Source organism: Phalangium opilio, unplaced genomic scaffold (genome assembly GCF_054372755.1).
Source record: "Phalangium opilio isolate 3A_F unplaced genomic scaffold, DU_Popi_V2 ptg000329l_1, whole genome shotgun sequence".
Classification (NCBI taxonomy): domain Eukaryota; kingdom Metazoa; phylum Arthropoda; class Arachnida; order Opiliones; family Phalangiidae; genus Phalangium; species Phalangium opilio.
The window spans coordinates 3,855,511-3,970,798 of NW_028324226.1; the positions used below are offsets into that span (position 1 = coordinate 3,855,511).

General features: G+C 38.7%; 7 protein-coding genes and 4 long non-coding RNA genes across 23 annotated transcripts; 5 read left to right on the forward strand and 6 right to left on the reverse strand.

Annotated features, from left to right (window-relative positions):
• Positions 1-6,975: 6,975 nt before the first annotated feature.
• On the reverse strand, positions 6,976-9,092 carry LOC149610381 (uncharacterized). Its single transcript, XR_016376677.1, has 2 exons — positions 8,824-9,092; positions 6,976-7,289 (listed from the first exon to the last, which is right to left on the reverse strand). It is a non-coding gene; the product is annotated as an uncharacterized LOC149610381 (long non-coding RNA).
• Positions 9,093-9,961: 869 nt separating this feature from the next.
• On the reverse strand, positions 9,962-12,302 carry LOC149610382 (uncharacterized). The gene is made up of 3 exons (XR_016376549.1): positions 10,904-12,302; positions 10,415-10,764; positions 9,962-10,339 (listed from the first exon to the last, which is right to left on the reverse strand). It is a non-coding gene; the product is annotated as an uncharacterized LOC149610382 (long non-coding RNA).
• A 4,430-nt stretch (positions 12,303-16,732) lies between these two features.
• On the forward strand, positions 16,733-18,829 carry LOC149610383 (uncharacterized). The gene is made up of 2 exons (XM_089859209.1): positions 16,733-16,860; positions 16,926-18,829. The coding sequence occupies exon 2, from the start codon at positions 16,951-16,953 to the stop codon at positions 18,136-18,138; it is 1,188 nt and encodes a 395-aa protein (XP_089715335.1). The 5' UTR covers positions 16,733-16,860; positions 16,926-16,950; the 3' UTR covers positions 18,139-18,829.
• Positions 18,247-27,117, reverse strand: LOC149610384 (acid phosphatase type 7). 4 transcript variants are annotated; one of them, XM_089859202.1, is made up of 11 exons: positions 27,022-27,117; positions 26,357-26,476; positions 25,274-25,401; positions 24,652-25,055; positions 23,982-24,079; positions 23,198-23,272; positions 22,663-22,891; positions 21,923-22,051; positions 21,789-21,860; positions 18,987-19,124; positions 18,247-18,884 (listed from the first exon to the last, which is right to left on the reverse strand). In XM_089859202.1, the coding sequence occupies exons 3-11, from the start codon at positions 25,380-25,382 to the stop codon at positions 18,819-18,821; spliced, it is 1,320 nt and encodes a 439-aa protein (XP_089715328.1). In that variant the 5' UTR covers positions 25,383-25,401; positions 26,357-26,476; positions 27,022-27,117; the 3' UTR covers positions 18,247-18,818. The 4 variants fall into 4 exon arrangements, with proteins under 4 accessions (XP_089715328.1, XP_089715327.1, XP_089715326.1 ...); XM_089859201.1 differs by having other exon boundaries at positions 26,989-27,071; XM_089859200.1 differs by having other exon boundaries at positions 26,356-26,476; positions 26,948-27,066.
• An 18-nt stretch (positions 27,118-27,135) lies between these two features.
• On the forward strand, positions 27,136-35,066 carry LOC149610385 (aspartyl/asparaginyl beta-hydroxylase-like). Of its 2 annotated transcripts, none has more exons than XM_089859184.1 (11): positions 27,136-27,277; positions 27,432-27,632; positions 27,695-27,981; positions 28,797-29,378; positions 31,602-31,836; positions 31,928-32,064; positions 32,633-32,827; positions 32,911-33,048; positions 33,674-33,901; positions 34,471-34,601; positions 34,664-35,066. In XM_089859184.1, exons 1-11 carry the CDS (start codon positions 27,220-27,222, stop codon positions 34,812-34,814), a joined length of 2,343 nt encoding a protein of 780 aa, XP_089715310.1. In that variant the 5' UTR covers positions 27,136-27,219; the 3' UTR covers positions 34,815-35,066. The 2 variants fall into 2 exon arrangements, with proteins under 2 accessions (XP_089715310.1, XP_089715309.1); XM_089859183.1 differs by having other exon boundaries at positions 27,143-27,277; positions 27,420-27,632.
• Positions 35,067-36,961: 1,895 nt separating this feature from the next.
• LOC149610386 (peroxisomal acyl-coenzyme A oxidase 1-like) lies at positions 36,962-45,720 on the reverse strand. Its single transcript, XM_089859677.1, has 11 exons — positions 45,571-45,720; positions 44,826-44,951; positions 44,596-44,746; positions 43,284-43,561; positions 42,977-43,212; positions 41,418-41,753; positions 41,154-41,344; positions 39,361-39,510; positions 39,031-39,283; positions 37,563-37,766; positions 36,962-37,452 (listed from the first exon to the last, which is right to left on the reverse strand). Exons 2-11 carry the CDS (start codon positions 44,947-44,949, stop codon positions 37,399-37,401), a joined length of 1,977 nt encoding a protein of 658 aa, XP_089715803.1. The 5' UTR covers positions 44,950-44,951; positions 45,571-45,720; the 3' UTR covers positions 36,962-37,398.
• Positions 45,721-46,173: 453 nt separating this feature from the next.
• On the forward strand, positions 46,174-49,534 carry Bem46 (abhydrolase domain containing 13-like protein Bem46). The gene is made up of 8 exons (XM_089858862.1): positions 46,174-46,659; positions 46,728-46,959; positions 47,342-47,393; positions 47,469-47,517; positions 47,588-47,841; positions 47,915-48,019; positions 48,093-48,200; positions 49,357-49,534. The coding sequence occupies exons 1-8, from the start codon at positions 46,356-46,358 to the stop codon at positions 49,432-49,434; spliced, it is 1,182 nt and encodes a 393-aa protein (XP_089714988.1). The 5' UTR covers positions 46,174-46,355; the 3' UTR covers positions 49,435-49,534.
• A 3,587-nt stretch (positions 49,535-53,121) lies between these two features.
• On the reverse strand, positions 53,122-73,103 carry AGO1 (protein argonaute-1). 7 transcript variants are annotated; one of them, XM_089858860.1, is made up of 16 exons: positions 72,954-73,103; positions 71,297-71,476; positions 69,727-70,042; positions 68,696-68,813; positions 68,442-68,623; positions 66,182-66,318; positions 65,886-66,108; positions 65,715-65,798; positions 65,511-65,646; positions 62,776-62,823; positions 62,240-62,681; positions 61,918-62,168; positions 61,040-61,234; positions 60,733-60,969; positions 57,717-57,916; positions 53,122-57,638 (listed from the first exon to the last, which is right to left on the reverse strand). In XM_089858860.1, the coding sequence occupies exons 2-16, from the start codon at positions 71,352-71,354 to the stop codon at positions 57,530-57,532; spliced, it is 2,736 nt and encodes a 911-aa protein (XP_089714986.1). In that variant the 5' UTR covers positions 71,355-71,476; positions 72,954-73,103; the 3' UTR covers positions 53,122-57,529. The 7 variants fall into 7 exon arrangements, with proteins under 7 accessions (XP_089714986.1, XP_089714985.1, XP_089714982.1 ...); XM_089858859.1 differs by having other exon boundaries at positions 62,752-62,823; XM_089858856.1 differs by having other exon boundaries at positions 53,122-57,916.
• LOC149610389 (uncharacterized) lies at positions 71,584-73,139 on the forward strand. Its single transcript, XR_016376506.1, has 3 exons — positions 71,584-71,918; positions 72,531-72,643; positions 73,012-73,139. It is a non-coding gene; the product is annotated as an uncharacterized LOC149610389 (long non-coding RNA).
• A 4,134-nt stretch (positions 73,140-77,273) lies between these two features.
• Positions 77,274-86,022, reverse strand: LOC149610390 (uncharacterized). 3 transcript variants are annotated; one of them, XR_016376498.1, is made up of 8 exons: positions 85,597-86,022; positions 84,087-84,177; positions 83,824-84,019; positions 83,698-83,764; positions 80,336-83,618; positions 80,151-80,258; positions 78,086-80,094; positions 77,274-77,993 (listed from the first exon to the last, which is right to left on the reverse strand). It is a non-coding gene; the product is annotated as an uncharacterized LOC149610390 (long non-coding RNA). The 3 variants fall into 3 exon arrangements; XR_016376500.1 differs by having other exon boundaries at positions 78,086-83,618; positions 84,087-84,788; XR_016376499.1 differs by having other exon boundaries at positions 78,086-83,618; positions 84,243-86,022.
• A 3,286-nt stretch (positions 86,023-89,308) lies between these two features.
• Dh44 (corticotropin-releasing diuretic hormone 44) lies at positions 89,309-111,213 on the forward strand. Its single transcript, XM_089858905.1, has 3 exons — positions 89,309-89,741; positions 108,285-109,151; positions 110,578-111,213. The coding sequence occupies exon 2, from the start codon at positions 108,298-108,300 to the stop codon at positions 108,997-108,999; it is 702 nt and encodes a 233-aa protein (XP_089715031.1). The 5' UTR covers positions 89,309-89,741; positions 108,285-108,297; the 3' UTR covers positions 109,000-109,151; positions 110,578-111,213.
• Positions 111,214-115,288: the final 4,075 nt, after the last annotated feature.

Consider the following 115,288-nt stretch of genomic DNA (forward strand, 5'->3'; position numbering starts at 1 on the left):
CTCAAGGCCCTTAATGTTAATACGACCAATCAAACATCCTTTCTTTGCCCCACACTATTAGAATGTATGCCAGAAGACATTAGGACTGCATTTTGCGTTAAAAGGGGTTATATGGGGAATAATGATTGTTTAGACGCGGAAGAACTAGTTGCATTTCTGAAGGAACAAACCGAGAGTAGGGAAATGGCACGCTTACTTAGGTCATCGAACAAGTGATAAAATAACCTGATAACCTAATAAGAGCAACAAAAAACAAACAGACAAAAAGTAAATAAATAAAAAAAAATAATAATAATAAGTAAATAAATCATAATCTCTGCAATTTAGAATAAACCATTAAACGCGTAAACCAGGGTGATACTAGTGAGTATCACCGCGGGGAGTGTGAAAAAGATTGTATGTTTACGCGGTTAAGAAAACTTTACTTCAGTTTACACACTTCTATAAAGCATAAAATTGTTTGTACAACCCTATTCAAGGAGGGTTTTATCTTTCTCTTGTATCTAAATCTTTACAAGTATTTCACAGCTGTATAGCCTTAAGCCTACAACAAGGGAAAGTTTCCTACGTCATCGGGAAAGGATTTGGGTAGCGGTCACCCCAGGTCAACGTCAACGTCACTATAACCCTGCAGAAGAGCCAAGGTTAGAACTATGCCGGCTCTCTGGCGACATTGACCTGGGGATGCACCTATAAATTGGGGGACTCTCCCTTTGTATCGTCAGAACTTCAAAACCAGCTACCGAGATCCTCGCCCAAGAACTTAGCGACGGACCCAAACCAAAGGGTCTCAAGTATACCAAATCACAATACTTGTTAATAAATAAAGAGTTATGTTGTAGTTAAAGAAGTCTCAAAGGAAGTCAATTAATTTAGTTAAGATAGTTCGCTAGCCTTAAGGTTTGTTTCAGTCCGAACCTTAAGTCAAAACACGCTCTCCCAAAAGAACCCTAACGAGGAATCACATCGAGCGCCTAAACAGTCGCCAAATCGGACTCGCACGGGCTGCTTTTTCTTCAGAAATGAAGCAAATCCTTTTTCACTCATTTGAACCTTTAAAATCCAAATTTTTTACAAACTTACCATTGCCACGTCATCGCACCAACTCAAAGCCGGTTGTAATGTTTTGCCGTCTAGCTTTGAATTATTTTCATTGCTTTTTGATATTGTACAGTTTTGGGCCTAGGAATTAAGTAATCTTTGAGATAAAAAGGCTGTTTTAGAGTTGATAGAAACATGGTCTACAAGGGAACTTGTTAAATGCCGGCGGCTAGCAGTTTGTTAAGACAATATTTGCGCAGAAGGAATTTGTCCATAATTAACCCGGACTACCCTAGTATTGAAAAAGGGTTTCCCTTGAAATTCTATTAGTAGTAGTAGTTTGTACGCTGGCATTGAAGTATTGATCTATACGCTAGTTTCTATCAAAAAACCCAGATTTTAAAGGATCAAGTAAACATTGCCGTGGGCCAGACAGTGCATGATGAAACACGAATATAGGTTGAATTTAGCGTAGCATAGTTAATGAGCTTAAACGTGATTTTGGTTTAACTTCACCAGTTAGAAAAGACAGTGTCTGAACTCTGAACCCATTTCTCAGTCAGTTAGGCCAGGAATACATAGAGGCAAAAGGAATCACGGTGTAGCATCCATTTTCCCAACATATCTAGGTGGATTTTGTGGGAAGAGCTAGATTTATTATTTTGAATGTCGAATTTTACTTGGCGAATATTCTCTCTCTCTCTCGCCGCGCCTCGCACCTCGCACGCTCTCCTGACCTCTCGTCGCTACCAAATCACGCGATAGCAGTTACAAAGACGTCAGAATTAGCACGTCCCACAAAACGCGTAGAAATTACAGTTGGCGATATGGGGGGTTACAATGATTCCAATTAGCCGTATGTATTCCTAGTTAGATCCTGTATTCCGTAAAGAATTGCATCGGCGATGTAATTTTGTTGAACGCGATCAGCTACGCCCGCAATCACTTGCCCGGGACAGTCATCGAGAGCCAGCTACGAAAGGAAAATCAGTGTTTCTCCCTTTAAACACCGTCTGGCGCTGAAAGCTCCCGAGAGAAAAATTTCCATTTCTCTTTCGCGTAAAATCTATACTTGATCGTATTAGCTTTGGGGTCCGCTCCAGGTCCAGAAGTGTACCCTGTAGACACCGAACCGCCGTATGCCCATTAACTGGTTCCCGCGATAGTGAAATATTGGTCAGCGTGTAATACGTAAAAGGTTGTAGTTTAACACTCGATTATATTTTTAATTCTTTCATAAGGTGTCATACTTATTCTTACTGTTATTTTGTTTATGATATTACTATAAGTTCGTAAGATACGTTCCGTAAGTTTGTCACTGGTTGCTGGGAGCTTGTCACGAAGTGACGTGGGTGAAACGTCATAGATAGTAAAATATTGGTCCGTTTGTAACGACAAAAGTAAATAGATACGCGGGTGCCGAGTAATACGAGAAGCCCTTCCCCCCTTTGCGTATGAATACTTTCCCGACCGTGGCACAGGGAACTAGCCGTGAATAGGCTCATAATGTAGCGGATGCTAGCTCTTGTACCCAAAACTAACGTTTGGATCGTCAGCAGGGCCGGATTAAAAGGGTGGCCGAGGGGACACTGGACCACGGGCGCGAGGCTTGTTGGGGCGAATTGAGTTAAACTATTCTCCCTTAGCAACATTTGCTGTTCCATTTTTTCGCGCATTAACTCGGCCCCCGGGTGCAAAATTGCTTAATCCGGCCCTGATCGTCAGCATCATGTACTACTTTCTAAAAACTTATGACATCAAGAAGCCCTTACCCGATTGGTTAGTTTGCGTAGGGGGTTGAGCGCAGGGTAGATTGCATCTCATTTTACATGTCTTCTTCAGTGTACTTTTTGTTTTTATAATTTTACACTTTTGGTACTACGTGCACTCGGTTATAATTGTAATTGTTTCATTAGGTGTCATACTTCTTATTGTTCTTTTCCTTAAGATACTACCATAAGATCATAAAATATGTGTGTCACTGGTTACTGAGAGCAAAAGTACATAGATACAAAAACAAAAAGTACGCTTCGTTGAAACTTGCTGGTGCCGAGTAATATGAGAATCCCTCCTTTAGTCCAGAATAGTGTCGACCCCCTCTGCGTATGAATAGTTTCCCGACCGTGGCACAGGGATCGAGCCGTGAATAGGCTCATAATGTACCAAAAACGAATGATTGGATCGTCAACATCATGTACTACTTTATGTTTTTATATCAATATACCTTTGGTCACTTCTTGACATTCTCTCAGTAACCAATGGCAAGCTTATGGAACATATCTCATGAACTTATGGTAATATCTTAAGCAAAATTACAATAAGAAGTATAACACCTAATGAAATAAATACAATTTTAACCGAGTGCATGTAGTACCAAAAGAATATAGATATAAAAACATAAAGTTCGTTTCATTAACGATTTCCTGCGATTGGCTGAAGACGACATGAAAAATGAGATGCAATCTACCCTCCCCCCTACGCAAACTAACCAATCGGGTAATGGCTTCTCGACGTCATAGGTTTTTAGAAAGTAGTACATGATGTTGACGATCCAATCGTTAGTTTATGGTACAAGAGCTAGCACACGCTACATTATGAGCCTATTCACGGCTAGTTCCCTGTGCAACGGTCGGGAAACTATTCATACGCAGAGGGGGTCGACACTATTCTGGACTAAAGGAGGGATTCTCATATTACTCGGCACCAGCAAGTTTCAACGAAGCGTACTTTTTGTTTTTATATCTATGAACTTTTGCTCTCAGTAACCAGTGACAAACATATCTTACGATCTTATGGTAGTATCTTAAGGAAACGAACAATAAGAAGTATGACACCACGGTCAGGAAAGTATTCATACGCAGAGGGGGGAAGGGCTTCTCGTATTACTCGACACCCGCGTATCTATTTACTTTTGTCGTTACACGCGGACCAATATTTTACTATCTATGACGGAACATATCTTACGAACTTATAGTAATATCATAAACAAAATAACAGTAAGAAGAAGTATGACACCTTATGAAAGAATTAAAAATATAACCGAGTGTTAAACTACAACCTTTTACGTATTACACGCTGACAAATATTTCACTATCGCGGGAACCAGTTAATGGGCATACGGCGGTTCGGTGTCTACAGGGTACACTTCTGGACCTGGAGCGGACCCCAAAGCTAATACGATCAAGTATAGATTTTACGCGAAAGAGAAATGGAAATTTTTCTCTCGGGAGCTTTCAGCGCCAGACGGTGTTTAAAGGGAGAAACACTGATTTTCCTTTCGTAGCTGGCTCTCGATGACTGTCCCGGGCAAGTGATTGCGGGCGTAGCTGATCGCGTTCAACAAAATTACATCGCCGATGCAATTCTTTACGGAATACAGGATCTAACTAGGAATACATACGGCTAATTGGAATCATTGTAACCCCCCCATATCGCCAACTGTAATTTCTACGCGTTTTGTGGGACGTGCTAATTCTGACGTCTTTGTAACTGCTATCGCGTGATTTGGTAGCGACGAGAGGTCAGGAGAGCGTGCGAGGTGCGAGGCGCGGCGAGAGAGAGAGAGAATATTCGCCAAGTAAAATTCGACATTCAAAATAATAAATCTAGCTCTTCCCACAAAATCCACCTAGATATGTTGGGAAAATGGATGCTACACCGTGATTCCTTTTGCCTCTATGTATTCCTGGCCTAACTGACTGAGAAATGGGTTCAGAGTTCAGACACTGTCTTTTCTAACTGGTGAAGTTAAACCAAAATCACGTTTAAGCTCATTAACTATGCTACGCTAAATTCAACCTATATTCGTGTTTCATCATGCACTGTCTGGCCCACGGCAATGTTTACTTGATCCTTTAAAATCTGGGTTTTTTGATGGAAACTAGCGTATAGATCAATACTTCAATGCCAGCGTACAAACTACTACTACTAATAGAATTTCAAGGGAAACCCTTTTTCAATACTAGGGTAGTCCGGGTTAATTATGGACAAATTCCTTCTGCGCAAATATTGTCTTAACAAACTGCTAGCCGCCGGCATTTAACAAGTTCCCTTGTAGACCATGTTTCTATCAACTCTAAAACAGCCTTTTTATCTCAAAGATTACTTAATTCCTAGGCCCAAAACTGTACAATATCAAAAAGCAATGAAAATAATTCAAAGCTAGACGGCAAAACATTACAACCGGCTTTGAGTTGGTGCGATGACGTGGCAATGGTAAGTTTGTAAAAAATTTGGATTTTAAAGGTTCAAATGAGTGAAAAAGGATTTGCTTCATTTCCAAGGTTAAAAAAGGTCTATTTCGAAATATCCTTTTTAATATATTTTTTACTCAACGTCTAATAAAATTCTATGTCTTCAAAGTTATACTGTTTTTTTTTAATTCCTTTTTGGGTCAATTGAGGAGATAAAGAGTTGGTCTGACATTTTTTAACTGTTATCGTAGACGTCTTTATTTTTTACACATTTTTACGCCCTCGATTTGCCTACTGCGCTCGCACTCCTTCACTAGTTTCCGATAGAAAATCACATCGTAGTTGATCAAATTACATACCGCCAACCCGTCAAACGTAATTCGACTTCATTTCTGCCTCTCTACCGCGAATTCTTGTCGGCTTTGGACTCCATTTTACCCGAGTTTGGCCTGAATTTCGGGCGTTTTTGGCTTTTACTGGGGTAGCCAAAAGTTCTTCCTTTGATCGGCACCGTGGAGTCAATATCGTTTCCCGCTCTGCTCTTGGAAATCACTTGTTCGTGAATTTTGAAGTCATTTAAAACAAAGAATCACGCCTTTCGTCGACGATCCGCCATTTCTCTCTTTGCTGACGAGGAATCAGTCCAGAATCTAGAACTCTTTGCCGCCGTTGGAATCGCATTTGAAATCAATTTGTCGAGGCCATCTTGGAATGAACCCACTTCTTAATGCGCAGTAAGTGTAAGCCTTTTAATAATTCATAATTTATCAATTTAATAAATTAAGTAGTTTTAATGAAACAGGCAGAGTTAATTGTTAGAAAATTATTTTCTATCGCGATTTTAGTCTATTTAATAATAGTTTTAAATTAAAATTAAATAAGCCACGATCACAAGTTTAACTTGGGCAAGGCTTAAGAAATTTAGCTTAGATTCTTAAGCTTTATTTCATCGCCATTAATAAAGGAACGGGTTTTCATTAATTATTTAAATATGTAGGATTATTTAACTTAGTTATTAATTTGTTAGGCGTAAAGCAATTCAATTCTAATGAGGCAATAGTATAATATTTGTTATTAATATATTTTCATCTTTAGACGTGAAGAATTTTCTGCTGCTGATCAGTCAGACGTTTCCTAGCAGATGATTTCAACGTTCGAGGCTCTTGTGGAGTTCATACGCTGTTAGAGACGTCTATTCCAGATGACCTATTTCTTGGATCTTCGATTCACGAGGCCTTTCAGCTCATTTGGAAAATTATAGTGAAGAAACTGAACTGATTAGTTTAATTCTTAAATTTTTTATTTCTCACTACTCAATTCAATTTTACGTGGTCAAACTTTAACTTACAGAACTCTTTAAATAATTTTTTGTAGAAAATTTTTGTAAACACCTCAATTGTTTTTTCGTAATAAATAAATTTTTTCTTGGGTCACGTTCTTTGTTTTCTTGAATTAGTTTCGATACTAGGGGTGGAACGAATTTTTTAGGGTCTGGACTTAGGGTGATATTTTTAGGGCCCTTTTTAGGTTTTTTTATTATTTTAAAGCATATTTACTGATTTTTTTATTATTTTAAGGACAATTTACTGACTTTCATTAACAAATTAATAAAAAGAGCCTAAAGGTAACCAATATTCCAAAAAAAAAAACAAAAAGGGGCCTAAAAATATCGCCCCAAGTCCAGACCCTAAAAAATTGAAACCAAGCCTAGTATCGAAATAAATTAGATAAAACAAAGAACGAGGTTTAAGGTAAAATTTATTCAATAAGAAAAAAAGAACCAAGTGTTTACATAAACTTCTAACAAAAAATTTTTTTTAAAGTGTTTGGTAAAATAAAATTTGAACGAGAAAAAAAGTAGTTGCAAGTAAAAAATTAATTACAAATTAAAAAGATGTATTATATTTTCAGTCTTCCAGGTTCGGTGACGTTGTCCGTATTTTTGGAAGTTATCGCTGAGAGAGATAGAAATACATCGTGTAATAAAGAATATCATCTGGAATGATACGTCTCGGAACTACCAGCGACAGAAAAATCCAAGAATATCAGCCGCATCTATAAAAGAAAACATATTAATAACAAATATTGAACCATTGCCTAATAAGAATTAAAGGGGTCCTAACAAAAACATTTAAATCTATGGTAATGTTTCCGTAAATTATTGAAGAAAAAACTACGTAAAATAATCCAATAAATAGAATATAAGATACTCACTAAATATTAAGCCATTGACAAATCATAATTGAAGGGCTACTTTAAGGTCCTAGCAAAATAATAATTTACGGAAAGAATACCTTAGATTAAAATAATCTAAGAAAAAACTACGAAGAGTATTCCCATAAATAGAATTTAAGAATCTCCCTAAATATTAAGCCATTGCCAAATCATAATTTAAAGGGCTACTTTAAGGTCCTAGCAAAATAATAATTTACGGAAAGAATACCTTAGATTAAAATAATCTAAGAAAAAACTACGAAGAGTATTCCCATAAATAGAATTTAAGAATCTAACTAAATATTAAGCCATTGCCTAATGAGAATTAAAGGGGTCCTAACAAAAAAAACCCCATTTAAATCTATGGTAATGTTTCCATAAATTATTTAAGTAAAACTACATAAAATATTCCAATTAATAGAATATAAGAATCTCACTATATATTAAGCCATTGGCAAATCCTAATTAAAGGGCCACTTTAAGGTCGTAGAAAAATAATAATTTACGGAAAGAATACCTTAGATTAAAATAATGTAAGAAAAACCTACGAAGAGTATTCCCATAAATAGAATTTAAGAATCTCCCTAAATATTAAGCCATTGCCAAATCATAATTTAAAGGGCTACTTTAAGGTCCTAGCAAAATATTTTATGGAAAGAACACCTTAGATTAAAATAATTTAGGAAAAAACTAAGTAAAATATTCCTAATCTCAAGCCTTTACTTCGCGGTCACGGCTCGTTTTAAAATTATTAAATGGACTTAATTTGCAGTAATTAATAATTTACTAACAATTAACCCTGGCCTTTTCATTTAAACTAATTTATTAAATTATTTAGACAGTCGTTCGTTATCTAAATTAATTATTTACCGCCATGAATTAAAGTTTAGAATCTCAAATCTTTAATTTACGCGAAATAATTCGACAATATCCTCGTTAATTTAATTTAAAATAAAATGACGGCATAAAGTAAAAGCTTAGAGATAATCCCACGCCCAGATAAAATATTTTTAAAGGTTTAGCCTAGTGTAACTTAATCTCGCCCCGTTAAGTCATACATGAGACCTATTTTAGATTATGTAGCTTCGCACCGTTAAATGAGACCTAATTTGCAAAAACTAGGGGTTTGTAATTTAAAATAATTAAACAATGAATTTAATTCCCGCTAAATTAATCCCAAATACTTGATTGAAGATGTTCAAAGTTAAGCCTTGTCTCACTGACCTCGTGTTTGAAAATTTCCTCATATTGTACTAAATTTTCAATAAACTGACTAACAATTAACTCTACCTAAATAATTTAAACTCTAGGATTAAATAAAATAATAAAACGCTAGTTGGATGGCTTTGGATTATTGAAAGACTTCTACACTTACGGTACTAGGCTTAACCTTTCCACTTTGATTTCAACGTTCCAATGAACATTCAATGGCGGAGATCTTGGAGTCACGTCCCGACTTCGGCGTAAAACGTGGCTTTCCATCCAATATTTCCTTCGAAAGTCAGGATTACGAGGAGCTGATCAAGGAACGATGTTGACTGGTCGCCGGCGCTGAGAGAAAAGAAGACTGGACAAGTGGTTTCCGAGTCTTATAGTAAATTCCGTCGTTGGGGGCGCTTCGAAGTGTCTCACGTGGCCGCTAATTCAAATAAGAGAACACACTATTAGGCCTATAAAATTTCCTCATGATTTAGATGTCAGTAAATACGTAACTACGTATGCAGCGCCCCTAGCGGCAATTTATGAACTATACATTGCTTACACGAAAGTCTAGCAGAATTTTATCAGGCTTAAGATGTCAGTAAATACGTAACTACGTATGCAGCGCCCCTAGCGGCAATTTATGAACTATACATTGCTTACACGAAAGTCTAGTCGAATTTCATCAGGCTTAAGATGTCAGTAAATACGTAACTACGTATACAGCGCCCCTAGCGGCAAATGTGTCAATGCTTAATTATCCCTTCATAACTAGTAAAATAATGATAACTCGTAGCCCCTAAGTGAACCATATTCCCAATCCCGTTTGAAATCACTAACGAGTTTTTAGTGAGTAGCCCCTCGTAATCCTGACGCAACCATTATTCCTCATCCATTTTAGATCACCAATGAATCCCTATCCTCTTATAAAAGAATCTAAAAAATCACCAATGAATGAAAATTTTCATTAGTGAATAGCCCCTCGATTCGCAGCCTTTAACAGTGCTAAATAGCCCATACAAGAAAAGCAATAAAAATTAGACTCATTAAATCGAAGAAATAATTATTCAATTTTATTTATTCTATAGTGCATTTATAAAGAATCAACAAAGTATATAGATATAGAAACAAAAAGTACGCTTCGTTGAAACTTGCTCACATGAGAAAGCACTTTAATAATTCTAATATAGTAGGTCTAATGCAGAGGATATGATGTATTTGTATGTATGTCACCCCGTATCTAAACCACAGCCACTGACATTAATTAGTAAGCTTATAAATAAAAATGTATTTATCATCCACATTTATGAATATCAATGCAAATTTTTATTTTGAAATATAATACATATTTACATATTTCATTTGGTATTATTAAAGATAAATAATTAAAATGAATGAATGTTACGTCCAGATCCTGAAAAAAAAAGCACAAATTTTCAAGTTTTCCCACCCTTCCGGAAATTGGGGTTCTTGGATGGAAAACAACGTTTTGGGCTGGAAAATGAAGAATTAGCATGGATAGGTGTAAGTCAGTTTGTTTCCAATGGGACTTAATTCTTCCCGTATTGCACCCCTCATGCCCTCATGGATGACACGGTCCAACCAAGCATCCAAGATGTTCTTTGCCAAAGGACGGAGAGGCAAAGTTGGAAAATCACTTTCGAATAAACGACGTTGAAATTCGAAGCTCCCTGGAATAAGCCAAAATAACAATAAATCAGTTAACCGCGACTTTACTCGTCCATAAGAGAGGCTGGGTTATTTACTCTTGATAATAGTCTTTTCTGGTCGCACTGGAAGGAGCTAAAAGACTATTTCGCGTCCCATTTACATTCATTCCGAGATATGGGGACGTAGTGGCGGAGTTGGAATACGGTGTAGGAGTGATTTAAAAACGTTAAGAAAGCTCAAAATAGTTCAAAACACTTTCGTTCTTTTCACATCCGACATCTCTGGTTTCGAAAAACTGAATGTAAATTGAAAGGAACTAAATTCATCTCACCCTTGAAGCGACATCGGAAACCAAGGATGAATTAGGTCTTCCTGTGTGATGAACAAACATTAGATGGAGGTTTTATAGAACCCACAATTTCTTGGTGGCCTGGACATACAAAACCTGGAACAGTAAACAACTGAATTATTTTTATTACCATTTATGCATTTTACTTCATTTTATTTATTGCCATTGATTATATATAAGGTAAATCGACAACCTTTAAACGTTGTGGATTTATTTACAACTTCACTAGACTTACCAAATGATCGTTTCGTAGACGGAGTCAGTTTGCTAGATACCTTAACGACAGGTAAACTTAAGAAACTTTAGCACTGGATACCATCATAGGTTTATAAGATATGTCCCATAAGTATGACACTATATCTAGACTACGTAAAGCTAGAGACTTTCTGAGAGCTAGTTCGAGAACGACAAGCGGGAATTGACACCACTCGGTTTTGCAATCCATCTTCCGAAATATTTAGTCTCTACTAAACCTTTGACGGTGTCTCACCTGGCGTCGCTTTTCGAGAATCTGTGACGTTTCACCTACGACAATTCATCATCTTCATGACAAGCTCTCAGCGAAAGTGTATAGATATAAAAACAAAAGTACACTTCATTAACAACTCCCCGGCTTTGGCTGTAGACGACTTGTAAACTGAGAAGCAAGAACTAGTTTGACCTGGCCTGTTGGTGGTGGTGGCGACGTCGTGAATAGAGAACTGCCTTAGACTGTATAAAATTTTTCGATCGTCATTGAAGTGAGAGTGAATGGGAGAGAATTGTGGTGAGGTGATATTTTTCATTCGTGTATTTTAAAAGGAAGGAAATTATGATAGTTAGGTTAAGCCATATACCCTCCCTTAAAAATTCCTCTTACCCGTCGACAATAAGAGTTTCACGCTCCCCTATTTTAACATTCAAAGAAATCGAGGGAAATTTTGAAAGCAAAAGCAAGTATTTACTGACGTTCTTTTTAGAATGGTCTTAAGGCACCGGGATATTACAATTATTGGGTGTTTTACCGAATTCTTTCTCTTTCAAACTCTTCTGACCATAAGTTCATGTTAGAAATTTATAAGAAGCGATAAGTGTGCATCGGCATAAGTCTATGTTGTAAACTCATCGAGGGGATAATCACTAAAACTATCTGCTCTTCGATTCGCCGGAATATTACAATTACGGCATAAGTAAATTTATACGGGTAATAATTCTATCACCGTTTAGGGTAGGGCATCGAGGGGCTATTCATTCTGATTTTATGCACGGTAAATTATTTAAGCATTGTAAAAGATAGCGCTATTCACTCATTAGGGTAAGGTATAGAGGGGTTATCCACTCATTAGGGTAAGGTATAGAGGGGTTATCCACTCATTAGGGTAGGGTATAGAGGGGCTATCCACTCATTAGGGTAGGGGATAGAGGGGTTATCCACTCATTAGGGTAGGGTATAGAGGGGCTATTCACTCGTACGATGTGGCTACTATTACGAGCCCTTGGATCGCCTTGTTAATGCCACTTTCATTATCAGTTTCAAGCCCTTCTATAATTGCTCGCTCGAAAATTACTTAAAAGAACCACCTTAAAATGGGCTTGAGTTCCTTTACAGAATACAGGGTCTAACCAGGAATGCATACAGCTAATTGGAATCATTGTGCCCCCCATATCGCCAACTGTAATTTCTACGCATTTTGTGGGACGGGCTTGGATTCTCCGTTACGACTCCTAATTCTGACGCCTTATAACTGATATTGCATTTTTTGGAAGCAACGCCAGGTCAGGCGCAGCGAGATAGATTATTTGCGAATTCAAATTCGTTATGCAAAATTTTAAGTCTAGTTCTTCCCACAAAATTCACCTAGATAAGTTTGGGAAAACTGCTACACGATAATTCCTTTTAGCTCTATGCATTCCTGGCCTAACTGAATAAGAAATGGGTTCAGAGTTCAGACACTGTCTTTTCTATCTGGTCTTTTTTTTCTGGCGATTTTACTCTTCCGTAAGAGAGGCTGGGTTATTTACTCTTTTCTGGTCGTACCAATGAGCTAAGGGGCTATTTTACGGGTATGTTATCGATTGGGCGTGTTATCAAAACAGCATTGTCCAAAACGGCTTTTTCATAAACGCGTTTGCCATTATAGCCATTTCTCGTTTTATCGCATTTTGATTACAGCGTTTATATCTTGAGCGTACGAAAGTACGCCTTTTCCAAAATATTGTTGATTATCTTCATTAACTTCCCAAAATAAAATACCTTTTCCAAAAAATTATATTTTATATTTACTTCCGATATAACATTACTCCTTTTTGCATAATATTGTTCTTTGTCCTATATACTTAATATAATAGATATTTCCCTCCCTATCAATCACAGTTTGGGCGGAAACAGCAACCGCTGTTTTGGGAAATAGCGCTGTATTGAAAAACGGGGAAACAGCAACCGCGGTTTTGCTTCCACGCGGTTTTGCAAACCGCTGTTTTAGGAACCGCTTTATTCCAAAACGCTCTTTTGAAAACCGTGAACCATTTTACGTCCCATTTTCAGATACGCTGACGCAGTGGCGGAGTTGGATTACGGTGTGGGAGTGATTTTAAACAAGACGACCCAAGGGCTCGTAATAGTAGCCCCATCGTACGAGTGAATAGCCCCTCTATACCCTACCCTAATGAGTGGATAACCCCTCTATACCTTACCCTAATGAGTGAATAGCGCTATCTCTTACCATTCTTAAATGATTTGCCGTGCATTAAATCACAGTAAATAGCCCCTCGATGAACTACCCTAAACAGTGATAAAATTATTACCAGTATAAATTTACTTATGCCGTAATTGTAGTATTCCGGCGAATCGAAGAACAGATAGTTTTAGTGATTATCCCCTCGATCAGTTTACAACATAGACTTATGCCGATGCACACTTATCGCTTCTTATAAATTTCTAACATTACGTATTTAACGCTCAATTAATACACGTACAGAAAGTTTTAGTTTATGACAGACTTGTGCCGACGCATAATTTTCGCATCTTATAAATTTCTAACATGAACTTATGGCCAGAAGCGTTTGAAAGAGAAAGAATTCGGTAAAACACCCAATAATTGTAATATCCCGGTGCCTTAAGACCATTCTAAAAAGAACGTCAGTAAATACTTGCTTTTGCTTTCAAAATTTCCCTCGATTTCTTTGAATGTTAAAATAGGGGAGCGTGAAACTCTTATTGTCGACGGGTAAGAGGAATTTTTAAGGGAGGGTATATGGCTTAACCTAACTATCATAATTTCCTTCCTTTTAAAATACACGAATGAAAAATATCACCTCACCACAATTCTCTCCCATTCACTCTCACTTCAATGACGATCGAAAAATTTTATACTGTCTAAGGCAGTTCTCTTTCACGACGCCGCCACCACCACCAACAGGCCAGGTCAAACTAAGACCCACATCGTAGATGTTCATCATACGATGTGGCTAAAAACGTTAAAAGAGTTCAAAATAGTTCAAAACACTTTCGTTCTTTTCACATCCGACATCTCTGGTTTCGAAAACTAAATGTAAATTGAAAGGAATTAAATTCATCTCACCCTTGAAGGGACATCGGAAACTAAGGGTGAAATAGGTTTATTAATCGATCGTTTTTAACAATATTTATTTGTTTAACCCCAAAAAAGGTGGAAGCAACGAATCATTCTTGTGTGGTAAACAAACAATATTCGAGGGAGGTTTTAGAAAACCCACAATTTCCTAGTGGCCTGGACATATAAAACTAGAAACGATAAACAACTGAATTATTTTTATTACCATTTATACATTTACTTCGATTAATATATATTGTCATTGATGACAAATTAAGACGACAACATTCAAACGTTACGGATTTATTTACAACTACACTTGACTTACCTGCATGGGATTTCAGAATCAAATGATCTTTTCATAGACGGAGTCAATTTGCTAGATACCTTAACGACAGGTAAAATTAAGCAACATTAACACCAAGAAGTTATATCTAGTATCTCAGAGAGAAGGTATAAATTCGCCAGATTTCCAGCTTTATCTCCAGTCCAAACGTAGGTCCGGAGTCAATCCCCGTCTCTAAATTACAACCAGCATCTCATTGGTTCTTAAAAACTCACGTCAGCGCGACGACGCGAGTGACGAAAATTACAGTCATATTTTCCGACTAAGGAGAGGCGAAATAGCCCGGCGCCTCCTTTTACGCCCCCCCCCCTTGTATTTTGAAAGGGGGACTGGGACCAGGGATGTTTGATATATCGTCGACACTCTATAGGGATCGGCCTCTCTTGACAAAAGGTGGGGTAAAAAAGCGAGCCGTCTCAAAAATCGGACGCCTGGTGTCAGGGAGCAGCGTAACTATATTCATGACGTCAAGTCACGAGAAATTCAAAGGTGGGAAGAAAATGATTTACTGATTGGTTGAAATAAAAAAGGCGCAAATTACGAAAGATTGGCCGCGCAATTTCAACGAGTTATCTCAAAATTGCCTTTTCCATACCTTTTCACTCTTTTAAACTGAAAACTATTTGTGAATTAAAATATATTTTTTTAAAATGCCTGGAACTTTTTGTTCCGTTCCTAACTGTGGAGCAAAGTTAAATATCCAAGATTATCCCTTTTCAATTTCCTAAACAGAAAATTCAACACTAAAAAGAAAACATTCACCTATTTATACTAAGTTTAATATCAATTAACTACTACTCACTGAAATAACTTGAAATTTCATACAAATAAATAAGCTTCTCGTTGTTTTCGTCCATGTTTTAATTCCGAACATAACTCTCTAGTCTCTTCATCGTTGTTTTTAAACTTTTATAGGCCTCGCAGAGGGGCAGTACTACTAGCAGACGAATCATCACATAGTTACGATGCTCCCGCAATCCAGATGGCGCTGTCGTCGGCCTCAAAAACTTGCCCCTTTTTTTAACATTACGGGTATAGGAAGAGGCCGATCCCTATAGAGTGTCGATATATCAAACATCCCTGCTGGGACTATGGCGCGCGAATACAAAGGCATCTTATACCTTCTCTCTGAGATACTGATATAACTTCTTGTTAACACTGGGTAGTGGGTACTATCATAGGTTTATAAGATATGTTCCATAAGTATGCCACTATCTATACTTCTAAAGCTAGAGACATACTGAGAGCTAGTTCGAGAACGACAAGCGAGAATTTGCACCACTCGGTTTTGCAATCCATCTTCCTATTTAGTCTGTACTAAACCTTTGACGGTGCCTCACCTGGCGTCGCTTTTCGAGAAACTGTGACGTTTCACCGACGACACTTCATGACAAGTTCTCAGCAGCCAGTGACAAACTTATCATACATATCTTATGATCTTATGGTAATATCTTAAAGAAAATAACAACAAGAAGTATGACACCTAATGAAACAACTACAATTATAACCGAGTTCATGTATTACATATAAAAACAAAAAGTACGCTTTATTAACAATTTCCTGCCAAGCGAGAATTGACACCACTCGGTTAGTCTGTACTAATCATATAAAATTACTTTGTTGACCATGGTGGGAATAAATTTTTACCAAAGAATTAGCAGTTAAATCGTTCAGATCGTTTTTGAAAGATATTGCTGTCAATAAATTAAAATATTTTCATCTTAGCAGAAGTCCATTAAATTAGCCAATAAACTAGGCTAATTTAATGGACTTCTGATCTTAGATATAGAATTAAATTTACCGTTTGACTTGAAAGCGAGACTTTGCCGCCGTTCAAAATTACGCTAATTATTGATAAAATGTTTAATTAATGTTGCCCTCATTACTATGACGAGTGAAAAAAAAAATCTAAATAAAAAATTGCCATTAATATTTCAAACACTTGGAGATTTTTACCCACCCGCCGATGCTTTATTTACAGGCCCTTACTTGATGAAAACAAACTATACTTATCTAGAAATTCTGTAGCAGCAGGGATCAAGGACGTTCAAAACACGCGGCAATAACGTAGAACATAATACACCGGCTCCCCGCTGTCTAGTACTCACTACTCACTACTCAAGCTCATCGCCATCTATCAGCCTTTAATAAAATTGTATTTTTCACTTTCGTTTCGTAAAAAACAAAACAAAAAGCAAGCAAGAGTGGCAAGTGGCAACGTTCGTTTAGATTGTTATTGTATTGGTATTGTTAAAAATTTATTTGGATAGGATAATAACACGGATAGTAATTATTGTATGAACTGAAGATGATAAAGGTTTAAATTTGAAGGATAAAGGATTAAGTTTTACCTTTTCTAGAATCGCTAATATTAGGTACTAAACTATGCATCCCCATTGCGAAAACTGTTTTAACACAGTAAAATGTTCCAAGAGAAAAATTGAAAATTGCCCAGTACGAAGTTGTTATTTGAAATGTGGCCAAATGTTTCACGATTGCAAAGCGGAAGAACACAAAATATTGTGTTCCAACGAAATCGTCAACTGCGTAAATGTCGGCTATGGATGTCCGATAAAAATGCAGAGGTACAGAGTCGCCTCGCATCTTCCAAATTGCCCAGCCTCTATAGTGGTTTGTACACTCCTCCTTGATCACTGGCCACTATATCCGGAACTAGGTGATAAAAGCATTAGTTTAAAGGACACCATGGCCACGGAAAATGGACTGCCTAGTTCCTTTCTAGGCATTGATATTCCTAGTGATATCGCTACATCCGTGACAATGCCCTATCCTTACGGACCATCGTGCAAAAGAGCCAATAGCGTCGATGTTTTCGCTATAAACCCCATTAAACCTTATACTTTTTCCTGTAACCAGTCATTCCGACGGGAAGAGTATAATTGGCATTATAAAAATATACACAATGACATTCATTGCAGTTTGAACGGACCCATTGTTCAATGGTGTCCGTTAGCCCAATATGGCTGCAATTTTTCTCGCAAACGATTGTACCCAGCACCGAAAGGCTCATTGATATCCTACAATAATATTGTTGGAAGTTTTGGCGTCATTCCTTCTCCCCAAACATTAAAAGAAAATCTTTCTAAAAGCCCAAAAAGAACTTATCGTAACGGGGATTCTCGAGCGGCTCCACCGAAAGATGAAAACGAATTCGGCCTAGAGATTGACTTCTTCTCTAACATGCCATTTGAAATTTTGCAAAAAATCGCTTGGTATTTGGATAGTTTCAGTTTAGCAAATTTATCACTAACATCCCGACATATTCGCAACGTTTGCAAAACCATGTTGGAGAAAAAGGGGATGGTACACGTCAGTTGGATAAAGGAGCTAAATAAAGACGATCAATTGATGAAAACCGAGAGAGTTCGATGGAAAATCAACGGTTATCGTTGGTGTTTCAGTAATGGAATGTCCCCTATTACTCAATGGATATACTTGGATGGAATGAATATGTCTAATCATATGAAAACTTGTCGATACTTTAAAAAAAAAATTTTTAAGGATGAACAAACGAAGCAATGCAAATTATTCGATCCTGCTGTTGAATATTAAGTTATTAACGCTAGTAGTTTAATTCTTATTCTTAGGCCTAATAAAGTTGACATAATATTTAATTAATGAAGAATTTATTTTACGGTTAATATAATAATAATAATAATCTTAATTTTTCTATTTTATTTATATTATAGCTGGTTAATTTTTTTACTTGTAATTTAACAAAAATGTAATTAATCTTCCGCGTCTATATTAAAAATGTATAATTAAAACTAGTTAAAACAAAAATAAATTTGGTTGGCGAGAATTTAAAACAATTCTTTGGTTTTTTAATTATAGACCCGTGCGAGTCCGAGTTTAATTTTTTAATTGTTTTCCTCTTGCGATTAGTAATTAAAATAAGCGACTATTTTTAATTTAGTCTCATTAAACACGGTAAAAAATGGACTATTAAATTTTTTTTGGACTTTTTGAGGACTCGCGAGTACTGGAAAATTGGACTCGAGTACTTAGCGAGTCCAGTTTTCCAACTACTCGCACTTGGAACTTAAGTTGGACTCGCACACCTGTAGTTTGTTTTTTCCCCTCCCATTTGTTGCTTAAAATTCTTGGCCTTGTTTGTAATTAAGTTCAAATTAATTTAAACTATTATTAAATTAATGTATAGAAAAATAATATTTTCAACTGTAACTAAAATAGTGATAATTGGTTGTAAGTTAAGTAGAATTAAAAAGAAATTAAAACCAGGCTTCATAGCCGTGTTTCTCCTTTTCAAGCCAAATCTCATCAATTATAGCTCCGCCCTTTTGAAAAAATTAATTACGATAATGATTAGATGTCATGAAAATACTCTTCAAAGTCATGAAAATATAGATTCCCTAATTGCGTACGAATAAAAAAAATACCTGATCATCCGACACTTGCTCTAAATGTATATGAGTATTGTTGAGAATTTGCAATCGAGTATATCCGTAATCGGAACTTCTAAAGGCACTCCAGGCTGGTGGGTCTTTTTGAAAAGCGTCGTGCTTCTCTTGACACCCCTGTCAAAGGCAAAAAAGAAAAGGCTGTTTCTTCAAACTGGAACTGAACTCTTCAGTTAGTTTGTTCGGCCGGGAGAAATCTCTTAAGCTAATTTTTTAACTCATTTCCAAATTTTCCATGCGTCCGATTCATTTCAAGAAAACAGTCACCATCGGAACTAATTCAGTGGTGTGCGAGTACTCGTTCGGTTCCGAGTATCGAGTCGTCGTACTCGTTCGGTTCCGAGTATCGAGTCGTCGTACTCGTTCGGTTCCGAGTATCGAGTCGTCGTACTCGTTCGGTTCCGAGTATCGTGTCGTCGTACTCGTTCGGTTCCGAGTATCGAGTCGTCGTACTCGTTCGGTTCCGAGTATCGTGTCGTCGTACTCGTTCGGTTCCGAGTATCGAGTCGTCGTACTCGTTCGGTTCCGAGTATCGTGTCGTCGTACTCGTTCGGTTCCGAGTATCGTGTCGTCGTACTCGTTCGGTTCCGAGTATCGAGTCGTCGCACTCGTTCGGTTCCGAGTATCGTGTCGTCGTACTCGTTCGGTTCCGAGTATCGAGTCGTCGCACTCGTTCGGTTCCGAGTATCGTGTCGTCGTACTCGTTCGGTTCCGAGTATCGAGTCGTCGTACTCGTTCGGTTCCGAGTATCGTGTCGTCGTACTCGTTCGGTTCCGAGTATCGAGTCGTCGTACTCGTTCGGTTCCGAGTATCGAGTCGTCGTACTCGTTCGGTTCCGAGTATCGTGTCGTCGTACTCGTTCGGTTCCGAGTATCGAGTCGTCGTACTCGTTCGGTTCCGAGTATCGTGTCGTCGTACTCGTTCGGTTCCGAGTATCGAGTCGTCGTACTCGTTCGGTTCCGAGTATCGTGTCGTCGTACTCGTTCGGTTCCGAGTATCGTGTCGTCGTACTCGTTCGGTTCCGAGTATCGTGTCGTCGTACTCGTTCGGTTCCGAGTATCGAGTCGTCGCACTCGTTCGGTTCCGAGTATCGTGTCGTCGTACTCGTTCGGTTCCGAGTATCGAGTCGTCGCACTCGTTCGGTTCCGAGTATCGTGTCGTCGTACTCGTTCGGTTCCGAGTATCGTGTCGTCGTACTCGTTCGGTTCCGAGTATCGTGTCGTCGTACTCGTTCGGTTCCGAGTATCGAGTCGTCGCACTCGTTCGGTTCCGAGTATCGAGTCGTCGTACTCGTTCGGTTCCGAGTATCGAGTCGTCGCACTCGTTCGGTTCCGAGTATCGAGTCGTCGTACTCGTTCGGTTCCGAGTATCGAGTCGTCGTACTCGTTCGGTTCCGAGTATCGAGTCGTCGTACTCGTTCGGTTCCGAGTATCGAGTCGTCGTACTCGTTCGGTTCCGAGTATCGAGTCGTCGTACTCGTTCGGTTCCGAGTATCGAGTCGTCGCACTCGTTCGGTTCCGAGTATCGAGTCGTCGTACTCGTTCGGTTCCGAGTATCGAGTCGTCGTACTCGTTCGGTTCCGAGTATCGAGTCGTCGTACTCGTTCGGTTCCGAGTATCGAGTCGTCGCACTCGTTCGGTTCCGAGTATCGAGTCGTCGTACTCGTTCGGTTCCGAGTATCGAGTCGTCGTACTCGTTCGGTTCCGAGTATCGAGTCGTCGTACTCGTTCGGTTCCGAGTATCGAGTCGTCGTACTCGTTCGGTTCCGAGTATCGAGTCGTCGTACTCGTTCGGTTCCGAGTATCGAGTCGTCGTACTCGTTCGGTTCCGAGTATCGAGTCGTCGCACTCGTTCGGTTCCGAGTATCGAGTCGTCGTACTCGTTCGGTTCCGAGTATCGAGTCGTCGTACTCGTTCGGTTCCGAGTATCGAGTCGTCGTACTCGTTCGGTTCCGAGTATCGAGTCGTCGTACTCGTTCGGTTCCGAGTATCGAGTCGTCGTACTCGTTCGGTTCCGAGTATCGAGTCGTCGTACTCGTTCGGTTCCGAGTATCGAGTCGTCGTACTCGTTCGGTTCCGAGTATCGAGTCGTCGCACTCGTTCAGTTCCGAGTATCGAGTCGTCGCACTCGTTCGGTTCCGAGTATCGAGTCGTCGCACTCGTTCGGTTCCGAGTATCGAGTCGTCGCACTCGTTCGGTTCCGAGTATCGAGTCGTCGTACTCGTTCGGTTCCGAGTATCGTGTCGTCGTACTCGTTCGGTTCCGAGTATCGAGTCGTCGTACTCGTTCGGTTCCGAGTATCGAGTCGTCGTACTCGTTCGGTTCCGAGTATCGAGTCGTCGCACTCGTTCGGTTCCGAGTATCGAGTCGTCGCACTCGTTCGGTTCCGAGTATCGAGTCGTCGCACTCGTTCGGTTCCGAGTATCGTGTCGTCGTACTCGTTCGGTTCCGAGTATCGTGTCGTCGTACTCGTTCGGTTCCGAGTATCGAGTCGTCGTACTCGTTCGGTTCCGAGTATCGAGTCGTCGTACTCGTTCGGTTCCCGAGTATAGAGTCGTCGCACTTGTTCAGTTCCGAGTATCGAGCCGAGTACTCGACTCTATAACAACACAATCAGATACTCGAGAAAGGTTCTCGATATGAAATAAATTAGTTTTGATACTAGGACTCGGCTCGAAACCGAAAAAACGGGACTCGTGCACACCACAGTGTTGAGTACTCGTCTCTTTATCGAGTACTCTCACAGCGCTAGGGCTAATACGAACAGATTCTAGTATCTTACGGCAGATCCAGTTATGATGTGGACGGGAGCTTTCGGGTTTGAGTATGGAGCTCTAGTACTGCCATTGTATACCTGGAAAATCGTACTTTATAATTATTACTGAAAAAGTGACACGGATATTAACGCAAACCTACTTTACGATCATAAACAGGGTACATTCTTTCGTAAACATGTTCGTGAGCCCAAATTTCCAAATCAACTCCATATTTATAGAAAAGATCCTCTAAACCAAATGCTTGAACGATGGGAATACCTTTCCTTATCTGTCAGTGAATAAATTGGATAATTTTTATTTATACCTTAATTAACTTAAAGGGAGGGTGAAGTGGAAAATCAAGTGATTTTTTATCGATTCTTCTACTAATTATAAGACCAGTCTGCATAGTGAAACATTCAGGAAATACCAGCTCCGAATGATTTTAAAATTCAAATTAGGTTCAGATTTTAAGGAAAATTTTAAATAAGCCCCTCCGACCAATCGCGTAACGCCCTGCCTTTTTATTAAAAAAATTCTCGTGGCACGCATGCTCCGTGTCGAATGAAATTTATCACGAGATTTGATAAAATTCGCGAGTGACGTGATAATCGTGGCGCGAGACACGGAGCATGCGTGCCACGAGAATTTTGTTAATAAAAAGGCAGGGCGTTACGCGATTGGTCGGCAGTCCTTGTTTAAAATTATCCTTAAAATCTGAACCTAATTTGAATTTTAAAATCATTCGGAGCTGGTATTTCCTGAATGTTTCACTATGCAGACTGGTCTTAAAATTAGTAGAAGAAGCGATAAAAAATCACTTGATTTTCTACTTCACCCTCGCTTTAAATAAGGTTTTAATTTATAACTTTTAGGCCTGCGCGAATACTCCCAACTTACGATGCTTTCTTTATGAGTGCAATCATCATTATCTGCCGTGGTACAATACATCGGACGATGACCCATGGTTATGATCCATGGTCTAAGAGCCCTATTTTCTGGCTTGGCCGCTTCCTTCAAGTCCTGTTCCAGCCAATAATATTGACGAACAATTTGGCTCCAACCAAAATTGACAAAGTAGTAGAATTCCGTTGAAAAAGCGATAATATGAGCTGGTCCCAAATTGAAGCTAATTAACGTAAAAAGATAGAACTTAATTAGCCTTATTCCTGATCAGCGCCACCTACCCATAGCGGCGACTTTGAGAACTACTGTAAACGGCAAGCCAATCAGATGTCGCTAAAATCTGGTGACGTCATTTTTGGTAAGACAACGAGAGTGCCCGTCAGTGACGTCACCAGATTATAGCGACATCTGATTGGTTTGCCGTTTACAGTAGTTCTCAAAGTCACCGCTATGGGTAGGTGGCGCTGATCAGGAATAAGGCTAATTAGCTTAACGCGGCGTCTCATTAAGTGAACTAATTAAAATTTACCTATAAAAGTGATTATTTATAGACCCTGATTTCTGGTCAACCATAGAAAATCTGTTGACGTAATTGGAGAAATTGCTAAAGGAAGAAAAACACCGTAATTTTAATTTTTAACCGTGTTCCGGAAGTGTAAATAAAAACAGTCAAGCTATTCGAATTAATTGTCCACTAGGGGTTCTCTAATTAATTTATTTAGTGTCACTTTAAAGCAAAAGTCGGAGCCTGTGGCGCCACAGGCAGGAACCAATCAGAGCTCGTCCATTGGGCGGGGCTAAAACAACCTTTGCTAGGCTTAGCGTCCCAGTTAACTCCACCCTACCCTTCGACTATGGGAGCATCTAGTGGCGTTTGTTTGAACTAACCAAAGCCGAGACCCGCTTTAAAAGCATCAGAGCTCGTCCATTGGGCGGGGCTAAAACAACCTTTGCTAGGCTTAGCGTCCCAGTTAACTCCACCCTACCCTTCGACTATGGGAGCATCTAGTGGCGTTTGTTTGAACTAACCAAAGCCGAGACCCGCTTTAAAATCATCAGAGCTCGTCCACAGGGGCGGGGCTAAAACAACCTCTGCTAGGCTTAGCGTTTCAGTTAACTCCACCCTTAAATTCGACTATGGGAGCATCTAGTGGCGCTTGTTTGAACTAACCAAAGCCGAGACCCGCTTTAATTAAAAGGTATAATGGTCTTTACGCGTACAATATGCGCGCACAATTTACAAACTATATAGTTCACTGCAAATAAAATCTCAGCCTAAGGGAGATTGGGGCATTAACCCTTTAATTTCTTACTAAGCGTTTTCATGGTTTCCCACGCAGGTCATGTACGGTAGATAAGCCGCAATCGGTTCAATTTGTCTCATGAATTCGTCCCCGACTTTGGCGTTATCCTGAAATTTCAATAAGAGATTTCGTCAGGGGTGTGCGAGTACTCGTTAAGTTCGAGTACTCGGTATCGAGTATCGAGCCGAGTACTCGACTCGATAACAACACATTGAGATACTCGAGACAGATTCGAGTAGCTTTTTAACATCTTAAATACTCGACAAATACTCGAATGAGTCGAATCCGAGGCTTATAACTATAGCAGACGATGAGTTCATGATCATTTATTTTGAAAATCACCTGTTCAATGTTTAACTGATCACTAACAATCTTTTTGAACTAGTTAGATATTAGATAATTGAAAATCTTCCGTTATTTTCAAGAAATTTACAAAATTGCTACTCGACAAGTCAATATTTGAGACTCGATAATTAGTACTCGAAAGAACCAAAATTTGACCTATCTAAATACTCGATACTCGAAAGTATTTTTGAGACTCGGCTCGATACTCGATAAGAAATTAGTTTCGATACTCGGACTCGGCTCGAAACCGAAAAAACGGGACTCGCACACCACTGGATCATCCGTACTCTAAACGCAACTTTGACTCTTACTCCTCCTAGACCGTAAAACTTACAGAATCCATATCATAAGCAAAATCGCCAACGTGTAAAATAGCATCGTACTCTCCTCTTTGAACCTCCTCCTGAAGTCTCGGTAACGACTGAGCATTGATGTTACCCAAATCACCAAAAATAGCCAATCTGGGACTCCAATCAGTTCCATTTCTAGTTGCTCTGAACCAAAACAAAGGACTCCACCCATCAACGCTACCGCAATGATAAACGTAGGAAACACCGGGAATCAAGTTTCTTATTATAACACGATGAATAAACATGGATCGTTTATCGCTTCCTCCATCCACAAAGAGGCTACTAGTCCCGAAAGCCACGTTATTGATGTTTCTCTGACCATACTCGACAGTTGACGTATTTGTTTTGTCGAAGGTAACCCAAGTCACAACCATTTGAGTTTCATCAACTATAATAATACCACCACCATTATTGAACTCCAACTCTTGTTGTCGAGTTCCTTATAGAGTGCTGTCAGTTGTGACGTCAGAACCAAGGTTAAACGTCACGAGTCTGCCTTTAGCAATGGGCGGCCATGACAGTTACCGTTTTTCCTTTATGGGAAAACAGCATGGGTGACGTCACACCGGCGCTTCTGACAGCACTCTATTGCGTGGCGTATTTTACCTCCCATGGATAAATGGATTTGCTCTGGTTGAGTTTGAAGCTCGCTGGCGGCCAGCGTTAGACAAAAGAGTACGAGTACGAGTACGGCTATTGCTTTCGTTATTGTCATGATTAGCTTATTGTGAACCCTTTTAATTAAAAAATATGGTCCAGTTAATTAAAAAGAAACAAACCAATCTAAATAATACAAACTACCAGCGAACCACCCACTCTCTAATATTAATCGATTTCCTATACTAAATTAAATTGGGGATAAATGTACTTTGCACCGAAATAAAATCAATCAATATCTTATCTTCAAAAGTAAATTATTTAACGTATTTGTCATTGTTTGTTATCTTGGAATAAAATGGAAAAAAAAAAAAAAAACAAGATTAAAGCCTTGTCATTCCTACTCCTCTATGTTATAAGGAAGATTACATGTCAATGATCCAATCATTTGCTAATGCCAGAAGTGAGATGAGACTAGAAGTGAAGGGCTCTAGCATTGATAGTAGATCCTGGCACTAGTGAACAAATTTGAGGATTTTATGCCGCTTCCCACGCGCCTACGCTAGAGAGAAAAAAATTGGTCGTGTTCCAAAAACATTTCCTACCCCCTTCCCCTCAACCTAAAGCCGCGGAACACGGACGCGGCTCCTTGAATCTAGTTCGGCCGTCTACCGCCACGAGCGTCTCACGTTTTGGAGGGGAAATGGAGAAACCGCCACTAGAGGGCCAACCGTTCGTGTGTTATCAAGAATATTCACTTTCGCCGAGTGAAGAATTTGGTTAGCTCAGTACTTCTAGTCTCATCTCACTTCTGCTAATGCTTATCGAAAAATACTTGAAAAGCTTTGAGAATTATACCAAAAAGGTTCTTAGAGGAGGCTTAGGTAATCTCTCCATTCCTACACTCTCACCTCTGGTTTTATCAGCATTTTAGAATCACAAAGGGGTAGGCAAAACAATTTTACCCCCTTTAAATAATTTTTTTTTATATTCTAACCCCGAAATATTCCAGTGGATCTAGCCTTACATATTATCACTTCATTGATATCACTATCTGGTTGGCACAAACAAATAGAAATTTCAAAGACCTACTTAAATATTTATCTTTCCATAACTATTTCATCCTTTCCGAGTTTGAAAATAGGGCATGTTTGTTTGTTCCAATTGCAAATTTTAAGTTTTTAATCCATAAGGAAATTCGCTCATGTTGTTCTGCAATTTAAAGTGTTAAGAAGGCGTCAGTGCTAAGTTTGCGTAGGTTCTACAAAAGTCAATAGGTCCCCTTTCCCAGACATGATCTCCATTCCCACTGATATTCACCACCAAATTTTTTAGATTACACATAAAGTTAGGCTTAGGTCAGAATTCGTTTGTATAAATTCATCTATGTTGTTGTTTTAGGTTTGTTTGTCTATCGATCTGTTAGTAACGCTCTAACACAGCGTTTAGCTTGTAATAAGTTCAAACCTGGGGAAATACAGAGCTGCGCAGTAGCCTGGGGCGCATATACTGCGCAAGTTGGCGGCAGATAAGTTACAAGGCCTAGCTGCTAAACTAATTTGTAATTGCTATGCTAAGCCTAACAACCGGCGATAGAAAAACCGTTTTTAACTACTCTGACTCTCCAAATACATTATTAAAATTATACAAAAAAGAACGATATAAGTGAGCTTTAATTCTTACATTAACGGCTCTTATTCCTTGGAATTGCCAAAATTACTCACAGAATGATTTTCAATAATTTTTATACAGCTTACCGGGTGATTTTGAAAAAAAAAACCGCGACTCCGACTCCCTCTAAAGTCTGTAACTTCCGGCGGATGTGAGATTTGACATTATGACCTTGGCGCGGGCCTTGGCTGAGCACGTGGCTAGCAATTTTTTTGTGGATGTCCTTTTAATTTTTCCGTTTCATTTGAGCTGTTTATTTATTTGAAATTAATTAATCTAAAAGGATGGGTGACAAGGAAACAAGAAAAAGAAGGAAACAACGTAGGGAAGCTGTGAAAAAAGGTGAATATTAATTTAATATAGGAAAAAGGATTAATAAAGGGTTGCAAGGCCTAAAAATAAATTATATAAGTCTTTTGGAAAAGAAATTTAAATTTTCTAAATTAAAGCTTGTACATTTTATGACGTTTTCGTTTAATGTAAGTCTCATTTATAGACGAAACTGATGACTCTTCGCCACCCAGGGAAGCCCCTCATCCAGAAACAACCACAAAAAAGAAAGAACCCGATCACTCTTCTTCCCATAGTCATAGTCTTAATGAACCAAGCGTATTAGCGAAACTTGTTTTTTGCATCCTATTTATTGTATTGATTGGCGCTGTGGGACTTATATTTTACACTCTGAATGAAGCCACAAGTAATAAGAAATGAAAATTTCACATTAAAACATTTAGAGAACACGAGGCCCTTTCCTTTTAGGAGATTCTAGTGATATTGTTGAAGGAAATGTTGACGAAGTTCATGGAGAGGCTTTACCTATAATAGATGATGAACACCATGAATTTGATCAAACGGGAAATGAAGATCATTCTGATGATGATGAAGAAAATGAGGAACAAGAGAGAGATAGTGGTTCAGAACGCACAATAGAAGAGATTTTAAACAGCATAGAAGAATCGGTTACTTACAATGTTGATGAACCTGATTCTGACAACCAAGAGATTCAATTAGACACTTTAAATAATGAAGATGATAAAAAGCTGGAGGTAAATATAGAATAGGGTATTGAGTCCCAGGGTTCATACAAACCTGGAAAACAGGGAAATAAATAGTTGACAAAAACCTTTGGGAAATTTTGAATTTTTAGTAAAATTCAGGGAAATCAGGGAAATTTGCGTCAAACAGGGACCGAGTAATTAAGCAAAATGTTCATAAACATACCCCCTCCATAGGATTAACATCTGACTTTGCTTTGGAGGCTCGTAACTCTGGTTATATTAGAGATAGGGGGATGTCCTTTGAGTATATTATAGTCCTCTTTATCCCCCATCTAACCATACTAAAAACGTACGGCTACGACAAACAGGGGCCAAGTAATTAAGCAAAATGTTCGTGAACATACCCTCCATAGAATTAACGTTACACTATACTTTGGAGGCTCATAACTCTGGTTATATTAGAGATACGGGGATGTCCTTTGATTATTTAATAGTCATATTTGCCCCCCCCCCCTCCTTCGTTAACATTTGCTCCATAGGATACTCCATATACGAGAAAAACCTGGAAAATTCAGGGAAGTATATGGGAAAAAACCTGGAAATCTCAGGGAAATTTGTTTTCCAAAAGTTGTATGAACCCTGTTGACCCTCAATGTTACAATCCAATACAGGCTATAGTATTATTACTAAAGCAGGGAGCTACCACTTCCCTATTAGCTCACATAAACATTTAAGGTCAGGGGATGGGAATTCAAAATTAAGCCCCTGTTGTAGTGGGACTGGTTAAAAATCCGTAGTTTCTCCTTTATAAATAAAAATAAAGGCACCTTTAAGATGATAAGGGAATTATCACCGTTTTTTAGGAATTGGATAACCTCCAGTCTCAGTCTCAGAGTTCCACACCTAATATTGAAGAAACGCCCGAACAAGACACTATTAATGTGGAAGATCCAATTGAACCTTCTACCGCTACTCCTGAAGACATATATTTATATAATACCTATGAAGAGCCTCAAAAAGACAATGAACCTGAAATAAACTCTGATTTAAGAGAAGAATTATTAGTCAATACACCATCATCTTCCGAGCAACCGCAACAGCAACCTCTTGAAGAAAGAAATCCACCTCAAGTTCAAGATAATCAAGAATTTTATGATGATGATGATGATGATGATGTTATACAAAGAAGTGATACACCCGTTGAAGTGCCAATAAGTCAACCTGAAACAGTGAGGGAAGAGATTCAACCAAGCATTGTTGCTGAACAACGTGATGAAACTCAAATAGACGAAAATTCTCAATCTCGGGAATCTCCGGATATAAATGAAGAAGTTGTTGAAGAAGCTGAACCACAACCTGAAGCTTATGAAAATGATGATATTACGAATGATTATGATTTTCTATTCAGAGAGGAATTGGATGAAGCTGATAAACTAGTAGAAAAGGTATAAAATTTACGGTCAAGAAGTGATATCTAGTTTATTAGGGAGAAGGTATAAATTCGCCTCCACATTTCCAGCTTTATCTCCTGTCCAAACGTAGGTCCGGAGTCAATCCCCGCCCACATTTCCAGCTTTATCTCCAGTCCAAACAAACGCAGCCTGTCCTGAGTTAATCCCCGCCCACATTTCCAGCTTTATCTCCAGTCCAAACGCAGCCTGTCCTGAGTTAATCCCCGCCCACATTTCCAGCTTTATCTCCAGTCTAAACGTAGGTCCAGAGTTAATCCCCACCCACATTTCCAGCTTTATCTCCAGTCTAAACGTAGGTCCAGAGTTAATCCCCACCCACATTTCCAGCTTTATCTCCAGTCTAAACGTAGGTCCAGAGTTAATCCCCGCCCACATTTCCAGCTTTATCTCCAGTCTAAACGTAGGTCCAGAGTTAATCCCCGCCCACATTTCCAGCTTTATCTCCAGTCTAAACGTAGGTCCAGAGTTAATCCCCGCCCACATTTCCAGCTTTATCTCCAGTCTAAACGTAGGTCCAGAGTTAATCCCCGCCCACATTTCCAGCTTTATCTCCAGTCTAATCGTAGGTCCAGAGTTAATCCCCACCCACATTTCCAGCTTTATCTCCAGTCTAAACGTAGGTCCAGAGTTAATCCCCGCCCACATTTCCAGCTTTATCTCCAGTCTAAACGTAGGTCCAGAGTTAATCCCCGCCCACATTTACAGCTTTATCTCCAGTCTAATCGTAGGTCCAGAGTTAATCCCCACCCACATTTCCAGCTTTATCTCCAGTCTAAACGTAGGTCCAGAGTTAATCCCCGCCCACATTTCCAGCTTTATCTCCAGTCCAAACGCAGCCTGTCCGGAGTTAATCCCCGCCCACATTTCCAGCTTTATCTCCAGTCCAAACGCACCCTGTCCGGAGTTAATCCCCGCCCACATTTCCAGCTTTATCTCCAGTCCAAACGCAGCCTGTCCTGAGTTAATCCCCGCCCACATTTCCAGCTTTATCTCCATTCCAAACGCAGCCTGTCCAGAGTTAATCCCCGCCCACATTTCCTGCTTTATCTCCAGTCCAAACGCAGCCTGTCCGGAGTTAATCCCGCCTCTAAATTACAACCCGCATCTCATTGGTTCTTGAAAACTCACGTCAGCGCGTGTACGCGAATGACGAAAATTACAGTCATATTTTCCGACTGAGGAGAGTGTAGCGAAATAGCCCGGCCTCCTTTTACGTCCCCTCCTTGTATTTTGAAAGGGGGACTGGGACTATGGCGCGCAAATACTTTGGCATCTTATACCTTCTCCCTAATAAACTAGATATCACTTCTTGATTGACGTGGGACCTTTATTTTAAATTTAATTAAGGTTGTTAGTTTTTAGAAAAATAGATTAGAAAACTGGGAATAGCATGTCAGGGTTCGTACACTACCTGGAAAACCTGGAAAAGTCAGGGAAATTAAATATAGGCCTAAAAGGTCAGGGAAAAGTCAGGGAAATTGAAAATGGACTTCAAAGGTCAGGGAAAAATATATTAGAGGGAAAGTCTGGATAACAGTATCAGGGTGACCAGAGAATGTGTTGTCTGAGATTTGGCCAGAGCAACAACTCGTTCAAAAATGATTCGAGTGATTTTAGATTGATTTTCATATATGTTCGCCATGTACGTTATTGCAAAAGGTCAGGGAAATTTGTGGAATTTAGTCAGGGAAAACCTGGAAAAGTCAGGGAAATTCATTCCAAAAATTTTGTACGAACCCTGCATGTTTTAAAATTTCTGTTTGTTCAGGAGTTAACATCCACTTATATAATTTCAAATTATTTTCGGGTTTCAGGATCCTGAAAATGGGGACTTTTATTTTTGGAATTTCTAACGCCCCCTTTTTTTTGCATGTTATTAACTTATTTAATTATTTTATATTCGTTAACTCTATAATATATCCTGACAATACTCACCCTAAATTCTAAAACCAAAACAATTAACCATACTTAATTAATTTATTTATTTTGGTTTCTAAATTCTTTAGTTTTAAAAAAGCTAAAATTACTAAATAAGTTTTTAGTATGGTTTGTTTAATTAGAAAAAAAAAAAAATAATAAGAGTGAAATCTGAAATTGATTGCATATTTTTTGCAGTTAAACGTAATTTTTGGATTGCAAAAAAGAAAAGTAACAAACATTTGTGTGTTCGCCAATTAACCCATATCCCAATCCCAGTCTTTAGAAAATGCACTGAGAGAGTTTGAAAGTTTGTTGTCAAGAAACCCTAAAAGTCCCCGAGTCGCTTACGGAAAAGCTCGTGTCTTGGATAAAATGGCGGAAACTAAAAGAAGCAACGTTATGCTGGAAAATTCCATCGAATTTTATAAGAAGACTATGACGCAACCAAATGTTCCTAAAAAATTATATTTATTGGCTGGAAATAGAGCGGTGGATAGACTACGTTTTAGGGGTATGATATTTTGAGAAGTCGGGATTAGGTCACTGATTCTTGAAGACCAGTTTTTACTATTATAATTCCAGCGTGTCTAACTAAACCTTAGGGATGGTTGGAAAGGCGTTGGCTGTACAGTCAGAAATGGCCGAAATGTTTCCGTATGATATACCAACGCAAAATCAATTGGCAGTATCTTTTATGTGGATGGGGAAAAATAATGAAGCCAAAACTATCTTAAGAGAGGTAAACGTAAAGACAAGTTGTGCAGTTTGCCAGATATTTATGGCCTAACTTGTAAAAACAACTTAATAATAGCATAAGTTTATCATGCCTTTAAGTAGAGAAATGGCTGCTACTCCTATGGCAATAGTGTTTGTCTGGCTCCCTTTAATGAAACCCTATACTCTCTCCGTATCATTTATCACCTCAACTTCAATACAAAATTGTACTGCCTAGCCTAGCGTTTCTTTTATCCCTTTTAGAATGTTTCAGGACTGAAACCGCCTCTATCTCACGAGAGAGAGAGGGATTTGGGGTTGCTTAAGTAAAATTCGTTCCCCCCCAATACCTGCCTATTAAATCTCTACCCATTTAGTAATCGTCTCGACCGCTTGTGGCTGCACCGCGACAGAAATTTCAAAATTTTCTCTCTTCGGATTTTAGCGCTATACGAGTTCTGACGTCACAGTAGCCTGCGGAAGATGCCCAGTTTTAACCCATATTTATGTACTTAGAGGCATGATAAACTTATGATATAAGTTTTTGTAAAAACAACTTAATAATAGGTTTTGTAATAACAACTTAATAATAGGTTTTGAAAAAGGACCCTAATAGCGGTTTTGCTAAAGTTCATTTGGGCTTCATATTAAAAACTAGCGATCAAAACTATAATGAAGCAATTAAGCTTTTAAGTGAGGGCATTGCATCTGAAGAAGAAGGGGTCATAGATGGGCGGTTCTACTTTCATCTAGGAGACGCGCTTCATCGCTCTGGCTTTCCCGAAAAGGTCAATAGACTTAAGTTTTATCCCACTCAAATATTTACGGAAAATATTGAAATAAAGTAAACAACTTACAAAAAAAAAAACAGGCAATGAAAGTTTACGAAGATGGTGTGAAGAAAGGAGTATTTCTCTCGGCTATGCAGAGATCTCTTTACAATGTTGATGGTTTAACTGGAAAACCTTGGTGGAAGCCTAATGAAACTCCCTATTTAAAAGACATACAAGTTAATATCGCGTTTAATTAGTAATAATTAGTAATACAGGGTTCATACAAACCTGGAATAATCAGGGAAATAAATAGTTGACAAAAACCTCAGGGAAATTTAGAATTTTTAGTAAAATTCAGGGAAATCAGGGAAATTCGCGTCAAACAGGGGCCAAGTAATTAAGCAAAATGTTTATAAGCATACACCCCTCCATAGGATTAACGTTACACTATACTTTGGAGGCTCATAACTCTGGTTCTACTAGAGATACAGGGATGTCCTTTGAGTATGTTATAGTCCTCTTTATCCCCCATCTAACCATACTAAAAACGTACGGCTACGACAAACAGGGGCCGAGTAATTAAGCAAAATGTTCATAAACATACCCTCCATAGGATTAACATTACACTATACTTTGGAGGCTCATAACTCTGGTTATATTAGAGATACGGAGATGTGCTTTGAGTATGTTATAGTCCTATTTGCCCCCCCCCTCCTCCTTCGTTAACATTTGCTCCATAGGATACTCCATATAGGGGGAAAACCTGGAAAATTCGGGGAAATTTGTTTTCCAAAAGTTGTATGAACCCTGTAATAATTAGAACTTAAATATTGAAATTAGTACCGTAATTAATCTTTTAAGATTTTGGAGAAGAATTGGTTGGTAATTCGTAATGAAGCTCTGTCACTGTTATCGGACAGTCGTAAAGGTTTTGAGCCAGAAGCTGAGGGACTTAAGGATACTGGTGATTGGCAGCAATTTAACCTCTTTTTAAGGGGTCAAAAATTAGCGCAAAATTGCAAAAGAGCTCCTAGAACATGCGATTTAATTGAAGATATTCCTAAAGCAGCCACTTGCAAAAGGGGACAAGTATGAATTGCGCAATATTAAAGGGAGGGTGAAGTAGAAAATGAAGTGATTTTTTATCAATTCTTCTACTAATTTTAAGACCAGTCTGCATAGTCAAACATTCAGGAAATACAGTCTCCGAATGATTTTAAAATTCAAATTAGGTTCAGATTTTAAGGATAATTTTAAATAAGCCCCTCCGACCAATCGCGTAACGCCCTGCCTTTTTATTAACAAAATTCTCGTGGCACGCTCCGTGTCGAATGAAATTTATCACGAGATTTGATAAAATTCGCGCGCAACGTGATAATCGTGGCGCGAGACACGGAGCGTGCCACGAGAATTTTGTTAATAAAAAGGCAGGGCGTTACGCGATTGGTCGGAGGGGCTTCTTTAAAATTATCCTTAAAATCTGAACCTAATTTGAAATAATTTTAAAATCATTCGGAGCTGGTACTTCCTGAATGTTTCACTATGCAGAATGGTCTTAAAATTAGTAAAAGAATCGATAAAAAATCACTTGATTTTGTACTTCACCCTCCCTTTAAGAGCTTAAATTTATTTAAATTAATCATTTCTTAATTATTTAGGTTAAATTTTCCATTATGCAACCGGGAACTCACGTTTTCGCTCATACTGGTCCCACAAATTGTAGATTAAGAGCGCATTTAGGCTTAGTTACACCTAAAGGCCCTCGGATTAGAGTTGGAAATGATACAAAGTAATACTTGTAACAGTATCATCGCCTTTTGAATCTCTAAACTAATCTAATTATCTTAAAAGGGAATGGACAGAAGGAAAAGTTATAATTTTCGATGATTCTTTCGAACACGAAGTTTGGCATGATGGTGACAGTCAAAGAATCGTTCTAATTATTGATTTCTGGCATCCTGAACTGACTGATAAAGTTATAAGAACTCTAACTCCTATTTAAAAAATGAAATTACAATTGTTTTTGTTCAAGCGAGGCTTGAGAGTCGGTTAACGAACAAAATGAAATGATGCTTTTCGTGCCTTCCTAGTCGTTTTAAGAGAAAAAACAATTAACTGGTGCTAATAATAATAATAATAATAATAATACTCTTCTCATTTGCATTTATATACAAAAACGTTGCAACTAATTTCAGATTTCTAACTTTATAAACCAATTTTATGTATTAAATAAATTTGAAAATTGTATAATTGATTTTGTATTTTGTTTTTCTTTACTGAAGGAGAGGTAAATAATTTTTAACAGGAAAGGCCAAAGGCCGTGTGGGTCAAACCATGGATGAAGGATGCGCGTGAGGAAATTTGTTTTCACTCTACAGGATCGGCAACTCCCTATCTCGAACGACAGCTTCTTCCGTATATACTCTGTTACAACATCGGTTGTCAGCACGCGCAAGCCTAGGCCTCTATGTAACGTAGCTTTGTACGTGCTGTCAAGAGACAAAAAACTTCAGGATCTTCAGGATTTAAAGTATCCGCGAGTTTTTTAGGCGCTCGAGTGCACGGACCTCTAGGTCTTAGTTTCAAATACGTGTAGTAGGCTGTATACAATTCCACACGTATTTGAAACTAAGGCCTAGAGGTCCGTGCATGCACTCGAGCTAAAAAACTCGCGGATATTTTAAATCCTGAAGATCCTGAAGTTTTTTGTCTCTTGACAGCACGTACAAAGCTACGTTACATAGAGGCCTAGGCTTGCGCGTGCTGACAACCGATGTTGTAACAGAGTATATACAGAAGAAGCTGTCGTTCGAGATAGGGAGTTGCCGATCCTGTAGAGTGAAAACAAATTTCCTCACGCGCATCCTTCATCCATGGTCAAACCATAAGATATGTTCCATAAGTGTGTCACTGCCTATACTTCGTAATGCTAGAGACTTACTGTGAGGTAGTTCGAGAACGACGTGAAAATTTACTACACGCGGTTTTGCAGACTTCCAAGTTCCATCTTCCTATTTAGTCTGTACTAAGCCTTGACAGCGCTTCACCAGGCGTCGCTTTATGAGAATCTATGACCTACGTCACTTCATGACAAGCTCCAGTTTGTAACCAGTGACAAACTTATGGAACATATCTAATCAACTTATGGTCATGGTAAGGCCGTGTTTTGGTCAAAAAAGAGGGTCAAATCTATAATAGAGCAAACCTCTGGATGCATGGTCGATCTTCGTAGTCTCTTTGATGATTTTAAAGCTTCATAATCATAACCAGCGTTGCCAGACGTACTAAATTATAGAACAATGCGATAATTTTAAGAGTTTTTTTTTTCGAAGCGTACGATAATTTTCACGCTGTACTATATAGTACGCTAAATTCGATAATTCGGCTTAGGCATACGATAATTGTACTATAATTTCGAATTTAGCGGGAAATTGAACTAATCTGGGTACAAAAGTCTCGCCAGGTGTAGAAAAAGGCGAAATAAGAGGCAGTGATACATGTTCATCCCATAGTAATAATACACTTAAGGCAAAAGGCTGGATGTGAGAAACGCTTGGACACGTTATTTATCTATCTCCTTGAGTACCCATGGATTAACTAACGCTAGGGATAGTTCGTTCCCCCAAAAAGATAAGGCATGCATGTTCCAAACGCCCCCTAGCAGCAGGTACTATCCCTAACAGGAAGTTATAAGAAAATTGGACCAAATATCACGTGATCTATGACGTCAAAATTGAAATACTGCCTAAATTGGGCAAAAACGATTTATTTTGCCGAGAGATGGCGCTATATCTACATCCGCTTTGGTCCAATAAATTGGGGGAATGAAGAGGGGAATCAAGGAATAATTCGGAACATGTAGTTGGCGATAGAATTACATGGGAAACCCAGTTAGTGAACAATCCCTAGCGTTAGTTAATCCATGGAGTACCCTTGTACTGATTTTAGTGTAAATACAAGGTGAATCGGTACACGCGCATTGGTTTTACGACTATTTTGGAGGCGCTCAGAGCGTACGATAATTTTGGTTGAAAATCGATAATTTTTTGGCTTTGGTACGATAATTCGGTAATTTTTATCTGGCAACGCTGATCATAACATATATTAATTAATTTATTACCCCAATTAAACGAGAGACAAATAGCTATATTTAAAGTAGAAAAATATTCTTAGATATTTATTAAAAAATATATATATTCTTAATAAAATACAAGAAGGCTGCTGCTATTTAATATAAAGTCTATATGTAATAATCCCTTAAATATATCTCCCCTTTTTCTGAAATAGGCATGCTAGATTTAACAAGAAGAAATTAACAAATTAATTAATTATTTCCATAACTTTTATGATATTGCTCATCCCGTTTTCGTTTTCTTTTGTAAACCCTTGAAAATTTTACATCCTAAATAAATTTATGTTCCCGAATATTTTTTTTAAAACCATTTACGACTCGAGAATTCCCCACTTTAAACTTTGCGTAATAATTTTCAAATTAATTAATTTTTAACCCTTGCAGAAATTAGTTTTATCACAAAAACTGTAATGCCTCTGAATTGGCTTCAACGCGGTAATTAGTAATTACCCTTTTAAATATTTGATTTCATTACGGGTTGAAGGTATTTGTAGTAAGACTCGTGAACCTTGGAATTTAGAAAGAAAAAAACAAAACGAAAAGGATCGAAGTAAAGTCCAAAGTTCTAATCTCATAAGCCAGATTAAAAAAACCACCTTAATTTGAAATTTATGTTACCTGAGTTTTGTTAAGAGGAGTCTTTTGAGCCCATTGGAACATTCTTTCGTAAACATTTCCGTCGTAGCATCCCAAGGCGCTGTTTAAAACCAAGTCATGGAAGTCAAAGGCGTCGACTAAACCAACAGCGTCGGGCCTCAATTCCGTAAGCATCTTAATAACGTGAGCGCTGATTCGGGATAAGTTACTTTCAGAAAGCCCAACCTGTTAAATAGAAGTGTGCAATTTTATTTATGGTTACAAGCTTTTTTAAAATGTATGTGTGCTATTTTATTCATGGCTTCAAGTAGGGGTGTGCGGGTACCCGATATCCGTAAATTTCCCGATCGGGCACCCGCGCCCATAACCCGAAGATTACCCGTTCGGGTATCATCAGTTCGGGTACCCGCGCCCATAACCCGAAGATTACCCGTTCGGGTATCATCAGTTCGGGTACCCGCGCCCATAACCCGAAGATTACCCGTTCGGGTATCATCAGTTCGGGTACCCGCGCCCATAACCCGAAGATTACCGTTCGGGTATCATCAGTTCGGGTACCCGCGCCCATAACCCGAAGATTACCCGTTCGGGTATCATCAGTTCGGGTACCCGCGCACATAACCCGAAGATTACCCGTACGGATACCCGCGCCCATAACCCAAAGATTACCCGTTCGGGTATCATCAGTTAGGGTACCCACCCGCGCCCATAACTCGAAGATTACCCGTACGGGTATCATCAGTTCGGTTACCCACCCGCGCCCATAACTCGAAGATTACCCGTTCGGTATCATCAGTTAGGGTACCCACCCGCGCCCATAACCCGAAGATTACACGTTCGGGTATCATCAGTTAGGGTACCCACCCGCGCCCATAACTCGAAGATTATCCGTTCGGGTATCATCATGCAGTTCGGGTACCTGCGCCCATAACCCGAAGATTATCCGTTCGGACATCATCAATTCGGTTACCCACCCGCGCCCATAACTCGAAGATTACCCGTTCGGGTACCCTCCCCAATACCCGAAGATTACCCGTTCGGGTACCCGCCCCAATACCCGAAGATTACCCGTTCGGGTACCCTCCCCAATACCCGAAGATTACCCGTTCGGGTACCCTCCCCAATACCCGAAGATTACCCGTTCGGGTACCCTCCCCAATACCCGAAGATTACCCGTTCGGGTACCCGCCCCAATACCAGAAGATTACCCGTTTGAATAAAGAGACGGGTAACCCGGAGAGTACACGTTCGGTATCAGTTCGGGTACCCGTCCCGACATGAGAAGATTACCCGTTTGAATAAAGAGACGGGTAACCCGGAGAGTACACGTTCGGTATCAGTTCGGGTACCCGTCCCGACACCAGAAGATTACCCGTTTGAATAAAGAGACGGGTAACCCGGAGAGTACACGTTCGGTATCAGTTCGGGTACCCGTCCCGACACCAGAAGATTACCCGTTTGAATATAGAGGCGCCTTTAAATAACATACCAATAGATAAGCTCCTGGCATTTCTCCAATATTGTAGCACAAGAAAAGGTTACATAGTCGGTTCAAGACGACCCTTAAAGGCGGAGAAACTTGAATATCATTGAGCCATTCGCAATATCGTCTTGACAAGGAATAAAGAATGTGGGCTTTAGCGGCGCGTATAAGGTGAACTTGATTCATATTCCAAGCAACATCACTATTGACACCCGAAGAGATAGTGGCTTGAAGATGCTTATTCGCGTCATGAACCAATCTGAAATGAAAATGATGATAAAATTAAAGAATAAAATAAGTTACCATCAACATCCTTCAGAAAAAAATTAAACCAACTTGTAAGCCGCGGCTTGGTAAATGTCCAACAAATGAGTAAAATTGGAAGGGTTGATGGAAGTTAAAACAGTGGGTTGATCAGCGAGAATATAAGCCATGATGGAACTTGGACTCGTTCGTACTTCGCCTCTCAAAACTTTCATGAGGTATCTTAAAAACAGTTGCAAATAGACGTTACAAAACTCGTCTACTACGTTTTGAATATCAGTGGTGTGCGAGTCCCGTTTTTTCGGTTTTAAGCCGAGTCCGAGTAGAGTACTTGGCTCTCGATACTATAACTTAAAGGGTACCGAGCCGGGGTACTCGTTAAGTTCGGGTACCGAGCCGGGGTACTCGTTAAGTTCGGGTACCGAGCCGGGGTACTCGTTAAGTTCGGGTACCGAGCCGGGGTACTCGTTAAGTTCGGGTACCGAGCCGGGGTACTCGTTAAGTTCGGGTACCGAGCCGGGGTACTCGTTAAGTTCGGGCACCGAGCCGGGGTACTCGTCTAGTTCGGGTACCGAGCCGGGGTACTCGTCTAGTTCGGGTACCGAGCCGGGGTACTCGTCTAGTTCGGGTACCGAGCCGGGGTACTCGTTAAGTTCGGGTACCGAGCCGGGGTACTCGTCTAGTTCGGGTACCGAGCCGGGGTACTCGTCTAGTTCGGGTACCGAGCCGGGGTACTCGTTAAGTTCGGGTACCGAGCCGGGGTACTCGTTAAGTTCGGGTACCGAGCCGGGGTACTCGTTAAGTTCGGGCACCGAGCCGGGGTACTCGTTAAGTTCGGGCACCGAGCCGGGGTACTCGTCTAGTTCGGGTACCGAGCCAGGGTACTCGTCTAGTTCGGGTACCGAGCCAGGGTACTCGTCTAGTTCGGGTACCGAGCCGGGGTACTCGTTAAGTTCGGGTACCGAGCCGGGGTACTCGTTAAGTTCGGGTACCGAGCCGGGGTACTCGTTAAGTTCGGGTACCGAGCCGGGGTACTCGTTAAGTTCGGGTACCGAGCCGGGGTACTCGTTAAGTTCGGGCACCGAGCCGGGGTACTCGTCTAGTTCGGGTACCGAGCCGGGGTACTCGTCTAGTTCGGGTACCGAGCCGGGGTACTCGTCTAGTTCGGGTACCGAGCCGGGGTACTCGTTAAGTTCGGGTACCGAGCCGGGGTACTCGTCTAGTTCGGGTACCGAGCCGGGGTACTCGTCTAGTTCGGGTACCGAGCCGGGGTACTCGTTAAGTTCGGGTACCGAGCCGGGGTACTCGTTAAGTTCGGGTACCGAGCCGGGGTACTCGTTAAGTTCGGGCACCGAGCCGGGGTACTCGTTAAGTTCGGGCACCGAGCCGGGGTACTCGTCTAGTTCGGGTACCGAGCCAGGGTACTCGTCTAGTTCGGGTACCGAGCCGGGGTACTCGTTAAGTTCGGGTACCGAGCCGGGGTACTCGTTAAGTTCGGGTACCGAGCCGGGGTACTCGTTAAGTTCGGGTACCGAGCCGGGGTACTCGTTAAGTTCGGGTACCGAGCCGGGGTACTCGTTAAGTTCGGGCACCGAGCCGGGGTACTCGTTAAGTTCGGGCACCGAGCCGGGGTACTCGTCTAGTTCGGGTACCGAGCCGGGGTACTCGTCTAGTTCGGGTACCGAGCCGGGGTACTCGTTAAGTTCGGGCACCGAGCCGGGGTACTCGTCTAGTTCGGGTACCGAGCCAGGGTACTCGTCTAGTTCGGGTACCGAGCCGGGGTACTCGTTAAGTTCGGGTACCGAGCCGGGGTACTCGTTAAGTTAAGAGTACTCGCACACCACTGATTTTATACTGTTTTATACCTAGCAGTTTGCATATATAAGACAGTATTTTCTCCTTCATAAGTACAGGCCGCTACAGTAGACGCGTAGAGTCGAGGTAGACCACTGATAAGTAGATAGCCATGTCCTCCGCACGCTAATCGGCAAACTTCAATAGCTCTACTACCCAAATCAGTTGCCAAACCTTTAATACCCGAAGACATAGCATGAAGCTGGAGAAAACAGTTAAAATTTTAACACAATGACACAGTTTAGCCGGCGTTCCCGTTTAATATCAATACTCACCTCTGGAAGTGTTGCTAAATCACCTTTATCCATAGCTTGAGTAAAATTCTTGTACGTTGTCATCAGATGTAAAAAGGAAGCCTTTAAAGCGTGACATAACGCGAGTGCCGGAAGTATTTTATATTGTTGAGCCTGATAATCTAAAATTTGATCTTCTTTCCCACTTCCCGGAATAATCTCCGACTGTCTTCTAATAGCGCTATATCGCGTAGCTATCGTAACAGCCCTAGCTAAGTTGAAAGCTACGTAATCAATAACTAAAACTCTGACGAAAACCATAGTGCCGTAGTTTAATTTGTCGCTCTTTGGTTTCATATACTTTCCTTCTTTAGTTACCTAAGAGATAAAGTACGAAAGACATTATAAACTAATTCATCTTAGTACTTTGGACTCTCTAGCGAGGGGGTAGACACTTTGGATCTCTTTGTACACCTGAGTTCAAAAGAGTTCAGCTTTGACAGTGCATTGAGTTCAAAGCCTTCAGAACTCAGAGTTCAGCTTTGACAGTGCATTGAGTTCAAAGCCTTCAGAACTCAGAGTTCAGCTTTGACAGTGCATTGAGTTCAAAGCCTTCGGAACTCAGAGTTCAGCTTTGACAGTGCATTGAGTTCAAAGCCTTCGGAACTCAGAGTTCAGCTTTGACAGTGCATTGAGTTCAAAGCCTTCGGAACTCAGAGTTCAGCTTTGACTGTGCATTGAGTTCAAAGCCTTCGGAACTCAGAGTTCAGCTTTGACAGTGCATTGAGTTCAAAGCCTTCGGAACTCAGAGTTCAGCTTTGACAGTGCATTGAGTTCAAAGCCTTCGGAACTCAGAGTTCAGCTTTGACAGTGCATTGAGTTCAAAGCCTTCGTAACTCAAGAGTTCAGCTTTGACAGTGCATTGAGTTCAAAGCCTTCGGAACTCAAGAGTTCAGCTTTGACAGTGCATTGAGTTCAAAGCCTTCGGAACTCAAGAGTTCAGCTTTGACAGTGCATTGAGTTCAAAGCCTTCGGAACTCAGAGTTCAGCTTTGACAGTGCATTGAGTTCAAAGCCTTCGGAACTCAGAGTTCAGCTTTGACAGTGCATTGAGTTCAAAGCCTTCGGAACTCAGAGTTCAGCTTTGACAGTGCATTGAGTTCAAAGCCTTCGGAACTAACTCAGAGTTCAGCTTTGACAGTGCATTGAGTTCAAAGCCTTCGGAACTCAGAGTTCAGCTTTGACAGTGCATTGAGTTCAAAGCCTTCGGAACTCAGAGTTCAGCTTTGACAGTGCATTGAGTTCAAAGCCTTCGGAACTCAAGAGTTCAGCTTTGACAGTGCATTGAGTTCAAAGCCTTCGGAACTCAAGAGTTCAGCTTTGACAGTGCATTGAGTTCAAAGCCTTCGGAACTCAAGAGTTCAGCTTTGACAGTGCATTGAGTTCAAAGCCTTCGGAACTCAGAGTTCAGCTTTGACAGTGCATTGAGTTCAAAGCCTTCGGAACTCAAGAGTTCAGCTTTGACAGTGCATTGAGTTCAAGACATATTGTACACCTGAGTTCTCAAGTGTCTACCCCCTCGCTCTCTAGGACGACGTTTACTTGAGCATTTTTCATGAACATATTCTCTCTGGGGATTCTGATGTTATCCATTTTTAAGAAGCCGTTATCGGAAGCTCTCATTCCCATTTTTGGTCCAATTTCACCAACGGTAATACCAGGTAAAGGTTGATGGTCTTCCATACTTCTTAATTGAACCATAAACGGATGAATCCCGTGACATTTACCATCAGTCCAAAGTTGAGCCAGAACAACAGCGTGATTAGCAGTTTTTCCCACTGTAAATATATTTTTTTTGGAATTATGGAAGAATTTTAAATAATTTTTGACGAGCTTGATCTTATCTTACAACTTCCAGGCCACCATTTGATAGAGGACAAGGTGGGGGTGTTCAGAATAAACTCCTCGGTTTTAGGGTCGTAAGTGGCTGTTGTTTGGAGACCCCTTAAAAAGGTTCCGTGACCCAATTCGGTTTGGGCGTATGAGCCAATCATTTTCATTTCAAGAGCTAATGGAAGCCATTTTGATTGCTGTTCTTCAGAGGCCATACCCATCAATGCCGGAATAAACATCACAAAGTGCACTGTTACGGGGGAAGCTTCGTGCAAAACTGCGTCAGCTACAGTCCTGAAATAGCAAGTGTTTGTTCCCATGCAGTTGGTTTCATTGTAAATTTACATTTAATGGGAATATGATCATGGATAAAGGGTGTATGCGCGTGAAGAAATTTGTTTTCACGCTATAGGATAGGCAACTCCCTATCTTGGACGGCAGCTTATTCCGTATATACTCTGTTACAACATCGGTTGACAGCACGCGCAAAGCTAGGTCTCTATGTAACGTAGCTTTGTGTTTGCTGACAAGAGACAAAAGAAATACTCATTTTCTTTTTCAGGATTTAAATCTCGAGATTTGAGATCCTGGAAATGAAGATTTCTTTTGTCTCTTGTGAGCATGCACAAATCTACATTACATAGAGGTCTAGCTTTGCGCGTGCTGACAACCGACGCTGGAACAGAGTATATATATATATATATATAAGAATAAGCATTGCCTACGTTAATCAAGGCCTGTGCGCGGCGCCGATATTTATTTTTATTTTGGCAATTTAAGTTGCCAAATTCTCTCACCTGAGGCGCTATTAGCTGGACCTAAATAAATTGAAATGTTAATTTTCTCGCGCTTAGAATTTTAAATACTCATTTTCGTGCGCGTTTCGGTCCAGCTATCAATGAAATCGTTGCCTACGTTAATCGAGGCCTGTGCACGGTAGTTTCGAAGGGGGGACTTTTAAGAAACGCGACTTATTTTCTCCCTATTTTACCGCGAGATTTCATTGATATCTGGACCAAAACGCGCGCGAAAATGAGTATTTAAAATTCCAAGCGCTAGAAAATGAATATTTCAAATTCCAAGCGCGAGAAAATGAACATTTCAAATTATTTAGGTCCAGCTAATAGCGCCTCAGGTGAGAGAATTTGGCAACTTATATTGCCAAAATAAAAATTAAAATCGGCGCCGCGCACAGGCCTTGATTAACGTAGGCAACGGAATAAGATAGGGAGTTGCCTATCCTATAGCGTGAAAACAAATTTCCTCACGCGCATTCTTTATCCATGGTATGACTTGGTTGCATAACACTTTAAAATTTAGAAACTTACAAAATTTCCTGGGGATCAGCCATATTGATTGCTTTGTGAAAAATATGTAATGATTTCTTTAAAGAAACATCATAAATCTCGGAATTGCTCAGATAATCAATGGGCAATTTAGCCATATCATTCAATTCAGGATCATCGTAATATTCCTTTTCTAAACATAGAAATGAAAAAACCCTTTTCATCCAGATTTCACAGCCTTTTCATGAACCAAAGTATAATAAGAAATTTACCTAATTCTTTCCTGCGAATCGTTTTCTCCTCAGACCCATCAAGTAATTGAGTTAATTCAACTACATTAAAACTTGACTGGGATCTTTCGCGAGCCAAATCTTCGTTTAAAGTTTTACGAGCCATATCTTAAATTACAGTGCAATTAAAAATAATTATATAAATACTAAATTTAAATTCACACAACAAGCAAACTAAACTAAACTATAGGAAAGGATTTGCTAAACAATCTTATGATAACGTTGAACAGGTATTTGTCTTTCCTTAAAATGATACGTTGTTGTAATGAACCAAAAAAAGGGAGGGATTTCCCCATTTGATAAAAATTGTACACGTTACAGATTTACACCAGGAGATTTAGGGTATTCTATAAGGAAACTTTTGGTTTAATTTTTAGATTATGGAAAATTTTCCCTATAAATTTCATTAGTTAGGCCTAACTGTGCTGCGGTGGTCTGCACTCCACAGGACGGACCACAGGGGGTGAAAATTATTATAGAGTAGTGGCACTCCATGTTAACTATCCATAGAGCTTAATACAGTCAAAGGCAAGTAGGTGCCATTACTCTATACTGCTACGCGTTTTGGGGAAATAATTAGTGGTTTTTCCAACACACTTGCAATCATGGGAATGTGGCAATTACTTATTGCATAAATCTCCCCTTGGGAAAAACTTAGTCTTAAAGCATATTTAGAAATAAAGAATTAAAGCCCTGGATAAAATATTTCAAACAACCTCCCACTTACCGAAGCCGAATTTATATTCGTTTCGGTAAACAAGTTTGTTTTTCTTTTCCCCCTAACCTCACACAGTTCCCACACCACTTCACAAAAAAATAGGGGAGAAACAATTTAAAGAACGCGTGACGTTTTGACAAGTTGTCATCCTAATTCCTTGCCAATCACAGGCCTTAGAATTCAAGGTCATGTTTACGTAACAGCCTAATAGGCCTTTTTTATTTTGACCCCTAGGGATGCCATATTTGGCTGAAAAGCCGCCAATTGGGCTTCTTCTCTAAAAAATTGGCTGGAAATAAAAGGGTTGGCTGTTGGGTGGAAATTGGGCTTGTCGGGATTTTTCTTTGGCTTTCTGTACTTAAAATACCGCCAATATGCCAAGATCATTAAGAATGCCCAAAAAACTGTCAAATAGTACTGTCATCTTTGTGTTTTAAAAATGGTGTCAGTATGCAATATGGATTGATATATCTATAAGTAAAACCAATCTCATTGAGTAAAACTAATTCCAAATTTTCACGATAAATTATTGGCTTGTTTTTGGGCTGGACAGTTTAGATCTTAGTCAGTTTTTGGGCTTGTTTCCAATTTGATTTTGGCGGGTTCAAGGTTTTAAATCTGGCAGACTGGCATCCCGTCCCTACCCTCCTCCAGCTGGTAGGAGGAAAACCGAGAATGACCAGTCATAATTTAATTTAACGCTATGCGGCTTTTAAAATAAAAATAAACAAAGTTATTTTTTAGATTTAGTGTGGTGGGTAGATAAAAAACATCTAAAATTTGTATATAAAAACATGGTGAAAATACAAATGACCCCGCCCGAACCTTCATCTAAGGGCGCTACTTCCAAGAATGATCAAAACTCATGCTCACACCAACATCATTGCACAAAATGTGGAAATCACACACATAATAACCAAGAAAAACCACCGGAATCTAATCCGGATTTTGCAACTATTAAAATAGTCAGCCGAATTGTTGTTTTTATTCTGAAAAAATGTTGGATGGTTTGCGGAGCTTCTATATTAGTCATATTTGTAATTCATTGGTATTTTGGAGGCTTTAGTGCCTTTTGTCTACTGATTTTCGCTCTTTCTGGTAATTAATTTCTAGGCTTATAATTTGGGTTAATGCCTTTAAAGTAATCGCGTATTCTTGGTACCCAGCTTTGCTCTATCAAGTTAGCGATTGGCTACTTTATCACCCAGACCAACCACCTCATTCGAGGATATATGTACCAGCCGCTTCCATGTTTGGACTTAATGGAGAAAATGTACAAATTAAAACAAAAGACGGGGTTATAATAAGCGCCATACTCGTTAAGCAAGATGCTTCGGCATTTTCTCTAGCCCCCACTTTATTACTTTTGCACGGTAATGCCGGCAACATAGGACATAGGTTAGCGATAATTTTGCACCTAACCTATACAGAGTATAACCAAGAAGCGATATCTAGTTCACTAGGGAGAAGGTTTAAGATGCATTGATATTTGCGCGCCATAGTCCCAGTCCCCCTTTCAAAATACAAGGGGGACGTAAAAGGAGGCCGGGCTATTTTGCCTCTCCTCAGTCGGAAAATACGTAATTTTCGTCATTCGCGTCGCGCTGACGTGAGTTTTCAAGAGCCAATGAGATGCTGGTTGTAATTTAGAGGCGTGGATTAACTCCGGACCTACGTTTGGACTGGACATAAAGCTAGAAATGTGGCGATTTTATACCTTCTCCCTAGTAAACTAGATATCGCTTCTTGGTATAACTACAACATGCGTATTTTATTATAGACTTCCAATTGCCCAAGGATTTTTCAATTCTTGCGGATGCAATGTTCTTCTAGTAAATTTAATTGAACTTAAAAATATTCCAAAAGCATCGTATCCTTGTTAAATATAACTTTTCTCTTATAAAAAGGTTGAATATAGAGGATACGGGCATAGTGAAGGTATCCCTAGCGAAGAAGGTTAGCACCAATCAAAATCCAATTTGCGCTTATAATAACCAGGAATTAACTGAAATAATAACAATTTCAGGACTCTATTACGATGCGCAAGCCTCTTTACAGTATTTAGTTCAACACCCAATGATTGATCATAGAAAAATAATAATTTACGGTCAATCTTTGGGAGGAGCGGTAGCCATTGATCTGGCTAGTCACCCTGAATGTGCCGCAAATATTATGCTCTTAGTAGTCGAAAATACCTTCACTACAGTACCAGATATTGCTAAAGTGCTATTCAGTTGGAAGATAATTCATTACCTTCCAACATGGTGTTACAAAAATCAGGTTACTAATTATTCCGACAACGACAACAACAGAATCATCGTTACTCATACCTTTCAAAAAAATATTATTACAGTTCAAGTCCATTAACAAAATTCGAAAAGTTAAAGCACCAACCCTATTTCTCTCAGGCTTAGCCGATGCTCTCATACCCCCTTACATGATGAAGGAACTTTATAATGCGAGTATTTTATAACCGAATTGCTAGAATGAATATAACATACTTGCGTTGTTTGTGTCTTCCGAAATATTAGGCCTCTGGAAGCAATATGAAAAGACTTATCTTATTTGAATCTGGAACTCACAATGAAACTTGGATATGCAATGGTTATTACAAGTCTGTCAGCTTGTTCTTTGACGATGTAAGATCTAATTAAACTTTTTCTTAATTAAATAAATAATTTAGAGGTTAAATGTCCAGTGACTCCAGTCATAGTTTAGGCTAGAATGATAGTTACAAAAATAAAGTGGTAGCTTACTCAGAATGCGCCATTTTGATGAACTAAGTATTCCTCCACAGTCTGAGAAATAGCACACTTCCTCTGGTCCAAAACTAGTTCATTAATTGCTTGGACCAGTTCATGATTTGCAATCTATAGATCTAATAGATCAACTGCAGAACTTGGGGGAATAGATCAATTACAGAACTTGGGGGAATAAATAAACTGCAGAACTTGGGGGAATAGATCAACTGCAGAACTTGGGGGAATAGATCAACTGCAGAACTTGGGGGAATAGATCAACTGCAGAACTTGGGGGAATAGATCAATTGCAGAATTTGGGGGAATAGATCAACTGCAGAACTTGGGGGAATAGATCAATTACAGAACTTGGGGGAATAAATAAACTGCAGAACTTGGGGGAATAGATCAACTGCAGAACTTGGGGGAATAGATCAACTGCAGAACTTGGGGGAATAGATCAACTGCAGAACTTGGAGAGAACCTTGGGAATTAGATCAACTGCAGAATTTGGGAAATTACACCAACTGTTGAACTTTGGGAATTAGACCAACTGCAGAACTTTGGGAATTAGACCTACTATTGAACTTGGTAAATACATCAACTGCGGAATTTGGGGCAATAGATCAGCTGGGGAAATATGGCTTTTAGGCCTAAATATTTTTAATTAGCCTAATCCCAAAAACATAAGTTAATAAATAGCAAGAAGGGATATCTAGTTTATTAGGGAGAAGGTATAAGATGCCTAAGTATTCGCGCGCCATAGTCCCAGTCCCCCATTCAAAATACAAGGGGGGACGTAAAAGGAGGCCGGGCTATTTCACCTCTCCTCAGTCCGAAAATATGACTGTAATTTTCGTCATTCGCGTTGCGCTGACGTTAGTTTTCAAGAACCAATGAGATGCTGGTTGTAATTTAGAGGCGGGAATTAACTCCAGACCTACGTTTGGACTGGAGATAAAGCTAGAAATGTGGCGAATTTATACCTTCTTCCTAATAAACTAGATATCACTTCTTGTAAATAGTTTAAATACCCAAAATTTTATCATTTACCCAGGTTTCAGCGTTCACTAGTCACGACAAATCATTCCCAAAGCAAGAAGTTTGCCTTTTAATTCCCGCTAACATTTTATGATTTAAAATTTGAAAAAAAAAAAAGTTGATATTAATTTATTTGTTTTACACTTTGTACCTCAAAGATTAATTAAAAGAAAAACATCCAATTTATTACTGCATTGTAAAGTTTTCTTTTAGTTATTTTCACTGCCACATAAATGCACTTAAAAAAAAAATTTGAAGCTTCACTACAATTTGTTTGTTGTTTTTTTTTACCTTATACTTTTTATATACGCATTTACAGAAGAATAAACAATCATTAATTAAACTAAACCAAACATCTACGAAGAAAACAAACAAAAAAAAATAATATTAAAAGCTTTCGAGAAAAATTATTCATGAAACATTTTTTTAGTATTACAAATGAAAAAGGGGAAAAAAAAAATTAATTATGATAATTAACCATATTCGAATAATAATAATAATAACAAGAAATATTTAATTAATTAAACATCAATTATATAAAGTGGCGTTTCGATAAAAGAAATAAATTAAAAATGTGTGTGACATATTTCCTCCAAACGAACGAACGTGGGGAAACGTGTGTCAAAAAATTAATTCTAGTATTAATAAGGCTGATATGTTTTAAACGAAAAAAATTAGTGGCAGGCAAGTTATGATTATGGACCCTTTTGTAAAATTAGGACCACCCACGAGTTAACAACCACCTTCAAAAAATGCTCGGCACTTTTACGAAAACGTTGCAAACTGTCAATGGCAAGTAAGGTTAGTCGCAATGCAATTCTTTCGTCAGGTCATAATTTTAGATCATTAATTGACAAAATTTTGAGATTAAAAAGTAAATTAACAATGCGTAATTAAATATCTTAATGAGAATTTAAACCATTGTTTAAATATGAGAAGCGTATGTATGAAACATTTTTTTTTTTTTTTGTGGGTTGCCATTAATGACTAGGATTATACATTAAACTCCCGATTGAATTGAACGTGCATAAATAGAAAAAAAAAATAAAATAGTGACCAAAAAAAATGATATGTAAAAAATGGTTATATTCAACTATATAATGCTCAAAGAAATGGGGTTAATCTGACGCAATTCATGACGTATGTACGTACGTTATTATTACTAACAAAATAATTATAATAAGGCTTCGATCCACCAAATCCAATCAGCCACAAAATTATAAAGACCCTATTAATTAATTAATTAATATATTTCGCCACCACTAAAGATGGAATGAATTAAAGAATATTTCTTTTTAACTTATTTTTCCATAAAATACAAACAATCCTTTACTATTTAAATGAATAATGAAGCGCAAAAAGAAAGAAAGAAAAAAAAAGTTAAATCTAATTTTCATAGACGTATTGTATAATTAATGACAATTTAATTTTTTTAGCGATAACGAGGCCCAAAATGGATGGATGGTTCGTAATATTTTGAAGCTGACTGAATGAATGAATGAACGAATGGTTTTCGAGTAAATTACAATTAAAAGCCTCATTAATGTAGATTAAATTAATTAATTAATTACTCCATGCAAATTAATTAACATTAATGGGAAGAAATTATAGTAAAAAAATCTATATTTTTTTTGCGTTTCACCTTCCACTTCCGATCAAAATTAATTAATTAATTAATCAATAATAAAAAAGAAATTTCATTTCATCATTCTATAAAATATCTAATTAAATATTTTTCACCTATATTTTCCATTCCTACCCAATATAATGTGCATCATTTCAAGTTTCAACAGTGTATTTGTTATTTCTCGGTATTTTAAGAATATCACCGCTTTTAAACGTAAAAAAAAAAGCTAAATATTTTCAATGCCCTTAATTTTTTTCCCATTTTTCTTTTCTTTTTTTAATTATAAAGTCCATAATTACTTTATAATATATCCACAAATAAATTCAATAATTCACCCATCCATTTATTAAAAATTCCCCCATACGTTTTAACGAACACTGAAAGCTCCATATTTATATATTTGTTTTTTTTTTTACGATATTACCAGTGTTTGCCTTTTTTAAATACAATTTTTTTTTATGTTAAGTGCGATTAAAAATAAAAATAAGGGATAATTAATTACTATCACAATTAACACAATGATAATGCTGGCTTTTACGATATTCATGGTATTTCATATTTACGGTTCCTATAAACATTTTGTTGTAACCTTTTTTGTACTTAAACCTTATTTATTTATTTATTTTCCATATTTGTTTTTGTTTATTTTATATCAAGAAATAATGAGAATGCAATTCCTGTTTTTGTATTTTTGTTTGTTTGTTTGTTCTTCATACTTAAACTTTTTAATGAGAAAATGGTTTTAAGTTCATTATCCTTTTTTTTGCATTGTTTTAAGCGAAGCCAGATGTTACCGATAATTTTGTTAAATTAATTTAAGATATCTATTTCATGATTGGTTTTTCTTTTCTCTTTGTAAATAAGTTGTTTTCTTAATTTTTAATTCATGATTAATGATTATCTTTATCTTTTGTGATTAAATTAGTTTCGCAATTAAATGAAGTTGAAAAATAATAAAAAAATCTGACAAAATTATGGGCAACATCCGACGGGTATATTTTAAGCCAAAAATATACAACATGTATTTTATATCTAAAATTTTTCAACACCAAACACGAAGGAAAACAGAGCGTGTTAACGAGAATAGTTATATTCAATTTTGTTTGTTTGTTTGCTTTGTTTTGTGTGAATTTACTATATTATTTAGCTAGTATATCTTCCAAATCCAAAATTTCACTTCATTTACAAATTTCTGCATATTTGAACGAAGATTTGGAAAATAATTTTTTAAGTTTCCTTTTTTTTTTTTTTTTTTTTTTTTACTCTTTGTCTTGGCAATTTTCATTAGTTTTTTTTTTGGAATGTGATTATTATTATTATAATTAAATATTTTGTTTTTAAATTGACCCATTATTTGTTTCAGTTCTGGCAGTGTGAGGAAAGTTCGTTCGTACATTTCTTATATCAAAAATTGTCTAATGAATTCTTCGAAGATTAAAAATTAATAATTAAATTTTACAAAAACCAAATTTAATTTAATTTAAATCGAGATAAATTATTAGTAGTTAAATTAGCACATTTTTTTTAGAAATTTATTTCATTACTATTATTATTATTATTATTTTTTAAATTTGTTTTCTTTTTAAGTCCAACAAACACAGATTTTTATTTATTTATTTATTTATACGAATTATACGAACTATTGTCAATATTATAATTAATTTATTATAAGGATACCACTTTTCACGAAAAACTACATTATGGTCCACCATACCAAAATACAACAGCATTGGGAAGGTAGGGGGGGGGGGGCGTTTAATTTAACGTTGATAACTAGTATAATTAATTAACACTTTAGTTAATTTATAATTAAATTGGCATTCTTCGATCATTTAAGAAACGGAAGAAGTTAATTCCTAACTAACTACTCAACATGATTTTATTTCTTTTTTGAAATTAAAATTAATAATAATAATCTAAATGATTTTCTGCTTTAATTTAATTGAATTTAACTCCTTAATTAAAAAAAGAGGGGGGGGGGTAGGGGTTGGGAATTTCGAGAAACTTGCGGCGGTGGTGACGGTGACGACGTGTGAATTGAATTGATTTTTTTAAAATTTTAAAAAGGTTGATTCTTCGTCACAATTTTTTTTTTTAAATTTTTTCGAGGGAACTTGAAGAATGAAGAATTTCTTTAATTTTTGGACGGCTAAATTTCACACTTCCATATTAATTTTTATTTTAAATGTTTAATTATAAAAACTGAAAGCACCACAGGCACACGCGTAATCTCACATACACTAAGGTTTAAATGTTTTTGTTTAATTGTTTATATGCTTTTCCGTTTAATTGTTTATTTTTTGTTTACCATTTATGCAAAAAGCGTTAAAAATTAAAAACAGTGAGTGAGTGGCTGGCTCAAAAAAAAAAAAAAAAAAAAAAAAAATCCAAAAACTTATAATTATTTCTAACAAAACCTTATACAAGATTAAAAAAGATTTTAAGCAAGATTAATTTTTGCTAACCACCTACCTTACAGTTGTTATTTATCATTTTAACTATTTCGCATACAATAATCGCTTCTCCGTGATTTAATAACGTGTCATCAAGAAGTGATATCTAGTTTATTAGGGAGAAGGTATAAGATGCCTAAGTATTCGCGCGCCATAGTCCCAGTCCCCCTTTCAAAATACAAGGGGGGAGGTAAAAGGAGGCCGGGCTATTTCGCTACACTCTCCTCAGTCGGAAAATACGCAATTTCCGTCTTTCGCGTAGTGGCGCTGACGTGAATTTTCAAGAACCAAGGAGATGCTGGTTGTAATTTAAAGGCGGGGATTAGCTCCGGACCTACTATACGTTTGGACTGAAGATAAAGCTGGAAATGCGGCGAATTTATACCTTCTCCCTAATAAACTAGATATCACTTCTTGGTGTCATTTAATGTGGGGACTCGCGAAATGTATCAATTTCCTTTCGTTTTTAACACTGAAAATATCTTTTTTTTTTTTCTTTTTAAAGGTTCCTTTGTTCATTTGACTAGCGTTGTTTTTAATTTTCTAACTTAAAAATTATTTATTATCACTGTGCAATTTTAGAGAATTTTTAATTATTTTATTAGTTTAATTAAGTATGTTTTGGGGGGAAAATCAATTGTTTGCAATGATTGTGAACGATATTGTTTAAAATAAAAGTGATTTCACTGATTACGATTATAATTTAACCCTAGTTCGCTGTATTTTAATATTACGATGATAAAATACTACTCTTTTTTTTTTCGTTGACTAAAAGAACCCCCATTTTTATCGTGTTACGTCAATCTCTCACAGGTATGCGAAATATATCTCGCACGAACCCTTGCTTTTTTAATCCTAATTTTAATCGCAAAAATTGAGAGAGGGTCGTAACGAGGGTTCAATTTATCGTTAGAAAAAATTCAACTAGACGCATATTATAATAAATTAACTTAATTATGGGAACTGGGGAGCTGCTTTAAAAATGGGACTAATTAATTAGATTCAAAAGTTTCCTATAAATAATTTTTAAAAATGAAGGACGTTTTTGTTTTTTTACGTAAAAATCCTTAGCTCATTCGGAGGACTCAATTCTGATATGACAAAAAACAAGCAGATTCTCTATTACGTTACGTGTTAATTCAACATTACAATTTTGGTTCGAAACCGGGATTTTCTCTAAATAATGGACATGACACACTAGTTTTCAAGGAGTTTCACTAATAAAAGAACTTAAAAACCTTCAATTAGATGGATGAAATGTTGTCTGCTTATATTTTTATCGGTTTGTCCGAATTAGCCTTATTCCTGATCAGCGCCACCTACCCATAGTGGCGACTTTGAGAACTACTGTAATCGTCAAGCCAATCAGATGTCGCTAAAATCTGGTGACGTCACTGCCGGGCAGGCACTCTCGGGGTCTTATTAAAATGACGTCACCAGATTTTAGCGACATCTGATTGGCTTGACGATTACAGTAGTTCTCAAAGTCGCCGCTATGGGTAGGTGGCGCTGATCGGGAATAAGGCTAATTGAACAGGCTTTAAAAAGGTTCTAAGCTCAAGACTACCGACCAGTTGATTACCGATCAAATTTAAAACGAAGAAGTGAAACTCCTTGTTAAGTGCGTAAAAACTAGTTAGATGAAATGTCTAATATCCAGTTTCTAAACTGCAGAAAGTTAATTCATTAGCTAGCTCACTTTTATATAACTCACTAAATTCGATTAAACTTTAATCTTAATTAACATAAACAAGCTTGGGACGATTTCTATGGCAACGCGGCGGTGTAAGCGCGCTAAAATTAATCCTGGCTCCATAAAAATTGTCGCTACTTAGTTAACTAAGAAAAATGATTAATAACTGACCACCGGTTTGTCTTTTGACTCGCAATTTCTTCTTAATTAATTTATCCTTAATTAATAATATCGAAATCACCTTCATTCTTTTCTAAATTAGATTTTTGTTTCCCCGAATAAAATTCCCTAAAATTTAAGACTAAAATAAAAAAAAAAAAACGTAAAACCCAAAGTTAAGACAATTTCCTCCGCAGGTACGGTAACGGTAACGTCTTTGAGCATTGTTTTTTTTTGTTTATTTGTTTATTTATTTATTTATTTGCGCAATATGTCTCTAAGTTCATTTCATTATCCCTTTAAAAATGGGATATACTTTTAAAACATCTATGATTAAGGGTTTGAACATAAAAAAGTAGATACGTTATGAGATATGGATCGTTTACAAAGGGGGGGGGGATATAATTTGAGTGGAGGGGGGGGGGGGTCTAAAAGGTTTAAATGATTTACATTAATAAACATCCAGACACTTTCCCTAGGCCTTACACGATTTAAAAACTCAAAGTAAATGTTTTAGTTGGTTGGTCTGTAACGTTTCTTTTGCGTTTCGGTACGCTACGCTACGTACTACAATTTCTTCAAATATCAGAGACAGGGGTTTTTTTTTTATTTTAAATTGTAGCGATAAACGCGGAGGTCGATTGTTTTCTTAAATTGTTATTCATAATTAAGCAATTATAATTATTATTTTGTGGGCATTGATTTTACGGCACTTTTTTAAATACAATTTTCAGCATTTTATCGGCATATTTTCTTTGTTTTTTGTTAAGATCACAGGAAGACTCGTTTAAACATACTAGATTTAATTATTTTTCCTATTCAGTTATTTTTCCTATTCAGTTAACTATTTCATCCATTTTTTTTATCGTTTAATTTGAATACTTCATTATTTTAAATTTAAATTTAAATTTTTCCCTAAAACTTAATTTATTCGTGATAAATTGAACTAAAAAAAAAAATATTTCCATAATACGATTATTACGGACTATTTCAAGTATATTTTTCTTTTCTATTCTTTTCCAAAAGACCCAAAAAAAAAATGCAATTACTTTTCCAATTACAATTACAGCCATTTTGTTTTTAAAAAAACCCTAAAATTTTACCGTTTCTTTTTCCTATTTCTTTTTCAATCCTAACATACCATTTTTTCATTTCTCACAAACTAATCACCAAAAAAAAAAAAAAAATATGTACGTGTAAGATTCAAATTATACCAAACCTTTTCGTTTTCTTTTTAATATATAATATCCTCGCGTCTTCTTAACCCTAATTTCGATTTACCGCTAAAATTAATCAAGATCTTCAAGTGATAATTTGAAAAAGGGTTAAAAAGACGAAGAAAGAATTTGAAAAAAAAAAAAAAAAAAAAAGGTATTTGGTACGCAAAAGATATAATAAGAAAAGGCGCTTAACAAACGAACAACAACTAATATTAAGATTAAAAAATACTTTCATGCCCTAGAAATGACAAATGTTTAAAAGAGAGGTGGTTTCGAATGATTATGTCAAATGATCATCATTCAACGTTCGTTTTTTATCTCCTTAAACTTCTTAGGCATAAAGATTAATTTTAAGACGCTTTTAAATATGTTTCCCGGCGTTTTAAGTTGTGGTGTGTCGTTTTTTTTTTGTTTTTAGGCGTAGTTACGTTGAAAAATGTTTTGACACCACAAAAAAGTTCACTATTTTTAAAAAGTACCAGAGTTCGTTTAGTTTAGTTTAGTTTTCTATCTCATTAACAATTTCTCGCTATTTTAATTATTTAATTAGACTGAGATAATTGCGTTTTAAGACCACATCCCGAATAAAAAAAAATATCTATTTTTTTCCGTTCCGATGAAGGGGGAAATGATTTTAAAAAAGTTTAAAAAAAAAAAAACATGAAAGTTCTAAAATTTTCATGACTTTTTTTCTTCTTATTCTAATTAAACAAGTGAAATCTGGATATCCTTTTTAAATATATATAAAATTTTCTATGGCTGCGCGGATGAAATTAATAATTATTTAAATGTCCCTAACAAAAACTCCCCCAGTTCTCGGAAAAAAAAAAAAAAAAAAAAAAAAAATCAAAAGTTGGCCAAAAGATTTTGCATTCAATAACAGTTATTGACTTATTGTAGAAGTAATAAACAGATAATAGATTAATTAAAATGTATTTACCGAGACTTAAGGGACTTTTCGGGCCATTTTTTTTTATAGTAGTAGTAGTGGTAGGTTTTTTTTGTATTCATTTTCGAGAGACTAAAATCCATCTTCTTTATGCAAAATACATGACCTTGTTGGTTTCCGAATGTACTGTCACAGCCGTGATCATGGCACTAACCGTACGGTCATCGCCGTTGCTCGATTGGTGACTGCCCTCGCCACTGAGAAATTCGAATTCGGATTGTTTTAGATATTGTTCGGGAACATTGGGTTGGGGGGAAGAAGAGTCGCCGCCGTACCTATCGTGTTCTTTCTCTACGAGATGATATCTGGCTCTAAACGCCACAAGATGAGCGTAATAGGCTGGTGCGGGAATCGAAACGGATCTAGTGCAACGCACGTAGGTGTGACACAGTTGATAGGTTAAACACTGCAATTCGTCCGCCGTAAATTGATTATCATCCCAAAGAACGTGGTAATGCGAGGGACGGCTTGTGCCCTGAGAGTATCGGAGAGAACACGGTTTCAATACACTGCTAAAACTTCCGATAGGGAAACGGCGAGAACGATATTTTCCGACACTGCTCTCGTCGTCATTTATGGCGTATTACTTCTAGCTTTCCATTTTTAAATATCTTGCACCAAAACGGCGTGCGAAGAAGATCTAGAAATTCGCCATTTCCCTACATAAAGACATTGAGCAACCCCGTCTCGCGTAAAAAATCTTCTAGACACTCATTCGTAGATTTCATTTCTCAAAACATTTTCACTTCTTGTAAAATAATACTTGGCAGTGAGTGGTTCACGTCGTAACTTTCGTCACTTAATACTATAGTTTAATCCTACACTCACACTGACTGCATAATACCAGTTAAGACCAAAACCATAACTAGCTTCTAAAAACGTTTCTCACGATAAAATTCGCGGGAAATTTAACCATTAACCGAGAATCAAGATAATTCTTAACTCTAAACATCTTTGAATCACAGAATCAGCGAATACCAGAAGGATTTAGCACCGCTACTTTTTATAATGTCAAAGGGTGACGTTTAAAGGGAGGGTGAAGTAGAAAATCGAGTGATTTTTTTATCAATTCTTCTACTAATTATAAGACCAGTCTGCATAGTGAAACATTCAGGAAATACCAGCTCCGAATGATTTTAAAATTCAAATTAGGTTCAGATTTTAAGGATGATTTTAAAGAAGGACCTCCGACCAATCGCGTAACGCCCTGCCTTTTTATTAACAAAACTCTCGTGGCACGTTCCGTGTCGAATGAAATTTATCACGAGATTTGATAAAATTTGCACGCGACGTGACAATCGTGGCGCGAGACATATGGAGCGTGCCACGAGAATTTTGTTAATAAAAAGGCAGGGCGTTACGCGATTGGTCGGAGGACCTTCTTTAAAATTATCCTTAAAATCTGAACCTAATTTGAATTTTAAAATCATTCGGTAGTATTTCCTGAATGTTTCACTGTGCAGACTGGTCTTATAATTAGTAGGAGAATCGATAAAAAAAATCACTTGATTTTCTACTTCACCCTCCCTTTAAAAACTGTTGCCAGTTTCGTTATTTAAAATATGTCTTAGTCATTATTACCTTGCAGATTAAAACGAGTAAGTTTAAGCCACCGTTAAAAAATGAACGTCACAAGCGAAAGCAACCAATCAGCCCCTCATTTCTTATTGTTTCCTCAAAGCGCATCCAATGTTCAAAATCATTTTAAATTAACCGAGACCAAACACCATACCCGAAGGGGAGGGGGGAATATAGAAACGCGGAGCCGTCAAGAGAGTTTGCGGGCTTTAGGGAAAATGAAGAAATCGGAGGCCTACCCCCCATCAAGACAGCCCTACAGGTGACCCGGGCCCCTTAGAAGGTACGTGCCTAGGGAAAACTGACCAAATTGCCCCCCCCCCCCACTCTCACGGCGGCCCTATGTAGAAACGTAGGAGGGAACGTCAACGTACCACAGTGCATCTCACATACAGAATGCATGTGCAGACAATCGTGCTTAGCTTAATGAGTTTTGGACGAAAACATCCGAGATAGTCTCACTTTTAGACATTCTTGTCCAACGCGCAATTTCTTAACAGTGGCCTTAACTCGCTCATAAAAGCACTCTCAATTGGCACTCAGAGGTTGGCCCCGAAATTTTTAGTTATATGATCGCGTATCCTCCTGTTATTTACCAATTTTTAAATTATGAACGTAGAGAAGAAAGAGCTGCGTAAGCATCAAAGCAAAATTTCTTTCACTATTACCAAAGGGGGGGAAAATAATAATAATAATAATCTAGGCTTTGTCTACGAAGGGATTTCCACACTAAGCCTGTGGCTTGTTTACAGGTCCCTTTACATTGCATAGAGGGGTGGTGGCTAGCCCATATGCCACAGCTAACCTACAGCGCCCTATACTAACTATTAACGTTAACCTCTGCAAGTTTTGATGGAAAGGAGAAACCGGGTTAGACCGCGGAGGAAAACTCCTTTTAACAAGCGTGGAGAGAACTTGCAAACTCTACGCAGAAGGATTTCTTCCCAGATTTTCACCCGGTGTCACAGTCCGGGATCGAACCAGGGATCCTCTTGCTGCGAGGCGAAAGAGCTAACCACTACGCCACCCCACACTTAATGAACAACCTCTTGAACTCAGTTTACTGAACTTGTAAGTCAACAGTCTTGCACTATGTTTTCAGTTCCTCTAACGGAACACCAGTCTCACTGGTGGGAGGAGGGGGAACAAGACTTTTCCACACATTCTCATTTAATCAAAGCGTTACCTTTCTGTTTCAAGAACGAATGGTTTATAAGGTTCAAGTTAGTAACCTACGATATTTATCAAGAAGGAAAACTTAAATATAATCTAGTAAACTTTCAACTTCCTTTATCGCAGAGACTAGAAGATTAGGATTGGATGTTGAAACTGTTGAAGACGTAAGCTAGGGGTAGAGGTCATGGCTCAAAAAGACGTATCGTTTCCCCCACTATGAACACTGCTTGTTTACATTCTCAAGAAGGAAAACTTAAATATAATCTAGTAAACTTTCAACTTTCTTTATCGCAGAGACTAGAAGATTAGGATTGGATGTTGAAACTGTTGAAGACCTAAGCTAGGGGTAGAGGTCATGGCTCAAAAAGACGTATTGTTTCCCCCCCACTATGAACACCGCTTGTTTAGCAAGTGTTGATAAAAGCCTGAGACTTCTATATATATAATTTTAAGCCGCAAGATTGAAGCGTGTAAAGGATTTTTGCTCAATCCCCCTAAATTGCTAGACATATAAAACAGAAAAAAATTAAGACTAACTTGGATTCCAGCATGACTACAGAGGTAGAAGTCAAACTCGGTTGGATGGGTTATTCCAACATCTACAGTCGTTCCAGCCGGGATATTTCCACTTTTTCCTATTTGTTCTTTCTTATCGGCGCAAAACAAACGCGTGTGATGGCGTTTTTGTACCACGATAAACGTTATTCCCGGTTTATAGTCAACTTCCAGTTTCATACAGGCCTCCCTGACCGCCAAAAGTTCGTGAGCTAACACCTGCAATGACGCAAAAGACAATGTATAGTCATTTAAATACAAACCAACGCGTCCAATGCCTAATATTTACTTGATGAAACTGTCCCTCCGAGACACCGTCGCGATAAAAGATAATTCGATTTGGTTTAAACCTCGTCGACTTGTAAAATTGTATTAAAAGTTCTTTAACCATAGAGGCTAGATCTTGAATGATTTCTTGTCGATGTTGCTGTACTCTAACCGTTGCCGCATAGCGACTAGGATGGGCATCCATACTGCCTACAACCTGGAAAATGAACGAAAATATTGTATAAAATGTTGGAAAAAAAAAGACCAACAACAGAGAAGGAATTGGGACTAGGCGGGGGTACAGGGTTCGTACAAAATTTTTGGAATGAAATTCCTAGCTGACTTTTCCAGCAGGTTTTCCCTGACTAAATTCCACAAATTTCCCTGAGCATTTGCAATAACGTACATGGCGAACGTATATGAAAACCAATCTATATTCACTCAAATAATTTTTGCACGAGTTATTTTTATAAAAATTAGCCAATTATTTCGTTTAAATTTAATTTCAAGCAAATCATAAATAACCTGAGCGAGGGAAGCGAGCTCCGCGAATTTGGGGCTTTGCTCAAATCTCAGACAAAAATTTTTCTGATCACCATTATACTTTAAATTTCCCTCCAATATATTTTTCCCTGACATTTCCCTGACTTTTTAGGTCCATTTTCAATTTCCCTGACTTTTTAGGCCCATTTTCAATTTCCCTGACTTTTTAGGCCCATTTTCAATTTCCCTGACTTTTCCCATACTTTTTAGGCCCATTTTCAATTTCCCTGACTTCTCCCTGACTTTTTAGGCCCATTTTCAATTTCCCTGACTTTTCCCTGACTTTTTAGGCCCATTTTCAATTTCCCTGACTTTTCCAGGTTTTCCAGGTCGTGTACGAACCCTGGGGTAACTTACGGCAGCGATTGAAGGCTTCTTATTATCCCCGGCTGGTGGGTGTGTGACGTCAGCTCCCAAAAATATCACAGGTTCGCTGAACACTCGGGGCCTAATGCTGGGGACAAGTATACTGTTGATGCCACCCAGTTTAACGTTGATCTTTAGACACAAGTTGGATAAGGTCTGAGGAGACGTCTTATTTACATTTTTGGCTTGAACACATTGAGTGGCCATACCCAAGACGGTATCGCCTACTCTTTTTACTTCCGCTAAACCATTTTAAACGTAATTAGTATTTAAACTAAAGGTTGGTGAATTTTAATTTCTCTCGATGTTTTACCATAGACTGGTGTTTTTCCCGGCAAAACAACGACAACTAGCTGCAGCCCTTGGAATGTGGACTTGAGGTAGCGAAACATGGGTTCCACCTGATCGGGCCCCGTGGCGTACTTGCAAAAGCAAGGTTGTCCAACGATGGGCATTCCAGCGTCGTTGCTTATTTTTTGCAGCTGCTGGGTGAAATTTCGCAGGGCGTCTTCCCTGCAAGTACGCTGAGGAGCGAAACAAGCGATGGCCCAAACCCGAATTTCCACTCCCGTGTGAAATTGTTTTCCCCTCATATCCCATACCCCTTGATTAGGAATGGCTTGTTGCTTCGTCCTTCCGCCGTACTGTAGCTTGGGAGGCGGCAAAATTCGTCCCCGCACTTCCATCATCGTGTTGCTGATCGAGAGGCCAAATTCCCTCACGTACGGATCGTTATTGAAATCAGCCTTTTGAACCTCAAAATAGAATCATTAGTCAGTGGGCCCGTACTTAAAAATCAAATCAAAGAGAGCGCATAAAGGATACCATGCCGGGTTGCTGATAGCCTACCAGAGTATTAATTTCCCTCTCTCGATCCGGAGCAGATCTTGCTGTCGCCTAATTAATGGAAAAGAAATTAATTACACACAAGCATTAAAGACCAAATTAGAGGTGTGCGAGTCCTCATTTTTAAGTTTCGATTCCGAGTCCTGGAAATATGGGCTTGTCAAGCCCGAGTACCCGCTTAGAAAAACCAGTTTAAAGTCAGAGTACTCGGCCTAGAGTACCCGCTTAGAAAAACCAGTTTCGAGTCCGAGTACTCGGCCTAGAGTACCCGCTTAGAAAAACCAGCTTCGAGTCCGAGTACTCGGCCTAGAGTACCCGCTTAGAAAAACTAGTTTCGAGTCCGAGTACTCGCACTCGAGTGCCCGCTTAGAAAAACTAGTTTCGAGTCCGAGTACTCGCACTGGAGTGCCCGCTTAGAAAAACCAGTTTCGAGTCCGAGTACTCGCACTGGAGTGCCCGCTTAGAAAAACCAGTTTCGAGTCCGAGTACTCGCACTCGAGCACCCTCTTTGAAAAACCATTTTCGAGTATGAGTCCGAGTACTCGCACACGAGCACCCGCTTTGAAAAACCATTTTCGAGTCCGAGTACTCGCACTCAAGCACCCGCTTTGAAAAACCATTTTCGAGTATGAGTCCGAGTACTCGCACACGAGCACCCGCTTAGAAAAACCAGTTTCGAGTCCGAGTACTCGCACACGAGCACCCGCTTTGAAAAACCATTTTCGAGTCCGAGTACTCGCACTCAAGCACCCGCTTTGAAAAACCATTTTCGAGTATGAGTCCGAGTACTCGCACACGAGCACCCGCTTTGAAAAACCATTTTCGAGTCCGAGTACTCGCACTCGAGCACCCGCTTTGAAAAACCAATTTCGAGTATGAGTCCGAGTACTCGCACACGAGCACCCGCTTAGAAAAACCAGTTTCGAGTCCGAGTACTCGCACTCTAGTGCCCGCTTAGAAAAACCAATTTCGAGTCCGAGTACTCGCACTCGAGTACCCGCTTAGAAAAACCAATTTCGAGTCCGAGTACTCGCACTCGAGTACCCGCTTAGAAAAACCAGTTTCGAGTCCGAGTACTCGCACTCGAGTACCCGCTTAGAAAAACCAGTTTCGAGTCCGAGTACTCGCACTCGAGTACCCGCTTAGAAAAACCAGTTTCGAGTCCGAGTACTCGCACTCGAGTACCCGCTTAGAAAAACCAGTTTCGAGTCCGAGTACTCGCACTCGAGCACCCGCTTTGAAAAACCATTTTCGAGTCCGAGTACTCGCACTCGAGTACCCGCTTAGAAAAACCAGTTTCGAGTCCGAGTACTCGCACTCGAGCACCCGCTTTGAAAAACCATTTTCGAGTATGAGTCCGAGTACTCGCACACGAGCACCCGCTTTGAAAAACTATTTTCGAGTCCGAGTACTCGCACTCGAGCACCCGCTTTGAAAAACCATTTTCGAGTATGAGTCCGAGTACTCGCACACGAGCACCCGCTTTGAAAAACCATTTTCGAGTATGAGTCCGAGTACTCGCACACGAGCACCCGCTTTGAAAAACCATTTTCGAGTCCGAGTACTCGCACTCGAGCACCCGCTTTGAAAAACCATTTTCGAGTCCGAGTACTCGCACTCGAGCACCCGCTTTGAAAAACCATTTTTGAGTATGAGTCCGAGTACTCGCACACGAGCACCCGCTTTGAAAAACCATTTTCGAGTCCGAGTACTCGCACTCGAGCACCCGCTTTGAAAAACCATTTTCGAGTATGAGTCCGAGTACTCGCACACGAGCACCCGCTTTGAAAAACCATTTTCGAGTCCGAGTACTCGCACTCGAGTACCCGCTTAGAAAAACCAGTTTCGAGTCCGAGTACTCGCACTCGAGCACCCGCTTTGAAAAACCATTTTCGAGTATGAGTCCGAGTACTCGCACACGAGCACCCGCTTTGAAAAACTATTTTCGAGTCCGAGTACTCTCACTCGAGCACCCGCTTTGAAAAACCATTTTCGAGTCCGAGTACTCTCACTCGAGCACCCGCTTTGAAAAACCATTTTCGAGTATGAGTCCGAGTACTCGCACACGAGCACCCGCTTTGAAAAACCATTTTCGAGTATGAGTCCGAGTACTCGCACACGAGCACCCGCTTTGAAAAACCATTTTCGAGTCCGAGTACTCGCACTCGAGCACCCGCTTTGAAAAACCATTTTCGAGTCCGAGTACTCGCACTCGAGCACCCGCTTAGAAAAACCATTTTCGAGTCCGAGTACTCGCACTCGAGCACCCGCTTAGAAAAACCAGTTTCGAGTCCGAGTACTCGCACTCGAGCACCCGCTTAGAAAAACCAGTTTCGAGTCCGAGTACTCGCACTCGAGCACCCGCTTAGAAAAACCAGTTTCGAGTCCGAGTACTCAGACTAGAGTACCCGCTTAGAAAAACCAGTTTCGAGTCCGAGTACTCAGACTAGAGTACCCGCTTAAAAAAACCAGTTTCGAGTCCGAGTACTCAGACTAGAGTACCCGCTTAAAAAAACCAGTTTCGAGTCCGAGTACTCGCACTCTAGTACCCGCTTAGAAAAACCAGTTTCGAGTCTGAGTCCGAGTACTCGCACTCTAGTACCCGTTTAGAAAAACCAGTTTCGAGTCTGAGTCCGAGTACTCGCACTCTAGTACCCGTTTAGAAAAACCAGTTTCAAGTCCGAGTACTCGGACTCGAGTACCCTCACAGGCTTAGACTAAATTATATTAAATAATACCTTGATCATGGTCGATGTCTGCATGTCCGTCAATTTCTTAATACAACGCTGACCCGCAACTATATTGCATACTTCTAATGGCAGATACGTATGCTTGTGCTCTTGGCCAACTTGCAAACAAGGTAAATGAGAATACCTGAGACGCAAAAATTCCTAACGTTAAAATTGCCATTAATTTATAATTGCAATTTAAAAAGTTGTTACCTTAATTTCATTTTGTACTTATCTAAAAAGTACTTAGCTACGGTACATTCGACAGTTTGGCCATTTTCTAATTGTAAAGGAAATCTTTCGAGGAAATATTACAAAAAGGACAAAAAATTAGCATTTGTTCCCGTTAATTATTTTTTTTGGGTAGAATTTTTCGAAACTAACGATTGTAATTGGGCAGGCCTCCTAGTGACGTTGCAAACTCGATACTTCCTGCGCATCGATCCACAGTGAGTGATTTCAATTTTTAATCCTTTGATTTCTTTCGTGAATTTGACACGTTGAGAGTCCGTTAACGGTTTTCTTTGCTCATTAATGTCTCTAATGTCCAAGACTTCGCACATAAAATCAATTACTGGCTGTGCCTTATAAAATGCAGTTGCGGAGACTAGAAAACAAATTGGTATACGATTCAGTCGCACGCTCATTAGGCAAAGGAAAGCTAAACGAGTGCGTTGTACCATCAATATTTAACATCATCTTCCATTGACTGGGTCTAACACTTTGATGGAAACCAAACCAAACTTCTCTTCCACCTCCCAAGGGATGATAATAGCCATCGGGGGATGAAAAAAATGAACGACCAACAGGGGTATACCTAAAAAACGTGTCATGTTATGTACAGGGTTTGCAGGAATTTTTATAATGAAAATCCCTGACTTTTCCCGCTTATCCCTGACCAAATTTTGCCAATATCCCTGACCATTTTAATGTGTTTACCAGAGTCCGCTTCATCACACCTGGCCCATATTAAGCATTGTTCGAAGCACGGTTTGATATACTAAAACGAAATCCCTGACCTATCCCCGACTTTTTAGGAAGAAACTAAGAAAAATCCCCGACTTATCCAGTAGAGAGCTGCACGGAACGGAATTTTTTCCATTTTCCGCAGAGTCCGTTCCGTTCCGCCGGCTTAAAACGGAATCGGAAGGAAGAAAGATCTATATAACGGAAACGGAAAAGCTAATGAAGGAGTTGTGGAAACGGAACGGAAACGGAAAAGCTAATGAACGATTTTGTGGAAACGGGACGTAAACAGAAAAGCTAATGAACGATTTTGTGGAAACGGGACGGAAACGGAAAAGCTAATGAACGATTTTGTGGAAACGGGACGGAAACGGAAAAGCTAATGAACGATTTTGTGGAAACGGGACGGAAACGGAAAAGCTAATGAACGATTTTGTGGAAACGGGACGGAAACGGAAAAGCTAATGAACGATTTTGTGGAAACGGAACGGAAACGAAAGAGCTAATGAAGGAGTTTTGGAAACGGAACGGAAAAAGGAAAAAAATATCTTATGGCTACGGAATTGAAACGGATCGGACACAGATATTTTGTCCTCTGCAGCTCTCTATTATCCAGGTTCTGTACAAACCCTGAATTGCAGCGCTAGCATCAGGGTTGCTTCAAAATTTTAGTGCCATAAGTAAGAGCCTTGTGGAAAATTTCAGAGTTCGGAAAAAATATTGACTTCCACAAATTAATGTACATTGAACCGGTTTTAAAGTTTAAGTTCCAAACTTATGTTTCAACTCTCAAGGTTGACGATAAAGTTATCAAAACAATTATTTTCATGATAATTCCAGAGTACCTACTTTTGATAAATTAAATTCCCAATCGTACATATTTATTTATGGTTATTATTATTGTTATTATTTTTATTTTTTCAATTACAACAACCTTATCAATTTAGGGCCAATTTTAAAAAGATTAAAATGGTGCGTTTTGTACAGTAAAAGGTAGCGTGAAATATTGGAATTCGCATATACAATAGCATCTTTGTGGGATATACGCAATCACTGGCGTACTCGCAAAATCACTGGCGATTTCTCGAGTTAAAGAGTACCCGGACTCGCGTGCGCGTACTCGCGAAATCACTGGCGATTTCTCGAGTTAAGAGTACCAGGACTCGCCTGCGCGTACTCGCGAAATCACTGGCGATTTCTCGAGTTAAGAGTACCCGGACTCGCGTGCGCGTCCTCGCGAAATCACTGGCTATTTCGCGAGTTAAGAGTACCCGGACTCGCGTGCGCGTCCTCGCGAAATCACTGGCGATTTCGCGAGTTAAGAGTACCCGGACTCGCGTGCGCGTACTCGCGAAATCACTGGCGATTTCTCGAGTTAAGAGTACCTGGACTCGCGTGCGCGTACTCGCAAAATCACTGGCGATTTCGCGAGTTAAGAGTACCCGGACTCGCGTGCGCGTCCTCGCGAAATCACTGGCTATTTCGCGAGTTAAGAGTACCCGGACTCGCGTGCGCGTCCTCGCGAAATCACTGGCGATTTCTCGAGTTAAAGAGTACCCGGACTCGCGTGCGCGTCCTCGCGAAATCACTGGCGATTTCTCGAGTTAAGAGTACCAGGACTCGCCTGCGCGTACTCGCGAAATCACTGGCGATTTCTCGAGTTAAGAGTACCCGGACTCGCGTGCGCGTCCTCGCGAAATCACTGGCTATTTCGCGAGTTAAGAGTACCCGGACTCGCGTGCGCGTCCTCGCGAAATCACTGCCTATTTCGCGAGTTAAGAGTACCCGGACTCGCGTGCGCGTCCTCGCGAAATCGCCAGTGATTTCGCGAGTTAAGAGTACCCGGACTCGCGTGCGCGTACTCGCAAAATTACGCTTACTCGCATGCGAGTAACTGGAAATTTCGCGAGTAAGAGCACTCAAACCTAAATACTTTCCAAAAAACCCAACTTTAAAAAAATTTGTACAACTTACGTCATGCTGGGCAAGTGCCTCATAACAACATCCAACGCTTGAATGGTATCCATGGGAATGGTTCGAGAACGTCCCTCCAAAGCTTCCTCTAAGGCATACAGGCTAACTTGCGCCACCCATTTAATAGCTACGCGAAATACCCTATCTTTTCCTTCACCGGGTAACGTTACTTCTAACTCAACCTGAAGCGAATAAATTCATTAATTGTAAAAAACCACTCAAAGACAGATACAAGCTATGGGAATATTTCATACTTTGTCTTTTCCAATAGGTAAATCATCTCTCGTATAAATGTTTTTCCTTCCGTCAAAAACTGGTTTCTGGCTACCAAAGACTTTGGAGTATGACTGGACCATAGTTTCAATAATTTCTCTACAATTTAAAAAACCCGTTAATAACTATAAACCAGGGGCTCCCGCTGAAATACCAAAAATAAATTGGGGAGAAGTCCCGGGGACCAAATTTTAAAAGTAGGAACCGAAAAGGTATCACTGGTAATGAAACAGGGTTCATACAACTTTTGGAATACAAATTTCCCTGAGTTTTCCAGGTTTTTCCCGTATATGGAGTTTCCTATGGAGCAATTGTTAACGAAGGGGGCAAATAGGACTATAACATACTCAAAGGATATCGCCGTATCTCTAGTAGAACCAGAGTTACGAGCCTGCAAAGTATAGTCTAATGCTATTCCTATGGAGGGTATATTTACGGACATTTTGCTTAATTACTCGGCCCCTGTTTGTCGTAGCCGTACGTTTTTAGTATGGTTAGATGGGGGATAAATAGGACTATAACATACTCAAAGGACATCCCCGTATCTCTAATAGAACCAGAGTTACGAACCTCCAAAGTATAGTGCAATGTTAATCCTATGGAGGGTATGTTTATAAGCATTTTGCTTAATTACTCCGCCCCTGTTTGATGCAAATTTCCCTGATTTCCCTGAATTTTACTAAAAATTCGAAATTTCCCTGATTTCCCTGAATTTTACTAAAAATTCGAAATTTCCCTGAGTTTTCCATGAGGTTTTTGTCAACTATTTATTTCCCTGATTTTTCCAGGTTTTCCTGGTTTGTATGAACCCTGATATTTCGACCCTTGACTAAATACTAAACAAATGCTTTTTCCTGCGGCTTTTGGAAAATAGGGCGATTTAAGGACCAAATACCAATTTTAGGGTAGATTAAGGACTTTGCAAGAAAACTGGGACCTTAGGGATTTTTAGGGTTCTGGTGGGAGTTCTGCTATAAACTTAAGTTCTACAGAGACTCGAAATTCAACATACCTATTAACTTTACGAGGGCACTTGTCAGGAGTAATTGTTACATCATAGTGATGCAAGTAACCGCGTGGCATTGAGATCTGAAAATGATTGGCTCTTAACATAATTGGCCTGCCTTCAGTTCCGATATTGGGACGTCTAGGACAGATGAAAGTTGGTAGTTCGGTCGATGGACCTGGCGTGACCGACGCCATGGAAGTTCCTGGAGTACCGGCAGGCGTTCCGGGCGTAGTTGGAGTTACTGGGCCTGGCACTCCAGGAGGACCTGGCAGTCCTCTCGGAGGCCCAGGGGGTCCGGGTGGACCCGGAGGGCCAGGAGCTGCAAAAAAAATTATTTTTCAACACATACACAGTTTTAAACAATCCATTTTTAGCCTTGAAAAAGTTCGTAAGCTTTGCAAAAGCGCAATTCAAAATGGAAGCCAAACTCTTAGGATGCTAACAAGACATTAGCCTAGTTCAACACCCCTTTTCTAGGGTAACATATAGAAGCAAAGTAATATTGGAGAAGCATTAAACCCTTAAACATAAGCATAAATATATTTGCTACGGATTAAACACGATAAATAACTTTTTCTTAGCGATATTTCGCACCTAAATTATAGAAATTTACGAGATTTTTAACAATAATAAAGATTATGCCTAGAGCCTTGGCGCCAAAATAGGTACGAGTTAGGCCTAACGATTCATTCAAAGATAACCGTGTAAATTTAAATTTCGGGATATTTAAACGGTTTTAAACTGTTCATTAGTTGACTTTAAATGAAAGTAACCAAAATTTACATACGCTGCCCAAGTGGAAACATCTAATTCCGCTCTTCCGATGGAAGCGCGTGCGAATTTGCCAAACGCTAGATAAAGCGCGTTCACCCTGACTTAACCCTAATGAAAGAAAACACTACGAAATTTCCAAAATGGCGCTGCGAGACTGACGCTCGCTTCCGATTTACCGCGGAGAAAACGGGGAGGCGGGAAACAGTGGGGAGAAAGAAAAAAAACTGGGGGAGAAAAAAAAGGAATTTAAAATTCCCAGGAAGGAATGAGTAGAAATTTCCGCGTGTATAATAAAGTTTGATGTCATTTACGACGTATTCTCAAGGAGAAAGTGACTCATTTTAATTTCCAATAAAAATACACTTCCTAGAGTGGACAATATGTTCAATTTGATCGGAAAATTTTCAGAATTATCAGAAAAATCTGGATGAAGGAACCAAAACTAGTTTCATATATTGTTAAATATTAAAATGAGCCCCAAACTGGTTTCCTCTTCCATGCAGAACAAGTAAAAATAGCTTTTTCTCAAAGGGGTTGCCCAACTGTAGCTTCTTCTATAAAGGAATAATCAACCTCAAATATAAAGCTTTAAGCTTGTGAATTTTTTAGATCTAAAAAACAGGCAATATATTTTACAGCTCAATGTTTTAATACCTCTAGCAACGAATTTAGTTACTTATCCTTTTAAAGTTCTAAAGGGTTTCATGCTTACCAGAATACCTCCATATGTCGGAAGAAAACCACATATTCTGCCTTTATTTTAGAACCAAAAACATAGTTCAATACGAGAGGATCATACCATAATTGAACTGTGAAAAGTTGATACTCCGAAATCTGTTTCTACGTCGGTTTGTCATGATTTGGAGATTTGCGTAATCAGTATCGCACTTTCAATGTGACATAGCGATTAGCCGTCGCTTCCGTGAAAATTATTGTTAAAACGATTAAAATTTATCACAAAGACTGGTAATATCCACGCCTAAACAATAGAACAGAAAGAGAAACCATTATGAAAAAAAGTCAGGCCAGAAATAGAGAGCCACAATTGCGCTTTTTATCTATTTTTTTTTATTTTAATGATAATGGAGTGTGTTTTGTTTTATTTGAGTTCAAAGTGTCCGTGACAATAGCACTAAACATAAACAGTACGTCACTATATCTCCAAAAAACCCAAATTTGCTTGATTCTATACTTTGGCGCAAGCCAAGGTTGGATCGGAAAACTACAATGTTAATTAATATAAATTCATAATCTCTTTAAATGTTTGCTAAACCCTAAGTACAGCGCTCCAACTAAAAACTGTAAAGTGAGTGGGAAAATTCGGGTGTATGATTGGAATAATACCCTTCTTGTTTGTGGATAGTCACATAGCTCACGCTAAAGGGGGTTATTTCCGCTCCCCCAGTGTTGCCAGGCAGTTGGTAAGTCAACTCTTCTCACTGACAACACTGCACTGAAGTTAAAGCTGAAAGAGAAGGGAAAACCATAAGTTCATAAGCATTATTCCATAAGTTTGTCACTGGTTGCTGAGAGCTTGTCATGAAGTGACGTAGGTGAAACGTCATTGATTCTCGTAAGGCGACGCCTGGTGAGGCACTGTCAAAGGCTTAGTTCAGACTAAATAGGAAGGTGGACTGCAGAATCGAGTGTAGTCAATTATAGAGAGCTTCCAGATGGGATAGTAGTACGTCACACCCTCCCAAATCTTACCGCTGTTCTGGTAGCCATATTGGGTGGTCTCAACATCATTCCTCCTTTAAACCCACCAATATGGCTGCGTAAATTATGTCACGAAACTCAGCTCCTCCTCCAACTAAAAGCTCTCTCGAACTAGATCTCAATAAGTCTCTAGCATTACGAAGTATAGGGAGTCACGGGAGTGTCATACTTTTGGAACATAGCTTATGAACTTATGGTGAAGCCCATCTCTTGCTAACCGAAGTTCCCAGAACTCCTTTTGAATGAAGCATTGTTAAAACCCACCCGGAAAGGGTAGAAAACACGTTTCCATGGGAATGTTTATTTCTTTATAGGCTTAGATCTCCAAGAGTGGCTAAAAATGCGTCTAGTTTTAGAGTATAAAGAAACTAAAATAATGATTGAAAAGATGTCAATAAACAAGCTAATTAGCAATAATTTGAAAAAGGTAGGAAAACATATCCAATTTTGTAATATTTTGGAAAAGGCGGAGATTTATTCACCTTGCAATAACAAAAACCGGCCCAAATGTTCAGCACCTCATCAATAACCTACCACAACTGATCTCTATAATCATTATAGACTAATATTAATTACATTTAATTAATAAATAAATTACTTGAAAAGTTGAACGCGTGTCACAGACGCTTTGAACACTATCACCATATAATATTTACGAACCGCAAATTTTGCAATGTGTACTTATTAAAGATAATTTTTAAATTTAACTAAATAAAAACTATAAAAAGTCCACAAACCTGTTATAGATAAATGAGTAAACTATTAAATATCGCGACTTTAAATTATATTTAAAAGTTTAAAACCGATGGAACTCGCACCGGTCACCGTGTCACTTATCGTCCAACGTTCACAGACTGTATCAAGGTAACGGACACTGAAAACTAACGTTGCACTCGTGACAGTTCCAGCACATGGTTCCAGAGTTCATCGTGCATTGTATCACGTGACAACCCGTTGAGACCTTGGGGGTGACTTCAAACATTGCCAAGAAAGAGTTAAGGTACTAAAGGAGCTTGGAAACATCTCCTTTCAATTCACTTTATTAGACGAACGAGTGCGTACCAAAGTCAAGATCACAATATCATTTCCTAGTTTAAAAAACAACAGTGTTTGTCACGCAATCAGGGGTCATGGAAACTCTGATAAAATTATCATAATATCCGGGGTTTTTTGTTTTTCAATAAAAAAAAACCTAACTTGAAAGCCTTGGTTAGGGTTAATAATTTAAAAAGTATTTCTCGGTTCCCATAGATTTTCAATTTCAACATTTATTATTTTTTTAAAGGTTTTGAATGATAATCTCAAGTTATTTTCCTTGACCAATTTTTCCACTCTTGTTTGTTCAAACTCAGAATATTGTGACTTAAAATGAATAGAAGCAGGGAGTAAGGAGTAGGCCTACTACTCTGAAAGTTATTTTTAGAAAATACTGTTTACAGAACAGCGATGACCACCTGGAAGTGTGTCAGGAGCTCAAGGTTACCCTTGGCCGTGCCCGTGGTTACTAGGTGGTCCAGTATTGTATGCTATTTTTCTCAAATTCAAGGCCACAATACTGGGTCACGCTGTTGTTCGGTGATGTCCCAGGTCGATGGGTGGGTTGGGCACAGTTTGACGTTCGGGGAATTTTAGCATTTGAGAGAGAGATAAAGAGGTTAGAGAAGTTAAGCCAAATTTCTTGAAAAGTCGTGTAAAGGTCCAAATTTACTGAACGTCATTGAAAGATATAGTTTAACCTCTCTACACGGTAGCCACGCTTTATATAAAAAATAACGTTTTAACTAGAGGAGCAGTAAGCCACATCTTCAAAAATCGTAACAGTTCACCTTGGGATGACGCAAAAACATTTCAAACATTTATAAAACTTCGCAATAAAATTTCAAGTGAATTTAAATCGAATGACGAGCGAATTCCTATGACATTAACAACACACTCTCGCGATTTCAAAATAATTTTATTATAATTAGTTAAATTGTGATTTGCCCATCACCTTGATAAACGTTTCTGTGGAATTTTTTATTACAAATTTTGCCCTAATAAAAGAACTTGAGGCAGCTTAAATACTTTAAACGTCTCAGATATGTACCCTCGTGGATAGTCATGACTTTCACCACGATTAGGGGGTGAGATGGCTCTATACCTATCTACCAGTATATGTTTAGTAGAATATAACTTGAAGTATACCATTTCTGATCCGAGGGGGGGGGGAGGAGACACTAAGATCGCAGGTGTGCAAAATGTCTTTAACCAGAAGAGGATAATAGAAGAAGGATGACACTCTGTATCATCTTAATACTTTAGTTAAAGTAACATGATTCTTCCCAGGCTCACCCTTTTTGTTTGCTCTCCTGCCCATCAAACTTCAGACGGGCATCGCACCGTGCTAGGGTGAATTCTATAACTGTTTAGTACAAAATCTCAACATTTATCAACTCATAAAACCTCGTCTTGACATGGGACAGTAATCCACAAGCTCGCCTTGGCAAATAGCTAAGCGCTAATAGAGTTATGGTGAGGGAACTATTTATCGCGTATGTGATTCGGTTAGCAACCTTGCTCCAAATGTTCTGAAGTTGGGAAAAATAATGTTACAATTAACCCGCTTTGTGGTACACTTCTCTCGAAGAGAAGCATTATATACTTCTGCTTTAACTCGATGCACTTTAACCAGAAATGCCATCATGGCTCAACGATTCCGAATGAAGAGACACAACTTAACAAAACTAATTTTTCAACTGTATTTTGGAATAACGTATAAGCTCACCCAAGTCGCTCAAAAACAATACACTAAATTTCGAAACCTTTGAACTTTGCCACCTCAGATGTACGAATGCAGAGATTCGGAGTGTCTGTCCCCTCCGTTCAGACATACCGTATTTTCCAAGTCTTTCGAATGCAGGGAGGGAATCAGGAATGAGAGGAAAGATGTTATAGACGATTAAGGTTTCTAAACATACAGAGAGAAAGAATTCTTAGAAGGAAACTATGACATAACACGAGATGGTTTGTCCAAAGGAAACCCATTTCTATTTTTAACAAGGATGGTAAGGTAAACTTCCCGCAAACGGAAGCCAGGGAACCGTAATCGTTGTCCTTCAATATTATACTATAGACCATTTCGGAAATTACATACAGAGAAACCAACATAGGGGCGAGGCCGCTATTGGGGTATTCTCCCTCTCGCCAAGAAGCACCACTTAAGGCAGTCCGAGTTGGCTAGCTTCACTAGTGTACTGAACCCGGACTCCGTCTGGCGTTGCTTCTTGGTGCCAAAGAGAATACCCCAATGACGGCCTGGCCCCTGTGTCTTGGTTTCTCTCCAAGGAATTTTCAAATTGGTCTATTGACCCTGGTAGACGTTTGCTCAGACATTTTAAGGAACAGGACATGATAGCACCCTCTGGTCGCATCGCCGTTTCAGTTTTCCTTAATGTCCTGTCTCCCATGATACCGTCTTATGAAGATAGATCATTTGAGCTAATTCAGCTAACAGTCTGCCAAGAGAAAGATAGTCGTACATAATACTCGCTCTACGAACCTTTTGCTTACATCTCGGTTTTTAACAGAATTTGAACATTTTTCTCTAACAAATAAACAAAAGTAGCGTTGGTTCTACCTCCTCAATTTGCATAAATAAGCAATAGATGCATAAGTTTATAAGAAATGTCCCATAAGTATGACACTTTCTATACTTCTTAATGCTAGAGACTTACTGAGAGCTTGTTCAAGAACGACAAGCAAGAATTGACTACACTCTGTTTTGCAACAAATCTTCCTATTTAGTCTGTACTAAGCCTTTGACAGCGCCTCACCAGGCGTCGCTTTACGAGAAACTATGACGTTTCACCTACAAGCTCTCAGTAACTAGTGAAAAACTTATGGAACATATCTGATGAACTTATGATAGATGTTACACTCCCTAACCTAGAGCCTTTGCAAATTGACCACCGCAAGGGTTATAGCTATCGAGTGTTTTCGAATAAAACAAGGATTCCTTTTTAAGGCCAAAAGAGTCCTGTCACATTCACGCCACCTACGCATACGAGGGTTATTTAGATTCATCCACGATCTTAACAAGTTCTCACTCAGCTCTCATTCAGAGTGCTAACTATACACGCATTGCTGGTCGTAAACAAAGCTTCGAGCCTTTGACTACCGTCCATTGGGACAGGCTCGACCCTCGTCCCCCGAGACAAGAGCCCTGACACGTTCTAACAATAGGAAAAACCAACCTTAATGCCAAAGTAACATCAAAAGTTCGTAAAACTAAGTACGTAGTTCTACGAACTTTTGATATTACCCTGTCTAACCTACCCTATTACATATTGATCAAATCACCAGTTATTTGGAAAACATAAAAGCATATGTTCATAAGTTTGTCAGTGGTTACTGAGAGCTTGTCATGAAGTATCTTATAGGTGAAACGTCATAGATTCTCGTAAAGCGACGCCTGGTGAGGCGCTGTCAAAGGCTTAGTACAGACTAAATAGGAAGATGGACTTCAAAATCGAGTGTAGTCAATTCTCTCTTGTCGTTCTCGAACTAGCTCGAGCTGTAAGTCTCTTAAAGTATAGGTAGATAAAAGTTACATAATGTTTCACAAACTAAGATGAAGGACTATACTTCACTTGTCACTCATCTGTGTTCTCAGAAATTAAAATATGATAAGATTGTTTATTGAATTTTATTATAAAGACAATCAAATCATTAAAATATTTCCCATCATGTGTTTTTGAAAATTAAGATGAGAACACCCATAACACCAAACGCCCACAAGACATGATAAGATAGTCCTCAATAAAAATTCAAAGAATTTAAATATTTCATTACAAGATCGAAGAACTGAATCCATTCATCTTTTATCACTGCACTCCACGAGATATGTCCCTAAAGTCTGATAGGAAAGTTGATAGTGAGGATTTACCTCAAATTTTCACAAGACGAATATATTATTTTATATAAATGTAAGCCTTACTTCAAATAATAAACTTTTGATAAACACCGTACTTAATTCCAATATCATTCCGTACCATGCATAGTCACGACGAAAGTGAACAAACAATAGGAATTTATTAATATAAATTGACATTGGGTGTAGTTTTACATTTTGAAAAACCTTTTTCTTTACTTTAAAAGTTCCCATAATTCTACAGGGACTGTACGAGGAATTGTGTACGTAAGTTCCATGAAACCATCGACCGAGGGGCTGGTCATTCACCGTACTGGGTGTACAAGTTTTATCTTTGACTGTTCTATAAAAGGATTACGCGCAATCTTTAGAGCCCCACTCTGAAAGTGCCATATAAGGGGTACTCGTAACCCGTAATAGATGCGTTTTAATGCAAATTAGATCCCTGAAAGGGTCCTTGGCAAGGAAACGATTAATAAGGTTTCAGTACGTTATCTGGATCAGGGATGGAAACGAGGGGTTTCCTTGGGAGGTGACGGAATGGGTGAAAGGGTTAAGTCAATTCCGGCGGACACAAGGCAGTCGGCACCTATAGGGTATGGATCGCCAATAGAGAGATTTCAGATGGGATAGTAGTACGTCACACCCTCCTAAGTCTTACCGCTGTTCTGGTAGCCATATTGGGTGGTCTCAGCTTCATTCCTGCTTTAAACCCATCAATATGGCAGCGTAAATTATGTCACGAGGCTCAGCTCCTCTTTCAACTGAAAGCTCTCTATTTGTATCGTATTGCCTCAAATTTTGTCGCCCAGAATGTTGGCTTACAGACACAAATAAAACTCTTCTCGAAAGATATCGTCTGCTTGATCTAAAATTCGGTATGACCCAAAAATGTAAAATAAGGCTTCACCGTTACTAGTCAATCAAAAGCCACGTGCAACGTCTTTATTGTTCACATACCGGATGTTCCTTCCGTCTTAAGGCAGCAAGGTAGTCAACTGACCCATACATCCCACGACTTTTGAAAACGGTTTTTGAGGTACAAGAAATCAGAGAGTGATTAGCCCCTCGTCATAGCAGGAGTAGATTATTCACTGTTTTTACTACCAAGATAAACCTAGATTCAAAGAAATAAAGAATGTAAAGCCAAGTCTCAGATGGATTTTCATAATAAAAATTCATTTCGGGAATATGTATGAAAATATAAAAAAACCGTATTGGAATTTGTTGATCGTCTTAGTCGCGTTCCCACTTACATATTTTTAGGTCTTTGAACAACTTAGTTTGTATTTCACACGGGATTGCGAAGAGGTTTGAAGATCTATCCAAGCGTTTGTTTTTGTAGATAGCAGGGATAGATTTAATTTTAGAAGCAAGAATAGAGAACAGAGTAATCTAGGCGCGCGTCAAAGTCCCGAAGGGGGGGGGGTATGAAAGAAGAGGTGGGTCATAGCGACAGAGGTAAAAAGGAATAACGTATTTTTCGCCGTCCCCATCAGCAACGTCATCAAAACGTAGTTTAAGTGAGCCAATAAGATAATTTAAACTTTTCGTTACGTGTCGGAGGGAGGGGCTCTATACTGGGCTATGAGTCGGACCGAAGTAAATACTAACCCTTCTCCATTCCTACTTCGAAAATTAAATCTATCCCTGTATATAGATATTCGTTGTGGCCCGAGAGCTAAACTAGATTTAAAGATTTGAATAGCAGAGCAAGGTACCTATGAAATATTAAGTATGTTAATATTCAATGACTTGGTATAGCAATGGTGAATGAGTAGGTGTTGAAAAAAAATGGAAGAGAACTGCTTTAACCTTATTTTCCTTTACATTTACACCTTCACCAGCTATACAAGTTCTAGAAATTTTACAGTAAGTTTCGAAGTATAAATACAGGGTGTTTTTGAAAGGTCGTCAGAAACTGAGGGTTGTTATTTTTTGGGCGATTTCGAGTCGAAAATGTTCTATGGACATTTTGCCGTCAGGGTGATCGTTTTCAAGTTATGGTTTTAGTATTTTACGGATGATCCCTTAATTAAATTGGAAATCATTGCCTTTCAGTTTCTTACTTTATTTTTGGGGTTACCAGTAACCAGAAGTGAGATGAGACTAAAAGTACTGAGCTAACCAAATTCTTCACTCGGCGAAAGTGAATATTTTTGATAACGCACCAACGGTTGGCCCTCTAGTGGCAGTTTCTGAATTTTCCCTCCAAAACGTGAGACGCTCGTGGTGGTAGACGGCCGAACTAGATTCAAGCAGCCGCGTCCGTGTTTCGCCGCTTTAGGTTGAGGGGAATGGGGTAAGAAATATTTTTGGAACTCGACCAATTTTTTTCTCTCTAGCGTAGGCGCGATTGAAGCGGCGTAAAATCCTCAAATTTGTTCACTAATGCCAGGATCTATTACCAATGCTAGAGCCCTTCACTTCTAGTCTCATCTCACTTCTGGTAAAACATTCCAATTATAAAGTTTTACTAACCGTGTCCCTTAGGTCAAAATGTCCTAGAACATTTTAGACTCGAAATCGGCCATAAAACCCTGCCTTCCCATCATTCCTTACAGACCTATCAGAAACACCCTGTATATGTAAAGTTTCCTCATTCTAATCTCCAAAGGCTATATTTGAGCGAAGAAAAAGCTAAATAATTTATTAGGAAGGGTAGCTTAATGTTCTATTTGTTACGTTATATCAGAAGGGGATAATAGAAGAAGGATGACACTCTGTATCCTCTTAATACTTTAGTTATGTAACATGATTCATCACTAAGGTTCTTAAACTCGCATCACAGGCTCACCCTTCTTGCTTGCTTTCCCGCTCATCAAACTTCAGGTGGGCATCGCTTCTTGGTGTGATTTCTATAACTGTTTGGAACTAAATCCTCAGCAATCAACCCACAAACCTTGATTGTCTTGACGTGGGACAAAAATCCATCCACAAGCGCATGCGCCTTGGCAAATAGCTAAGCGCTAATAAAATAATGATGAGGGAATTATTTTTCGCGTATTTCAGTCGGATTAGTAACCTTGCTCCAAATGTTTTCTGATGTTGAAAAGAATCATCTTAACCCGCTTTGTGGTACACTTCTCTCGAAGAGAAGCATTATATACTTCTGATTATACATCTAAAATGTCTTGGGATAGAATTTTTTTTATTTCGGAAAATCCGTTAAAATATAAAAATTCTTTGTATATAGTTTCAGAAGCTTACCTACAAACTGAGATGAAACTCATTCTCAAAGTCACGGCTGTATCGTTTCAGGTGTTTTCTATAACGTTTTAGGTATTCTTTGCACACTTACGTCTAGCTATGTTACTTATGACAGTACTCGTCTCTGGTTATAAAATAAGACTGCTTTTCGGGATTAGAAAGTCAGGAACAAAACAGCTCCAAAACAGTGCCTTCGAAGCCACTCTTATAATAACCATATTTTTCTCAGGCAAAAGCCGTAAAACCACCATGTATGGCAGGCATCAAGTTGCAAGGTAAACTTTAGACAGTAAAACCCGGCACGAGAAGCATGAAAACAAAGATTGAAGGGAACAAGTAGCGGCTTCAATCAAAGTTATTTGTGTTTTGGGAAAATAGAAACTTTCAATTGGAGTGGTCATTACTATTTTGTATGAAACGAAAGAGGTTAATCCCGCGAGTATTTAATTGGGCAGGTATTTCTCAAGTTTGTAGCACTTTTCCTAACCAAGAAGTGATATCTAGTTTATTAGGGAGAAGATATAAGATGCCTAAGTATTCGCGCGCCATAGCCCTAGTCCCCCTTTCAAAATACAAGGGGGGACGTAAAAGGAGGCCGGGCTATTTCGCTTCTTCTCAGTCGGAAAACACGTAATTTTCGTCATTCGCGTCGCGCTGACGTGGTTTTCAAGAACAAATGAGATGCTGGTTGTAATTTAGAGGCGGGGATTAACTCCGGACCTACGTTTGGACTGGAGATAAAGCTGGAAATGTGACGACTTTATACCTTCTCCCTAATAAACTAGATATAAACTTCTTGTCGAAACTTTATGGTGTGTGCGAGACACTGTATCGCCTTAGATCGTTGTTGGGTGCCGTACAACCTTAGCACATTGCAAACCACACGGAGTAATGCTAAATGATTTTTGCCCTTGTCTTACAGCCCTTCATTTTCCCACGTGCGGACACGATCGCTCATTGTTAGTTCCACGCTCGGTTTTCATTAGCTTAGAATCTTGGATGATCTTAGAAAGCCTTTAAAATGAGATAAGGTATTTTGAGGCAAGATAAAACTCGGGTGGACCATAAGTTTATAAGCTATGTTCCATAAATATGACACTCCCTATACTTCGCAATGCTAGAGGCTTACTGTGAGCTAGTTCGAGAACGACAAGCGAGAATTGACTACACTCAGTTTTGCAGTCCATATTCCGATTTAGTCTGTGTTAAGCCTTTAACAGCGCCTCACACGCGTCGCTTTGCGAGAATCTATGACGGTTCACCTACGTTTGTTCTCAGTAACCAGTGACAAACTTATGGAACATATCTTATGAACTTATAGTGCACGTATAGCAATTTTATATTTTAATAATTTCAGAAAACTCGAAACTTAATTAGCTAATTTTTGAAACTCACCAAACTAAGTTTAATCTTAGCCTTGTTTAACCACTTATTAAATTAAGACTATTTAGTTATTCTGGAATTTACGAATTAGCAAGAGATATTTGTTCGTTCCGAAAGGATTTTGGCGAGATTCGGAAGACCACAGGGACCACACAAGGTCAGACCAACTCATACTCGTCTTAAACTAATTAAGCTTTAATTAAACATACAACGACCAAAGTACATATAGTTTAGGCCAAATGAGGAACAATTTGATGTATACTCTTACAGAGGATTCATACCCGAGTTTGTAATCATTAGCTAGTATAGAGTGGTACTGTCAGGGGAGGAGCTACTAGGACGTAAATTATATGGTCTGAGTTGACGACTTCCAATATGGTTGCCAAAACCGAGGTAAGAGATAGGAGGATGTGACCATCACGAGAAACTTCGTAGTAGCTGACTATTTCCATGCTATTTCTGATGTTTATCGATTTATCAGAAAACCAGAAATTTACGTTAAAGTAGGAAGGGATGATCGACAGAAACTTTGCGAAAAGGTGGTGTGAAGATATTCTATTAGAGAAACGTCTAAAGCGGTCTGAAATAGACCATTTCGATGTAACTAAGAGGGCAAGACATATGGGGTAAAACTCGGCCTTCCATCTTGCTTTTTGGCGCCTGCGCTGTAGTGTATTTGTATCTTGAGAGTTCCCTATGTATCAACTCCCTTGCAGTATATGTCCCGATACAGAGGGTTGTTTACCCACTTTTTTTACGTCGAAAAGGTCTATTGTATGTTTTTCACGTTGAACTTTCTGGTGTTCATTTCTTGTCTACACGTTCACAGTCTTTAAAGGGTGAGGGAATGTTTGGCTTCAATTAGTGATATATTTTAAATAAGATTTAGTTTTAGATTGCCACTCCTAAAACATTAAAGTTTTTCCCTGTTTTCCAGATTTGCGAAAACCCTAGTGAATTTAAGATTTATAAATTAGCCAAGAATGACTAATAGGCTATTCACCGGATGTCTTTCTTGATTGACCTGATATACGAGTGAACGAAAGATACGTCACAGAAAAAAAAAACAGCGGACAGTACGTCCCTATACGTCCATAACAAATCTCTCTATTTTTCTCAAGCACTAACGTTCAGCTTGACGTTTACGTTTTAACGAAGAAAGAGAGAGTGAGAGAGTAGACAGAAGAAAGACAAACGCTTTCTTCCAAGGAAACGGGAAACCTCGATCCGAGAGAAGCGAGAGGAAATCCTCGAGAAAAACTGCCAACCGCAGAATGAGAGCTAGTTCCGTTTTGTCGCCAAGACGCCAAGCAGTCTCCTTAACGAGCTAGACTTTTGACTTTGTTTTTGGGGTCTTCTAAACTCCCGTTACAAGCCCGCCCATGGTGAAAAAGGAACTCCCGAAAAATAACAGTATATTTTAACTGAAGCACCAAATATCTTGGGGCAAAAACAAAAGCTTTTCATTCAACAGCGGCGGTGAAAATAATGAGTGGTTCGATGACTGGAGAACTTGAAGGGAACGAGGCGCAGAGACGAGCTTCAACGTCCCTAAATTAAGAGACCCACACCTAATTGAAGCGCTAAGAATGGCCGCGGATGCTTAACCCTTTTCCCCTGTTTTTAGCTATAGAAAAGTAGACAGTATCTTGAGATGACGGGAAGTTACACGTACCTTCAATTTTTAGACCTCGATTTATTGCATGTACAAGTAGTTTTGATACATGACCCCGTGATGACCCACATTGTATAGTATACAGTAGCGCGATGAACTCTATTGTTTATTCAACTGTTCCTGTCGTTGATGCTGTCCTTGTAAACAACCTTTAATCCATTCTTTGCCGTGAATCGTTTTCTCAACATAAAGCCAGCTATAATCACTTAAAAGCTTCGATCCGGCCTAAATTCCCATTGAAAAAGAACAGTTTGCTCAGAGGGGAATTTTGGTCGTTTACAAGACCTTTAAGTGACCTTTTCACCTCGCATATAGTACATCTATTTTAAGAAATAGATAATGGCGTATTCCAGACTTTGACGCAGACCCTTCTAGAAGTTGAAATCATAAGTTTATGCACTACCTATGCTTTGTAATGCTAGAGACTTACTGAGAGCTAGTTCGAGAACGACAAGCGAGAACTGTCTACACTCGGTTTTGCAGTCCATCTTCCTATTTAGTCTGTACTAGGCCTTTGACAACGCCTGACCAGGCGTCGCTTTACGAGAATCTATGACCTACGTCACTTCATGACAAGCTCTCAGTAACCAGTGACAAACTTATGGAAAATATCTTATGATCTATATCTTGAAATGCAACGTCACAGGTTTAAAGACAAATTTTAGTATTTACTTTCATAAATTTGCTCACTACCTTGGTAAAACAGAATACAGTCGATTGAAGAGCATGACGTGTTTATCGTGTTCAGCTCTTTGGGAAGCCCACGTATTGGGTAACAAACAGGCTATAATTATTTTAAACAGTGCTTTAGAAAATATTTCCTCGATTTTGTCCCACAAACCAACAAACCTCATAAATGTACCTTAGAAATATTGGTATTTGTTTTTATTTTTTTTATTTACTTCACAACCTAAACTAAGGCTTGAAATTCAGTAACATACACAGGGTACAGTGTTTTACGGATGACCCCTTGATTAAATTAGCATAGTCTTTTACTTTCTTACTTCATTTGAGCGGTCACCCGTAAACCACTCCAATTATAACTTGTAAACGGTGTCCCTCAGGGCATAATGTCACAGAAGTTACATTTTCGACTCAAAATCTGACATAGAACCCATTGTATTTGGGTCCTACCCATACTTTTTGAAACATTCTGTATTTGAACTCAACAAAACTTTTAAAGGTACCTTAAAACAATTTTTCTAAGTAACGAAGTTTCTAAGCTATCAAGTGATAAAGTTCTTAAACTGGCTTTACGTCAACTTAGCAATTAAGGCTATTACATTATCTAAATTGCATTCAAAAAACCAAGGAAAGAATTATTACCCAGGCAACCGAGCGCTAACCATTAATCTTAGACAAGCTCCTGGTTGAATTTTTAAACTCTTGGCCAAACTTATGCAAATATAATTTAAACAAGAAATTGCTTTCACGTAGACTAAACTTTTGACAAAATTTCAAGGCCGAGATCCAACGAAAAGGGTTCTAGCGAACAGAACAGCGAGCACCGAGAGCAACAAATAATGTAGGAACAAGGGAGTGACCGTGGCGATTTTCGGGCCAACACTGGGGCCAAAATTTGGAGGGGTTCTACCTAATTGATGGCATACGGGCCTCTTCGACGCAACTAAGAGGGAAAGACATGGGGGTTACCTGCTCAGCGCCTTCGCTCTGGGGGTTATGGATCGAGAGAGCACCCAGAGTCGGCTATCGGTCAACCCCTTATACGTCACGATACTGAGGGTTGCCTACCCCCTTATCTGCATCGAAGAGGCCTATTCGGTTCTATCGAGCTGAAGATAAACAATACTTTCCCGACAGAGGGTTGCAAAAACAGGGATAAGGGAGGTGGGATGGATTGGTAATGATGATGGGCGACCTGCGGCGCCGTTTCTCTTCCAGTGTACCTCGCGCACGCCCCTACCTCTAGTAGGTGATTGCTAAGTGCTGCCGGGTAGCACCATTTTATTTGTATGAGAGCTAGCTTCTATTTTTAAGATAGAGGGAGCGTCCTTCACAGTGCCGTCCGGTACGACCAGACCCTACCTAAGTAACCTAACCGCTGAGAATGCTGCGAGGACTACGGTGCCGTAGGTGGGTGTACAGAGGCAACGCTATAGGTATGGGGGTTACCACTCCATTCCTCTCTCCTTCAAGGGAAAATATGAAGAGACTCTGTGGACTAGTGTCGGTGTATTCCTACCTCTGGGCGCCCTCTTGTAAGAGGGGAGAGGATACTGTACGCTCCCAGCAGGGGGATTCCACTGAGCTGACGTTTGCATACGTAGTACTGCCATGCCTTTCAGTTAGCTAGAAGCCCTCACATTGCTTCTTGGAAATCGTTACGGTCGCTCCATTGTTAGTCTCGATGCTCCCTTTTCACTTTGCTTGAACCCAATCCCATTTTGTTGGAACTCGACCTTTCTAGACATATTATGATATTAAGTCCGGCAAATTTACTGGTAAGCTATTTGATAAAAATTATATTATGCTTAAGAAGTTTGTGCCAAGAACAAATTAAAAATTGGGAGGAAGTACAGAAAGTGGTTCCGAGTTTATTCTCACTACCATTTAAGTAATGCTGATTAATACTTCTACGAGCATTGATCTCCAATAAAAATAGTCTTAGGTAAATGTAGAACACATATAATGGATTGATAATTGCCAAACTCTGCGTTATGATGGGCCTGGCCGCCTGGTCACAATTCTTAAATATATTTACTCTTGTTTGCATAATTTATGTCAAGAAAATTATAGAGGTGACTTGAGAAATCCTTGTCTCCCGTCTATAAAGATAAAGCTTGGCTAAGTAGGTTGTTACTTTCATATACACGCGACGCTTGGGCTATGTTGAAGGAATATGATACCTATTAGTATTACACGTATCACTTATATAATTTCTTTAACTATTAAAAACTCAAACAATTATGAAAGTGTAAAGTTTTAAACACGTATTTGTCCATATCCTATAAAAAACAAGACATTAAAATTCTTTCAAGAAAAGCCTGATCAAACAAAGTATCTGGAGAATTGTAATCTAATACAATACACTAAGTTCCTCGTGAAATTCGAAGTTTACTAAAATTTGCATAAATTATAATGATAAAAACATCCTAATTATAATATTGAGATTTTTCAACTCCCCACAGGTGAAACCTTTACCAGACAATACACCTAGTTTCCATCGACGTAGTAAGTATAGTCGTCGCGGTTGTCAGATCGAGTTTCCCTTAATTTTAAAACGTTTAACCATAAAAAAATTAAATAGTTATCCGAGACGAGGAATGCATAAAGCTAATAGGAATCATTGCGCGTCTTGTTAAATTCTATGCGGGCTTTGTGGGCAGGTTTGAGTACTTCTGACGTACTTCTAAGTGGCATGTTTTCATTTGTTGGTAGCAACGCGAGGTCAGGCGCGCCCAAGTTGTGACAGGCAGCGAGCTGCGAGATAAAATTCGTAGACTAATAGCTTCATTAAGTTTAAAATTAAAATTAAACGAAAACGCTCAGTTAAACCTGGTCAAAAGCTGGTCTCTTTTGCTATTCACTTAAAGTAACAGGCGGCTCCATTATCACCCCTAGCATTCTGGCTAATCTTCTGGACACGAACCAATCAGACCTAATGCACTAGGTCCCATTGGTTCCTGCCTTTGGCTTAACTAGCCTTTACCAAGCTTAGCCACTGTGTAGTAGAAAAGCCGTTTTTAAGGGCCCTTTGCTTAAAGCTATGTTCACAATTACACGGGAAACGGTTCAGAGCCGGTTTGCCGAACTACTTTTGAAACAATCTTCATTACCAGTTTCAAGCGATATGAACAGCTTCGGTTCACACTTTAAGACGCTTCTACTAGTTCTGTCTGTTAAAGCACATGTATACCATAGATAATTATTATCTATGTGTATACAAGCATTCTAACCGCCATACTTCAGTGTTTCCAAGGTCACTATAGAGTAGTGTCGGTAGATGGGAGTAGACGGTGTATCCCTCCCTCTAGGCGCGCTTTTGTAAGAGGGGATACTGTACGCGCCTGGTAGGGGGGATGACACTGAGCTAAGAGAAAGAAGGGTATGACGTTTGCATACGTAGAACTGACATTACTCTATAGAAAATTTTCACCCGCCAAATCATATTTTTGAAATCATCTTATTGCAAATGTTACACCGGTTTATGGAGTCAAACCAATTAAGGCAATCAATCAGTATCTAACACGCTTTTACCATGTGTGGTCCAGAATTCTTTGTACGTATAACTTTTGGTTTAATTTACTTTCGTCGTAATTACTGAAATACGGAAACTTTATTACCGCAGAGGAGATGCTCCTCTATACATTCACGCGCAATTTTTGATAACTGGACGCGCCTGTTTCCCAAAAGTTAAATAAACACAAGAGTGCATTTTGATGTAAAATATGATGAACTTTAAAATTTAAATAATGTGAAAACAATGTCTTACTCTATACGGATTTGAAAATAAAGCGCGAAACTATACGGAAAATCAAACAATACATTGCGGGGAAGTGCATTATGATGATACGAGGATTATTTTAAAGGGAGAGTGAAGCTTTATAAACTTTGAGAAAAGTTACAATATTAAATAGATGAACAAACGGTTATGTAGGGTAGTGCCAAGAACTATATTTTGAAGTAGTACTGCACAAAGCGGGGTAATTGTAACATGATTCTGCCCAACCAACATCATTTTATATTTATTATAGCAAGGTTACTAGACCGAATCACATACGCGATAAATAGTTCCCTCAACATCACTCTATTAGCGCTTAACTATTTGCCAAGGCGCATGCATACGCTTGTGCGTTATTGGGCCGCGTCAAGACAATCAAGGTTTGTGGGTTGATTGCTGAGGATTTAGTACCAAACATTTATAGAATTCACTCTAGCAAGGTGCGTTGTCCATCTGAAATTTGATGAGAGGGAGAGCAAACAAAAAGGTGCATGAGCCTGGGAAGAATCATGTTACATAAAGTTTTAAGAGGATGCAGAGTGTCATCCTTCTTCTACTATCTCCTTCTGGTAGCAGTGTTGCATTCCTATAGTAGAGCTCTATTCGATGAAAGATGAGCTTGATATGTCCAATGTATCTGCCAGACTTCAGTGTATCATATCTTGGGATTTTAGGTTGAGTATATTAGCAAATCCAACCTACTGTTTAAATAGTAAAGAACTAATTTGGTTTTCTTAAGAGATGTGATTGTGCGCCCTACACTCGACTCTAACTATTACCGTTAACCTCAGCAAGTTTTCATGGAAAGGAGAAACCGGGTAACACCGCTTAGGAAAACTCCTTTAGTGGGTAGAAACTCGCAAACTCTACGCGGACGGGTTTCACCCGATGCCACAGTCCGGGATCGAACCGGGGATCCTCATGCTGTCATAACCACTACGCCACCTCACCTTCGGGAAGCTAAATGGCAACATTGTCCAGAAACAATTCTAGGTGCTTCTACTAATACGATGGTGTTATGCAAGATGTCAGCTATTTACAAGTTCTAGGAGAGAAATTAAGCGAGTGGTCTCAAATTACCTTTAATTAAGGTAACCTAAAGAACCGTGAAAAAAAATTTTACGTTTCATCTTCCCTTCGGAACCAATACCGTTAAAAAAATCCCTGCTTTTTTCCGGTGAAATCCAGACAATCTTACGTCATAATCCACATCCGAAAGTTGCGATATTACAACCTAAGATTACAATTTCTTGTTTTTTCTAGAACAATGCGGAGATTTCTTACTCTAAATCCTCCCCATCTCCACCAAGAAAAAAAAAAATTCTACTTCAATCGAGTGGATAAACAACCTTCATCTTTCTCTCTTTCTGGTGTAGTAGAGCCGCTCTCCGTCCTCTCTCTCTCTCTCTCTCTCTCTCTCTACATCTTTCTCTCACACACACACCAACTATAACCAACCCACGCTCAAGTTTCTGCCAATAGGACACTAGGAACGATATTCTCGCTTAAAAGTCCGTCGAACGCCAAGTCGAAGGAACATTCGACGCAACCTGTTACCCGTGACACTACACATTCCGGAAACGTCCCTTAATTGATGGAATAAAGCGGGAAAATTAAATCAAGCGGAATTACAAGAAATAAGTTAATTTTTAGATAAGATTGAGATACACGTCTGACCGATTCCTTTTTCTTGATTATAGTTAAAACTATCAAGTACTTACGATAACTTAGGAAAAAATTAAGTTTTTATGTTCGGATTCAATTTCGTTGATTGCGAATAAGTGACATACTATTATAAAAGTTCGCTCATCTTTTGATTCCCGTTTTTTGTCAGAGATAACACGTTTGTTTATAGAGTGGGAAATTCAATTTTCCACAGATCAAAGGTAAGCCGATTTTGTCAATAATCCCAATTCCAATTGTGTTTTTCTGGAACGTATACCAACGTCGAACTAGGCTTTGTAGGAACTTTCTTTTCGAAATGAGGTCTTCTTTGCCTTGAAGCATTTCAAAGCAATAGCAATAACTAAAATTGAAGTCGCAATAACGCTTTCCAATGTTTATTTTTTGTAGGTTTTATAAAGTTATAAAATAATATCGAAAGGTCTCTCTGAAATTAAGGGGATGTTCTTTGAACTTACGATTTCGAGTCGATAATGTAATTTCTATGACATTTTGTTCTAAGGGATACCGTTTTCAAGTTAAGATTGGAGTGTTTTACGGATGACCCCTTAAATTTAACACGTGAAACTGAAAGACAATGATTTCTAATTTAATTAAGGGGTCATCCCTAAAACACTCAAATCGTATCTTGAAAACAGTGGCCCAGGCGGCAAAATGGAGATAGAAATTACATTTTCGATTCGAAATCGCCGTAAGAACTAAGAACTCCCTTAATTTCTGAGAGATTTTACGATTACCGAAAGGTTACGAGCATTTTTATATGACGTATAACCTCATAGAAAACAAATTTAGGGGTCAAAGAAGAGGGAAGACCTGCAACTATCAATCAAATAGTCTTTTAGACCTTGGACAATATTTGGAAATTATCGGGGGAAAGACATAATTATTTTGGTAAATTGTTGTTAGTAAAATTAGGAGTAAAAAATTCGTTCGTTGTGCAGAGAAATTTCAATATTTCCTCAGTTCTTTAATCGAGGGGCTAATCACTGTCAAAGTCCCGGTACACCGAATCATTTTAGTACTCTCAAGGGGTAGGGCTTTAAAATATTACGCGTAATCAATATGGTACAGTCATGTACACCGATTACACTGAGTGACCGGCCCCTCGTCTTTAGTAAGGTTGAGTCCTACATATTTCTGGAAATTCATATGAACCCTGAAAATAATCTAGAGGCTCTTAAGTCTTTGTGAAGAGAACAAGAGATTAAGAGAAGAAGTATTTGATTTAACTGTTGTATTGGTCCTTCAATAATGATACGTTCATGGTTTCATCTACAAAATAACGCGAAATAAACAATTTTTTTTTGCCTCAATGCTGCCCTAAATATTTAGTGAAGCACAAATATACAAGAGAAGAGACCTCGAAAATCGTATTTTCGTAAAATTTCGGCAACTAAATTTCATTTAAACATAAGTTCATAAGATATGTTCCATAAGTCTGTTACTGGTTACAAACTGGAGCTTGTCATGAAGTGTCTTAGGTCATAGATTCTTGTAAAGCGACGCCTGGTGTGGCGCTGTCGAAGGCTTAGTAATGCAGACTAAATAGGAAGATGGAAGTCCTGCAAATCTAACCGAGTGTAGTTCGCTTGTCGTTCTTGAACTAGCTCGAGCTGTAAGTCTCTAGTATTACGAAGTATAGGTAGTGTTATACTTATGGATGGAACATATCTTATAATCTTATAAACTTATTATTTAAACCATAAACAAGATAGAGTAAGTTTTTCTCTCCACTTAATCCAATTTCTCTATGTGGATTTGTAAATCTTTGGAATAAGATACTTTTGCAAAATGTTTAGCCGTTGTCGCCAGCACAATACTGGATCTGTTCGGGAATTCCGGTTGGGACCGCTTTAAAGGGATTATTCTATTGTTGTTTCCACTCTTATACTTTCTTCTTTCGACTGCTTTTTTTTACTCTTCGTTAAATTCTTATTGTTCGACCTTTTTTTTCTTAGGCAGTTTTAGGCCTAACAAGAAAATACTACATTTTCCTTCCCGGGGTGAAGATTTATTTTATTAATTGCTGAAATGCAGTTTCGTAGCTTCGTCATAATGACGTAAAACCAACGAGTGTATAATTAAGTGATTTTTCTCTATAAGTTTTATTGTTGCTAACTTGCAATTGTAACGACGAACGAGATGAAGATTTTAGGGATAATTTTACTCTCCTTTCACTGTTTGTTCCCTTCAACAAGTGCCTTCAGTTTACATTTAGTTTGATCAAGAAGTTATATCTAGTATCTCAGAGAGAAGGTATAAATTCGCCAGATTTCCAGCTTTATCTCCAGTCCAAACGTAGGTCCGGAGTTAATCCCCGTCTCTAAATTACAACCAGCATCTCATTGGTTCTTGAAAACTCACGTCAGCGCGACGATGCGAGTGACGAAAATTACAGTCATATTTTCCGACTGAGGAGAGGCGAAATAGCCCGGCGCCTCCTTTTACGTCCCCCCCTTGTATTATGAAAGGGGGACTGGGACTATGGCGCGCGAATACAAAGGCATCTTATACCTTCGCTAAGTTTGATACTGGTTACTGAGGGTTAACTGAAGTAATGTGGGTCAAAGGTCATATATGCTCAGTTACAAGGTTAACGGAGAGTTTTCATAGGGTTAAAAACAGGGTGTTTCTGAAAGGTCTGTCAGAAACTAAGGGAGATGTTCTTTGGGCAATTTTGAGTCGAAAATGTAATTTCTATGACATTATGTTGTCCGGGCCACAGTTTTCATGTTCAGTTTGGAGTATTTCACTGTTGATCCCTTAAATTGAAACTGAAACACAATGATTTCTAATTTAATTACGGGGTCATCCCTAAAACACTCAAATCGTAACTCGAAAACAGTGACCCCCTTAATTAAGGGGATGTTCTATAGGTGAAATCAATTTTGAGTCGAAAATGTAGTTTCTATGACACTTTGCAGTCCGGGCCCCTGTTTTCGAGTTATGATTTGAGTGTTTTAGGGACGTCCCCTTAATTAAATTAGAAATCATTGTCTAAATCAGGTTCTTAATTAAATTTCAGGGGTCATCCGTAAAATACTCCAATCTCTACTTGAAAACAGTGGCTCGGACGGCATAATGTCATAGAAATTACATTTTCGACTCAATGTTACCCAAAAGAACATCCCCCCTTAATTTATGATCCAGACTTATCAGAAACGAACTGAATAGGTTGGCATCTAAATGTAGACTCTCCTTTGTACCCAATAGATCATTTTGGTGAATAGATCATCTCGTTGTTTGAAAACCTGAATTGTTTTCTTAAGACGGAATATTGATGGGTATGCGAACAACAAAGACGTTAGATATGGCTTCAAACGAAAGAGCTTTTGTGGACTGGAAACTTTGAAGCCCTATCTAAGGTCTTTGTTGTTCACATACAATGTCAAACAGACGATACTATACGGCTTCCCTTTAATTTCTCACGGACGTTCCCGAAACACCCTGTATAGTGAGTGATTCAATTAGAACACTACACTATAAATTGGTAAAGGGAATCCCTTGTTGGAAAGGTGCATGATCTCTAAACTTCATTACATTACGTAAGCCTCAAAATTTGCATAATGACTAAATTAAAGACATTTTCGTATGAAAAAAATTATCGGATGGTTCATTTAGAACGAGAGATAAATTGGAAAATGAGAATATGAACTCGGTTACGAATCATTTATTGGTGAAAGAGTTTGCCAGCAATCGGAACAAACCACTTATCTCATAGTGTAGAAATTTATTGGCCGTCATTAAAACATGTTTCTTTACTATAATTTATAAAAGCTTTTAGTCTGATTAGTTTTAAACTCGTAATTTAGCCTATTTCGGAATTATTAAAATTATAAATTACTAAAGTACAATTTGCCATTTCAGAGTTTCGAATATATTTCAAATATTATGTTTCTAGATTTTAAAACTTATTGATTTCTCGAAACTTCGATTTCATACGCTATAGATGAAATAACTATTTCGGTCTAGCGCGTTAATGGCTCAACAAAATTAGCTACCAGGAAAACTAATTATAAATTCGAAAATTCATTTTGAATTAAAAGTAACCAGATGAGGTGACTTTCGGAATTAAGAAATTTTCAGTGATAAATGGATTAAATGGGTTTCCACTTTCCACGTATTTACTATTTAGATGTTCAGGAATACATACAGCTAATTGGAATCATTGCGCCCTCATATCTCCCTTGTTAATTTCTAACCGGGTTTTGAGGGCGGGGCTTGAGTACTCAAACGCGCGTCTTTCCAAGTGTGATTTCATGGGTTTGTAGCAACGCTAGGTCAACCTCACGCAAGGTGCAGCGAGACAGATTATTCGCGAGGTAAAAATCGTCATACACAATGATAAGTGTAGCACTTCCCACAAAATCCGCCAAGATACGTTGAGAAAACGGGTACACACTGATCTCCTATAGGTGTATGTATTCCAAATGGTAAATATAGAACGGTACAGTTAACTTTGTTCAATGAAAGCTGGTCAAGTAAGCGCGCCTTTATCATATATACTCACGCAATATTTAGTCCATTTGGTTTGAAAACCATTTTTTTTATATTGGCATTGTGGCATCAATAGCCAGAAGGGGATAATAGAAGAGCGATGCCACTATGTGTCCTCTTAAGTAACATGTTTCTTCCCAGGCTCACCCTTTTGTTTGCTATCTCACTCATCAAACTAAGTTCAGATGGGCATCGCACCGTGCTAGAGTGAATTCTATAACTGTTTGGTACTAAATGATCTAAATCCTACGTAATCAACCCACAAACCTTGATTGTCTTGACGTGGGGCAAAAATCCATGTACAAGCAAATGCGCCTTGGCAAATAGTTAAGTGCTAATAGAGTAATGATGAGGGAACTATTTATCGCGCGGTTTAGTAACCTTGCTCCAAATGTTAAGCGATGTTAGGAAGAATCATGTTAGAAGTACCCCGCTTTGTGGTACACTTCTCTCGAAGAGAAGCATTAAATACTTCTACTATAGCTCAAAATGGTCAAAATCTCACTACTGCAATCGGATCTCTACAAGCCTAACTCTTCAGATACAGATGGTTGTAATCGAAGAAGCCTTTTTAGGACGAATTTCCACGTCTCAGTTTTCTAAAGAGTGTTTTCACTCTCTTCTTAACTTATTATTCATTAATTGAAGTCTGAAAAGTTTTCTTTTACTTTTTAAGAACGCGTACAAGACTCGCGTTTAAGTTAAATTTGGGGTGTAGTACACCGTGATTGCAGAGCCTTTGAAGCGAGAACTGAACGAAATGTCGAAAACTCGCAAAACTCAAAGCAGTGCTCAAAGTTCCTTGAGAGGTCAATTTCAACACCCGATGACGTAATCATTTTTAGCTTACTCTTTTCAACTTCCTGGGTTTTAGTATGCGAGATGGGGCAACGCGATGAAACTTAGCCCATCATGCAAATGCCTTTAATTTCGACACACTTGGTAAAATTTACGCGCCTCGGTTTGTAAACAACCCATCACTATACAGTACGGGCTCTTCCCAATTAAACCAAACACTTCCCGCAATTTCTTACTTATTTTTAGCCAAATACACTTAATTTATGCAAAAATTTTTGGAAAAAAGTTTTAAAATTTCTTCAGATTTAATAGAGTTTAATTAGATTAATGTAGCACTTGAACGAACAACTTTTTTACTCAGTTTTTTAAAGTTTCAAAATTCGCTCGCAGTAAAAATATCTCTGAATATTAAAATTTTTCTTTTAATAACTTAGAAAGTTTAGAATATTCAAAGCACCTCGTGGATTCACCATAGATATATATACGGGTCTAGATACACTTCCCCTCTGTTAGGCCCTTTAAAAAATGCGGAGGTGAGAACTAGCAGTCGACGCTTTACGGCGGGGGAATTAGATCCAAACGCCATCTATTGAGAGTTTCAAGAAACAAAAAAACGAAAAACTCGAATATGGAAAGCGCGGGAAATTCAAATTAGGCTTAACTTTTCAAATAGCTTTACGTATTTCTGATCTCCTTTATACGTGTAATTATGTTCTTAAGTGAAATAAATAGTTTTTATGTAAAAGAAGTAGTGTTTTTAATGAAATGTTAGTGAAATAAGGCATTAAAGATGGTTAACAGTTGTTCTTATTTACAAAATGATTTGCTTACGAACAGAATAAGAGGACCTCCCCTTCAGATTAGGAAATAGTTTTACTTTGAACAAACATTCGCTTAAATCTCTTTAAATATCAGCTGTTATTGCAAAGCATCAGCACGCCCGCTGGCAAAAGTTATTTATCGAATTTTTTAGCTTTCAAAATTCAGCGATAGATGGCGCACTAGGTATCTTCCCCCGGGAAAATCGCGTCGACTGCTAGCTGTCATCTCCGTATTTTCCCCGATTCAGTAGGGTATCTAGACCCGTATATATATCTATGGGATTCACTATAAGCACTATTTATAGTCTGCTACCACGAACTTTCTCGTGACGTCACACCCTCGTATCTTTTACCAAGGTTTTGGCGAGCATATTGGAAGTCGTCAGCTCAGCTGGGCCATTCAATTTAGATTATCAATATTGACGTCACGTTTCCGTAGCTCCTCCCCTCTCAGTACCACTCTATAGATGGTGTGCAATTAGAGAAATTTCCTCCCTCGTTTCATAAACTGTGCTTCAGGGTTGCCAGTCATTTGTTATTAGAGCATCTCCTGCGGGTTTAAAGCTGAATCGAACTGAACTACAAGCTTTCATTCTGTTGAATTGCACTCACGAATGACTGGCAACACTTGTCTGCACACTTTCTATAGAAAACCAATTCTCTCTGCTTATGTGATCAAATTTGGGTTGACTACTTAGTCACTGAAATATCATACAATTGATAAAATGACACTCATCCCTTCCATATGAGAAGACTTCTAATTAGTAAGCGCCGTATGCAAAGCTTCTACACTCTTGCTATAAAGTGCAATTAGCAAAACATAGCGAAACTATAACATTCGTGGGTTTAGGTATAAACTTCAGAATGAAAGTAAGTCGCTGTAAACTTCTCTTGATCGAGGGTTGTAAGAATTAATTATACATGGTATTAGCTATAATAACTTCCTACATATTATATTCAAAAAGCCAGAGTGGTCGGACATTAAGGGACACTATATATCCTCTTATTACTTTAGTTATGTAACATGATTCCTCCCAGGCTGACCCTTTTTGTTTGCTCTCCTGCTCATCAAACTAAGTTCAGATGGGCATCGCACCCTCCTAGGGTAAATTCTATAACTGCTTGCTACTAAATCCTCAGCAATAAACCCATAAAAACCTTGATTGTATTGACGTGGGACAAAAATCCTGCACAAGCGCATGCGCCTTGGCAAATAGTTAAGCGATAATAGAGAAATTATGAGGGAACTATTAATCGCGTATGTGATTCCGTTTAGTAATTAACCTTGCTTCAAATGCTCTGATGTTGGAAACAATCATATTACAATTACCCCGCTTTGTGATACGCAATAAAGTTGGCTGAGCACTGAAGTTGAAGCTGAGAAGAAAACCATTCATTGTCCAACACCTCGACAGAAACACTGATAGAGAAAAGATTAATTTCTAGTAGATAGGCTTAGCAACTTTTATATAGAACCATCAAAATGTGGATAAAATAAATGATAGCCAATAAAGAAAAGCGAAGGAACCTAGCCAGGGTTATCTCTTCCCGTCTTGCTTGAAATCTTAAGTGGTATTAATTTGCTTGTGTATTCAAATTAGGGAATTAAGGACACGCTTCGGAACTAAGAAGGGAGACTAATAGCTTTTCTTTTAAACTGAAGCTAAAGCCCAAGATTTAATAGCCAATTAATAATTTCTTTACCAGTAATCTTTGTAAATTAATGGATGGACGTGATTCAAATTATAATTAAGTAAATTGTTTTTGTGTTTGTTTTTTTATCTAATACCAAGATTTTTAAACAAAACGAGGGGCTTACAGCCAATGAATAATAGAATGAAATCCGTGGAATTCGACCAATCATGACCTTTGACATCGTTATCTAATTAGAATTCAAATTAAGGAAAGAAATTTCTGTCTTTATAGAAACTATTTTATGCAATATTATTTTTATTTACGAACGAACATTGAACCGAGCCAGATACAAAGGGACCCCTACCCATTCTTTTATAAACCATAACCATAAGTTCATAAGGTATGTTCAATAAGTTTGTCACTAGTTACAAACTGGAGCTTGTCACGAAGTGACGTAGGTCATAGATTCGAGGTAAAGCGACGCCTGGTGAGGCGCTGTCAAAGGCTTAGTACAGACTAAGTAGGAAGATGGAAGTCCTGCCAAATTAACCGAGTGTAGTCAATTTGTCGTTCTCGAACAAGCTCTCAGTAGCATTACGAAGTATAGATAGTGTCATACTTATGGAATTAAACATATCTTATGCCATAAGAAATAACCAACCGCCAAGCTAATGACCATTAAATGGAAGATCATTGTGTCTCTTCATCATTCTTTTCATTATTTTATTTACTCGCGTTCAAGTCCAGTCAGCCTAGGAGGTAGTTTTCCTTGAAAGGTGGAAGTCTATTTAACAATAAAAATAAACTGTCCAAAACTAATTGTAGTTAATGGTAGCTAAGGGTCTTAATACTCGCAACTGAGTTGCTTGAAGACAAACAAATGGGTCTATAAAACAGAGTGTTTCTGATAAGTCTGGCATTTAAGGGGATGTTCTTATTAGGGCGATTTTTAGTCGTCAAAGTTCTATGACATTTTGGCGTCAGGGCCACACTGTTTTCGAGTTATGATTTGAGTGTTTTAGGGATCACCCCTTAATTAAATTAGAAATCGTTGTCTTTAAGTTTCTTAATTAAATTTAAGGGGCCATCTCTAAAATACTCAAATCATAACTCTAAAACAGTGACCCGGACGACAAAATGTCATAGAAATTACATTTTGGACTCAAAATTACCCAAAGAACATCCCCCTTAATTTATGACAGACTTATCAGAAACACCCTGTATATGGAGGACTTCTGAAGACTTCGTACTCAGCACGTGAACGCACCATTGGCGCGTGCAGAACACGCGATTGCAGCCCGCCCACAATACAAGAAGATAATATTAAAATTAAATTGGGGTTAATTTTTAATTAAGTTGTTTGTTAGATTCTTCTATGGAATATTACCCTAAAAATATCCAAGATTCTGATGGAAAATAGAAGCACTCGCTTTCTGGCGTCGAAAATTTCCGCATTAGCAAAATTCTATACCGATATCATCCGTTGCTAGGGGTATGAAAGAATCTTCCATACATCATGAGATAAACACGGAAGAGTTTGATAGTAACGGTAGGTGAGTAAGGTGACAAGGTGATATTCATTGGGGGCCACACTATGGCGACCACCATAAAAGGGAGAGGAAAAAGATCCGCGGGAAACAGACGAGAAAATTTCAATCGTAGACTTTTCGCTTTTTTGAATCTTGGCCTTTGTTTGAATCGCGATTAAAATTAAGTCGTATTGTTTTGATCGAGACATATTCCTGCGCGGCTCTAGTGAATGAATGAAACATAAATATAAGAAAGGTACACGGTAGAATGAAAGATTGGAAATCTAACGTACTAAAGAACGTAACCTTCAACTGTATAATTCATCTAAATTTGTGATCTCCAGTTCGGTTATGGTTATAGTAAGCCCAATTTAATTGAATACACTAATTGAATCCTTTTTAAGAGGTTGACTCGCGTTGAAGCCAGAAAATTATAGAGAAAAGCATTGGCCTTAACAGAGGGAAACCTTACATGACAATCGGGTTTCGAAACATTATGCACAAAAGCTGGCATTCCCTTCAGGATTGTAAAAATCGAGCATTCATGATTAACTTAAGTTCACCTTTGACTTCGTACGTTGATGATAACCTTCCAAGTACGGTTTCGCGGTCGTTGCATTGAGTTCCAGTCAGTTACAGTACAACCGAATTCTATTACTCGGGTCACGGACAAATAGAGTATGTTTCTTTCTCACCGTCCCAAGTGTCCGAAAGCAAAAACAAAAGCTACCAACACACCGCACACCGTGAAAGGTGCATGACGCGAAATAAACATAAATGGATCTATATTCCCACGAGTTGATACACTCCTTTGACTTCGAAAAGGTTGTAACTCAGCTATAAAAGACTATCGGGGAAAACGAGCATATTGAAAGCGTGCCGATAATAATTATCCATTTCATAGAAAGGTTAAGTTAGATTTGAAATAAAGCGAACAAATAACAATAGTTTAACCGCATTATTTCTAAATTGAAATTTTTACAGGTTAAACCATAAGTTAGTAAGATATGCTCCATAAGTTTGTCACTGGTTACTGAGAGCTTGTCTGAAGTGACGTAGGTCAGATTCTCGTAAAGCGACGCCTGGTGAGGCGCTGTCAAAGGCTTAGTACAGACTAAATAGGAAGATGGACTTCAAAACTAACCGAGTGTAGCCTGCAATTCTTGCTTGTCGTTTTCGAATTAGCTCTCAGTAAGTCTCTAGCATTACAAAGTATAGGAAGTGTCATACTTCGGAAATTATCTTATAAACTTATGATTCTATATACTTAGGAATTAATTGTTTCGTTATTATCAGCCTCTTCTGGTTGTAGTCGTTAAAAAAATGTGTTGTAGTTTTGTACGCACATAACAACAAAACTGGGCAGTTTAATACTACTTATAATACAGGAATTTCATTACGAAGTATAGGTAGTGTCATGCTTATTGAACATATCTGATAAACTTATGGTTAAACCAAGCTGAATAGAAAATAGCAAACTTTGAGTCGAGAGTAAAATTATATTGGTCTAAAATGTCATTTAGGGATTTACCTCTTCAAGATGCGATACCTGTTCTAAAATATATCATTTCAAAATATCCCAACATAAATTGACAGAAAGGTATACAAGGATGATGCATTGGAATAGAGGAAGTTGAAAGCGGGTAATGTATTTTGCCTACTTACTCCCTGGACTCCTGGAGTCACTTCAGGGAATTTGGGTCCGCAGTCTATAGATTCCGAGAGGTCAAGATGTATAGAAACGCGCACGACAAAACCAAAAATACACCTAACCCTGGACCAACAGCCGGACTAAGTCGGAGCAGTCTTCGGATCTTCGGGGATTTCAGTTATACCAGAAGCATATAATACTTCTCTTCGTGAAAGAAGTGTACCACAATGCGGGGTAATTGTAACACGATTCTTCCCAACAGCAGAACATTTGGAGCAAGGTTACTAAACCTAATCACATACGCGATAAAAAGCTCCCTCATCATTACTCTATAGGGCCTGGCATAGATTTAATTTTAGAAGCAGGAATGGAGATCAGAGTAATGGGCGCGCGTCATAGTCCCGGACCCCCTTCCACGGGGGTATGAAAGAAGAGGCGGGTCATAGCGACAGAGGTAAAAAGGAAATACGTATTCTTGGAGGGAGGGCTCTATACCGGGCTATGAGTCGGACTGAAGTAAATCGTTCTCCATTCCTACTTCTAAAATAAACCAATCTCTACTAGGGCTTAATTATTTGCCAAGGCGCATACGCTTCAGCCATTTTGTCTCACGTCAAGACAACCGAGGTTTGTGGGTTGATTGCTGGGCATTTAGTGCCAAACAATTATAGAATTCAACCTAGCACGGTGCGATGCCCATCTAAATTTTGATGAGCGGGAGAGCAAACAAAAAGGTGCATGACCCTGGGAAGAACCATGTTACATAACTAAAGTATTACGAGTATACAGAGTGCCATCCTTCTTCTATTATCCTCTTCTGGTTATACTAAAAACCCCGCTCGTATATCAATCAATATTGACACGATTCTTGCACTTGTTTTCCATTTGTAAATGTCTGCCTATACCGAGACTTATCCTCTATCCATCTCTGATCAAGGAGAAATGGGAATCTAAAGTTTGTGTTCCCGGAAAGATGGCCCAGGAGATTTTTTTTTTACCTTTTCGCTTCGGTTTCATTTTGTAAAATACTTTCAACAGTAGGAGAACTCTCCAAGGATGTACTGATGTAGACAAAATATATTTTCTGATATTATATCCCCCTCGGTTAAACTAAAAACCATAAGTTCGACACTTGTTACTGGGAGTATAGGTTCATAAGATATGTTCCATAAGTTTGTCACTGGTTACAAACTGGAGCTTGTCATGAAGTGACGTAGGTCATAGATTCGAGGTAAAGCGACGCCTAGAGAGACGCTGTTAAAGGCTTCGTACAGACTAAATAGGAAGATGAACTGCAAAATCAACCGAATGTAGTCAATTTTCGCTTGTTGTTCTCGAACTAACTCTCAGTATTACGAAGTATAGGTAGAGTCATACTTATGGAACATATAGCCACTACGTAGGCAACCCTCAGTATCGAGACATGGAAAGGGGTTGACCCAAGCCGTCTCCGCGTACTCTCTGAACCCAAAGCGCCTAGAGAGCAGGCAATGTTTTACCCCCATGTCTTTCCCTCTTAGTTACATGGATGAGGCTTATTCTGGCATCGTTTTAGGAAGTGTGTACACTTACAGAGTATATCTTATAAACTTATACGAAAACTAAGAGCCAAGAAAAAAAAATCGCTTCTTCAATAGGTATTCTTGAAAGACTCGACTTAAGTTCCGAACTTTCCTTTCGGAAGTTTCAATTTTATTTGGTCAACAAACAGACCAAGAAAGGAATTTAATCATCCCTTTTTGTAAGCAGATTAAACAGGATTTCAAAACATTTGCTTTTCGTTTTTAAATGAAACTACAGCTACATCCATTCCTAACAACCTTCGTAAACTTTAACAGATTAAATTTAAATGTCAATGATTGGCCAATTTATCCTCTCCGCGGTCATTTTGAACTATGGCGGTCAGAAAAGTAACTGAACCTTTCCTAACGCGACAAACATCCATCGTTTCACTGACATTTTGTATACATATTTTTCAAACTAGGAGGATTAATACCATTTACACCAGGAGTCCAGGCTGGCTACTTGGTACTTCAGTTTGAACGCCAATAAGCCTGGCCTCCTGGTGTAAATGGTATCAATCTGAAAACTATACACGTTTATTACGTGTATCGTAGAGATATTGGGGCAATAAATATTTCGTACTATTCAAAAATACCTAGCTATTATTTTAAATTAAATTCCGTAACTTTCAATATAATAAGAACTTTATGAAAAATCAAAAAATTTAAAAATAAATTTTTGAAGCAATTTCAAAATTAAACATTCCATTCTCGAAAGACTCAAAACCATTGAAAGGATTTATTTTAGCGGTCATTTAACTAAATAATGAAAAAGAAAAAAAGTACGTTTCCAACCAACTTAACGTATAATAGCTCATCTTCATTGATAGTTAATCCTTTTTCATTTTATTAAAGACAAAGGTGAATAGAAAGAAATTTGGCACTACAGTGAATGAAAGTTTTCTGTAGTGCCCAGTATGATATGAACCATCCCAAGACTCGATCTCTTTCTCACAAGCTTCTCTACTCGACCAATAAGAGCTCTTCTTTAATATAAGCCTCATTTAGTGTAAAAAAGGGCAGAGAGACATGAGAGGTGGTTGAACCATAGCCGTCTCTACGCACTCTCTCGACCCAATGCGCCTAGAGCGCAGGCGCAGAAAAGCGAGTTGGAAGGCAATGTTTTACCCCCTGTGTCTTTCCCTCTTAAGTTGCATCGAAGAGGCTTATTACGCTACCGTTTAAAATCTCTCTCAGACAAACATTGTTCAGTGTAAGTCGACTATACGCTCTTCTTACTGCCTCAGTTTATTGTCAGTTCTATTTGTATTTGATTAAAAGCGTTTCAATACTTCAAGAAAAAAAGGTAAAAGGCTTTACTTTGAAATCCCCAGAGACTTCGTTAAATTTCGGATGCCGCAGGAAAAAAAAAAACTATTTTACGGGAGCAATAGAAAGTTTGCCCAATTAAATATAAATAAAATTCTAGCCTTGGAAGTTTTGATAAATAATTCCATTGTTTCGAAGTCTTTTTAGCCTCGTTCGCATTTCCATTCAAGTCAATTACGTGCAGTTTATTTTGTGTTTCTCTCGCACGGTGTTTCCGTTATGATTTCTCGTGATTCTGACAATCAATTTTGCGGAAAATTCCCAATTCTTGTCTATTATACAATCTTTCCCCAAATTTATACTTATTTTGCCTATATGTCCGTAAACTTTCTCATATTTTCAAACTGATTTTGAAATTTAAGTCATCAAATTTCACGATGAAATGATCCGCTGATTCAGCGAGCGATGTTTCAGTCCAGCATAAGTTCATAAAATATATTCCATAAGTTTGTCACCGGTTACTGAGTGCTTGTCATGAAGTGACGTACGTCATAGATTCTCGTAAAGTAACGCCTGGTGAGGTTCTGTCAAAGGCTTAGTATAGACTAAATAGGAAGATGAACTGCAAAACCGAGTGTAGTCAATTCTCGCTTGTCGTTCTCGAACTAACTCGAGCAGTAAGCCTCTAGCATTACGAAGTACAAGTAGTGTCATACTTATAGAACATTTTTATAAACTTATGATCCAGTAAGTTAGTCCATTAATTCAAAATTAACCTAATACTTTTAACATTTCTACCTATTTAGTATATATCAATTGCAGTTTGGGACACAGCACATGTAGTATGGTTCAAAACCAGTTTATTAAATGATTTTGATTAGGACTAGTTTTTATATTCCTGAACTAGGGATTACTGGTCCTTGTAACCAGTTTATTAATTGCAAATATATATAGGAAAGCTAGGGGGTTCACTGGTACCAAGAACTAGCTTAAAAAACAAATTCTTATTTCCCAGAAGGATCACCAGTAATTTATTTACCCATTGACATTTTTTTCTCTCTCTCGCTATAACAGAATTCTAAACTCTTGCAGAATAAATTCATAGATCCACAGGCATAAATCGAGCGTTTTAACTTAGTTATACTTAAGTAAAAATATTAGAGCCTCCATCGGGACCGCTTCTAGCCAGTTTAGGTCAAGTTGAAACTGCATTTAATCGAGTATAGTTGGTCGAAACAAGGCGTACAACGCCCCAAAATTAACGTACAAGCAGAAGTGAGATGAGACTAGAAGTGAAGGGCTCTAGCATTGGTAATAGATCATGGCATTAGTGAACAAATTTGAGGATTTTATGCCGCTTCCCACGCGCCTACGCTAGAGAGAAAAAAATTGGTCGAGTTCCAAAAATATTTCTTACCCCCTTCCCCTCAACCTAAAGCGGCGAAACACGGACGGGGTGCTTGAATCTAGTTCGGCGGTCTACCACCGCGAGCGTCTCACGTTTTGGAGGGGAAATTCAGAAACCGACACTAGAGGGCCAACCGTTGGTGTGTTATCAAGAATATTCACTTTCGCCGAGTGAAGAATTTGGTTAGCTCAGTACTTCTAGTCTCATCTCACTTCTGGTACAAGTATATATAGTTAAAAGCGATATAGCTATATACATAGGGCCCCTTTTAAACTACCTACATCCAATTTGGGGGTCTAGATCTAAAAGGGCCTTCCCCAATAACATTATATCCTCCTTTGCTATGGCTTCTTGATGTGGCATCGATATAAAACATTTTTATGTAACAGAAACACCGAAAATTCGCTTATATTGAGGTATCCAGAAGTAGATTAACTGTAAACTATCAATGTTTCATAGTATTTGTAGAAAGAAGTAACTGAGGGGCTAGTCAATTAGCGAAATATGTGTACGTGCATGGTTGGACCTTTGACTGTACTGCAAGGATTACGCGTTATCTTTAATAAGCGTGCCCTTGATAGTGCTAAAATAATTACATGTAGTCCGTAATCGGTGTACAGGGACGTTGATAGTGACTAGCCCCTCGAAAACATCTCACATTTGTTCGTAAACAAGGTGAGCGAGAAAGATAGTTTTAAGGAAAAAATTTTAAATCTTAGATAATTTACTAAGATAATCACTAATTACTCTCAAAATTTGCAATAATATTAGTCAGTTTCGGTGCAATTTTCAACAAAATTTGTATTTTTAATTTTATCTCCGTATTTTGTGAGAATGTCCGACCCCTCGCTTGTGAAGGTGTATTTATACAGGGTGCTCCAAAAAAGTGTATTAGAACCGAAGAACAGCTAGTGGGTTCTACCAATCATTTTGAGTTGAAAATATTCTATAACCTTTTGACCAAAGGGTCACCACCGTTTGCAAGTTCGAAAGTTTTGGGCCAAAAGGTCCTAGTACATTTTCGAGTCAAAATCGTTCATAGAACTCACTGTACTTTGGTCGTACCACCCTTTTTGGAACACCCTGTATTTCAGAATTAAACGCCTTTGGATCCATCAGGAAATTCAAATTCAGGAAGAGCAGGTTGGTTTATTTTTCGAGGTATTATACGTATATGTCAATCCATCATTTTTGAAGATATTTCAGTTTTAAAAAGATGATTGGTCAACTTGGGTTTGGTCTTTCCGCGTTGGTCTAAAGTAGTCCTAATCAGGGCTGGGTTATTGTAATAGATTCATTGTTATTTGATCTCATAAATGAATTGGAATTAAGCGTCTAAGTTAACAAATTTCTGATATCTTCGGTTTTATCACTGTCTGATACAACAAAACTACACTGCATGGTAAAGGAAGCATTCACTAACTTCTTACCGAACTATAAATCATTTGAAACTCCCAAGTGAAGTTTCAATTTTCTTTCTTTTGGGGAACAGAGAGCGTTTTTATGATAGGTACCAAATTAATTATATTTACGGAGATCCCCTCAAAACCTCGATACAGAAGCGATCTTCGAAGCAAAACATTCTTTGGGGTCAAGTCGTATTCTTAGGAAGCGTGAGTGACCTTACAGTCATAATACTTTAGACGCAACTGGCTTCAATGTAAATTATGTTGAACAGGTGGACATGGTGGAAATATAACGTTGAGGTCATATGGGGTCAATCTTGGGGTCAAATCGGAGTTTTTAAGAAGCATGACCCTAGTGCTAATGTTTGTGACACAATTGGGGTCAATTTTAATTATGGTGGGCATGGTGACTTAGTGGAGCCTTAACCCTTTGAGTTAATTTGAAGTCATACAGGGTCAAGTGACCATAATTGGGTTCAACCCATAATTTTTAATAAGATTGACCCTAGTTCTAATGTTTGTGACATAATTGAGGTCAATGTTAATTGTGTTGGGCATGAGGAGTTAATTTGATGTCAAGTAGGGTCAAGTGACCTTAATTGGGGCCAAGTCATAATTTTTAAGAAGAGTGACCCTAGTGGTAATCGTTGAGACACAGTTGGGGTTAATGTAAATTGGGTTGGGCATACAGACATGGTGTAGCCTTAACTATTTGAGTTAATTTGATGTCATGTAGGGTCAAGTGGCCATAATTGGGGTCAAGTTATAATTTTTAAAAGAAGAGCTAGTGACGATAGTGGTAATCGTTGTACCAATTTGGCATCAATGTTAATTATGTTAATCCTTCAAGTCAATTTGTTGCCATGTGGGGTCAAGTCATGATTTTTAAGAAGAGCGACCCTATTGGTAATCGTCGTGACACAATTGAGGCCAATGTTAATTGTGCTGGGCATTAGGACTGGTGGGTGTTAACCCTTCGAATTTTGTTGCCACATAGGGTCAAGTGGGAATAGATATAATAAGGATATTGGGTGAAATCATTAATTGGTTTTCGTGCCAAAATGTGGGTCCCAGTATAGCAACTATACATTGTTTTGCTATCCTCTACGTCAGTTATTGTTAAACCAAGACTCGCGGACTACTGAACTTTACAAAATGACCAAAATCAATGACTAATATATACATAATTTTTCCACGTGAGGTCACCCACCGGGTCCGAAAACGTTGTTTTACAAGGTTTATTATCGGTTTCAACGTAACTAGATTCGGGCTGATTGGAACATTGAATTCTATACACAAGATAGGTCAAGCACACGTGACGCGTTCTCGTTTCTAGACAAGTTTGTTTAACCTCGCTTCAAAGGATTCCAGACTAATGAGATTGAAATTTTGTACGTCGTCTTTCGAGGAATGTTATTCAAGGGATAAGGGTCGAGATTATGATGTCCCAACTATTCTACGCTTCATCACCGTTATATCAATATTATTAATACAAAGCCTCCATTCATTTGAAAATTCCGCGTTTGGCATATAAACTTCACCAAAGTCCAAACATTGAAAGTACCGTAGAATAAATGGAACATTTCACAAAGAGGATTTAGACTGGGTTTAAATATACTACTAGATTAGGGAATACCCTGCACTGCAATTTATCCAAAAACTACTCATTCTATCAACAAGATATCTGATACGGTGTTTTTCGCATTCATGACATAACTAGACAATATTTATAATTTTGAACTCGGTTCTTTAAAGTTCAAAACTGCCAGCATCTTTTGGTTTTGCATGATTTTGAAGCGACTTATAGTGGTGTGTTGTACTGTAGCTAGGGTCATCCACAAAGGAAGCCATTTAGGGCGCTGATAAGTATTAGGGGGCAGGGGGGTCCTACATAAAGAAAGACTTGGGCCATATATATTCCCTTTCAATAATAAGCAGACTTGAAGAGACTGTTCTAATTTTTAAGCCTTTGCTGCTAGTTATGAATAAAACTCTTCAAATATTTTTTATCTGAACGAAACAGGCTCAGATATTCAAATTATTTAGTGACCATATCAGGGAGTATTCTTACTAGCCAGTCATTAACATAAATTTAATAGAAATGATCCTACCTTTCAATCTTTGAATTAATCGCCATTCTAACTAGGCCTTGTCTTTTGCATCGTTTCAGGATACGTGTTAGGATGTACCGCTACTTGTTGGCCACGGCCTTCTTAGTCATAGCAATCGATTCCAGTCCGGCGTTCCCCTTCCGGCATCCACGAGACGAAAACACTTCAAACAAACCATCCTTAATCCGTACTGAAGAAACTCGTCTTCCCAGACAAATCCCTCGGCAATCCTTCAACTTCGACTTATCAAGCTTCGAACCGGTTAGTACCAGCGACGAATCCACGGACTGGTACGAAGATAACGATGATGATGAAGAAGAAGACAAACTTGTCGTACCCAAGCCGCTTAGGATCCTCGGTGTCTTGAGGAACAAGGCTTCGAGCGGTAGTGGGACTTCCAACGACAACGAGGCCGACCACGTGGTCAAAGAGGTTCCGACGAACGAAGACACGTTCATACCGGAAATGGTGAAAAAGAACCCTAGTCTGACATTCCCAACGAACTATCGGGACTTGTTCAATCGAAGGTTTCAAAGTCAAATACGAAACGGGGCCGGAAGTCAACAGAGTTCGGATCACTACGCCGGTGCTCACGTCAGGGAAATGAAGAGTTCCGGACCGACACTGTCCATCGTGGGACCTTTAGAAGTACTCAGACAGAGCAAACTCTGGGAAAAAGCTAGGAGGAGGCACCAAGCTAAAGAGGAAATACTTAGGCACAATGAAAGAATATTGGCTGATAAGGGCAAAAGAAGCGTTCCCGATTACTATTAGCGAAAAAAACGTTCTCATCACTCTCCCTGAAACTCCATGACCTCCGACCTCTCAAGTTGAATCGCGCCCGACTATCTCATTCGACTGAAATGTTTTTTAGTAGAATTCTTTCAAAAAAACGGGGGGACGAGTATTTCACATTTTGATAAAAAGTAAGTTGCCCAAGTTTTTTTTTGTAACCTTAGTATGACCTGCAAGACGAGAGGTGAGATGGAGTAGAAATCTTAACCCCATGGCAACAAATTCCTCCCAGCATCCTCGATGGGAGCTTTGGTAGGGTGGTACGGTACGAAAACGTCAACAATGCTCCCTGTGGCCGGGAGTGTGGCGCACTCCTGTAAGCCAAGCTTCTGGGCGGCAAAGTTTGAGGGAATACGACACATGTCGGCGATCCTACCCTATAGGTGCCGACTGTCCCGTGTCCGCCGGAGGTGACTTACCCCAATTCCACCTTCCGTCACCTCCCAAGTAAACCTCATTTCCTTCCCTGCTTATACACATAAGCCCTAACGGCCCCCGTCAGTGCTGGGCCGCGTAGGGTCTCCCGCTCAATTCTTCCTGGTGCTCAAGGCCTAACGGCTAAGCACTAGTGTTGTAGGTGGAAAAAAAACCCTGTGTCTTAAAACTAGAAGCTAATTCATGAGAACTAGCTTCTATTTTTAAATGGCGTTACACGGCAGCACTTAACAATCCCCTTCCAAAGGTAGGGGCGTACGCGAGGTACTCTGGGAGATTTTTATTGCCGCAGAAGGCCCACCAACATTCCTACTCCATCTCACTTCTTTCCTCCAAGATTTGGCGCTAAAAAATGTGGCACGAGCTAGGGGAGTTTAGGCACTGATTAAAGCATGGGGCTGAAGAAGGGGGGAATCCAACGAGATGCATTCCCCTAATCTCACTGTTCTCGTGTCGCAAAATGTTACTGCTTTAGCCCATTCTTAATTCTAGCAGAAAAGCAAACATCACAGGGATGAGACCGAATGCTTAGGTTATTTCCTTCGCACCAAGAAGCACCGCTAGAGGCAGCACGAGTTGGCTAGCCAAAGGCTCTGCCTGGCGTTGTCTTTTGATGCGAGGGAATTAACCCGCCTGTGTGTTGGTTTCTCTATTAGTAATTAATGGAATAGTCACGAACTTTTTCGTGAAGTCACACCCTCCTATCTCTTACCTCGGTTTTGTCGACCATATTGGAAGTCGTCAGCTCAGACCATACAATTTATTCTACCGATATTGACGACACGTCCATGTAGCTCCTCCCCTTTCAGTACCACTATAGAGAGCTTTCAGATGGGATAGTAGTACGTCACACCCTCCCAAGTCTTACCGCTGTTCTGATAGCCATATTGGGTGGTCTCAGGCTCATTCCCTGCTTTAAACCCACCAATATGGCAGCGTAAATCATGTCACGAGACTCAGCTCCTCCTCCAACTGAAAGCTCTCTATAGGGTCTATAACGCAGCCCGTTTGTTAGCCACATCGTATGATGTACATCTTCGATGAGGCTCTTAGTTTGACCTGCCCCATTGTTTTTCTTGTAGAGAAAATAGATGTTTAAATATACATTTTCAATTTCTTTAGAATATAGAGACCAAGTTGACAACTGAGGAACTACCTCGAAAAAAGATATGAAAATAAAAACTGTAGCTAGGTTACCAAATTATTGTTGTGTATTCGAAGTCAAGAAATTAAGTTAATTAATATGAATGAACTCTTTCGAGAAAACAAAAACAACAAAATGTGGTTTGTCATAATCTAATAATTGTTTCGGTTTTTCCTAAGCTGTATAAAAGATTTAGATAAAAACTTAAAAACCAATTGTTACCAATTTCCAAGAAAACTCTGTTAAAAAGGAGTTTATAAAAGTAGTGAAAAATATTCACCAATATTCAGAAACAAGTATTTAAATCGAGAATAATAATAAACCCTAACCAAAACGCATTCAGTATTAATTAATTAAATAATTAAATTTTTGGGGAAACGTTGTCAAAATTCAGATTAAATTAGAACAGTTCCGCTAACGCTAATTCAATGTATAAATTTTCAAAAAGTTTATAGTAAAATATAATTAATATTAAATCCTTAAAAGCTCTTTAGAACCTGATCTGAAGCGCGATATGTAATTATTGACGGACTGACTTGGCGACGCATTCTCGCTAAATCAAATATTTATTTTGTATTTATTTAAACTTTAAGTTTATAGCAGACGAAATAAAAATTTAAAAAGTGTCCAAACTTTGAAAGATTTTCTCGCCGTATTTAAATCTAATCAAGAAACGATATCTAGTTTATTAGGGAGAAGGTATAAGATGCCTTAGTATTCGCGCGCCATAGTCCTAGTCCCCTTTTCAAAATACGAACGTAAAAGGAGGCCGGGCTATTTCGCCTCTCCTCAATCGGAAAATACGTAATTTTCGTCATTCGCGTCACGCTGACGTGAGTTTTCAAGAACCAATGAGATGCTGGTTGTAATTTAGAGGCGGGGATTAACTCCGGATCTACGTTTGGACGGGAGATAAAGCTGGAAATGTGGCGAATTTATACCTTCTCCCTAGTAAACTAGATATCGCTTCTTGATCTAATCAAATATTTATTTAGGCGTTTGCAAACACGACGAGTTGCATTCATTTCAGACACGAGGTCTATATTATTTAAATACTACAGAGAATTAGAGAGGTAAATCAACGGCAGGATTATTTTAGGCCTACAGGATTACCAGCAAAATCCTTTAATAAAGGGTGTTTCGATAAGTCTGCCATAAATTAAAGGGTGCGCTGTTTCGGTAAAACTCAGTGGAAAGTGTCAAAGAACATGGGGTCTACAACATTGATCGGCCCCTAAAACAAGGACATAGTCACACATGTGGAGTAATTAGCTTTACTTTACCAGCGGACGCACACTTCTACCCATTTAATAGTTTACACTTCTGCTAGATAAAGGTTTAATAACATTCCTAGATTCAAGACTGATATGTTTTACTCCATCCACATGTGTGACTATTTCCTTGTTTTAGGGTCCAATTAATGTTTGAGCCCACATCTCCGTAACTAAACATTGTAGACCCTATCATATTCTTTGACACTTTACACTCATTTTGACACCAGAGAACACACACCTTTTAATTTATGGCAGACTTATCAAAAACACCCTGGATTTAGCATAGTCCTTCCACTGGATTTTATGTATTCATTACTAGAGAACCTTTACCAATATACGTGTAGGCATAAGTTTAAAACATATGTTCCATAAGTTTAAAACATATGTTCCATAAGTATGACACTATCTATACATCGTAATACCAGAGACTTCCCTCAGAGCTAGTTCGGGAACGACCATCGAGAATGGCAGGACTTCCATCTTCCTATTTAGTCTGAACTAAGCCTTTGACAGCGCCTCACCAGGCGTCGCTTTACCTCGAATCTATGACCTACCACTTCATGACAAGCTCTCAATAACCAGTGACAAACTTATGGAACATATCTTATGAACTTATGATGTAGGCAAGAGTGAAAGCCTCGAGTTAGATTTTGCCCGTAAGGACTAGCAGTTCAAATGTTCACATGACGTAAATGGATGGCACAACCTATAAATCCCTGGCTCACGTTTAAATTACTACTTTTCTTTCATCCTTCATCCGTGACTTTGTAGAAGGCATGCAATATCAGAATCATTCGAAATGAAGAAATTTAAAACAAACACGTGTGGATCATAAAGTTTTTACGGAAAATGTTGTAAATTTCAGTAACCCAGAAATATGTGTACTTATACAAAGCCTTTTACAACTTGAAGAATAAAACTAACCGTAGTTCGGAGGAGTTTTATATTTGGGAAATGGGAAACTGGAAATTGAGTAAAGGTGACCGACTGAATGAAGGGCGTGTCACTCCATCCATTTCCTAGGAAATGAGAAATTCCATCAACCGGAAGTTATGACTACAGGCTAATACAAAAAGACCGTCCACAGCTAGCGTGCGTGTCTCTAGGCTATTATCATAAGTTCATAAGATATGTTCCATAAGTATGTCGCTGTTTACAAACTGGAGCTTGTCATGAAGTGACGTAGGTCATAGATTCTCTTATAGCGACGTCTGGTGAGGCGCTGTCAAAGACTTAGTACAGACTAAATAGGAAGATGGAAGTCCTGCAAAATTAACCGAGTGTAATCAATTCTCGCTTGTCGTTCTCGAACTAGCTCGAGCTGTAAGTCTCTAGCATTACGATCAGTATAGGAAGTGTCATACTTATGAAAACATACCTTATAAACTTATGGTAAAATTTAATTAAATTGAATTCCAACAAACACGAAGTTAATTTCCATTAAATTAATTAATGGCATTGAAAAGAATATAAATCAGGGGGGTAATAACGAGCTGTTTTAATTGGGGATCTCTTCCGACTTAGGCAAAGGAAGCGAACGCTGTTTGACTTCTTTCGGTCTATAAAACCATTGCTGCAGTATATTTACTTGTGTATTGAAGGATATTATTATGAGATTATTTCGTCTTTTAATCGTAATTTACTTAAACTTATAGTTTCTATCTCAATAAGGGCATTGAAATTCACTTCTTGCAAATGAGAGGAGTGCATCCATTAGGACCATTACACGCGTAGAGCAAGGCTAAGTATGGGACGAACGTGATCAAGTACGTTCGGGTAAACAACAGGAATACATACAACTAATAGGAATCAATGCGGCCCCATAATTCCCTTCGTAATATCACCGCGCGGTTTGTGGGCCTGGCTTGAGTATTATTAGTCACGGTTCATAATTATGATGTCTGTCTAACTGTAATTTCATTGGTTAGAAGCAACGCGGGTTCCTAGGCAGAGCTAGCGAAATATATTATTATCGAGATAAAATTCGTCATATCTATCTACAAAATCCGCCTAGATATGTTGAGAAAATAGCGAAGCAATGATTCCCATTATCCGTATGTATTCCTGTAAACACTCATAGCGTATTCCATTTTTGCTGCTCTAAGATGTCTGACGATTTGCTCAATTAAGTCAAAATCCGATAGATATTGGCTAAATCAGTAAATAAATTATGCTTCATTTGTATAAAGACACAATTCCAACGAAAAACACTTGACCGAATAATAGGTGTTAAGTCCCAAATTGTCTTATATTCAGTGATGTCGAAAAATGGGGATGTTTTATGTCAATTGTTTAGAAAGTGTATCTCATTAAAATTCTCGAATAAACTTTCTTTCTGGCGTTGGTAAGTACTTTCAAAACTATTTGTTGACATACATTGAAAAAAAAAAAAGAAAATCGACGAATTTAAAAACAAAGAATGGTTTGTCTGGAAGACAGAGACATTTCCGGATTCCTATAAAAATTTGACAATTCATAAAACGGTCGAGCCTAAATTATGCCAATTACAGGCCAAAATAATTTGGGTTTTATAAACTATTATCCGAGGGGTTAGTCACTAGAATAATCAGGTGTACAAAACCGCAGAAATTTATTACTTGATTTCTAGAATTCTTAGAAAATCATCAGTAATCAAAATCATTTTTGTGGGTAATCAAAGGTAATCAGAGATCTCCGATAATCACTGGAAATTACGTGAAATCTTGAGAAAATCAGAAATAATCACATGATTTACTAGTAATCTTTTGTAATCACCTCGGTAATCACGCCTTTTGTGAAATAAGCACGCGTAATCAATCGAGGAATTAGAAAATCCGAAAGAAAAATCGTAATCAGTTCAAATAGAAATAATCACTGCATTCATAAAAATTCACGAAGAATCCAGTGGTAATCACGGCATTCACCAAAAAAAAAATCACCGGAATTCAATGGAATTCAAACAGGAATCACAAGTAATCAGCGGCAATAACGGGAAATCAGTGTAAAGATTATGGAAATCATCGAAAATAATCGTTATCATAGAAATCAAGGAATTCGTTCAGTATTCATCGGAATTCACATAAAATTTTGGAAATGAGTAATCGGGTGTACAAAATTTTGGCGAATGACTAGCCCCTTGCTATTATCATATTTCACCAGGAACTGAAAGGACTTTCACAGTGGAACTAAATCATTTTGATATCGCGAGAAATGTGTCGGTCTTGAAGGGTTAATCACAAATCACCCTTAGATATGCACACAGATTACTGGGTTACGCGTAATCATTTTAGCACTGTCAAGAGGTGTTTTTTAAAAAGAGCACATAGTACTACTCCCTTTGGTACAGTCTAATTTACACCGTGTGCACAGTGTACGCTGTATGACTGGACCTCAGCCCGACTGAACTACGATTCAAGGTCAAATACTATCGTCACAA

Excerpts from the sequence above, each read along its gene's own strand:
- LOC149610383 (XM_089859209.1), top strand. The coding sequence starts at position 16,951 with ATGCATCCCCATTGCGAAAACTGTTTTAACACAGTAAAATGTTCCAAG.
- LOC149610384 (XM_089859202.1), bottom strand. The coding sequence starts at position 25,382 with ATGACAATAACGAAAGCAATAGCCGTACTCGTACTCGTACTCTTTTGT. Across the intron at positions 19,125-21,788 it reads ACATCATAACTGGATCTGCC|GGGTGTCAAGAGAAGCACGA; the intron begins GTAAGATACTAG and ends TGCCTTTGACAG. Across the intron at positions 18,885-18,986 it reads AGCAAGTGTCGGATGATCAG|GGCGGAGCTATAATTGATGA; the intron begins GTATTTTTTTTA and ends TTTTTTCAAAAG.
- LOC149610385 (XM_089859183.1), top strand. The coding sequence starts at position 27,220 with ATGGGTGACAAGGAAACAAGAAAAAGAAGGAAACAACGTAGGGAAGCT. Across the intron at positions 27,633-27,694 it reads CACTCTGAATGAAGCCACAA|GAGATTCTAGTGATATTGTT; the intron begins GTAATAAGAAAT and ends CTTTCCTTTTAG. Across the intron at positions 32,828-32,910 it reads GCTCTGGCTTTCCCGAAAAG|GCAATGAAAGTTTACGAAGA; the intron begins GTCAATAGACTT and ends AAAAAAAAACAG.
- LOC149610386 (XM_089859677.1), bottom strand. The coding sequence starts at position 44,949 with ATGGCTCGTAAAACTTTAAACGAAGATTTGGCTCGCGAAAGATCCCAG. Across the intron at positions 43,213-43,283 it reads CAAATGGTGGCCTGGAAGTT|TGGGAAAAACTGCTAATCAC; the intron begins GTAAGATAAGAT and ends ATATATTTACAG. Across the intron at positions 37,767-39,030 it reads TGCCAGGAGCTTATCTATTG|GTTGGGCTTTCTGAAAGTAA; the intron begins GTATGTTATTTA and ends TCTATTTAACAG.
- Bem46 (XM_089858862.1), top strand. The coding sequence starts at position 46,356 with ATGGTGAAAATACAAATGACCCCGCCCGAACCTTCATCTAAGGGCGCT. Across the intron at positions 46,660-46,727 it reads ACTGATTTTCGCTCTTTCTG|CTTTGCTCTATCAAGTTAGC; the intron begins GTAATTAATTTC and ends CTTGGTACCCAG. Across the intron at positions 46,960-47,341 it reads GCCGGCAACATAGGACATAG|ACTTCCAATTGCCCAAGGAT; the intron begins GTTAGCGATAAT and ends ATTTTATTATAG.
- AGO1 (XM_089858855.1), bottom strand. The coding sequence starts at position 71,354 with ATGACAAACCGACGTAGAAACAGATTTCGGAGTATCAACTTTTCACAG. Across the intron at positions 68,814-69,726 it reads TGCCCTCGTAAAGTTAATAG|AGAAATTATTGAAACTATGG; the intron begins GTATGTTGAATT and ends TTTAAATTGTAG. Across the intron at positions 62,824-65,510 it reads AGACATCGACCATGATCAAG|GCGACAGCAAGATCTGCTCC; the intron begins GTATTATTTAAT and ends TCCATTAATTAG.
- Dh44 (XM_089858905.1), top strand. The coding sequence starts at position 108,298 with ATGTACCGCTACTTGTTGGCCACGGCCTTCTTAGTCATAGCAATCGAT.